Source organism: Salmo salar, chromosome 22 (assembly GCF_965601325.2).
Source record: "Salmo salar chromosome 22, fSalSal1, whole genome shotgun sequence".
Classification (NCBI taxonomy): Eukaryota; Metazoa; Chordata; class Actinopteri; order Salmoniformes; family Salmonidae; genus Salmo; species Salmo salar.
In genome coordinates, this window is record NC_138312.1 from 34,893,945 (window position 1) to 35,038,123 (window position 144,179).

The window sequence follows — 144,179 nt, forward strand, 5'->3', positions numbered from 1 at the left end:
CTGAGTTTGAAGGTATGCCTTGAAATACATCCACAGGTACACCTCCAATTGAATCAAATGATGTCAATTAGCCTATCAGAAGCTTCTAAAGCCATGACATAATTTTCTGGAATTTTCCAAGCTGTTTAATGGCATAGTCAACTTAGTGTATGTAAACTTCTGACCCACTGGAATTGTGATACAATGAATTTTTGTGAAATAATCTGTCTGTAAACAATTGTTGGAAAAATGACTTGTGTCATGCACAAAGTAGATGTCCAAACCGACTTGCCAAAACTATAGTTTGTTAACAAGAAATTTGTGGTGTGGTTGAAAAACGAGTTTTAATGACTCCAACCTAAGTGTATGTAAACTTCCGACTTCAACTGTAAGTTCTAAACCAACTAGGGCATTTTGTAAGGCAATAAAGTCAGATTGCAGCTCTAACAACGCCTGGTCTACAGTTGGGGCAATGGCATACGTACCAGTATCATCTGCATATAGATGCATATTACAGGTTTGAACAGAAAGACCAATATTATTTATATAAATAGTAAAGAGAACAGGTCCCAATAACGACCCCTGTGATACACCTTTCGGAATATCCAGAAACCTAGACTTAACACAATCCGAAATCAAACATTGTGTCCTGTCTGACAGATAATTCTCAAACCACTTACAAGAAGCTTGATCCAGGCTTATTTCAGTCAACCTTTGAGTGAGAGTGTCAAGGTCAACAGTGTCAAAGGCCTTGGAAAAGTCTAGAAATAGGCAGAACAATGATGATCTAAGCAATATAATTATGATCTAAGCAATATAACATAGCTGAAACAGTGCTATGTCCAGGTCTAAAACCGGATTGGTGCACATTAAGAATAGAGTGAGAAGTTATAAAAGTTCTGAGCTGACAGTTGGCCAGGGATTCTAAAACTTTGGAAAGGCAAGATAATTTGGAGATTGGTGGGTAGTTATCTATCGTAAGTCAGAAGGATCTCCTCCTGTATGTAGTGGGAGGACATGTGCCTCTTTCCAGATCTTAGGGATAACAACGGAAACAATTGTCAAATTAAAGATATAGGTCATTGGTTCTGCAATAGGTGGGGCAGAGAGCTGCAGTAAGAAGGGATTAAGTGAATCAGCGTCTATGGATTTTTTTTACATCAATCTTTAGCAAAGCACTTAGTACATCATAGACATCAAATGGTTGAAATGAAAATAAAGCATGTGAGTCTATTAGTGCATCATTCTCTACAATCTGTTCTGAGGTGACTAGAGGACTCCCTCTAGTAGAATGAGATTCATTTTCAGAGTCTATCCTTTCAAACAGGTGGCCAGCTGAAGTAAAATGGTAATTAAAAGCACCATAAATGTTGTCTAGTATGGATGGGACCAGAGGCTGTACGAACCTGCTGGGGTAATGACGAGGTGGAGTTTTGTTTCAATGATTTGACCACTTTCCAGAAGTTAGCTGGATTACCACCACTCTCCGATACACAATTCAAGAAATATGTTGATTTGGCTTTTCTAACCGGAGATAGACATCTATTTCTCAAATGTCTGATGGACTGCCAATCAGACGTAGATTTAGTTTGTCTAGCCTTAGCCCAAGCTAACTCTCTTTCCTAGATGGGTAGCAATAACAAATGAGACATTCAATATCTCATTAAGAATGGTCAAGTTAATAATTATGCTGTGGATTATGTATTAAACCCCCAGACACTCCATCTGAACTGTGCTGCAGGACAGGAATGAAACTGCTCAGGGATGTTACAATGAGGCCAGTTACATAGTTCAATGGTTGTGATGGAAGAAAACTGACTCAACAACATTGTAGTGGCTCCACAATAATGACTTACATGACAGAATGAAAAGAATAATAAAAATATACAGAATACAAATATTCCAAAACATGCATCTTGTATGCAACGAAGCACTAAAGTAAAACTGCAACAAAAAAAACATGCAAAAGGAATGCACTTTTTGGCCTAAATGTAAAGCCTTATGTTTGGAGAAAATCCAACACAACACATCACTAGGTAACTGCCACCTTATTTCCAAGCATGGTGGTGGCTGCATCATGCTATGGGTATGCTTGACATTGGCAAATACTGGGAAGTTTTTAAGGGAAAAAGAAACGGGATGGAGCTAAGCCCAGTGAAACTCCAAGAGGAAAACCTGCATCAGTCTGCTTTACACCAGACACTGTGAGAGGAATTCACCTTTCAGCAGGACAATAACCTACAACACAAGGCCAAATCTACACTGGAGTTGCTTACCAAGAAGACAGTGAATGTTCCTGAGTGACAAAGTCACAGTTTTGACTTAGATCTGCTTAAAAATCTATGGCAGCACTTATAAATTGCTGTTTAGCCATGATCCCTAACGTCTTGACAGAGCTTGAAGAATTATAAAAAGAATAATGGGCTAATATTGCACAATCCAGGTGTGTGAACCTTTTAGAGACTCAAGAAGACTCACAGCTGTAATTGCTGCCAAAGGTGTTTCTAACATGCATTGACTCAGGGAGCTAAATACTTATGCAACGATTATATTTTAATTATTTAATTTCGATTATGTCACGGAGCCTCCAGCGATGCTCCCCAGACCGGAGCCTCCAGCGACGCTCCCCAGTCCGGAGCCTCCAGCGACGCTCCCCAGTCCGGAGCCTCCAGCGACGGTCCGCAGCCCGGAGCCTCCAGCGGCGGTCCGCAGCCCGGAGCCTCCAGCGGCGGTCCGCAGCCCGGAGTCTTCAGCGGCGGTCCGCAGCCCGGAGTCTTCAGCGGCGGTCGGCAGTTCAGAGCCTCCGGCGATGATCCACGGTCGGGTTCCTACGGCGACACAGAAGCGGGGGGGATCAGCGGGCGGTGTGGGGGCTACGCCCCGAACCAGAGCCGCCGCCAGGTATAGATGCCCACCCGGACCCTCCCCAATAGGTTCAGGTTTGCGGCCGGGAGTCCGCAACTTTGGGGGGGGTACTGTCACGCCCTGACCTGAGAGAGCCGTTTTTCTCTGTTTAGTTAGGTCAGGGTGTGATATGGGGGTGGGCATTCTATGTATTTTGTTTCTATGTTTTGGCCAGGTATGGTTTCCAATCAGAGGCAGCTGTCTATTGTTGTCTCTGATTGGGAACCATACTTAGGCAGCCCTTTTTCCCTCCTTGAGTTGTGGGATCTTGTTTATGTGTAGCTACCTTTGAGCAGCCCCAGAACGTCACGTTTCTTTCTGTTTTCACCTGTTTCTTGTTTTGTTCGGGTTCACAAATAAAGTATGTGGAATTACCGGCACGCTGCGCCTTGGCTGATCTATGACAGGGAGTTCGAAGATAGCGATCGTGACAAATGAATCATTAAAAAAGTGTAAAACATTCTTCCACGTTGAGTATTTTGTGCAGGTTGTTGACAAAACATTATAATTAAATCCATTTTAATCCCACTTTGTAACACAATGAAATGTGAAGAAATCCAAGGGGTATGAATAATTTTGCAAGGCACTGTATGTGCGTCATTAGATGCTTTTTGCCCTCTCGCATCACTTTATACACATATGTATAAGATCTCCTCTAAACATAGAATCGCGTGGCTTATCCGTCTCTCTGTGACCATCGATAACTTCTGAACAAGGTTGCCAAAAAATATGAAGTTGCCAATGTCTTTGCAATTGATACAAACAAGTGATATATAAAAATATGCTTCAAATGAAAACCGAGATGACCATTAAAATATAAACAGTAGGCTATAGGCCTATTTCAATCATATTGAAATACATTTCATGTTCAATCAATTGAGTTATATTTTGCTACTTGTAGGCTACTGTCTGTAATTTGTCTCAATATATTTCATGATGTGTAGTCTAACATGTGCATAATGATGTGCCAAATCTGTGATTTAGACATATTTATTGGGTAAGCATAAGAACAAGCAACCTCAATATTTGCAGCCGTAGGTGGTAATATCTCTCTTGGAGCTACTGTTAGTTTAAGTTTTCATTTAATACGCTGGTCAGTTACCAGCTGTCTGGACCAGTCTGCTGGAGTTAGTTTGTCTGTTCAGAATATTTCTGACTGTCTTTCTGATTGCCAGGCAGACAGACAGATAGGCAGGCAGGCAGAGAGACAGACAGACAGACAGACAGACAGACAGACAGACAGACAGGCAGGCAGGCAGGCAAGCAGACAGACAGACAGACAGACAGACAGACAGACAGACAGACAGACAGACAGACAGACAGACAGACAGACAGACAGACAGACAGACAGACAGACAGACAGACATTTTTTTTAAATGTTTAATTTATTTATTTCATCTTTAATTAACCTGGTAGGCCATTTTAGAACAAGTTCTCATTTACAACTGTGACCTGGCCAAGATAAAGCAAAGCAGTACGACAAAAACAACAACACAGCGTTACACATGAACAAACATATAGTCAATAACATGAAAGAAAAGAAAAATATAACAAATCTTGAGATTAAAATTTCTAAAAATATATGAAATACATACGAACAAAAACGATATATACAAGGGACGGGACAAGACAATCAAAACAGACAACCCACTGCTAAGCCATCTTGGAAATGTACAGGCAGACAGGCATTTAGACAGACAGACAGACAGACAGACAGACAGACAGACAGACAGACAGACAGACAGACAGACAGACAGACAGACAGACAGACAGACAGACAGACAGACAGACAGACAGACAGACAGACAGACAGACAGACAGACAGGCATTTAGACAGGCAGGCAGGCAGGCTTGGGTCCTCTGGGGCAGGGCTAAATGTAATGACTGATTTAATTGTACCTCCATCAAACACTTCCTTACCAGAAAACCACATTGCTGATTTGCCTAGGAAAATCCCGGAGGAGGAACAGAGCAGGCTTCTACAGAAATGGAGTTAAAAGTATGGAAACCAGTGTAGAATGAACCCATTGTCCTTTACAAATCAGTATGTTACACACAGTACGTTTGTGTATGTTTTTGGTGTTGCCAGATGAGTGTTCATGTGTAGTCTCGTGTGTGTGTGTGTGTGTGTGTGTGTGTGTGTGTGTGTGTGTGTGTGTGGGGGGGGGGGGGGGATTGAGGCTGAAAGGGGATAGCAGGGTAAGGGGCTGAGGTAAGGGTGAAGGGGGTTTGGGAGGTTAGGGGGTTAGGGAATAGGGGGGTGTAATTAAACCATGGTATCAGTTCCTCTGAGTCTGAAAACCTGTGACAGGAACAAGTTAGAGGAGAACACACAGTGTGGAGAAAACTATTTTCTGTACAAATAGCTTGGCCATTTACACTGCATGTTAGTGCAAAGGACACATTGCATAAGATTGTTTTTCTTTTGAAAACCTGGAAATTCCTCCTAAAATGAATGAAAAAGACAGAAAAGGAAAAAAATAAGAATCATTCTCTCTAAGATGGCAAAGGGACAATGAATGTAATATGAAATGTTTTCTCCTGTTGGCTTGTCTATTTCATGTTCATTCTGTTGGCTTGTCTATTTCATGTTCATTCTGTTGGCTTGTCTATTTCATGTTCATTCTGTTGGGTTGTCTATTTCATGTTCATTCTGTTGGGTTGTCTATTTCATGTTCATTCTGTTGGGTTGTCTATTTCATGTTCATTCTGTTGGGTTGTCTATTTCATGTTCATTCTGTTGGGTTGTCTATTTCATGTTCATTCTGTTGGGTTGTCTATTTCATGTTCATTCTGTTGGGTTGTCTATTTCATGTTCATTCTGTTGGGTTGTCTATTTCATGTTCATTCTGTTGGCTTGTCTATTTCATGTTCATTCTGTTGGGTTGTCTATTTCATGTTCATTCTGTTGGGTTGTCTATTTCATGTTCATTCTGTTGGGTTGTCTATTTCATGTTCATTCTGTTGGGTTGTCTATTTCATGTTCATTCTGTTGGGTTGTCTATTTCATGTTCATTCTGTTGGGTTGTCTATTTCATGTTCATTCTGTTGGGTTGTCTATTTCATGTTCATTCTGTTGGGTTGTCTATTTCATGTTCATTCTGTTGGGTTGTCTATTTCATGTTCATTCTGTTGGGTTGTCTATTTCATGTTCATTCTGTTGGGTTGTCTATTTCATGTTCATTCTGTTGGGTTGTCTATTTCATGTTCATTCTGTTGGGTTGTCTATTTCATGTTCATTCTGTTGGGTTGTCTATTTCATGTTCATTCTGTTGGCTTGTCTATTTCATGTTCATTCTGTTGGCTTGTCTATTTCATGTTCATTCTGTTGGCTTGTCTATTTCATGTTCATTCTGTTGGCTTGTCTATTTCATGTTCATTCTGTTGGGTTGTCTATTTCATGTTCATTCTGTTGGGTTGTCTATTTCATGTTCATTCTGTTGGGTTGTCTATTTCATGTTCATTCTGTTGGGTTGTCTATTTCATGTTCATTCTGTTGGGTTGTCTATTTCATGTTCATTCTGTTGGCTTGTCTATTTCATGTTCATTCTGTTGGGTTGTCTATTTCATGTTCATTCTGTTGGGTTGTCTATTTCATGTTCATTCTGTTGGGTTGTCTATTTCATGTTCATTCTGTTGGGTTGTCTATTTCATGTTCATTCTGTTGGCTTGTCTATTTCATGTTCATTCCGTTAATTCCATTTTCCTCTAAGCCATTAATTGACAGTGCTCAACCAGTGGTTCATTCCAACAGACATATGTTTACATTACTACTACAATCCTTCAAATCTCCAAACTCAGTAGTTTCACTGCTTGTATCAGCTTAACTTTACAGTAATAGGGTTAAGTTATTAGCGACAAGTGATTAGGGTTTATTATCCCATTTAGTTTAGTCACATTTCTTATTGGTTTACTGTGTGTGAGTTAAGAGTTTGTCCAACTGACGCTTTTTAAGAAAATAGTGTAGTTATTACAAATAAATGCTGTTGGTTATTCCTTAGCAAATAGATTTTTAGGACAATTAGGACAAATACTTTTCACTATTTAATTTGTAGATTCAAGTAGCCAGACTTACATACACTACCGTTCAAAAGTTTGGGGTCACTTAGAAATGTCCTTGTTTTTGAAGGAAAGCTCATTTTTTTGTTCATTAAAATAACATAAAATTAATCAGAAATACAGTGTAGTGTCATGCCGATTGTGTAGGTGGCAGGGAAGTCAGGCGCAGGACAATTAAACTTGGTATAAATGGAGTAGTATAATAACGTAAAACAAAACCTCCAAAGCCAAAGTACATAATCAAATAAACGTGGGTACAAGAACCCGTCGCGCACAAATCTAATATCACGAGCATAACAACAAACAATCTCTGACAAGGACATGAGGGGAAACACAACATGTAATGAATGGGATTGGAACCAGGTGTGTAGGAAGACAAGACAAAACCAATGGAAAATGAAAAATGGATCAATGATGGCTAGAAGACCGGTGACGTCGACCACCGAGCACCGCCCGAACAAGGAGAGGCATCGACTTCGGCAGAAGTCGTGACAGTACCCCCCCCCCCCGGCGCACGGCTCCAGCAGCACTTCGACACTGGCCTCGGGGACGACCCGGAGGACGAGGCGCAGGGCGATCTGGATGGAGACGGTGGAACTCTTGCAGCAGGGAAGGATCTAACACGTCCTCCACCGGAACCCAGCATCTCTCCTCCTGACCGTACCCCTCCCAGTACACGAGGTACTGAAGGCCCCTCGCCCGACGTCTGGATGGATCGAACGGAGTATGCTGGGGCCCCCTCGATGTCCAGAGGGGGCAGAGGAACCTCCAGCACCTCAGGCTCCTGGAGTGGCCAGCCACCACCGGCATGAGGAGAGACACATGGAACGAGGGGTTAATGCGATAATCGGGGGGAAGCTGTAACCTATAACATACCTCGTTCACTCTCCTCAGGTCTTTAAACGGCCCCACAAACCACGGACCCAGCTTCCGGCAGGGTAGGGGGAGGGGCAGGTTTCGGGTTGAGAACCAGACCCTGTCCCCCGGTGTGAACACCGGGGCCTCACTGCGGTGACGGTCTGTGCCAACTTTCTGGCGCAGCACTGCACGCTGAAGGTGGACGTCGGCGGCGTCCCATGTTTCCTCCGCGCCGGAACCAGTCGTCCACCGCAGGAGCCTCGGTCTGAGTCTGATGCCAAGGAGCCAGAACCAGAGCTGATACCCCAATACACACTGAAAGGGAGAAAGGTTAGTGGAGGAGTGGCGGAGCGAGTTCTGGGCAATCTCTGCCCAGGGCACGAACGCCGCCCACTCCCCCGGCTGGTCCTGTCAATAGGACCTCAGAAACCTACCCACATCCTGGTTAACTCTCTCCACCTGCCCGTTACTCTTGGGGTGAAAACCTGAGGTAAGGCTGACCGAGACCCAGACCCTTGACGATCAGACACTATATCCTCAGGCACCCCGTAGTGCCGGAAGATGTGTGTAAACAAGGCCTCAGCAGTTTGTAGGGCCGTAGGGAGACCGGGCAAAGGGAGGAGATGACAGGACTTAGAGAAACAATCCACAACGACCAGGATCGTGGTGTTACTCTGTGAAGGTGGAAGATCGGTTAGGAAATCCACCAACAGGTGCGACCACGGCCGTTGTGGAACGGGTAAGGGATGTAACTTACCTCTGGGCAGGTGTCTAGGAGTCTTGCACTGGGCGCACACTGAGCAGGAGGAAACATAAACCCTCACATCCTTAGCTAAAGTGGGCCACCAGTACCTCCCACTAAGACAGCGCACCGTCCGACCGATCCCAGGATGACCAGAGGAGGGTGACATGTGGGCCCAATAGATCAGCCGGTCGCGGACAGCAGACGGAACGTACAGACGCCCAGCTGGACACTGAGGGGGAATGGGCTCTGCACGTGACGCCCGCTCAACGTCCTCGTCCAGCTCCTACACTACCGGCGCCACCAAACAAGAGGCTGGGAGTATGGGAGTGGGATCCATGGACCGCTCCTCTGTGTCATACAGCCAGGACAGTGCGTCTGCCTTAACGTTCTGGGAGCCTGGTTTGTAAGAGAGGGTAAACACAAAACGGGTGAAAAACATGGCCCACCTTGCCTGGCGAGGGTTCATTCTCCTCGCTGCCCGGATGTACTCCAGATTGCGGTGGTCAGTCCAGATGAGAAAGGGGTGTTTAGCCCCCTCAAGCCAATGTCTCCACGCCTTCAAAGCGTTGATGACAGCCAACAGCTCCCGGTCCCCCACATCATAGTTTCGCTCCGCCGGGCTGAGCTTCTTAGAGATTTGTGGGTTCGATTACAGGCTCAAAATGGCTAGAAACCAATCACTTTCTTCTGAAACTCGGCAGTCTATTCTTGTTCTGAGAAATGAAAGCTATTCCATGCGAGAAATTGCCAAGAAACTGAAGATCTCGTACAACGCTGTGTACTACTCCCTTCACAGAACAGTGCAAACTGGATCTAACCAGAATAGAAAGAGGAGTGGGAGGCCTTGGTGCACAACAGGAAGAGGACAAGTACATTAGAGTGTCTAGTTTGAGAAACCCGCCTCACTGGCAGCTTCATTAAGTCCTCAACTGGCAGCTTCATTAAATAGTACCCGCAAAACACCAGTCTCAACATCAACAGTGGAGAGGCGACTCTGGGATGCAGGCCTTCTAGGCAGAGTTCCTCTGTCCAGTGCCTGTGTTATTTTGCCCATATTAATCTTTAATATTTATTGGCCAGTCTGAGATATGGCTTTTTCTTTGCAACTCTGCCTATACGGCCAACATCCTGGAGTCATCTGGTCACTGTTGAAGTTGAGACTGGTGTTTTGCTGGTAATATTTAATGCAGCTGGCAGTTGAGGACTTGTGAGGCGTCTGTTTCTCAAACTAGACACTCTAATGTACTTGTCCTCTTGCTCAGTTGTGCACCGGGCCTTACCACTCCTCTTTCTATTCTGGTTAGAGCCAGTTTGCGCTGTTCTGTGAAGGGAGTAGTACACAGCGTTGTACAAGATCTTCAGTTTCTTGGCAATCTCTCGCATGGAATAGCCTTCATTTCTCAGAACAAGAATAGACAGATGAGTTTCAGAAGAAAGTTATTTGTTTCTAGCCATTTTGAGCCTGTAATCGAACCCACAAATGCTGATGCTCCAGATACTCAACTAGTCTAAAGAAGGACAGTTTTATTGCTTCTTTAATCAGAACAACAGTTTTCAGCTGTGCTTACATAATTGCATTAAGGTTTTCTAATGATCAATTAGCCTTTTGAAATGATAAACTTGGATTAACTAACACAACGTGCCATTGGATCACAGGAGTGACGGCTGCTGATAATGGGCCTCTGTACGCCTATGTATTGTAGATATTCCATTCAAAATCAGCCATTTCCAGCAGCAATAGTCATTTTCAACATTAACAATGTCTACACTGTATTTCTGATCAAGTTTATGTTATTTTAATGGACAAAAAATGTACTTTTCTTTCAAAAACAAGGACATTTCTAAGTGACCGCAAACTTTTGAACGGTAGTGTATTTGTTACTCTTGTTAAATAATAACATAATTTTTTTAAAGGTTTAATATTGGATTGATATTATTGGTGTCACTATGTAAATGACCTGTGCTATTGAGTCAGAGTGAGTATATTTCAGTGGGATTGAGAAGATTTAGTCACAATAGTGTGTTCAGTGTTCCATAGCTCAAGCCCCTCTTGGGCTCCCAGATCATTGGCCCCAGTCCCACAGTTCAGGCATGGTAAACATAAAGCAAACCAAGGATTGATATGGATATCCCCAAAGGTTCACAGCCTTCTGCTGCGTGTGTGTTTGTGTATGTCTGCTAGGTAATGACTGTTTCAGAGCATATGTGTGAGGTGTGTGTGTGAGTGCCAGCCAGCCACCACACACGCTCTGTACTCAGACAATAGGGCCTCTGCTTTGCCCACAGGCTGCTCACTCATATTGTGAATTGTCACTTTAGACGGATGGCTTCGTTAGTCATGCAAATGGCTGGAGCTGGTCTGGTGTGTGTGTGTAACTTTAAATTAAAATTGAACTTAGGAACATAGAACACGACAGCATGATGGGACTGAGAAGAAAAATGAACGAATTGGCATTTCTGACACACACCTTTACACACATTCACGTGCACACACACGGGTGCACACACTTGTACAAAGTTGGGTGGACAATTGTTTGTTTTTAAAGGAAGATGCATAAAGGGAGGTATGGGAACAGTCAAGGAAAGGAATCATCCAAGAAAAGTTAGGTAACTGACAATCCAAAAGTGTAGGATGGAGAGTTAAGGGAGAGTGAGAGACAAAGAAAGAGGGAGAGAGAGGGAGAAGGAAAGAGAGAGGGGGGGCTGAGAAGTTGAAACCTAAGATTTCTGGACCCTATTTTCCATCCCTTCAGGCATTATGTGGCTTGTAAAAAATGTGCTGTATATTTGAAGTGTTGGATCACGTGACAGAGGCAGGGTTTGTGAATCAAAGTGCATAATGATTTCAGTGGGGGAGAGAGAGAGCAAGAAGAGAGAGAGAGAGAGAGCAAGGAGAGAGCAATAACAGAGAGAGAGAGAGTGTGTGAGTGACTGAGCAAGGGAGTGAGAGAGGGGGAGAGAGCGAGAAAAGGAAAAAGCGAGAGGAAGGCGGAATGCAACAGGCCGTGCTTATTCTTCGCTCTGAGAGGGACTTCTGACTGACGAACTGAACTCCACTACACTTCTCCTCTGTTCATCTCTCCATTCACTCTCTTCCTTCATCCGTCCGTCTGTGCGCCAGACCCACTCCAGATCCGGTGAGTTTGGGTTTCTGATTGAGCGTTACAGACGAAAACATCCCTCTTTTTCCAGTTTTTCTTTCTTTCTGAGTCTTTCTGTGGATTGCGAGAGAAGGAAAGACAAAGAGAACATGTCAGAGCAGGACTGAGACAAGAGAGGGGTGTGTGTGTGTGTGTGTGTGGTGTGTGTGTGTGTGTGTGTGTGTGTGTGTGTGTGTGTGTGTGTGTGTGTGTGTGTGTGTGTGTGTGTACGGGGATACGATTTAAACAGAGTGTTTGTGTGTGTTTAGGGAGGAATGGGACGCTACAAGGGGAGAGTTTGAGTTTCCTGAGGACAGCTTTAATTGAGAACAGAGATTTAAAGCGAGAGAGGAAGGAAAACGAGTGAGTGAAAAAGACGTAAAAAAGGAGAGGAATAAAAGATCTCCTCTTTCTTGTGCTCTTGTGCTCGACCATTGTTATGTGTGTGAGTGCATGTGCAGTATTGTATGCGTGAGTGCCAGTGCGTGTGATATGTTCAGGTTTCTGTATGTTCTTTGCGTTCTTGTGTGTGTTGCCGATTGTATGACATCTTCTATCTTTTCCTTTTCAAGCATGCTCAAATTCCAATGTGACATACTGGCATGAACACTGTGTTTCCTATTCGTTGCATGACACGATATATTCTCACATGACATCGGCCTGCACTAACTTTTATATTATGGGGACATATACTGTTTGTCAGTGTAATGCACCTCCATGTCTTTATAGTATGTGTACTTATATGTCAGCATATTTCCTCCCCATGCCATTATATATGTGCACATATATGTCAGTGTAATTCCAACTCAGTTACTTTATAATATGTCTCTTTACATGTCAGTATATTTCCACCCCCATGTTATGGTCACACACAGCACAGAAGCACAGACCTTTATGTGGTAGCTACTGTAGGAGTAGACAAGGCCAGCCACCATACAAACTCTGTACTCAGACATTAGGGCCTCTGCTTTGCCCACTGCTTTGTGTGTGTGTGTGTGTGTGTGTGTGTGTGTGTGTGTGTGTGTGTGTGTGTGTGTGTGTGTGTGTGTGTGTGTGTGTGTTGTGTGTGTGTGTGTGTGTGTGTGTGTGTGTGTTCAGAGGTGTTATGCACCCTTATTTTAGAGGGGGCATGAAGTACATGAGAAAGGAGGAGGTGGTGGAAGTTTCAAGAGTCATTGTGCCTAATTCTATGTATAAAAAATATGTATTTTTCTACATAGGTTATGTAGCATACCTCTTTAACTGTTCAATTGTCATTTACATGAGGGTGCCATTCTGACTGATGTAAATCACACATCACAATATACTGCACTAACATGCCTGGGATATTACATCCATATTACAACACAGTACATGGGATCATAACACACATCATCAATACAGGCACATATCATGACATCATAATTAATACATCAATATCATAACATATCATAAGGTACCAGATTACAATTAAACCAAGCATTTTTCTGCATATCTAAGCATACCTCTTGAGCTGTCTGTATCCTCCTGACTGGTGGTAAATACAAAATGTAAGAAACTAAATATGCTTCTCTGCATCTCTGCTCAAATCTGAGTAAAAGATTCAAAGGAATGCAAGTCTTATTCAGTGCATTACTAATTGCTTGCTTTTTTAAAGTCTAGCAACCTTGCCGGCAGGCATGCCAGCTAAGATAGTTAGACAAGCTAGCTACTCTAACTTGATAGCCTGAAATGGCTTGGTAGCTATGATGAGGTTGGGAGATTGGGAACCGATAGTATCTAGCTGGGTAGCTAAAGCCAACTTCATAAAGTTGCTATTACAGAGAATGAACAAAACATTTTCGTTTTTTTTTATAAATAAAAAAGGAATCAATAGGCTACATAGCTTGATCAAATGAATTTACAAACATACTTCCTGCGAGTCCTGCCCATCACCGGCAGCTAAAATAAAATGAAACGCTGTGTGTGTTACTGGACACTCTCTCTCCTCCTCTGGGGTGGGGTGGGGTGGGGTGGGGTGGGGCAGTGTGTTCCCTCCACAAAATACAGCTGACAGATCTTTTTATAGAAAATTAAACATGGACTTACGAGTGAAGTTTAGTAATTCATTCAGTAATCTGACAAATCACAAACAAGAGTGGGAAAAAGGGGGAGAAGGGAAAAAGAAAGAGGACAAGTCTGAGGGGGCTCGTTCCCCTGTGCCCCTTATGGCCATGACACTGTGTATGTGTGTGCACCAGCTTACATGTGTGAACGTGTGTGTACAAGTTTGTGTGCACCTGCGTACACACATTTGTGACTTATTCATACAGTGTGCATGTGCACAATTCTTCGCAAAAGCAACATGTACCCATCAATTGTATTATACATGTACAGTATTAAGTTATGAACGGTATGAACATTGTAACCTTGTAAACTGTTTGCTTTAAAATGAAAACTTTTACTATCATTGTCTGTGGACAAAGCTATTGTCTTCCTTCTTGCTGTGATGTAATGCTGATCAGCAATAGTGTGCTGACCTCAGTGTGCTGATCTATGGCATATTGCTCTATGCTATGCCTATCCTGCCCCTTGCCAATGTAGTGGACTCCTGACAAATCTATTCCAGATTTATTTTCCTAATGTCTGATGGAATATTAGTGAGCACATCCAGGAACTGTCTTGGCATGGAGTGATGAGGATGAGGAGGAGGATTGCTGAATGAATTACTAAACTTCACTCATAAGCCCACGTTTAATTATCTATAAAAATATTTGTCCGCTGTATTTTGTGGAGGGAGCACACACACTTCCCTAAGAGATGAACACAACACAACACACCAGTGTGTATGTCCCACCAGAGTGAGGGCCAGCTCTAGTAAAAGCAGTGTGTATATAGTGCTTGGCAGACACCATGGTCGGAGTGTGTCTAAATTTACTCCATGGAGAGTCCCTTTTTCATATTCTCTACCTCCACAACTCTGTGTCACTTACTCAGACTGGATGTCCCTTTTTCATATTCTCTACCTCCACAACTCTGTGTCACTTAGACTGGATGTCCCTTTTTCATATTCTCTACCTCCACAACTCTGTGTCACTTACTCAGACTGGATGTCCCGTTCTCATATTCTCTACCTCCACAACTCTGTGTCACTCAGACTGGATGTCCCGTTCTCATATTCTCTACCTCCACAACTCTCTGTGTCACTCAGACTGGATGTCCCGTTCTCATATTCTCTACCTCCACAACTCTGTGTCACTCAGACTGGATGTGTTTCTCTGTGTGAGGGAAGTCAGTGGAGTTTTACTACAGTCATTCCTCACTGTATATGTGATGTGTCAGAGTACTCATGTCTTTGTGTGTTAGTGATCCTGGTATTTATGAGAAGTGCCAATCACTTGTATCATTTTTTTGTGTGAGTCGCTGTGAATAGCAACATTGAGTGTAAGAGTGTAGTTAGCTCTGTGTGTGTGTGTGTGTGTGTGTGTGTGTGTTGTGTGGCTGGAGGTATGAGTTTGAAGTCAAAGATCCAAACACTAATGTTCCCACACCCAAGATGTCTGGAGAGTGTCAACTAATGGCCCTCAGCAACAATACTCTCAGTCCCACCGAACTTCCAGGTCAGCCACTAGCACCCGACGGGTAAGCACAGGTCTAGGATCAGCTTACCCTCTCTAATCCCTAACCATCAGGGTTGAAAATGATAAACTGACTCTAGATCAGTGTCTTAGTGATCTGTCACGTTCGTCGTAGCAATTCCTAGGCGCAGCAGGAATGTGTATGCTCATCTTCCTTTATTATGAAGAAAAACCTAAACAAACACTTAATCAAAACAACGAGAAGAAAACTGTCCTGTGAGGCACACAGCTACATAGGACTAAATAGGACCTTCAATTAGAGGCAACGAGGAACAGCTGCCTCCAATTGAAGGTCAACCCAATAAACTAAACATAGAAATAGAAAAACTAGAACAAACATAGAAATATACTAACATAGAACATTAACCAAAAGTCCTGACCAAACTACAATAACAAATAACCCCTTAAACTGGTCAGGACGTGACAAGATCTTAATTCCATACGCCAATGACTACCATCACTATGATCTTCATTTTGTTATCTACATTCCCTGATTCACATATGGGGATTAGTTTAGTTGGTTAGATATATTGTAGGTATTTCATTCTTATGTGTAACTGTTCTGGGGGTCTGGAAATGGAAACAGTCATATAGCCAAATTTCTTTGTACAATTTTATGCTGTTGTAAAAACTTGTTTTGATAGCATTTGTTTATGTATAAATGTGTATACTTTTGTAGTTTAATCTCTCCTATGTATGCGTGCATGTGTGTGTTTGTGTGCGAGTGTGTGAAAGCTTGTCTGTCAGCGCTGTGTTTTTTAACCAAACTCACCTGACCTGACAGACTAACGTTCGTCGCCTGGTGACGACGAAGCGGACCAAAACGCAGCTGGGAGCGAACACATGTTTATTCAACACACTGGAATTAAACATGTACACAAAAATCAAGAAAAATGCAGATACGTTACGTGCTCAAACAAAGAGACAACACCCCACAAACAGTGTGGGGAAAACAGCAACTTAAATGTGATCCCAATCAGAGACAATTAGCGACAGCTGTCTCTGATTGGGAATCGACAGAACCCAACATAGAAATAACCCACCTAGAGCCTACACAAGGCTAAAACGTAAACCAAACACAAACCAATGAAAAATACCTAACATGACACACCCTGACCCAATATACCCGAGTTCACCTGGTCAGGGCGTGACAGAACCCCCCCCCCCCAACGGTGCGTACTCCCGGCGCACCAAACTTAAGTCTATTAGGGGGGGGGGACCCGGGTGGGCGCCTCACCCTCGGTGGAGGCTCTGGCCCCGGGCGTGTTCTCTCCCCCACCTTCACCTTAACCCTACCCCTCTGGCCCGGACTGGACCACTGTGGAGCGGCATGCTCAGGCTCCGGAGCGGAGCCGTCGACCGGAACAGGATTGGGGACACGCACCACTAACCTGGTGTGGGGAGCAGGGACGGGCCGGACAGGACTGGGGACACGCACCACTGACTTGGTGCGGGGAGCAGGGACGGGCCGGACAGGACTGGGGACACGCACCACTGACTTGGTGCGGGGAGCAGGGACGGACAGGACAGGATTGGGGACACGCACCACTAACCTGGTGCGGGGAGTAGGGACGGGCCGGACAGGACTGGGGACACGCACCACTGACTTGGTGCGGGGAGCAGGGACGGGCCGGACAGGACTGGGGACACGCACCACTAACCTGGTGCGGGGAGCAGGAACGGGCCGGACAGGACTGGGGACACGCACCACTAACCTGGTGCGGGGAGCAGGGACGGGCCGGACAGGACTGGGGACACGCACCACTGACTTGGTGCGGGGAGCAGGGACGGGCCGGACAGGACTGTGAACACGTACTGGTGACCTGAAGCGTGGAGCCGGTTTAGCCACTCGTCCTGGCTGGATGCCCATCCTAGCACGGCATGTGCTGGGCATGTCCACCGGACGCACCGGGCTGTGCGGACGCATTGGCGACACAGCGCGCAACTCCGCATACCATGGCTTGGTGCGGGGAGCAGGGACGGGCCGGGCAGGACTGTGGACACGCACCACTAGCCTGGTGCGGGGAGCAGGGACGGGCCAGACAGGACTGTGAACACGTACTGGTGACCTGAAGCGTGGAGCCGGTTTAGCCACTCGTCCTGGCTGGATGCCCATCCTAGCACGGCATGTGCTGGGCATGTCCACCGGACGCACCGGGCTGTGCGGGCGCACTGGCGACACAGCGCGCAACTCCGCATACCATGGCTCCTCCTCCAGATCTTCCCTCTGCAGGTCCTCAATCAACTGCCTCATCATCTTCGTCTCTTCCTCCGCCGTCATCCCCCACGAGAGCAGTGGTCTGGGCTCTTCCTCTGCCCTTCCGGACCACCCCATTAGCCCCCCCAAAAATTTTCTTGGGGGTGTTTTCCGTACCTCCTCGACCTGGGAATCCTTTCGCCAGGGTCCTTTCCCCGACATGATCTCCTCCCAGGTCCAGAACTCCTTCCCCTCGCGAGCCCATCTCTCGCGCTCCTTTTCCTCCCGCTGCTTGGTCCTGGTTCGGTGGGGTGTTCTGTAACGTTCGTCGCCTGGTGACGAGGAAGCGGACCAAAACGCAGCTGGGAGCGAACACATGTTTATTCAACACACTGGAATTAAACATGTACACAAAAATCAAGAAAAATGCAGCTACGTTACGTGCTCAAACAAAGAGACAACACCCCACAAACAGCAACTTAAATGTGATCCCAATCAGAGACAATTAGCGACAGCTGTCTCTGATTGGGAATCGACAGAACCCAACATAGAAATAACCCACCTAGAGCCTACACAAGGCTAAAACGTAAACCAAACACAAACCAATGAAAAATACCTAACATGACACACCCTGACCCAATATACCCGAGTTCACCTGGTCAGGGCGTGACACAGACTGACGTTTCTGGTCTTGTCTGGCCACACGCTTTAGATATATTCCCAGCATACACACACTTATAAAAATGTGCACGCATGAGTCTACGCAATATTTTCTCACACGTTTAACAAATGTTACATTTTTCACACACACACACAAACACACACACACACACACGACGCATCTGGAATGTTTGTGTGCTGGTTATTACTGCCTAACTCCTTTACCTGCATTGCAATCTTTGCGTCTTTGTTCCCTTCACTTTTCAAGAATGACAGGCCCTTAGGCGGAGAATGCTGTGGGTCTTCTCTCTCTATTTCTTTCTTTCTGTTTCACTGTCACCACTCATCTGTCAACACAAAGCCTTTTCATCACCTTTCTCTCTCTCTCTCTCTCTCTCTCTCTCTCTCTCTCTCTCTCTCTCTCTCTCTCTCTCTCTCTCTCTCTCTCTCTCACCTACCTGTCTGTCCATACCATCCCCTTTCAAACTGCCCCCCCCCCCCCCAGAAACACACACACATCTGAACCTAAATAATATATTTATTTCTTTGTTTGAGGGAACAATAGGTAACAGCAAATGTTCAGCTTTACTTGCTCTAAAATTAAAAGGTCTTTCCTTCTCTTTTCCTCTTGTGTCAACCACTGTGTTTCTCCTATAAATATCAATGGAAATTTCAATGGAAAAGTAAATGGCTCAGTAGAACAGAATAAACATGTTAGCATAAGTATAATACAGAAAGGCACAATTTATAGTCCAATATTTACACGTGTTTTGGGGAAGGGGGGATTGGGGGGCCAGTGTTACAATTTTGCAGTATTTAGCAATCATAATAAGAGTCTGCTAGCTGCAGTTGTGATATATGTGTAGCATGAATGTGTGTGTGTGTGTGTGTGTGTGTGTGTGTGTGTGTGTGTGTGTGTGTGTGTGTGTGTGTGTGTGTGTGTGTGTGTGTGTGTGTGTGTGTGTGTGTGTGTGTGTGTGTGTGTGTGTGTGTGTGGGTGGGTGCGTAAGTGAGTGCATGTGTACTAGAGTCAGAGCAGGTGGTCAGTCCAGTTTAAGTGTTCAGCAGTCTGATGGCTTGTAGATAGAAAACAGTCTGTGAGCTTGTTGTTATCAGACCTCATGCTCCAATCCCGTCTGCATGGTGGTAAGGGAGTGAACAGCTCTTGGCTGGGTTGTGTGGGGTCCTTGATGATGCTGCAGGCCTTTCTCATGCACCGTTTTGAGTAGATGTCCTGGTTGGGTGGGAGCACGGTCTCAGGGATGTACTGGGGCATCTTCACCATCCGCTGGAGGTCCTGCATTGTTTGAGAACAACTCTCTTGAGTGCAGCTACTAATTATATTTAACTCTTTCCAAATGACAGTTCTACTCCAAGTCTGTCTGTTCTTCTTCCTGTTAAAAAAATGCTTTGTTTCTGCTTCACTTTGTGGGAACATTGCTATTTACTTCAAAATGTATGTCTCAGAATGTACCGTTTGGCTCTTTAACACTGTGTTTGAGTCTGTTGAATGGTGGTCATTGTCATCGGGTCAGGTTGTATCATCTGGTCACCTGTTGTATCAGTGAAGCTGTCTTCTATCTGTGTTACTTTAATCACAGCCTCAGGCCTGCCTTCAGATCAACATCCACTAGTCCTTTAAACACAGCAAATCACCTCTAGTCCCCCCTCTGTTGTGAAATGCAACCCTCGACCTCGAGAGGGAGAAGGGAGAGAGAAGAGTGAGAAGAGAGAGAGCGGTAGAGAGAGGGTGAAGAGAGGTGGTAACGCCAAGCCCTAGGGTAGACAGACACAAACCCACTTGAGCAGAGCTAAAAGGTGCCTACCAAATGCCTCAATTAGGCATGACCCCTGACCTCTATCCCTAGCCTGAAGTGACATGGGTTGACCTAAGTCGCGACCTGGTAACCCCAGAGTCAGCCAGAGGGGGTGGACACCACATAATGGCACCATTGTGCGTTTGATTTAAACATCTTTATTATCATCATTACCATCATTAGTGCTGCAGTCACTATTATGATTACCATTAGGAGAGTAACAGTATTGTTGGTGTATCTGTAGTTACCATTAGGAGAGTAACAATATTATTGGTGTATCTGTAGTTACCATTAGCAGAGTAACAATATTGTTGGTGTATCTGTAGTTAGCATTAGGAGAGTAACAATATTGTTGGTGTATCTGTAGTTACCATTAGGAGAGTAACAATATTGTTGGTGTATCTGTAATTACCATTATTTATGACATGGTTAGTAAGGGATTGTAAAGGTTGTGACAGTTATTGTAAGAGTAACAGTGGTATTACAAAATCTACAAGTAACTGTTATGTTATTTTGATATGATGTTGGTTAAATCAGTGTTTGCAGTGGAAGGTATAGAAGAGAGTATAGAAACACTTTCTAGGCCTAGTTTTTAAACCACATTCCAATTTCCATAGGCAAAGCAGTTACTGCTGCCTAAACAAAACCCCATGTTTCTTTCTTTACCATCTGTCCGTTTGACAGTGAGAGATGCAGTAAGATGACTGTGGCTAGAGGAGAGAGGAGCTGTGGTGAGCATTCAGAATGGTTAAATAGGTAGAAACTAAACAACCATGATGAATGATTATGAGGGAAAACTTTCCACAATAAAAATAAAAAATGTTCACATGAAGTAAAACACTTAATTCACGACAGTATTTGTTAGGACAAAAGTCTAGTTTTCCTCAAAGAAGTTAAGTCGTAAAAAGGGCGTCATTTTTTACTTACCATCTTGGTCGTAAATGTTATCCAAATATCTCAGTAATAAAGGACATTTCTATGCATATTTATGCAATTTTTTACAGCTAATCTAACGACATAATAGCTTTCATAAATGAAAGTTATTGTTCGCAAACCTCGACCACAATGTTGGTGTTACGATACTGAGAGTAGCATGTGTTTTAGAGAGCCAGCTATATTTTGATTCCTCATGATTACAAATATATGCATATCATAACTCCTATATTATGGCCTTTTATTTGTCTGGGAAAGAGAGAATCTATAATTGAATTGTGTATTGTTCATGGTTAATTTACCCTGTGTGTGTGTGTGTGTGTGTGTGTGTGTTTGTGTGTGTGTGTGCGAGTTTATCTGGCTCTCTGTACGAGTGGCCGTGTGTGTGAAACTTCCCAGAGTGTGTATTTTGGAGTGTGTGTTGTGAACGTACCACATCCTGCTTAATTTGTGTTTAATACTCGCAAGAACACCTTAGTTTATGTTCCATATTTCACTCGCCAATTACCCCTGTTGAAGTCGTGTTTTTTCACCCATTCGCACTCATAATACATGGTCATTTATATTTCTGGTGGAGTCCAGCTGTCACATACAGTACAAAGAGTGGTAGTAGTTGTAAAAGCAGGTCTTTTGGTCCTGCAGTTGGGATCTATTCATCCAGCTCCAGCTCCAGCTCCAGATACAGCTCCAGCCAGACTCTGCTGCTTCAGGCTGTCTGAGTCAAGTGGACCGTTTGACCCTGTGCTAACTCAGCCACAAAAGACAACACTTCTGTTCTGCATAGAGAGAAAACGCACACACACACACACACACACACACACACACACACACACACACACACACACACACACACACACACACACACACACACACACACACGCAAACACATAGACACACACAAACAAACAAACACACACACAGTTATATGCGTTTTTGTCTTTTGCAGTGGCGGTTCTAGCTTGTATGGCTCACTGGGCGAACCCCCCCCTTCAGCTCCCCCTACCTCAGGTTTCCAGTGGGGAGACCTGAGGTCAACCTACTCTCGCCCCCCTCCCCATCTCGTACTTCTGAGTGGGAGACCTTCCCAGGCCGTAGCCTGCCTTGCTCACAAACTAGAATCAGTGCACCCACTCCGACAAGGTTAAATTGACCCACAGTCTCACACAGTGACATGATATCCTTGACGTGACGTGCAAATGAGCGATAGAAAACCGATCGCGCAAATGTCACCATTACACATTATTTTGTGCGAGCGCCCCATACTGCCCTCGGCAAGATGCCACCCTGGGCGGCTGCCCATGTTGCCTATACCTAAACCCACCACTGGTCAACTGTATGTAGTAACTGTATGACCTGGCAGTTTGGACAAATGAAATTCGAATCAGTTCTAATACCAGTTGGGAAAATGTATTAGATCGTAACTGTCTTGTTCTATAGAATATTTATGGACAAAATGTTGAATAGTTGAGCTGCATGTGTTTCTCTCTGAATGAAAGTGAATTAAACTTTGTTTAACTGTACACATGGAACAGAGGTGAAAACCTAAAGTCAGTAGGTGAAATGTCTGGCAGGCAGAGAGGTGATTTAATAAGTAATAAAGAGTGTACTTATCAAAGTGAAACTAAAGTCGTCTAGCCATGGGGTCACACAGTGCAGTTTTTGTTAGTTTGATTAAAGCTCTCTCTACATCCCACCTCAGTAATGGCCTGGTGTGTGTGTGTATGTGTGTGTGTGTGCGTGGGCGTGTGTGCGCGTGTTTAAGTCAGTAATTAGAGACATATTAAACCATCCCTCCATATTACTCAGCATGTTGCATTGGCCACATGAAAGCTGGATACTTAAAATCACCCAGTGAAGTGTACGCTTCGCCTCAGAAACAAGTTGTTGTGTGGGTTTAGCTCGGTTGGAAAACACTGTTTCCACAGTACAGTAGTACATAGCCCCAGAGAGGAGGATGCAGTTGGAAACACTTCAGGATGCTTTTATTTCTGGTTCACTTTTTAAACTGACTTTTATTGATTGTTTTATTTGGAAAGAAAATTAGAAGTTGGATAATAAACATATCCAATGGTCAAAGTTATATATACAGTGGCGGGCGTAGGCTATAACAAGCCTATGCTACAGTATATCATTAAAGTAACAATATATGAATGCATTTTACAGTTATAGACCCTTAGTCAAATAATGTTATAAAAAATAACAATTTTCACGAGAAAGCCAGTGAGAAGAGGCAAGACGTTTGTGTTTGTTTTGCGTGTGTTGAGGTGTGCCCCTCAGTTAAAGGCCTTGGTGGAAAAGAGATGAAGGAATGGAAAGCCCCGCAACACACACACACACACACACACACACACACACACACACACACACACACACACACACACACACACACACACACACACACACACACACACCATATCTGCTTTAAATTCCTCACCATTTGGAAAGAGGTGCCCCTCTGGCGTGTGTGTATGTGTATGTGTGTGTGAGTGAGTGTGTGTGTGAGTGTGTGTATGTGTGATGAGGGGTGGCTCAGGCAGTGGCAGGTTGAATCAGGTCGGGACATGGGGAGATGGTCGGGGATGAGATCACTGAGACAGCCCCCCTTAACTTAACCCCCTCCACACACACACACACACACACACACACACACACACACACACACACACACACACCACACACACACACACACACACACACACACACACACACACACACACACACACACACACACACACACACACACACACACACACACACACACACACACACACACCCTGGTATCCTGACACTAGAGCAGGGTGGTGTGTGTGTGTGTGCGTGTGTGTGTATGTGTGCGTCTCTCAGCAGGGCCAGACAGCCCAGTCTGACCCGACACCCAGCCCTGCCTCATAAAGGCAGCATTGAGGCACAGAGACGCACAGCTACACTTTTGTTGCCCTGCCCAAGGTGTGTTCCCCCTGAAGGCAGGGATAGAGATGGATGAAGAGAGAGAGAGAGAGAGAGAGAGAGAGAGAGAGAGAGAGAGAGAGAGAGAGAGAGAGAGAGATAAAGAAAGAGAGAGAGAGCGAATGCCCAGGATGGCGTGACTCATTAGAGAAAAATAAACATTTCCTCGCTTGGAGTCTCATTATGTTGTGGGTTTATTGGGGGAAATAAAACTGTTTCTTTATTTTGATGTCCGCTATTCCACTACCCCATCTGTCCTCCCTCCGTCTTTCTTCATCACAGTCCTCTCTTTTTATTATTGATCCAGCTCTCAATGTGGGAGTAATTTATGAAACACTACTCACCTCCTACGAATGGAGGAAAGGCTCCAGATGCCTGAAACAAACTCTTTCTTTCTCTTTTCCATCTTCTTTCGCTTTTCACTTTTTTTCCTTCCCTGCTTTTCTTTCTTTCCTTATTTTTCTATTTCTTTCATTGTACTAGAGAGAAACGTGGTTCTTATTGTGTGAATTGTGTGACTAAGCCTATTGGAAGTGGTTCGACACATCCCGTATTAACTTTATCTCTCCTCCATACTGAAGCCTCAGACTGACCCTGGTTCCCACCAAACACTTCCCCATAAGGATGCTTAGGATCAGTGTATGTGTGTCTGAAGGGATTTGGTCTTTGCACCACTTACTTTCATTTGGACATTGGACATCAATCTATTCCAGTTCATACCATCCCATCATACTTCTGACATATAAGAGATTCTTGTCTCTGGAATCCAAAAGCCTTTTTCCCTCTCAGTAAAAACATTTGGAGGCCAGAGCCCACATTGGCTCTTACAGAGAATCGAAAACCCTGAAGATCCAACATTTCAAAAATAAGAATTATGGCTTGAAAAACAGAGTTCATGCTTTCGTTTGCGTGTGCATGCATGTGTGTGATTGCTGAATAATGAGTTAAGGGGTTGGTTATTCAGAACAGAACACAACAAGACAAACGCAAACAAAAGAAGAAAACCATAACATCCCGTAAACCGCCGGGTCAGAGCTAGGCCTGATGACAGACCTGATGGAACAAAGAGAACAATGAGAACCAGATTAAAACCCTGGCAGATGAGCGATGTAGAAAGGGAGGGGGATGTAGTGCGTGGACTGATTGGTAATGGTTGAGAAAGGGAGGTTTAAAGATGGAGGAAGAGGTGGTTGGAGAAGAGGGGCATAGAAACAGGAAGAAGAGATGGAAGAGAGAGAGGGTATCTTTAACAGCAGTGGTAATGATAGATGGGGTCAGGGTATGGATAGGGGGTGTAGAGTATCCACTGGTTAGATTTAGTGGATTGAATGTATTGGATTGAAGGGTAAGAATACCTGCAGGTGGTTGTGAGCTGACTAAGTAAAACTCAGGGCTCTACGTATTGTACACTAGGCATTGGTATGATATGGTATATGAACTACAGTGTGTGTGTGTGTGTGTGTGTGTGTGTGTGTGTGTGTGTGTGTGCGTGTGTGTGTGCGTGTGTGTGCATGTGTGCTTTCTTTTTTCTTTTGTACCTTATCAGGACCCCAATGTCCTAACAATTCACCAGAATGTCCTGAAAACAATAACTTTTTTGTAAATTCAGGACTTTTTTCATGTCAAGAATTTGTTCAAATGCTTTTTTAAGCTTAAGGGTTAGGTTTAGGGTTTTGAGTTTAAGGTTAGGGTTAAGGTTAAGGTTAAGGTTAGGGTTAGGGGTAGGGTTAGGTTTTAGGGAAAATAGGATTTTTAATGGTCAAACATTTTTACTCTGCAAAAAGTCCTGAAATTTTACGAAAATAAAGCTGTATGTCTGTGTGTGTCTGTGTGTGTCTGTGTGTGTGCGTGTGTGTGTATCCTTCCTGTAACGTGGCTGGGTTGGCCAGCCAGCCTGGCCCCACATGTGGAACAGTTTACTGGAATGGAACTTTAAATTAGCGGTGGTCTGAGGCAGCCCGCTGCAGTAGGCTGTAATTAACTAGCTCTGTGAACGAGGGAGAGAGACTGAGAGAAAAACAGATAGAGAGGGGGAGGGAAGGAGAGAAGGATTAGGAGTATGTGTTTGTGGTCATGTGTGCGTTTTCTGTGTTTGTTGTGTTATGGTCTTTTTGTGTAAGAGTGTGTGCGCATGCTTGCACGATATACCATGCTACTGCCCCTGCGGTGCCCCCCAGTGTGTGGAACAGGTCACTGCAGAGCGAGTGTACGTGAGTGTGTGTTTTTCCACTGTACACGTTAATACATGGACATTTTTTCCCCTGGTTTGAGAGGGTACTGTAAGTTCCTCACCCTTCCCTCTCTTTCTCTCTCATCCCTCTCTCTCCCTCTCCTTCTCACCCCCTCTCTCTCCCACTCCTCCTCTATCGTTCTCTCCCTCTTTCTCTCTCCCTCCATCTCCCCTACCTCTGATTCATAAATTGCATCAGGCCCCAAAAAACATTGCGTTCTTTGGCTCCTGTGTGTTTACCACAGCTCCACCAGAGAGAATGACCCCACTTATCACGTCACTCTGTGGGGGGTGGGACAGAACGCCAGAGACATGGAGAGAGAGAGAGATTGATGAAATTATTTAGAAGATGCAAGACAGCAAATGTTTAAGGCTCTGCATCCTTGTCAATCAAAACCAACAGTTTTTCCCTGACCACTTGACCTCAACATGGAAATATCCAGACTTTACAGACGTGCCTTGGAGTCTCATGAAGATTGGCCTTAGAAGATGGGGAAAAGCATGCATGTTGTAATGCGTTAAGTGTGCCCATGTGTTGGGCACAATTCCCTGGGCAGAGTGGCCATCGGTTCAGGCAGGCAGAGAGAACACAGAGACTCTTTATGGTGGAATGGACTGATTTATGGCATTGCACTATTTTGCACTTTCAAAAAATTACAGAAATTAGTCTTCTCTCTTCTCTGTCTCATCCTCTCAGACCTAGTTTGTACTTATTTCCCCTGAAACTGCCTCTTTCGTACTCGTTCTCTGGCCACCACTGTCTTCATCATAACCCTACCAATCTATATTCTTTCCCCTTTTTCCTTCATTCCTCCTCTTTTTCTTCTCCTTTGGACTTTCTAAACATCTTTTGTGTCAGTTAGTTTCTCCATGAACGATGCCATTCCTCTATGTTTGTAACAGACCTCTCATTTGATCATATTTGCATTGATGCATTTCGATTGTGACACTCCATGCAGTATACAGACGTACACTACCGGTCAAAGTTTTAATACACCTACTCATTCAAGGGTTTTTCTTTATTTTTACTATTTTCTACATTGTAGAATAATAGTGAAGAAATCAAAACTATGAAATAACACATATGGAATCATGTAGTAACCAAAAAAGTGTTAAAAAAATAAAAATATATTTTATGTCTGAGATTCTTCAAAGTAGCCACCCTTTGCCTTGATGACAGCTTTGCACACTCTTGGCATTCTCTCAACCAGCTTCACCTGGAATGCTTTTTCAACAGTCTTGAAGGAGTTCCCACATATGCTGAGCACTTGTTGGCTGCTTTTCCTTCACTCTGCGGTCCGACTCATCCCAAACCATCTCAATTGGGTTGAGGTCAGGGGATTGTGGAGGCTAGGTCATCTGATGCATAATATGGACTTGGTCTTTTACTAAATAGGGCTATCTTCTGTATACCCGCCTAACCTTGTCACAACACAACTGATTGGCTCAAATGCATTAAGAAGGAAAGAAATTCCTCAAATTAACTTTTAACAATGCACACCTGTTAATTGAAATGCATTCCAGGTGACTATCTCATGAAGCTGGTTGAGAAAATGCCAAGAGTGTTTAAAGCTGTCATCAAGGCAAAGGGTGGCTATTTGAAGAATCTCTAATATCAAATGTATTTTGATTTATTTAACCTCTATGGGACCGGCGGGACGAATTCGTCCCACCTACGTAACAGCCACTGCCAGCCTGTGGCGCGATTTTCAAAATCTTCAAAATCCTATTACTTCAATTTCTCAAACATATGACTATTTTACAGCCATTTAAAGATAAGACTCTCGTTAATCTAACCACACTGTCCGATTTCAAAAAGGCTTTACAACGAAAGCAAAACATTAGATTATGTCAGCAGAGTACCAAGCCAGAAATAATCAGACACCCATTTTTCAAGCCAGCATATAATGTCACCAAAACCCAGAAGACAGCTAAATGCAGCACTCACCTTTGATGATCTTCATCAGATGACAACCCTAGGACATTATGTTATACAATACATGCATGTTTTGTTCAATCAAGTTCATATTTATATCAAAAACCAGCTTTTTACATTAGCATGTGACGTTCAGAACTAGCATACCCCCCGCAAACTTACGGGGAATTCGCTAACATTTTACTAAATTACTCACGATAAACGTTCACAAAAAGCATAACAATTATTTTAAGAATTATAGATACAGACCTCCTCTATGCACTCGATATGTCCGATTTTAAAATAGCTTTTTGGTGAAAGCACATTTTGCAATATTCTAAGTACATAGCCCAGGCATCACGGGCTCGCTATTTAGACACCCGGCAAGTTTAGCACTCACCATAATCATATTTACTATTATAAAAATGTCATTACCTTTTGTTGTCTTCGTCAGAATGCACACCCAGGACGTCTACTTCAATAACAAATGTTGGTTTGGTCCAAAATAATCCATCGTTATATCCGAATAGCGGCGTTTTGTTCGTGCGTTCCAGACACTATCCGAAATAGTAAAGAAGTGTCGCGCGCTTGGCGCAATTCCTGACAATAAAATTCAAAGTATTCCATTGCCGTACGTCGAAGCATGTCAACCGCTGTTTAAAATCAATTTTTACGTCATTTTTCTCGTAGAAAAGCGATAATATTCCGACAGGGAATCTCCTTTTCGGCAAACAGAGGAAAAAATCCCAAAGGCGGGGGCGGTCGGGGTCACGCGCATAAGCTAGTGTCTCTTGATGGGCCACTTGAGAAAGGCGATAATGTGTTTCAGCCTGGGGCTGGAATGACGACATTCTCTTTTTTCCCGGGCTCTGAGAGCCTATGGAAGACGTGGGAAGTGTCACGTTAGAGCAGAGATCCTTAGTAAATGATAGAGATGGCAAAGAAGTTCCAGAAATGGTCAGACAGGCCACTTCCTGTAAAGGAATCTCTCAGGTTTTGACCTGCCATTTGAGTTCTGTTATACTCACAGACACCATTCAAACAGTTTTAGAAAATTTAGGGTGTTTTCTATCCATATGTAATAAGTATATGCATATTCTAGTTACTGAGTAGGAGTGGTAACCAGATTAAATCGGGTATGTTTTTTATCCAGCCGTGTCAATGCTGCCCCCTAGCCCTAACAGGTTAACACTTTTTTTGGTTACTAAATTATTCCATATGTGTTATTTCATAGTTTTGATGTCTTCACTATTATTCTACAATGTAGAAAATACAAATAAAGAAAACCCCTTAAATGAGTATGTGTTCTAAAACTTTTGACTGGTATTGTACGTTTAAAATGTTTGTAATTTAGCAGACACTCTTATCCAGAGTGACTTACAGGAGCAATTAGGGTGAAGTGCCTTGTTCAAGGGCACATCGACAGATCTTTCACCTAGTCGACTTGGGGATTCAATTTAGGTTACTGGCCCTTTTGGTTACTGGCCCAACGCTCTTAACCGCTCTGCTACCTGTCGCCCCTTAAGATCTTAATTTGAGCCAGTTTGCTACAGCAGGAAAATAATCCTGCAGCAACAGGAAATGTAAATTATTATGTGGATTATAATTAATGGACATTTTTGTATGGTTAGATTTTTTTTTTAAGGCAAATCAAGTCTGAAATTGCAAAGTGGAAATTAAAAACTTTAGAAGTCTTTTAATAGCTCAAATAAACTACAAGTTTGCATTTCCTGCAACAAAAGAGGGATCAAATTAAGATCCTACGTCTGTAGGTGGCTGTGTAGACTACTTAAGACTGTGTGCGATTAACAGACAGCCATTGTAACTAACCTCCTATTCTCATCTCTCCCTCTAGAGAGCCTGGATCTGAGGCAGCGTTGCACAGGCTTGGTGTCTCATCTGTGGGCCCCACCTCAGCTCATCACCCCTCCTTATCCCTTTCCTCTCCAGGCCCCCAGGACCAGCTCCAGTAAGACAACTGCCTAAGAGTGACAAGGGACCGGAACTATCCTGGACCAAAATTATCCTCTCAAGGCCATGGCAACCAACAGGGAACGGCAGGTGAGTCACATGACTGGCTTTTCACCTGCCGTTTACCCCTTCGCCTTCAACTCCATGAGGAGCCACTCACCTTTCGACCTGCTGGCCAATAGCAGCCTCTTTGGACGTTTTGGGGCGGACCTTCCGAAAGAAATGGCTGCATTGTGTAAGTACTGTTACTCATGTTTCATTTTCAATTCTACTTTTCATCTCTCCATCTTCAAGACATAATGTATACACACACCACATTAACATACTCAAAAATACACTCTTTTGTGATATGTTACTCAGTTACAACTCTTAATCTTGGGTTGGGGTGGTTTTAGGAGTGTACCATAGGCATTAAAAAGTGTAAAAAGCAAATTCCCCTCCCTTCACTTTTCTTTGTGAAAGAAATATAGAAGAGGGATGCCAAAAGAAAGATACAAAAACGGACATAGACAGAGAATTCTTTGTTGGGGTTCAGCATGTGGCATCGCTCTGTGATCATTACCCTACCCTAAAGAAAGAGAAGAAAAAGTAGAGAGAGAAAAACAATAAAGCCAGAGAGAAAGAGAGGGAGTGTAACTATAAGTGTAGAAAAGTGGCCCTTCCAGGAAAGCAGGGTTCCATGTGGTAAAGCAGGCGGGTGGCGGGGTGCGGGCGGGCGGTGGGTTGGCAGGGTACAGGCCCGGGGCCAGCCTGGCCTCTCTCTGGTCTGGGATACCAGAAGGCAGAACAAGGGCCCCTTTATAACATAGCACTGCACACAGAGGTGAATCAAATTAAAACATGAGAGAGAGTCTGACACACACACATATCCAGCAGTCCCAATATACAGTCATTTCCTTGCCCCTGTTTTGTCCAGCAGACATTTAAAAGACATAGAGCTGTGTGAGTATGAGCAGTAGAAATATGTCCCTGCCTGCTCTGTTATAAGTGCCCTGGCTCTGACTCTAACCACATGAAACACACAGGCATCAATACAGCAGGAATGAGGCCTGGAGAGGAACTCAGATCAATGACAGATGGATGCTGAGGCACTGCTGGAGAGAACAAAGAAAAATGTACCACTACTACAACGTTTTACTGGACAAAGTTTTAGAGTAAGTTGCAATGGACTTGGAATAATGAGTCCCGTTAACTCATATGGTTTGAGAAAACCAATTGCCTTGAACTGTTTGAGTTTAAAGCTTAAAAGGTTGGGTATTCTGTACTGATTAACATTTGAGTTAGTTCACCACGCATCATTGTTGACAGTACTTAAATACCAACTGGTAGAACTTGAAACTATTGAGTTAAGTTAATTACATTTCATAATAGTACCCAGAGTTTTTCTTGGTGAGGGTGGAGGGTCAGGAAAACTACCTAACTATACAATATAACTATTGAATAGTACTGCAATAGTGCTTACAATGATCAGGCCATTGACCATAAACTTACATCCAAAATGACTTATATCCATTCCGTACTAAGATGTTTTCCCGCCAACTTTGTCATACCGCCAACTTTTTTCCATCTTTTCTTTATATCTGAAAGTTTCGGTATCAAAGCCAAAACTTTTATTTCCACCAAACAACCTAGTAATCATTTTATTGATTTATCAAAGTATTTGATTTAGTTGATCATTTTATCTTACTAGGAAAACTTCAAAACATTGGTTTCACTAACAGAACGGCGGCAGGTAGCGTAGTGGTTAGAGCGTTGGACTAGTAACCAAAAGGTTGCAAGATCAAATCCCCGAGCTGACAAGGTAAAAATCTATTGTTCTGCCCCTGAACAAGGCAGTTCCTAGGCTGTCATTAAAAATAAGAATTTGTTCTTAACTGACTTGCCTAGTTAAAATAAGAAAATCACAACCTTGAACTCAGTAGAGTTGTGGCTCAGTATTGGCCCACCTTCTTTTCTGATATAAGCAACTATCCAAGATGATTTTAACACTTTACAAAAATTGTTTCTACCAAATAATTTGGTTTTAAATCCAACAAAGTCATATATCATACTGTTTGGTACACGCCAACGAAAAAACTTCACAACTGACTTTTTCAAAATTCATGCAGGTGTTTGAAAGTGTTGATTGTTTGAAATATCTGGGTTTTAAGATACATTCTGAATAATTTTTTGGAAAGCATATTGATTATATTAGAAAAAAAATTAACTATAAGCTTGGATTACTATACAGATCTAAGATTTTTTTTTTTTTTACTGTATCCATTGTAAAGACCTTAATATCCCAACTGCTAGGATCCTATCCTAGACTACAGTGACATAATCTATCAAAACACAACAAAGACCTTACTTTACCAATTATATGTAATTTATAACAATCTTTCGCATTCATTCTTGGATGCCATTATAAGACACACAATTGCATAATGTCTGAATCAGTAAATTGGCTGTCACTCCCAAACAGAAGACAACTGCATTGGTACCAATGTATTTTTTTAATGTATCAACTGTAGCTTATATACTGTATTATTAAGGAACACCTAACTTTACAAGACTCACACTACTCCTTTCGACAACAGCAGCAATTACAAATTCCAAGGGTGCATCAGGCTCTCCCAGCCTCATATCAGAATTAGAAGTTCATCCATGTTTCTCAAACGTCAAATTTCTAAGTTGTTCCGTATGTGTTTGGTTACTTCTATGTATAGTTTCAAGGTTAAGTTTACACATTTACTCCAAATTCTTAAGGTTAGGTATTAACTATGAATGGTTAAGGTAAGGGTTAAGGTTAGGGAAAGGCTTGATACATAAATATCAAAAACAACTTTCTACCCAAGTCCACAATTACATCTTTATTTATGGTGTTTTTATTATTATTATTCCATTGTTATTATTATTAGACAGTAGCTGCTATATTATTCTTGTTACTACTGTTTGGTACACAGTACCAAACACTTCATTTGGACACTTGAAAATGAGAATTAAAGAGATTTCATCCTACTAAATTTCTAATAAATAAAATAATAATTTTGGTAAAGTGCTGATTACTGCTTAATAAGAAATGCAGCCATAATGCTGAGGCGGCTTGTCACCATTTTGATTGGGACAGCACCGTTTTGATTGGGACAGCGCCATCACGCTGCTTTGAGACAGGCGTGGGGACTCGTCTTGATGAATCAATAAATATCAAAACATTTTATCCCCTGCATCTTCATTTGGATATTGGTTAGGCTACAATTAGGCTGGGAAAACCTTAGCTAAGTTGAGGTTACGAAAAAAGATTGCGGTCAGAGTGCAGTATAACTGTAGTACACTAATATAACAGTAGTTGGAGTGCAGAATAACTGTAGTACACTAATATAACTGTAGTTAGAGTGCAGTATAACTGTAGTACACTAATATAACTGTAGTCAGAGTGCAGTATAACTGTAGTACACTAATATAACTGTAGTCAGAGTGCAGTATAACTGTAGTACACTAATATAACTGTAGTTAGAATGCAGTATAACTGTAGCACACTAATATAACTGTAGTTAGCGTGCAGTACAACTGTAGTTCACTAATATAGCTGTATTTAGAGTTCAGTATAACCACAGTATGCTTCACTCTAACCGTGCTTCTACACCTGCATTGCTTGCTGTTTGGGGTTTTAGGCTGGGTTTCTGTACAGCACTTTGTGACATCAGCTGACGTAAGAAGGGCTTTATAAATACATTTGATTGAAATACTACGTACAAAATAACACAGTTTGTTTCAATGCAGTAATTTTTCAGTGTAACTGCAGTTATAGTGCAGTACACTGCAGTTATTCTGCAATTACTGCGTCCAAAATACCACAGTCAACTTTGGTTACTGAACTTTTACTGCAGTTGCAAAACTGCAATCTTTTTTTGTGATTTTGTTTCACAGAATCTCCGTCTGTATAGGCTATTTGGTGAATTGGTTTCTGGCTGGGCCAGTAAGTGGAGGTGGTATAGCTCATCTATCACTGATCAGAAACATTTAGCATGCTATAATGTAGCCTAAAGGCAACTCCAAAAGCCAGCGGAGTTTGTGAAATATGAATGAGACTCACATACTTTTGAAAATAGGATTGCTATTATTTTCTATCGGTATCATGATGAAGATAACAGTCTACGCCTGCTCCCTAAACATAGATGAAACGTGGATAAAAAAAGCATGGGCTTGGGCTCAAAGTATCAGATTTTACATGACAGCGGTTCCACACATTCCCGGTGACACAAGATGTGTGTGTGAAAAATTTGTTGTGTTTTATTCTGTTAAATTCTTGCAATAAAATATACAGTTGAAGTCGGAAGTTTACATACACCTTAGCCAAATACATTTAAACTCCGTTTTTCACAATTCCTGAAATTTAATCCTAGTAAAAATTCCCTGTTTTAGGTCAGTTAGGATCACCACTTTATTTTAAGAATGTGAAATGTCAGAATAATATAATAATTTAAATTTGATTTATTTCAGCTTTTATTTCTGTCATCACATTCCCAGTGGGTCAGAAGTTTACATACACTCAATAAGTATTTGTTAGCATTGCCTTTAAATTGTTTAACTTGGGGCAAACATTTCGGGTAGCCTTCCACAAGCTTCCCACAATAAGTTGGGTGAATTTTGGCCCATTCCTCCTGACAGAGCTGGTGTAACTGAGTCAGGTTTGTAGGCCTCCTTGCTCGCATACGCTTTTTCAGTTCTGCCCACAAATTTTCTATGTGATTGACGTCAGGGCTTTGTGATGGCCACTACAATACCTTGACTATGTTGTTCTTAAGCCATTTTGCCACAACTTTGGAAGTATGCTTGGGGTCATTGTCCATTTGGAAGACCCATTTGCGACCAAGTTTTAACTTCCTGACTGATGTCTTGAGATGTTGCTTCAATATATCCACATACTTTTCCTACCTCATGATGCCATCTATTTTGTGAAGTGCACCAGTCCCTCTTGCAGCAATGCACCCCCACAACATGATGCTGCCACCCCAGTGCTTCACGGTTGGGATGGTGTTTTTCGGCTTGCAAGCATCCCCCTTTTTCCTCCAAACATAACGATGGTCATTACGGCCAAACAGTTCTATTTTTGGTTCATCAGACCAGAGGACAGTTGCAAACCTTTTTTGGAGCAGTGGCTTCTTCCTTGCTGAGCGGCCTTTCAGGTTATGTCGATATAGGACTCGTTTTACTGTGAATATAGATACTTTTGTACCTGTTTCCTCCAGCATCTTCACAAGGTTCTTTGCTGTTGTTCTGGGATTGATTTGCAGTTTTCGCACAAAAGTACGTTCATCTCCAGGAGACAGAACGCATCTCCTTCCTGAGCGGTATGACGGCTGCGTTGTCCCATGGTGTTTATACTTGCGTACTATTGTTTGTACAGATGAATGTGGTACCTTCAGGCGTTTGGAAATTGCTCCCAAGGATGATCCAGGTCTTGGCTGATTTCTTTTGATTTTCCCATGATGTCAAGCAAAGAGGCACTGAGTTTGAAGGTATGCCTTGAAATACATCCAAAGGTACACCTCCAATTGACTCAAATGATGTCAATTAGCCTATCAGAAGCTTCTAAAGCCATGACATCATTTTCTGGAATTATCCAAGCTGTTTAAAGGCACAGTCAACTTAGTGTATGTAAACTTCTGACCCACTGGGGTTGTGATACAGTTAATTATAAGGGAAATTATCTGTCTGTAAACAATTGTTGAAAAAATTGCTTGTGTCATGTACAAAGTAGATGTCCTAACCGACTTGCCAAAACTATAGTTTGTTCACAAGAAATTTGTGGAGTGGTTGAAAAACTAGTTTTAATGACTTCAACCTAAGTGTATGTAAACTTCTGACTTCAACTGTATGTGTGTTGATTGTGATTGGGTAGGAGTGTCTTGTCTGTTTAATGAACAAGTTAACAAACCATTGATATACTTTGGATGATGCTGTACTATTCTTTTGAAAATAAATGTTATTAGTATTGTATTGTTTCTTATTTATATTTGATGTTGTATATTCTCAATGGATTTATTAAAATTGACGCCCACCCACATCTGCAACCCACAACTACAACCCTCCCCAGCATGCCGGCATGCTCACGGGAGGTATAAAAGGTGTATGCAGGTAAGAATGTGGCAAAAATGGGCCTGTTTGTAAGGGGGTCATGTAAACATTGCCCAATTTTTTTTACAGGCTAAATATCATAAATCCTATATGACAGCAGTAATCCATTAGCCAACCCTCCAATTCAGTGTAGTGATGATAAAACTGTAAAACTCAAAATCCTGATTCCCACTCTGCTCTCCCTGTCCTCCATGTCCAATCTTGTCTGTTCTCCTTGCCAGGCTTTTGCATGTCAATCACTCCTCTCTCCCTCCTCCTCTCCTTCCTTCCTCCCTGCCTCCCTCCCTCCCTCCTTATACTCACTTAATCCTCTAGGGATTTGAGGAAGAGGCAGAGCGCAGTAGAGAAGACTCCCCACTAATCCCTCTGGCTGAGCCAGGGCTGGGGAGGAATCTGACAACACATCCTGCCTGGAGAACGCACACTCACACACACAGACACTAACAGACGTGTACACACACACATGCATGCAAGCACCCACTGACAGATGCACACACAGATAGACGAGCACAGTAACAGACGCACACACACACAGACACTGAATGACAGGGGTACGCACACACACACACGTATAGACAGATAAGTTGGTGCAGTCTCCCATATCTGTTATGCTGGTATCATGTTTAGAAATACCTGTTGAGCACACAGTGTCATTCATAGAGATAGCTCTCAGCGTATAGTGTATGTGTGCTTTTGTGTGTACGTTTGTGTGTGCTTTTGTGTGTGTCCTGAGCTACCAGGGAGATGATCAACTAATCTGGTCACAGTGGCTGTTATCTGTAAATCTCTGCCATTATCTGGAGTCTTCAGTCCAAACGGTAGGGAGTCCATTAGCACAATTTAGTACCTGATAACATCTCGGCTCTACCCCTCACAGAGAGAAAGAGAGAGCGGGGGGGGGGGGGGGGGGGGGATAGGGGGATAGGGGGGAGATAGGGAGAGGCGGAGAAGAGATAGGGAGACAGAGAGAGGTACAGAGAAATGGAGAAAGAGAGAAATAGAGCAGGAGGGAATGAAAGAGAGAGGGAGAGCAAAATACAGTTCAAGTGAGAGAGGGAGAGAAAGAGAGGGAGGGAGAGAAGTGATGCAGAACTAAAGCATCCCCAGTCAGTCAGTCAGTCACTCAGTCGCCATAAGAGACAATAAACCTAGCTGTGGTCATACTCCACTGCTCCAGAGCCCTGGGCTGGTGTCATGTGTACACAGCTCTGGAGTCAAGAGGAAGTCCTGGCTGCTTATTTTTTTCAGTTAGGGTTATGTTGGTAAAATTGTATTTGAACGTATAGCCCTAGAAAAATACAAAGACTGTAGTAAGATATTTTAATGTGGTCTCAGGGCAATTTGTATTATTCTGTATGAAAATCTGTGACACTCCATTTAGTATGATATTAAGATCAAGATTAAGATCACTTTACAAGGTCTGTAACAACGGTAAATGTAATAACACCTGTAGGCTAAATGTAATCACTTTTTTATTTGTAATAACTTTTCAATGATATATGTAATAAACCTGGTAAATGTAATAACTTGCTGGTAACCGTATTAAATGTTGAACGGTAAAAGTAATAACTTTTTACACTAAATGTAATTAACCAGTGGTTATTACATTAACCTGTGAATAACAACGTTTTTTATGAATAATGTAATAACTTCAACCAATTATGTAAAAACATACCAATGTTTTTATGTATCACTTCGCTCAATTAGATGCACATACCACCACCCACTGCCAAATAGGCCTACAACTCAAACAAACTCATGCACATCATACAGGAATACTTACACATAGATACTCACAAGCACACATTGAAATGTACACACACAGACACACACACACAGACACACACACACACACACACACACACACACACACACACACACACACACACACACACACACACACACACACACACACACACACACACACACACACACACACACACACACACACACACACACACACACACACACCAGCCAGGTCACCTGGAATACAAGTCAGTATTCAACATCCATCCATGTCTGAGGATGTCAGGAGATGACATGGAAACCAGCCACTAGGGGCAACAGTGAGTGCTGTTACCTTCAAGTAGGTTTCAGTTTTGTTATGGTGTTGTGGACAGGGATGGTGGATGGGGGTAAGCATCTGCCTCTGATTGCAAGGTCGAATCCAGCGATAGAAAGTTGTTTTTAAGATTTTTGTTTTAAGCCTATCCCAAAACTTAACCCTTACCTTAACCATTTGGAGTTAATGCCTAACCTTAAGATTTCAGAGTTAATGCTGAAACTTAACCCTAACCTTAATTAACATTTGGAGATAATGCTGAAACTTAACCCTAACCTTAACATTTGGAGATAATGCTGAAACTTAACCTTAAACACTTCGAAATTTGACGTAGAAATCTGACATTTGAGAAACATGGATGAACGTCTACTGACGTGAGACTGTGAGAGCTAGTTGCATACACACACACACATTGATAGACCAGTGTGAAAGCGACAACATAGATTAATTAATTATAGCGCGTATGGGAAATTAGAGCTTCTGATGTGATCAAAGCAAAAAGTAAGAGAGAGAGTAAACATTATTGTTTCTAGTTGATGTTAGTAACAAGTAAACTGTCCTTGCTTCGCATTAGTTCAAAAGATTGACTAGTGACTGAAGTGACCGGCTGGGAGCTGTGGGGGAGAGCTGGGCAGATCAGCTCAATCAGACCACACAACTGGAAGATGTCAATTCTGGAAACAGGAGACAAAGAGATGTGAGACATTGGTTTGACTCTGGACACATGAAAGGTTGGATGTATATGAAGGGTACGGGGAAACAGAAGACGAACAGCAAAGGGGATAATAATCTTGGAGATGGGAAATGGGCCGATAAACCGGGGGAAGGGGCAGATCCCGGGTGAATAGCCATACCTTCTGCCTGAGACTATACCGGGGGAGCCGGGGTCCGATGGCGATCAGCTTGTCGTCCATACCTGGAAGTGCTCTTGAGGGGGGCAGACCGGGCTCTCCTCCAGGTACAACGACAGCGGCAGACAAACATCTGGGCAGAAGGACGCCGACCTCTTCCTCCTGCTCAGGGAGGAAGGACGCCGACCTCTTCCTCCTGACACCCCAGGGAACACTCAAACGGAGATAGACCTGTGGCAGAGCAGGGAAGGGTGTTGCGGGCGTACTCGACCCACACCAGCTGCTGGCTCCAGGAGGTGGGGTTGGTGGAGACCAGGCAGCGCAGAGTAATCTCAAGATCCTGGTTGGCTCGCTCTGACTGGCCATTGGACTGGGGGTGGAACCCAGACGACAGGCTGGCCGATGACCCAATGAGGGCGCAGAATGCCTTCCAGAACCGGGACGAGAACTGAGGTCCCCGGTCGGAGACCATGTCCATGGGCAGTCCATGGACCCGGAAGACGTGCTGCACCATGAGCTGGGCCGTCTCCTTGGCCGAGGGTAGTTTGGGGAAAGGAATGAAGTGAGCGGCCTTAGAAAACCGGTCAACCACAATCAGGATGGCAGTGTTGCCCTCAGACAGGGGGAGATCCAATACTAAAATTCAGGGATATGTGGGACCAGGGATGGAGAGGGACAGGCAGTGATTGCAGAAGACCAGCCAGAGCTTGCCGAGGAGTCTTATTCTGAGCACAGACTGTGCAGGTGGAGACAAACGCGCCTTCATCCAAAAGCGTTGTCGCACGAAGGCCAGGATTCAACGGGAGCCTGGGTGGCAGGCAAGCCTGGAGGAATGGGCCCACTCCAGGGCCTCGGAGCGGACAGCATCAGGCACAAACATCCGATTATCCGGGCCCCGCCTCAGGGTTCGACTGGGACCGCTGCGCCTCCCGGACCTGTTTCCCTATACCCTAGTTGAGTGCCGTCACCAGGCACGAGGTGGGAGGATGGTCTCGGGCTCCGGGGGGGTACCCGTGGGGCTATAGCGGTGGGACAGTGCATCCGGCTTGACATTCTTGGATCCCGGCCGGTACGAGAGGGAGAAGTTGAACCGTGTGAACAGCAGGGCCCATCTGGCTTGCCTTGAGTTGAGGCACTTGGCGGTGCGGAGAAACTCCAGGTTCTTGCGGTCAGTCCACACAATGAATGGGTGTTCCGCCCCCTCCAGCCAGTGCCTCCATTCCTCTAACACCATATTCACCGCGAGAAGCTCACGATTCCCCACGTAGTTCTTTTCCGTGGCGTTGAGGTAGTGGGAGAAGAAGGCACAGGGATGTAGCTTGAGGTCCAGGGCAGAGTGCTGGGACAGGACCGCCCCCACTCCGACATCAGAAGCATCGGCCTAACCCACGAACTGATGAGAAGGGACCGGATGAACCAAGATGGGAGCTGTGGTGAAGCAATGTCTGAGGTCCTGGAACGCCCGGTCAGCAGCTGGAGACCACATGAACAGAACCTTAGGCGAGGTGAGTGCGGACAGGGGGATGTCAGGGTGCTGTAACCCCGGATAAAGCAGCAATAGAAGGTGATCAATGCATGGGCACAGGGTCTTGTCCTTATCCACAAAAAAAGAACCCTGTGCCGGCGGGGGAAGAAGAAGAACGGATGAATCCTGCAGCAAGGGAGTCCCCAATCTAGGTCCCCAATGCCTTGGTCTCTGGCCCCGACAGAGAGTACAGTCGTCCCCGGGGTGGAGTCATGTCAGGGAGAAGGTCAATCCTGCAGTCATAAGGTCGGTGCGGCAGGAGCAAAGTGGCCCAGGCCTTGCTGAACACATCCCAGAGGTCCTGGTACTCCGCAGGAATGGCGGAGAGGTCCGGGACACCTTCCGAGCTCCCAGGAAGACGTCCCGGGGCAGGTTGTGCTGACTTCAGGCAATGGGCGTGGCAGTATGGGCTCCAGCCCATGATGGCACCAGTAGACAAGTTAATGAGGGGATTGTGTCGCTGGAGCCAGGATAATCCCAATACCACAGGAATCAGAGGGGACTTGATAAACAGGAACTGGATAGCCTCGCTGTGGTTCCCTGACATACGTAGATTGATAGGAGTGGTGTTGTGGATGACTCGGCCTATAGAGCACCCGTCCAGCACTCTAACGTCCATGGGAATGGAGAGGGACTGAGTGGGGATGTTCAGCTCAGACGCCAGGGTAGCGTCCAAAAAGCTCTCGTCGGCCCCAGAGTCAATGAGAACCCGGTGAGATTTGGACTGGTCTCCCCACAGCAGAATGACATGAAAAGGGGTGCGAGCAAGGGAAGCCAGGATGGCTCAAACAGCATACGCCGGGGCCCCCTCGATGTCCAGAGGGTGTGGAGGAACCTCCCGCACCTCAGACTCCTAGAGTGGACCAGCCACCACCGGCCTGAGGAGAGACACATGGAACAAGGGATTAATACGGTAATCTGGAGGAAGCTGTAACCTGTTACATACCTCGTTCAGTCTCCTCAGGACTTTGAATGGCCCCACAAACCGCGGACCCAGCTTCCGGCAGGGCAGGTGGAGGGGCAGGTTTTGGGTCGAGAGTCAGACCCGGTCCCCCGGTGTGAACACCGGGGCCTCACTGTGGTGGCGGTTGTCGCTCGCCTTCTGCCACCTCACGGCCCGTTGCAGATGCACATGAGCGGCGTCCCACGTCTCCTCAGAGCGCTTAAACCATTCGTCCACCGCAGGAGCTTCGTTCTAGCTCTGATGCCAAGGTGCCAGAACCGGCTGATACCCCAGTACGCACTGGAAAGGGGAGAGGTTAGTGGAGGAGTGTCAGAGTGAGTTTTGGGCCATCTCTGCCCAGGGGATGTACGCCGCCCACTCTCCCAGCCGGTCCTGACAATATGACCGCAGAAACCTACCCACATCCTGGTTTACTCTCTCCACCTGCCCGTTACTCTCGGGTGAAAACCTGAGGTGAGGCTGACCGAGACCCCAGACGTTCCATGAACGCACTCCATACTCTGGACGTGAACTGGGGACCCCAATCAGAGACTATGTCCTCAGGCACCCCGTAGTGCCGGAAGACGTGAGTGAACAGGGCCTCCGCTTTCTCTAGTGCCGTAGGGAGACCGGGCAAAGGGAGGAGACGGCAGGACTTAGAAAACCGATCCACAACGACCAGGATCGTGGTGTTGCCCTGTGAGGGAGGAAGATCCGTCAGGAAGTCCACCGACAAGTACGACCACGGCCGTTGTGGAACGGGGAGGGGTTGTAACTTCCCTCTGGGCAGGTGCCTGGGAGCCTTGCACTGGGCGCACACCGAGCAGGAGGAAACATAAACCCTCACGTCCTTGGCCAAAGTGGACCATCAGTACTTCCCACTAAGGCAACGCACCGTCCGACTGATGCCAGGATGACCAGAGGAGGGTGACATGTGGGCCCAATAGATCAATCGGTCGTGGACAGCAGACGGAACGTACAGACGCCCAGCTGGACACTGGGGAGGAGTGAACTCTGTGCGTGACACCCGCTCGATGTCCGCGTCCAACTCCCTCACCACCAGTGTCACCAGGCAAGAGGCCGGAAGTATGTGAGTGTGATCCATGGACCGCTCCTCTGTGTCATACATCCGGGACAGTGCGTTTGCCTTAGCGTTCTGGGAACCTGGTCTGTAGGGCAGAGTGAAAACCAAATGGATAAAGAACGTGGCCCACCTTGCCTGGCGAGGGTTTAGTCTCCTCGCCGCCCGGATGTACTCCAGATTGCGGTGGTCAGTCCAGATGAGAAAGGGGTGTTTAGCCCCCTCAAGCCAATGTCTCCACGCCTTCAGAGCCTTGACAACAGCCAACAGCGCCCGGTCCCCCACATCATAGTTTCGCTCCACCGGGCTGAGCTTCTTTGAAAAGAAAGCACAGGGGCGGAGCTTTGGTGGTGTGCCCAAGCTCTGAGAGAGCACGGCTCCTATCCCAGCCTCAGACGCATCCACCTCCACAATGAACGCCAAAGAGGGATCCGGATGAGCCAGCACGGGAGCCGAGGTAAACAGTGCCTTCAGGTGACCAAAAGCCCTGTCCGCCTCAGCCGACCACCGCAGTCGCACCGGTCCCCCCTTCAGCAGTGAGGTAATGGGAGCCGCTACCTGACCAAAACCCTGAATAAACCTCCGGTAGTAGTTGGCAAACCCTAGAAACCGCTGCACATCCTTTACCGTGGTGGGAGTCGGCTAATTATGCGCGGCTGAAATGCGGTCACTCTCCATCTCCACTCCTGAAGTGGAAATGTGGTACCCTAGGAAGGAGACGGACTGTTGGAAGAACAGACATTTCTCAGCCTTGACGTACAGGTCATGTTCCAACAGTCTACCAAGCACCCTGCGCACCAGGGACACAGGCTCGGTGCGTGTAACGGAGTATATCAGAATGTCGTCGATATACACCACTACACCCTGCCCGTGCAGGTTCCGGAAAATCTCATCAACAAAGGCCTGGAAGACTGATGGAGCATTCATCAACTTGTATGGCATGACGAGGTACTCATAGTGCCCTGAGGTGGTACTAAGTGCCGTATTCCACTCATCCCCCTCCCAGATACGCACCAGGTTGTAAGTGCTCCTCAGATCCAATTTTGTGAAGAAGCGCACCCCGTGCATTGACTCGAATGCACTGGCGATAAGAGGCAGCGGGTAGCTGTACCTCACAGTGATCTGATTGATACCCCGATAGTCAATACACAGGCGCAGACCTCCATCCTTCTTCTTCACAAAAAATAAACTCGAGGAGGCAGGTGAAGTGGAGGGCCGAATGTATCCCTGCCCCAGGGATTCGGAGACATGTGTTTCCATAGCCGCCGTCTCCTCCTGTGACAGAGGATACATGTGACTCCTGGGAAGTGCTGCGTCTACCAGGAGATTTATCGCACAATCCCCCCGTCGATGAGGTGGTAATTGAGTCGCCTTCTTCTTACAGAAGGCGAGAGCCAAATCGGAATATTCTGAGGGGATGCGCACGGTGGAGACCTGGTCTGAACTTTTTACCGTAGTTGCACCGATGGAAACCCCTACACACCTCCCTGAGCACTCTCATGACCACCCCTTGAGAGCCCTCTGTTGCCACGAAATAGTGGAGTCGTGACAGGCCAACCAGGGTAGGCGCAGCACCACAGAAAACGCAGGAGAATCAATAAGGAAGAGACTGATTCTCTCCTTGTGACCCTCCTGCGTTACCATGTCTAGTGGAGCGGTGGCCTCCCTAATCAGCCCTGACCCCAATGGTTGACTATCTAGGGCGTGCACAGGGAAGGGCATATCCACAGGAACAAGGGGAATCCCTAAACTATGGGCAAAAGAACGGTCAATAAAATTCCCAGCTGTGCCTGAATATGTGAGAGCCTTATGCTGGGAATGCGGGTAAAACTCAGGAAATTTGATCAACACATACATGTGAGCAACAGCTCTGGGTGAGCCTGGTGCCGACTCACCTGGGGTGACACGATTGTGCCCTGCCTGCTGTCTCGACTCCCTGAGGAACCCCCCCAGCACTGACCAGCAGTGTGCCCTCTGGTCAGTGCTGCGCAAACTGCACCGGTAGTGATCGATCAGGGCCCTGTCGTTCCATCCCGCGCTGGCGGCCAGGGTCCGGAAGTCCAATGCAAAATCCTGCGCGCTCCTCGTCCCCTGCCTCAGGTGGAACAGTCGTTCACCCGCTGCTCGACCCTCAGGCGGGTGGTCGAAAACTGAACTCTGTGTAATGGTCCAACGCCGCGTCTCCCTCACTCCATATGGCGTTGGCCCACTCCAGGGCTTTGCCTGAGAGGCAGGAGACGAGGGCAGACATGCTCTCACGTCCCAAAGGAGCCAGGTGGACGGTCGCCAGGTAGAGCTCCAGCTGTAGTAGGAATCCCTGGCATCCTGCAGCCGTCCCATCATACTCCCCCGGGAGCGCGAGCCGAATCCCGCTGGGACTGGGTGAAGGAGCAGCTCTTCACAGTGGGGTGGACGGTAGTGGGGCTGGTGGAGGCGCTGGAAATCCTCCTCCTCTCTCCCAACGATCCATCGTCTGCAGCACGCGATCCATGGCGGTGCCCAGACATTGCAACACGGTCGCGTGCTGCTGGACGCGCTCTTCTACCGCCACAGGGAAGGCGTCTGCTCCTGCTGACTCCATTCGTTCAGGTGAGTGATTCTGTAATCGGCCTGTTTGTAGCTGGTGTGGAGGAGTCAGGCGCAGGACAGCAGATGTGAGTAAGGAACGATATATACTCAAGGAATCAATAAATAAAACACAATAAACCAGCCCACAATAACGGACCGTATACATACATATAATCACTCACAAAAACCATGGGGGAACAGAGGGTTAAATAATGAACAAGTAATTGGGGGATTGAAACCAGGTGTGTAAAACAAAGACAAAACAAATGGAAAATGAAAAGTGGATCTGCGATGGCTAGAAGGCCGGTGACGTCGACCGCCGAATGCCGCCCAAACAAGGAGAGGGACCGACTTCGGCGGAAGTCGTGACACTGACATATGGAATTGTTTTAAGATGATCATTTAGCTATTTGATTTAGAATTTTAGGATGCCTTTAGGTATGCACAAAATATATACAAAATATTTGGTAAAACACTACTAAAGCCCATAGAAACACATTGAAAAATACATTCATGAATGGCAAAAAGGACAGTCAAAAGATTAGTCTTAAGAAACATATATTTAATCCCTTTTTTGGGTAGGCACAAACTACCATCATACTTCGATTACTTTTTTTAAAACCGGTACTAGTTACCTTCATATGAGTCCCGTGACATTTGTGGGGGTCGTAGAGCAAAACGGAGAACACATTCATGTTCGTGAGAATCTCCCCTTTCCACAGTCCCATTAGTTTGTAGCACAAACAGTGCAGATGCTACCAAACAGAAGTTGCCACATTGACAGTACCGACTTCAGACGAGTCTCCTGACACTTGTGGCAGTCGTAGAGCAAAACACCATCGTGTTCGTGAGAGTCTTCCCTTTCCATATAGTGGTTTGTACATCAAACCGTTCGGAAGCTACAGACGTTTACCTGAGAATACCAATTTTCGGGATGTCTCATGGTCTAACAAACACTGCTCTAGCTTTGCCACCTTTCACAGCAGGTGCGGAAGTGCGACACTGGCGGATGCGGTGGATTGAGACTCATCTAATGCAAAAACAGATATCTCTAGCTTAAATTGACAGATTTTGATGGGAATTTTTCTATAATGTAACTTAGATTGATACACCGGGGGACTTGAGGACAGACGTTCCGCTAGCGGAACACCTCGCCAAATATCCAATGGTAGAGCGTGGCGCGAAATACAAAAACCTTAAAAATGCTATAACTTCAATATCTCAAACAAATGACTATTTTACACCATTTGAAAGATAAGACTCTCGTTAATCCAACCACATTGTCCGATTTCAAAAAGGCTTTACAGCGAAAGCAAAACATTAGATTATGTCAGGAGAGTACCCAGCCAAAAATAATCACACAGCCATTTTCAAAGCAAGCATATATGTCACAAAAACCCAAACCACAGCTAAATGCAGCACTAACCTTTGATGATCTTCATCAGATGACACTCCTAGGACATTATGTTATGCAATACATGCATGTTTTGTTCAATCAAGTTCATATTTATATAAAAAAAACAGCTTTTTAAATTAGCATGTGATGTTCAGAACTAGCATTCCCACCCAAAACTTCCGGTGAATTTACTAAATTACTCATCATAAACGTTGACAAAATACATAACAATTATTTTAAGAATTATAGATACAGAACTCCTTTATGCAATCGCTAAGTCAGATTTTAAAATAGCTTTTCGGCGAAAGCACATTTTGCAATACTCTGAGTACATAGCTCAGCCATCACAGGCTAGCTATTCAGACACCCGCCAACTTCGGGGCTCACTAAACTCAGAATTACTATTCGAAAAATGTGATTACCTTTGCTGTTCTTCGTCAGAATGCACTCCCAGGACTTCTACTTCAACAACAAATGTTGTTTTTGTTCCAAATAATCCATAGTTATATCCAAATACCTCCGTTTTGATCGTATTTTCAGGTCACTATCCAAAGGGTAACGCGCGAGCGTATTTCGTGACAAAAAAATTCAAAATGTTCCATTACCGTACATGTCAAACGCTGTTTAAAATCAATTTTATGCTATTTTTCTCGTAAAATAGCGATAATATTCCAACCGGACAATGTTGTATTCATTCAAAGACGAAAAGAAAAAATGGCGAGGTCTCGTGAATGCACATCTCCAGTCTTTCTGTCACCAGGCAGTCCACTGACAAACTGTGCTGCTGTTATCTGCCCAGAGACAGGAGACACTTCAAAAGTGTAGAAAGTGTCACGTAACAGCTCAGCTACTGTAATTTCGATAGAGATGCAACAGAAGGACTACAAACTGTCAGACAGGCCACTTCCTGCTTGGAATCTTCTCAGGTTTTTGCCTGCCATATGAGTTCTGTTATACTCACAGACACCATTCAAACAGTTTTAGAAACGTTAGAGTGTTTTCTATCCAAATCTACTAATTATATGCATATTCTAGTTTCTGGTCAAGAGTAGTAAACAGATTAAATCGGGTACGTTTTTTTCACCCGGCCGTGAAAATACTGCCCCCTATCCACAACAGGTGGGACCTTATGGAACGTCGCCAAATGTCCTCAGGAAGTTCCCTGTTTAATGGGTTACTGCTCAATGCATGTACAGTATGTGCATGTATTCTGTTTATATTATGTGGATTCGCAAATTCTTTGTTGATATATTCTGTCTGTATATTATGTATATTGTCTATATTCACTAGTTAACCTAATCAAATTCCGGGTGTATGTAAATGTTCTTTGCGAATAAAGGTGATTCTGATTCGGAATGTTATTGAACATCATAACTTATTTATTTAATGCTTCATATGGCTTACAGTGCTTGGTCTTACCCCATCAATAAATTAGATTGTTTTACTCCATACTCCAAACAATGTATAGCCTAAACTATAGCCTCAACCATGGTTTACAGAACCACCTTCTTTACACTCCAACACCCATTTCACCTCCTCACAGACACCTATCCAGGTCACAGCACCAATGGGACAGACTGGTGTCTAACCTAGGCCACAAGACTGTGTTACCCTGCTAAGGCCCCACAAGTACAGGAGGGGACTAAGCACATACCCCTGAGGGGCCGCAGTGTTGAGGATCAGCGAAGCAGATGTATTGTTGCCTACCCTTACCACCTGGGGGAGGCCCGTCAGAAAGTCCAGGATCCAGTTGCAGAGGGAGGTGTTTAGTCCCAGGATCCGTAGTATTTTGGGCACTATGCTATTGAATGCTGAGCTGTAGTCAATGAACAGCATTCTCACATAGGTGTTCCTTTTGTCCAGATGGGAAAGGGCAGTGTGGAGTGCGATTGAGATTGCGTCATCTATGAATCTGTTGGGGCGGTATGTGAATTGGAGAAGGTTTAGGGTTTCCGGGATGATGGTGTTGATGTGAGCCATGACAAGCCTTTCATAGCACTTCATGGCTCCCGACATGAGTGCTACGGGGCGGTAGTCATTTAGGCAGAATACCTTTGCTTTCTTGGGCACAGGGACTATGGTGGTCTGCTTGGAACATATAGGTATTACAGACTCGGTCAGGGAGAGTTTGAAAATGTCAGTTAAGACACTTGCCAGTTGGTCTGCGCATGCTTAAAGTATACTTCCTGGCTTTGTGAATGTTGACCTGTTTAAAGGTCTTTCTCACATCGGCTACGGAGAGCGTGATCACACAGTCATCCGGAACAGCTGGTGCTCTCATGTATGCTTCAGTGTTGTTTGCCTCGAAGCGAGCATAAAAAGCATTTAGCTCATCTGGTCGGCTTGCGTCACTGGGCAGCTCGTTGCTGGGTTTCCCTTTGTAGTCCGTAAGAGTTTACAAGCCCTGCCACATCGGACGAGCATCAGAGGGATTCAATCTTAGTCCTGTATTGCCGCTTTGCCTGTTTGATGGTTTGTCTGAGGGTAAAGAAGGATTTCTTATAAGAGTCCGGATTAGTGTCCCGCTCCTTGAAAGCGGCAGTTCTAGCCTTTAGCTCGGTGCGGATGTTGCCTGTAATCCATGGCTTCTGGTTGGGATATGTACGTACGGTCACTGTGGGCACAACGTCGTCAATGTAGTTATTAATGAAGCCGGTGACTGAGGTAGTATACTCCTCAATGCCATTGGTTGAATCCCGGAACATATTCAAGTCTGTGCTAGCAAAACAGTCTTGTAGCGTAGCATCCAATTAATCTGACCACTTGCGTATTGAGTGAGTCACTGGTACTTCCTGCTTTAATTTTTGCTTGAAAGCAGGTATCAGGATATAAATATGGTCAGATTTGCCAAATGAAGGTCGAGGGAGAGCTTTGTATGCGTCTCTGTGTGTGGAGTGAAGGTGGTCTAGAGTTTTTTTCCCTCTGGTTGCACATGTGACATGCTGGTAGAAATGAGGTAAAACGATTTAAGTTTGCCTGCATTAAAGTCCCTGGCCACCAGGAGCGCCGCTTTTGGATGAGCATTTTCTTGTTTGCTTATGGCCTTGTGCAGCTCGTTGCTTGCGGTCTTAGTGCCAGCATCGGTTTGTGGTGGTAATTGCCCTGGTGCCATCCAGATTTGAAATTGTTCAAATACTTTGAGCGTTTGCTTGAGCCTGCCAGGAGTGCCAGATTGATGGGTTTTGCAACTTTGGGACTATTCCATGTCCATCAAAATAAGGGAAATAATGCATAAAGGAATTGATTTTGGAATGTTATTACATGATCGGTTGAGTTTATTATTTATTCATCAAAAAAGTTGCTACTGAAATGATAACGTAATACCCACCGGATAACACAATAATACTCTTGATTAATAATAATCAAGTAAATTGTGTGTGTGTGTGTGTGTTACTCTGCATGTATGTACATTTCAATGTGTGCTTGTGAGTGGCTATTTATGAGTATTCCTGTATGATGTGCATGAGTTTGTTTGTGTTGTGTTTGGGAGTGGGTGGTGGTATGTGCATCAAATTGAGGGAAGGAGTAAATAAAAACATTGATTTTGGTATGTTATTGTATGATTGGTTAAAGTTAGTGCATCATTCATAAAAAAGTTGTTACTCACCAGTTAATATAATAACCACCGGTTAATGTAATAGCTTTTAACCCAACCCCTCAAAAAGACACACATACATATACAGGTTTTGGAGAGGTGCGAGGGGCTGCCACACTGGGCGCCCGGGGAGTTGTTGTGGGGGGGTTAAGTGCCTTGCTCAAGGGCACAACAACAGGCAATGATGTCAGCAACCCTCCGGTTGCCAGATTACTTCCGACAGATTTTCCCCATGAGACCAATGTTGCTGCCTAACTAACCTGATATGTTACGTTATGTTAGGTTACATTATGAATAGAGTAGTGGTCGTACAGTATCATAAGAAATAGAGGATCTATAGCATCATGCGTCTTAACCGGTTGTACAATAGCATACGAATTGGATGATGTAACTTATCATACAACTTGGAGGACGTATAGTATTGCACGTCTTTAGCTGAGAGCAGGTTGCTTGTTGCGCTGTAACAACAAAGGAGAATTACGGGGAGAAATAACATTTGCGGTTGGGGGAACTAATGACAAAGGTTAGGGGAACTAAAATGACAAAGGTTAGGTGAATTTACATAGCAGGTGAAGTGAATTAGGTTGAGTTTGGAATAAGGGTTTAGGGGAAAAGTTAGCTAAAATGCTACAATTGTCCCTGACAGGACTCAATCATGTGACCTTTGGCTGGATATTTTGGTTTGATAGTGGGGTCAAGTTAGCCCTGGCTGCCTAAACCAGTGGTTCTCAAACCTCTCCTCGGGGACCCCCGGAAGTTCCATGTATTTGATCTATTCTAGAGCTAGCACACCTGATTCAACATGTCAACTAATCAACAAGTCATTGACTACATGAATCAGGTGAACTAGGTCAGGGCTCCAACAAAATTGTTAATCTTCTGGGGGTTCCCGAGGAGAGGTTTGAGAACCACTGGCCTAAACAGCCAGATATTGGGGTGTTGGTTTAGGGTTCAGTCAGGATACAGCATTAAGACATTTGGTATTTGTGCTATGCATCCTCAGAAAATATGCATATTTTAGTTTAGTGTCCACTTGGAAGCTATGAATAGACTTATTTTTGTTGAGCCAGATTTTCTTCTAAACTGTCTTTACCTTGAACATTTTGGACTATTCTAACTTATATATGTTGCCTTTTCTTTGAAACTTTGTTCAACTACAGAATGTTTGCCCATCTTGTCTCACTTTTTGTATAAGAAATCCCACTGGGCACAGACGTCAGTTCAACGTCTAGTTTTGATTATCATTTGGTTGTTGTAAACTAATGTGAATTCAACGTGAAATCAACACCATGTCAATGGATTTAGGTTAAAAGTTGGGTGAAAAAAAATCTGAAATTACCTTACATTGATGACTTTTTGCAAATCCAATCCGTTTTCCATGTCATCACATAGATTTTGGGAATTTAAATGACATGGAAACAACATTGATTCAACCAGGTTTTGCACAGTATCTCTTTGTCTTCAATATGGATCAATGGTATGTGACTTAAACATAAACAGACTTGAAACCTAACCCACAACTTTATCAGGTCTGAAAATCTGATAGAATCATTTAGTTCACAACTGAAAAGTCTGTTAAGGTTTACAACCAGCATAGTCCTTTCCAAACAGCTCATATGCAGTGCACCTGTAGGCCTACTATAATGTACTTCAAATGTGTGGAGAAATTGAGCTAAATGCAGATTTGATGTATCCTCAAGAGAAGTCAATAAAATTATATCGCATTACTAAGCCCTTCAATAATATGGCATTCAAGAGTGAAAACATGTGTTATCTGAAATATGTTGTTTGTGTAAAGGTTAAGAAATTATCACTTTTATGAACCTAAAATTGCAGAACGCTATGTTTCTCACACAGAATAGCAACCATTATCAATAACATGGTAGTTTGACCAAATATTACATAGGCCTACAGCACTCTCTGCTCCCACTTGTGGATGTGGAAGGGTACAATTATGCAACCAAATCTGTACATAAATACCAACACACACACACATATACAGACACACACACACACAGATACACACACACGTTCTGCTGTCATATAAGCTTGCTGATCTTGGAGGAATTTTGCCTCTTATAGGCGGTCTGGTCCGAAGCGGTCAGAGATGAGATGGAAGACGAAACGTTTCAAATGAATGCCACATTTTGATGGAAAAAAACACTAGGATGGCCCAAAAGTAAAGGTTACTTTAGTACTGAAGGGGCCCAGGACAAACAACACATTGTGTCTAATATTTGTTTTTATATAAAATCGGATTTGGAATTTTGGGTCTGGTCCCAGCCTTCAACCAACAGAGGCCTGTTTGAGTGCGTGTGTGTGTGTGTGTGTGTGTGTGTGCGTGCGTGCGTGCGTGTGTGTGTGTGAGAGAGTGCTCAAGAGAAGGATGGACTGTGTCTATGGAGAAAGATAATTGCATAATGTTAGTCAGTTGATTAAATTCTGGTTGGAAAATGTTGTGTTCGAGACCACCTAAAGACCAGAGCAAATTGAGTCCAAGTCAAGACCAAGACTGGGAGGGAGGCGAGGGGTCCAAGACCAAGTCAAGACCGAGACCAGATAAATGTGTCCAATTCAAGACCATGATTGTAATTGTGTCAATTCGTCCCCAATAATAAGAGTTTGAAATGTCCAGTATTTCTGTGTTCATATTTCAGAAGAACATTTGGATTCTTTATACATTCAGAATGGTGATAAAATGCATGCTGAGGGCAAATGCTAGCGAGACAATCTACAAATTATCACTAACCCAAACAAGTCTATAATGCATAAAAATATAAAATATGTTACAATTTCCCCCAGTCTCCCCTTACTAACAGTGAGGGTGCAATTTTCAAACAATGTACCCCACTCTTCCCTACCAGCAAATCAAGGAAAATCTGACAAGGGAGACACATTTCTGAGGATATTTTTCAATTAAAGTAAAGGACAGTAATGTTACGAGTAAAGTAGGAAGTCCAGGTTTCAACGGTCGAAAATATATGAATGTGTCATGAAAGGAGTGTGGATACTTGGCCTGGCGAAGTGGTTTTATGGGCTGACTGAATGAGAGCTGATAATTACGTTTTTCACACCACTTGTCTCAGTTGGGCTGGCAAGAAATTACATGTCCTCATTGTCCGAGACCGAGTTTAGACTGAGTAAAAATGTATTCAAAACAAGAAAAAATGAATTTGACACGAGACAACATCGAGACACTCAATATGTGGTCTTGAGGCTGAGTGGTAGTCTACAACACTGGAGGGTAGATGATGGTGATGGAGTCTACTGATGATCTTGTAGAGGGAAAGTCTGGGATCCAGCCGGAGTCTTATAGCCAATGGACTTCTCCTCTTCCACCCTGTGTAGCAGAGTTCAGAATAGTAGCCAGTCGTCCTCACTACAAGCCCTCTGACTCAGTACTGCTGTATTCCTCTATCTCCCATTCCTCTCACGCTTCAGGCGACTCCTCAAATGATCAGGAACTGGCAGCCAAGTGAAACATGGTTCCGAGGTTGCCATGACGCCACAAGTTCGCCTAGGCAGAGAGCTCTGTAAATATTGTACATATTTGTTTTTAATTAAAATTTTCAATAAACTTTTGGGGTTTTTTGTTAACTTAATAAGGGTTGATCTGAAATATCTGCTGGCAAACCACGGAGTTGTAGGCCTAATGACAGCAAGTCAGTTTATTTGGCTTGGCTAGCTAACTAGTTCGATTTGCTCCAGGAACTGGCTAATGGTATTTGAATGATGCATTCACATCACCAGCGTTTCGTTCCTACTATCCCGGTTCCTGGAAGGATGTGGACTGCGGTGTAGGGGACTGTTCCAGACTGTCGAGGTGTGGTGGTCTTTTCTGGAGCTTTTAATCCCCGTTTCCACTGGCACTTAAAATTAGGGCCAAATTAGGGCTGGCTCAAATGGAATTCTCAAATTCAAGATTGGACAATGGAAACCCAGGCCAACACAGTCCAGTTTCACAACTGGTGCCAGCTCGATTAGAATTCGGGCTGGTGACGCTGATTACTATGAAACCACCAGCTTGTCACTGCTGGATGCTGACACAACGTTTAGCTAGGTTGTTTGGGCTTGTTGCAGTTAGTTAGCACATGGACAAGCAATACTGCAGTAGTCAGACATTACATGAATTACCACCATAGCTGGATCCTTCATTCATTTTTGCACTACACAATACACTTTAATGAGAACTGTCAGCCCTCGAATGCTAGCTACCTAACGTAACGTTAGCTAGCAAATCAGAGTTGAAACAAGCTAGCTCGCTAATGTGAGCTAGCAGGAATTTTAGCTGGCCATGTCGTATTGAAAGCATACCGAACCTGTCATCTGGTTTGCTTAGTTAGCTAGCTAGCTAATAGCCAATGCCATGGCAAGCAAGGTAACACTTAAGCTAGCTAGCTAGCCTGTTATTCTAGCGATGATGCTAACCATTTAGCTAGCTAGCTAATGTTAGCAAGCTAAATACATGGCTCTGATTCTGTCTGGAGTATGGGGTAACGTTGGTTACAGCATGGTAAGGGTGAATTAAATTCTTCAACATCTTGCTAGCAACATTCGAAGCCAGCTGCACATCACATATTGGCTACCTAGTAACATGACATCATTTTCTAGGTGGGTGTTATACTTTGATAGTGGGTGATCCATCTTCAGGTCTGACTGACGTTTTCTCCCTGACTGTCTCATCGATGCTCCCTCCACTCAAGCTACTACTACTGATTGCCTTTCCGAACTGCCTTGACATCTGAAGCTGTGGAAGACCATCAGCCATGAACTGCCAGATCCCTACATTTGTTTTTGTTTTGCTTGTTTGTAATGAAAAGCGCTATATAAAATAAATGTATTATTATTATTATTATTAAACAAAAAAGCTGGTAGTGTCCAGATGCATTTTTCAAACAAGCACATTAGCCAGCTAGCTAGCTAAATTGTTAACCTATCAGTCAATCTGCAAATCCGTCCCACTGGTAACATATTTGTTGAATCAACGTTGTTTCAGGTCATTTCAATCAAATTAAATTGAACCAACTGTGGAATATTCTTTGAATTGAATTCTGTGCCCAGTGGTGTGGCTCAAAAACACCAGATATATCCAATAAAAATGTTGAATCAACAAAACATTGGTGCCAATGTCCCCAACCTGGGCTCGAACCAGGGACCCTTGCACACATCAACAACTGACACCCCACGAAGCATTGTTTCCCATCGCGCCACAAAAGCCACGGCCCTTGCAAAGCAAGGGGAAAACCTACTTCAAGTCTCAGAGCGAGTGACGTCACCGATTGAAACGCTATTAGCGTGCATCACCGCTAGCTAACTAGCCATTTCACATCGGTTACACCAAAAAAAAGTTCAAACAAAAGTACAATATTTACAGATCTTTCTGCCTAAGCTTACTCATGGTGCCAACTACAGAACACAGGCTACTTCAAAATAACAGGACGAAATACACCGAAATCAGAGAATGAGTCCATTTTCTCTGAAGAAAACACTGCTTGTTATTTGTATTCGTTTTAAAATGTAGTTGTTTAGAAGAGAAACTTGAGTCAGGCACAAAATCAAAACAAATGTACAGAGGGGCCGCATGGGGAGCTGGGCAACTCGGCATGATGACAGATGCAGATAAAGGACCCTTTGACAAGAGATGGACACAAACCTCAACCAATGAAAATTGGTCTGGTCTTGAGAGCGAGGTGGTCCAATGGAATTCAGTGAGTGGTTGCAGTCTGAAGAGGAGGGTGGGGCATAAGCGCTCCAATTTGCACTAATGCACACTTTTGCTGATCTCTTCCTGATCCAAAGCTCTTCCTGGCTTTGTCCATCATCCTCTGACTGTTATTTCTTGCTCCAATGTCAAGATACTATAAGTTTTCTCATTTAGAATGATCCACAGTCTGATACACAGGCTTGAACTGATGAGCAAATGCTTTAGGCCTGTTCTATTCTCACAACACAATATACACCCATTTTGAGCTAGTCACACATTGTTCTCAGTAATGTTTCAGCGTCGAGCCTCGACTTGGGTGTGTGTGCGTGTATGTGTGTGTGTAGGGGAGGGCTTGTGTGGTGTTATGTGTCTCTGTCATCACATGCGCTCAGTTTCAGCATGTCCAAACCCACACACACCACTGCCAGCCTGGTCTCAAAGGAACTGAAGGCTATGCATTCCAACACAAGTAAATGCCACGCAAAGTGCAAAAGTTCTATAGTCCCGTAATTACGACCATAATTGTGACTGCAGCCTTATTGATGAACACATTGTGACTTGTGCCCAGGCTGTTAGTGCTGGTGTTATGAGAGACTGAGAAAGACCATTGTTCTGGCCTGTGTGTGTTTGTGTCAGAAATGACAACAGGATGAATAGCTGAGAAACCAGTTACTGAAATGCCCTGTGAAGAGCTGGAATGTGACTGTGTGTACTGTGTGTGTGTGTGTGTGTGTGTGTGTGTGTGTGTGTGTGTGTGTGTGTGTGTGTTCGAAAAATTGTTGGAGAGAGAGAAAGAGAGCGAAAGAAACAGAGAGAGCGGGAATGGGCCACCCTTTTCCTGTCTGCATTCCCTCTTTCGTTTCTGTCTCTTTTTCCTCAGTCCTGGGCTTGGGGGCTGTAGGGGAGGGATTGTTGAGGGGGTGGGGGGGGGGCTGTAATTGTCTCAAGGTGTGGAGAGAACAGACCAGGCTGAGATTTTGCAGCTACGCTCCCTTCTGTATCACAGACAAGTATGTGTGTGTGTGTGTGTGTGTGTGTGTGTGTGTGTGTGTGTGTGTGTGTGTGTGTGTGCGTGTGTGTGTGTGTGTGTGTGTGTGTGTGTGTGTGTGTGTGTGTGTGTGTGTGTGTGTGTGTGTGTGTGTGTGTGTGTGTGTGTGTCCTGCGTGTTGAAAGACAGGTAAAAATGTTGCGACTGGGAGAGGGAAAGGTTTTGAGGGGGACACAGAGGGGAAAGCTTACATGAACAAAGCAAAGCTGAAAAGGCAAAAAGAGGCCGTAGCATCACGAAAATAAGGACTTTTTTCAAGGAAGTTTTACTATTGTACCATAGTGAGATAAATGAGGGACAGTAGAGAAAAAGAGAGGAGGAGTAAGAGAGTAAGAATAATAGAGAGAAAAAATGCAACAGTACATAAACCGAGTGGTGAGGATATTGACATAACAGTATACCTGTGTTAATACAGTAAGGCAAAATCTAATCGGATAATGAAAAAAGAAATGTAAAAACAGAGAGATCGGATGAAAAGTGAGCCAGGGAAACAACAGAAACCAGGGAGGGAGGGAGGGAGGAGAAGGGCAGGAGAAGTCTGGAGGGGGGTTAGTTCCCCACTGGGGGTTTCTTCAAGAGTTCATCTCTCTTGAACGAGGGAAGGAAAGGAGAAGGGATGGGGGTGGAGTTGACCATATAGAGAGCGTATGAAGTATTGAAAGTCACGGCACCAGAGTTAAGTTGGCTTGCGGGGGAAAGTGTGGTTTTAATGTGGCTGAAGTAGCCAATAACCCCAGGGCTGGGCAAACCAACTGAATTGATTTGAGTTGAACTGAATAAATTGAATTATAAAAACAACACAAGCCAGATGAAGTGAAAAGAGAGAGAGTCCGAGAGGTGAAAACACAAACCCACAGGAGAGAGAGAGAAAGACAGAGAGAGAAGGGGAGGGGGGAGAGGGGGGAGAGGGGGAGGTAGAGCAGGAGAGGCAGGGAGGGAGAATTATAGATTGACAGGTGAACATAATGTACACACAGCTGACAACATGCTTGTGTTGATTTATGGAACATGCTCCTCTCTTAAAATGTTATGAAATACCTTCTGTATCAGTTAAAATGACTTTCCCTCTCTTTAACGGGTCAGCCACTACTTGGGTCAGTGGCTGAAACTTTGTCAGTAGCAGTTTAGTCTACGTTGCTGCTGTGCTTTTTGATGTGTTTGGTCAAACCCTTTTTGTGTTTGAAGTTGGTAATCAGAGAGGAAAAGTGAACGATAGTATGGGCAGCAATAACGAGACCTGAGACTCATTCCAATAAAAGCAGGACATCATTAAGGAGGGTAGAATGAGAGAGTGAGGCAAAAACAGAGAGATAGGTAAGGGAGAACGAGACCGTGTGTGTGCAGCCTAGCGGTTAAGAACGTTGGGCTAGTAACTGAAAGATCACTGGTTCAAATCCCAGAGCTGACTTGATGAAAAAGCTGTTAATGTGCCCTTGAGCAAGGCACTTAACCCTAATTGCTCCTGTAAGTCACTCTGGATAAGAGTGTCTGCTAATGACTACTGTGTGTGAAATAGAGACGAGATGGGAAGGGTGAAACATTTATCATAGTCAGCCAGAGAACAAAGGAAAAGCATGATATAGAAATGAGGAAGTAAATATCAGATTGCCACCTTAAAATGACAGTCAGGCTGTAAGCTATGGTCATCATGGGCAGTTGTTGCATAATCCACTTACTTGGGAAAGTTGCACAATACTGTGTAATTCATTAAACCCCCTCTCTGGGTCATCAGGTTGAACTGTATGTCTGTGGTTTCCTCCCCATGGCAATGTCATCTGAAGTCTCTGTGGTGCCTTCACCCTACATGCAGTGACCATCAGAAATGATCCATCTGTCACATAATGCAAGCTAAGTGTGGTACACTTAGTCTCAGCATTAATTTACAATAAGATGGCACTCTTCTCTTAACATTGTGTTTTGACTCAGTACACTATGAAGTGGTTGTTGGAACCCTAGAGAGGAACCTCAAGTCTGTATGGGTCTCAACTTCCGGACTAGTCTCCGTGCTGTTGTGCTGTTTGTTGCTACTTGGCTATCTGCCAAACTTTTCAGTTTTTACTTTTAATACATTTACAAACATCTCAACTTTTTTCATTCAACTTTTTCACCCCAGACGCTTTATCTAGACATTGTTCAACAGGACCTCCACCAGCCGAAAAAAGCAAAGTAGTAACATTAACACTATGCCATCTACAGTAATTGCAGTCGCTGTACTCATAATATACAGGAGAACTATCGCCTTACGCTGAGGATAGCTGTGTTGGAAGCACAGTTTCAGATGCAATCATTAGGCAAGAGCAATTTAAGTGTAGGAAAGAATGAAACAGCGTCTGTGCCACCAGTAAGTACAGATAGTAGTATAAATCCCCCCCGCAGTCTGACTATTTTCAATAGGCTTCTGGAAAGAAAAGCTGTCGGCATGCTCTACATGTGTCACTCATTCAGCCGACAGAAACTTTCAACCGGTTCTCCCTATTAAGCAACGAGTTGGAGTCAGAGGCCGAGCCTTCTCAGGTCTGAGCCGCCGAAGCCTCCCACAATTAGCTCTGACAAACTGAAAACCCTAGTCATTGGCAAATCCATTACCCGCAATATTAGACTTAAAAAGAATCCTCCATACACTGTTTACCAGGGGGCAGGGCTACCGACGTTAAGGCTAATCTGAAGATGGTGCTGGCTAAAGCTAAAACTGGCGAGTGTAGAGAGTATAGGGATATTGTTATCCACGTCGGCACCAACGATGTTAGGATGAAACAGTCAGAGGTCACCAAGCGCAACATAGCTTCAACGTGTAAATCAGCTAGAATGTGTTGGCATCAAGTAATTGTCTCTGGCCCCCTCCCAGTTAGGGGGAGTGATGAGCTCTACAGCAGAGTCTCACAACTCAATCGCTAGTTGGAGACTGTTTTCTGGCCCTCACAAAAGATAGAATTTGTAGATAATTGGCCCTCTTTCTGGGACACACCGACAAACAGGGCCAAGCCTGGCCTGCTGAGGAGTGACGGACTCCATCCTAGCTGGAGGGGTGCTCTCATCTTACCTATGAACATAGACAGGGCTCTAACTCCTCTAGCTCCACAATGAGATAGGGTGCAGGCCAAGCAGCTTAGTGGAGTCTGCCACCGTGTCTGTGCCTCGATCTAGGTTTAGCAAAACTAAACATGGCGGTGTTCGCCTTAGCAATCTCACTGGGATAAAGACCTCCTCCATTCCTGTCATTATTGAAAGAAATTGTGATACCTCACATCTCAAAATAGGGCTACTTAATGTTAGATCCCTCACTTCCAAGGAAGTCATAGTCAATGAACTAATCACTGATCATAATCTTGATGTGATTGGCCTGACTGAAACATGGCTCAAGCATGATGAATTTACTGTGTTAAATGAGGCCTCCTGGTTACACTAGTGACCATATCCCCCGCGCATCCCGCAAAGGCGGAGGTGTTGCTAACATTTATGACAGCAAATTTCAATTTACAAAAAAGAATTCATGAAATCTATGTAGCCTACTCAATCATTTTTTATAGCTACTGTTTACAGGCCTCCTGGGCCTTATATAGCATTCCTCACTGAGTTCCCTGAATTCCTATCAGAACTTGTAGTCATGGCAGATAATTAAAAAAAATATATATATATATATTGTATTTTTTTTATTCACATGGAAAAGTCCACAGACCGACTCCAAAAGGCTTTCGGAGCCATCATCGACTCAGTGGGTTTTGTCCAACATGCCTCCGGACCTGCTCATTGCCATAGTCATACTCTGGATCTAGTTTTGTCCCGTGGAATAAATGTTGTGGATCTAAATGTTTTTCCTCATAATCCTGGACTATCGGACCACCATTTTATTACGTTTGCAATCGCAACAAATTTAATTTAACCTTGCATAATACCCTAGATGCAGTCGCAGCCCTAAAAACAAAAAACAATTGTTACAAGAAATTTGCTCCCTGGTATACAGAAAATAGCCGACCCCTGAAGGAAGCTTCCAGAAAATTGGAACGGAAATGGTGCTCCTCCAAAGTGCAAGTCTTCCCGACTAGCTTGGAAAGACAGTACTGTGCAGTATCGAAGAGCCCTCACCGCTGCTCGATCATCCTATTTTTCCAACCTAATTAAGGAGAATAAGAACAATCCAACATAAAAAAAAAATGGTAATGTCGCAAAGCTAACTAAAAAGCAGCATTCAACAAGAGAGGATAACTTTCACTTCAGCAGTGATAAATTCATGAACTTATTCGTTGAAAAGATCATGATCATTAGAAAGCAAATTACGGACTCCACTTTTAATCTGTTTATTTCTCCAAAGCTCAGTTGTCCTGAGTCTGCACAGAACTGCCAGGACCTGAGATCAATGGAGACACTCACATTTTTTTTATCTCTTGACACATACATGAAAATAGTCATGGCCTCTAAACCATCAAGCTGCATACTGGACCCTATTCCAACTAAACTACTAAAAGAGCTACTTCCTGTGCTTGGCCCTCCTTTGTTGAACATAATAAATGACTCCCTATCCACCGGATGTACACCAAACAGACTAAAAGTGGCTGTAATAAAGCATCTCTTGAATAAGCCAAACCTTGATCTGGAAAATGTAAAAAAATATCGGCTTATATCAAATCTCACATTCCTCTCAACATTTTTTGAAAAAGCTGTTGACATTTACTCCTGAGGTACTGACCTGTTGCACCCTCTACAAGCACTGTGATTATTATTTGACCCTGCTGGTCATCTATGAATGTTTGAACATCTTGAAGAACAATCTGGCCTTAAATGGCCATCTATTCTTAGAATCTCCACCCGGCACAGCCAGAAGAGGACTGGCCACCCCTCAGAGCCTGGTTCCTCTCGAGGTTTCTTCCTAGGTTCTAGGGAGTTTTCCTAGCCACCGTGCTTCTACACCTGCATTGCTTGCTGTTTGGGGTATTAGGTTGGGTTTCTATAAAGCACTTTGTGACATCTGCTGATGTAAAAAGGGCTTTATAAATACATGTGATTGATAGATTGATTGAGGGGGGGGATGATTTTCAATTGAGAAAATAGTGAAAGGAGGAGGGCTGAGAGAAAGAGAAAGAAAGAAAGGGAGGCATAGTGTTTGTTTTCATTTGTCAAATATGAAATATGAAGAGGAAAGAGGGCGGGAAAGCCGACAGAGAAAATAGGAGCAGGAGAAAGTTTGTGACCAACCTGACTCCGAGAGGCCGCCCCTGGCTCTCTAGGTCCCTCCCCCCTCCTCCCCTCTCTTCCTCCCCTGTCTCTGCTGAGAGAACAGCCAGTTGGTTCGCTCCACAGTGTCACTTGCTGTGTGTGAGAGGCCTAGAGAGCTGAGGAGAAGGGGGTGTTTAGATCATTTACAGCCGCGAAGGAGAGACACTCAGAGGGGAGAGAGAGCTCGAGAGACTGACGACTGAGTGTGAGAGAGTGGGAAGCAGTCTGGAGCTCGAGAGAAGAGCTCAAGAGAAGACCAGAACCAAAGAAAGAAAGCTGTTCAACTCTAAAACCAACACACACACACAGAGAGAGAGAGAGAGAGAGAGAGAGAGAGAGAGAGAGAGAGAGAGAGAGAGAGAGAGAAGGCAGTCAAGGACTTTATCAGAGTGGAACCAAGCAGGGGTTGAAACAGACCAACAGCATCAGGACTAGGCTCACCCTGACTGGGGCTCGGAGGTCCCCTCCGACAACAACCACAAGCCTGGCGCTGCTCTCTGAGCTGCTCTCTGAGCTGCTCTTGTTTTGTTCTGTGTGGAAATTCCTTTGAGACGTCACTGCTAGCTGAGCTCAGCTGAACAACCACAGCCGAGAAAGACTGTTGTGGTTGCTTGTCAAACTATAGTGTGTGTGGAGCTAGAGCGAGGAGCATGTTTGACTGTATAGAGGCTCTGGCCCCCCGGCCGCTCTTCGACGTGTCCACTCAGGGGGCTTGCATGTTGGGCAAGGCCACCCCCTTCTTCCCTGGTCTGGACCCCTTTGCCTGGGCTGGGATGGCCAGTGTTCAGTGTAAGTGACGTGTTTGCTCTGTCTCCTCACTTGACTCATCAGACTGGAAAAGCTTGACTGTGTGTGTGTTGTGTTTGAGTGTGTTTGTGCAGAGCCAGGATTTTTACACTCCTCATTAGACTGGTGGTGTTATTGTAATCATCCGGAAGAGCGACTATCTGTGTGTGTGTGTGTGTGTGTGTGTGTGTGTGGTGTGTGTGTGTGTGTGTGTGTGTGTGTGTGTGTGTGTGTGTGTGTGTGTGTGTGTGTGAGAGAGAGAAAGAGTGTGTCCTTATCAGAGTGCTGGTGTTGTTATCATAGAGCTCTCTCCACAGGAAGAGCCCGATTCCATTGGATTCTCTGTGCCCCTTCTCACCCTCCAGTTTGTTTGTTTATGTACTTAGTGTGTGTGTGTGACTGTGTATTTATTCATCATCGTGTTTGTTTTCTTTCTGAATGATTTCAGATGAAGGATTTAGCTCTGTCTATCAATATGGGCCCCCTGACCTTGTGAGGTGTTTAGAAACTAATAACCAAAGTCAAAATGAAAATGGATCCGTAAAAAGGATCACAAGAGGCCTAATGATGAAAGCCTATGACACATTTCAGTAGAGATCTGGGTAACTGATGCAATGTGAATAACTACTTAAAAACATAATTATCTGTCTTAAAGGTTAATTTGAGGGCAAAACTGTTAATGAAAAATGAATAGATGCATGAATAAGTAGGACAGTACAGTTGGCCCAGTAACAACTGAGGCCTTGGGCCCTCTCTCTTTCTGGAGGCTTTTCCCAGGCCTTGGAGTACAACAGGGCCCTCTGTCTTTCTGGAGGCTTTGCCCAGGCCTTGGAGTACAACAGGGCCCTCTCTCTTTCTGGAGGTTTTACCCAGGCCTTGGAGTACAACAGGGCCCTCTCTCTTTCTGGAGGCTTTGCCCAGGCCTTGGAGTACAACAGGGCCCTCTCTCTTTCTGGAGGCTTTACCGAGGCCTTGGTGTACAACAGGGCCCTCTCTCTTTCTGGAGGCTTTGCCCAGGCCTTGGAGTACAACAGGGCCCTCTCTCTTTCTGGAGGCTTTGCCCAGGCCTTGGAGTACAACAGGGCCCTCTCTCTTTCTGGAGGCTTTGCCCAGGCCTTGGAGTACAACAGGGCCCTCTCTCTTTCTGGAGGCTTTTCCCAGGCCTTGGAGTACAACAGGGCCCTCTCTCTTTCTGGAGGCTTTACCGAGGCCTTGGTGTACAACAGGGCCCTCTCTCTTTCTGGAGGCTTTACCGAGGCCTTGGAGTACAACAGGGCCCTCTCTCTTTCTGGAGGCTTTACCGAGGCCTTGGTGTACAACAGGGCCCTCTCTCTTTCTGGAGGCTTTACCGAGGCCTTGGTGTACAACAGGGCCCTCTCTCTTTCTGGAGGCTTTGCCCTTAGCTAACACACAACATTGTTTAAATGTTTTTATTTAACTAAGCAAGTCAGTTAAGAACAAATTCTTATTTACAATGACAGTCTACAAAAGCCAACCCCAGAGCAATAGTGCGCCGCCCTATGGGACTCCCAATCACAGCCGGTTGTGATACAGCCTGAATTCAAACCAGGCTGTAGTGACGCTTCTAGCACTGAGATGCAGTGCATTAGACTGCTGCACCACTCGGGAGCCTGTTTAATGCCTGTTTGAGTGAGATGGAGTGAAAGAGAATGGGTGTGAGAAAATAACTGGAGTTGTTATTGTTATGTAGCCTATCTACCCTCACCACTGTATTTCATATGATAATACTCTGTCTCTGGACACATGGAGTTTCTGGCATGCTCATTTGAATATGAGCTAAAATAATGTGTTCCAATCTAGACGTAACATAGTAAATGTAAATCTGGGACACTCCAATTACTATGATATGTTACGTTTCATTATGTTACGTTATGTTTCATATGGTATGTATTCATTTGTGGATATCAATCATCCATTCCGTATAATATGTTGCAAATTAAAATTCTTATATTTTCCGAATTGCAATTTGTAAAATATGTTAAAGATTTTTCAGGGGGTGCTGCAGCACCCTCTGACCCCTACTTCCCGCGGCTGTGCCTCTGACATGCGGTAATGATAAAATGTGGTGTAATAGCCTACACTTTTCTTGATGTTTTAATTATTGTGATAGGCTCATGTTTTACCAGTATGGCGTACCCTACTATTTACTAATTTGAGTGCCCCGGATTTACATTTACTATGTTACATTTAGTCTATGAGACCAGGCTGCGTGAAAAGACAGGGACAATTATTAAAGGTGTTATATTTATCAATTTTATCCAGTTGGCCTACAAACTTTTATGCAAGGCTCTACCCTTTAGCACCTTTTTTTTTTATTTTTTATTTTTTTAACATATTTTAGCAGACGCTCTTATCCAGAGCGACTTACAGCAGTGAATGCATACATTTCATACAATTTCATAATTTTTTTTTCCTGTGCTGGCCCCCCGTGGGAATCGAACCCACAACCCTGGCGTTGCAAACACCATGCTCTACCAACTGAGCTATAGGGAAGGCCTTTTGTTTTGGTTTAATAAAGGCGAGTTGAAATTCATGGCAGTAGGCTACACTGTGTGCTGGTTAGTTTCAGTTCTCCAGGTGAAAGACCTATATATCTTCATTAATCGTGAAGACACTTGGGTTTCAGGAGCTGTCAGCCCCACAGTGTTTCCCTTAAATGAAGACGGATTATCTGTCAAGGCGAGCAAGGCCACAGCCGGTCTCAACTTGCTTAATACAATCACCAACTTCTGAAGGGACAGAACAACAACATACTACTTACTATACAATTAGCCTATATTTCTACATCAAAACTATGGGCATTCCTTTGGTAAGACGTTAGGTCCTATAGTGTCCTTATTACAGAGAAATTACATTTATGTTTGTGCAAATGTGCATAGTGGCCATCGCAACACTTTTCAGTTGAAGAGAACAAGATCTATTTTTCCACGAACACCATGAACGAATTAAGTTCTGTTTATAAACTAATTGCCTCTTATTGTAGTCTACAGCAGTTGGTTGTCTTCACAAAATAGCATCAGTTGTTAGGGAGTTTGAGAAAGAGAGAAAATGAGAACACAGGATATAAACTACAAAAATGTCCTTTGATAGGTGTGGAGTTGTGTGTGGACGGCCCTGGCGGTGGAGAGAGAAGAGAGAGAGAGCTAGAGCATTGAGTGTTCTTCTTTTTGACCGGTGTTCTGTTTCAATCCTCTGTTCCCAATAACTGGCGAAGAGGTGTAATACCCCCACTGTATTCACACTGGTTAGCCCTCATTGTTTCCCTTTCAGATGGATGAGCTAGCTATGACTCATCCTCACCTTGCCAAACACAAATTTGATAACGTAAATATTCTGAAGGATGTAGGTCTTTCTCATATGACACCAGCAGAATAGAATGTTTGGCCTACAGGAGAGCACAAAGTATCAGCACTAGTATCAACACAGCCAACCTGTGTGTGGAGGATCCATCCAGGGGGTAGATTGGAATAGAGTCTCTGTCACAGTGTGGAACTTGATCATGTTACTTCTCTAAATTCTCATAATCTGGGATAGGCATTCAGGGGGCCCTGGGGTGTGTGTGTGGGGGTTTGTGTGCATTTGTGTGTATGTGTGTCTGTGTCTGTGTGTGGCTATCTTTCCTGTTTTCTGTTGTTTTTATGTGAGAGTTCAAGACCTCTCTGCCTCCCTTTGTTTAAATGTCAGAGGTTATGGAGTGAGCACAGACAGGCCAAAGTCAGGACCTGTGTGTGTGTGTGTGTGTGTGTGTGTGTGTGTGTGTGTGTGTGTGTGTGTGTGTGTGTGTGTGTGTGTGTGCGCACGCGTGTGTGTGTGTGTGTGTGTGTGTGTGTGTGTGTGTGTGTGTGTGTGTGTGTGTGTGTGTGTGCGCACGCGTGTGTGTGTGTGTGTGTGTGTGTGTGTGTGTGTGTGTGTGTGTGTGTGTGTGTGTGTGTGTGTGTGTGTGTGCGTGTGTGTGTGTGCGTGTGTGCGCGTGCGTGTGTGTGTGCGTGTGTGCGTGTGTCCCTCTTTGCACAATGGTGGGCTTCCTAAAAAAGAAAGCGAAAGGGATCATTTTAAACACTACTGAGTATAAAGTAGGCACTGTATTGTACAAGGATGAAAGCAACACCAAACAAGTGTAACCGGTGTGAAATGGATAGCTAGCGGTGCGTGCTAGTAAGTGGCGTCACTCACTCTGAGTCCTTGAAATAGTTGTTTCCCTTGCTCTGCAAGGGCTGTGACTTTTGTGGAGCGATAGGTAACGATGCTTCGAGGGTGACTGTTGTCGATGTGTTCAGAGGGTCCCTTGTTCAAGCCCAGGTTGGGGTGAGGAGAGGGATGGAAGTAATGTTGTTACATTGATGCTGTTGACCCGTATCACTGGGTGCTGTGGAGAAAGCGGAGGTGGCTAGCTAGTTAGTGGTGCACGCTAGTAGTGTTTCCATAGGTGACATCGATCGCTCTGAGACCTTGAAGCATTTGTTTCCCTTGCTCTGCAAAGGCAGCAGTTTTTGTGCAGCGATGGGTTACGGTGCTTTGTGGGAGGCAGTTGTTGATGTGTTCAGAGGGTCCCTGATTCGGCCCAGGTTGGGGCGAGGACAGGGGCGAATGCAACACTTACACTGAAGCAACACTGTTACATAGCATTATTTTGAGTGCTTATGAGTTTGCTGCTGTGTGTGTGTTCATCTCACTGAATCATGCATACAGTCGGGTCTTTGTCTTGTCAGAACCCATCAACATAATGTGTTTGCCTTTAATGAAGGCCTTTAATTATTCAATTATAATTACAAAAGGCTCAATTAAGAGATGAAACTGCCTGCGGTGACGGGGCAGTAAGAAGACAAGGATGAAAGAGGAGTGAAGGGGGTTTGATCAGGGATTAACATTTACCCCCTATAATTCCATCACTTCTTCTGTACTCGGGGGGGGGTTTCATCCTTTCAGCAGAGAATACACCAGCAAGTCTTCTCTGGGAGTATACCACTAATCCCCTGACTCTCTCTGATTCTCCGCTCTCTCCCCTTGATGGTCATATAGCCACATCATATCTACTGTATGTTAGGAAGCTCAGGTGAAATAGGGTTACAACATGCAACATACAACAATTTCAAAGATTTTATTGAGTTACAGTTTATATAAGGAAATCAGTCAATTTAAATAAATTCATTAGGCCCTAATCTATGAATTTCACATGATTAGGAATACAAATATGCATCTGTTGGTCTCAGATACCTTAAATAAAATGCCACCATTTATCTCATGCAGCGCGACAATGGGCCTCAGGATCTTGTCACGGTATCTCTGTGCATTCAAATTGCCATCAATAAAATGCGTTGTTGTCTGTAGCTTATGCTTGTCTATACCATAACCCCACTGCCACCATGGGGCACTCTGTTCACAATGTTGACATCTGCAAACCGCTCACCCACACAACGGTATACATGTGGTCTGCGGTTGTGAGGCTGGTTGGACGTACTGCCAAATTCTCTAAAACAACGTTGGAGGCGGTTTATGGTAGAGAAATGAACATTCAATTCTCTGTTAACAGCTCTGGTGGACATTCCTGCAGTCAGCATGCCAACTGCACACTCCCTAAAAACTTTAGACATCTGTGGCATTGTGTTGTGTGACAAAACGGCACATTTTAGTGGCCTTTTATTGTCCCCAGCACAAGGTGCACCTGTGTAATGATCATGCTGTTTAATCAGGTTCTTGATATGCCACACCTGTCAGGTGGATGGATTATTTTGGCAAAGGAAAAATTCTCACTAAGAGGGATGTAAACACATTTGTGCACAACATTTGAAAGAAATAAGCTTTTTGTGTATATGGAAAATGTTGGGGATCTTTTATTTCAGTTTATGAAACATGGGACCAACACTTTACATGTTGCGTTGATGTTTTTGTTCAATGTAGTTTGACTAAAGTGCTATGGCTTCAGGATGAAACAATATGGTTAAAGATGAACTGCAAGGTGAGCATATTTCAATGGACAGGGAGAATCAAACCTACATTGCAGTATTTAGTAAAGCATAAACACACCTTTTTCATGGTCAAATAAAAAATGCCAAATACTTCTACACTCCTCATAGGTGTATGTTTTAGTTTTCATAATACATTTCCTGTATGCACAAGGGCAGCAGTTTGTAAAGTAAAAAAAACACAAACATACTAGGGCCAGTTTGAAGTGAATCTGTCTAAGACAAGGATAGGGAGACAGAGGGAAATACTATATGTGAGGTAGATGGTAGCTGAGTGGGTTGAGAGGGAGAATGAGAGAGAATAAACCCAGTGTGTGTGTGTGTGTGTGTGTGTGTGTGTGTGTGTGTGTGTGTGTGTGTGTGTGTGTGTGTGTGTGTGTGTGTGTGTGTGTGTGTGTGTGTGTGTGACTCACTGTAGTGTATTTGCCCAGCTGGACAAGTGAGGGAAAGGTGTCTTTGTGTGCTTCGTGTGTCTGTCCCAGCGCTTAGACGGCCTTCCCTCTGTGTGCCTGCACAGATTTCACAGGCCCCTGATGGAATTCGATAATGGCATTTTATAGCCTGTCTTCAGTGGGCAAGGGAACACAGTAAATAATATGGGCTGTCCGTCCATGGTGCGTCCACTCCTATGGGTCCTACACATTGTCCTGGGACGCCTCTAGGCTGGCCTTCACATAGTGCCACTGGGCCAGGGCCAGTGGAGAAGGACTCCATGTTACACCCCATCACTCTCCACGAACTTGATTATGTCTATGTGTAGTAGTAGTAGTGAAGCCTAGTAGTAGTGTAGTAGTGTATGTTTGTATTGCTCTCGAGTTATTAGCTGGATTATATTCTGCTGTGCTATACCAGCCGACCACACAAAATGTATTGATTTTGAGAGACTGATACGTTGATATACTGATTGAGCATTTCACTCTTAAAATGCAAACACAAAGTAGTTGTCATGGATGCAAGTGAGCTGAAATGCCTTGTGGGATTTGTAGCTAGGTTATTTGGATACTCGAACCTCGCTCAGTCAGATGAGTGATTTAGTAATTGCGATGACTGAACCACTTTGACAGTAATGACAAATTGTTTGCCAATTTCATATAGCTCAAACAATCTTCAAAGTAATGGCATTATCTTGGGAAAGTTATTGAGAACCAGTTAGCATGAGGCAGCAGCCAGGCAGCACTGCGTCACCCGTTGAAGTGAATAGTCTGTTCCACCTAGTCTTGTTCCATCTTGTCTCAAACTCTTTAATTCCACTCCTTGTTGTGTCATAAGTCTTTCCCATCCATGGCCACAACACATTGACTTCAATGGTTTGATGTTTGGAAAGAATGGGAACATTTGGGAATGTGGTAGTGTATGTGTGTAGGTCTGTGTGTGTGTGTGTGTCTTAGTGTTGTTGGTTGTCAAGGTGGGTTTAGGAAGGCGTGGCTGTTTGAAGAATGGTGTTGGTCATCTGACAGGAAAGTGTTGTGCGGATAGTAGGGCTAGTTCGTGAGTAGTGGAGATGAGGGGAAATGTTGACTCTGTTTCATCAAAAAAAGGTGCAAAATAAAAAGGTAGCTTGTTGAGGTGTTGTGAAGAAGAAAGGCTGCCTTGTATGCAGGCCGCTGAATGAGAGGGGCAATCCCTCACACATCAATCTTCCTATCGGGACATTGCACGTGCTGGATAAGAGGTAGCCTATCGAAAACCGCCATCATGTAACTATGAAGCCAAGAGGATATTAACCACAGGTAATTACTATTACCCCCCCCACCCCACCACCCACACAGAGAAGCCCTGCCTTCCTGTCTCTGTTAGGAGAAAAACATATGGGAGTAAATATTACATTAAAAACACTGCATCAGATTCTGCACAGTTGTATTTATAGAGTTAACATATAGAATAGTAAGACATTAATTAGGGTTTTCTGAGTGGGATGATTGCACAAACTCCTCCTCAGTAGGTGAACTTGCTGCATTAAACTCCACATTATCTGTCAGTGTGTGTGTGCTGTATTTTATTTATTTAACTAAGAAAGTCAGTTAAGAACAAATTCTTATTTACAATGACGGCCTACACCGGCCAAATCCAGACGACGCTGGGCCAATTGTGAAACTCCATATGGGACTCCCAATCATGGCCAGCTGTGATACACCCTGTATTTGATCCAGGGACCGTAGTGACACCTCTTGCACTGAGATGCAGTGCCTTAGACCTCTGCACCACTCGGGAGCCCACAGTTCTGTGTCATTCTAGTAAGGGTGTGATAATTCCTCCCGGATTGTGTGTTTGTGTGTGACGCCCTCTTGCCTGTGCGTTTGGTGTTTCTGTTTTTATGGAGCCATCTCCTGGACAGTAGCCTGGTTTTATCACAGCCTTTCCTTTCAAAGAGGCTCCCAATGACAGGAAGCACTCCTCCTCCCAACAGGGCAGGAAGGCAGGAGGAGGGAGAGAGGTAGGGAGGGGGGATATGGGACAGGCCAGGCGGGGGAAAGGAGGTGAGGAAGGAGGGGGGAGGAGGGAGGAGGGGGGTTGCAGGTATTAAACTTAAGACAGCTGATGAAAGGAAGTGCCACTGTTCCACATTTGACTGAAATTTCATCCCCCCGCACACACATATATACAGTCAGCATATCCTCTCCTGGGGTTCAGGGCTATCTTTTTCCTATAGGTTATCTGTACAAATAGGCCTATAACCATCCGTTAAATCATTTCAGACATTCATACTGCCCACAGCATGCTCAGTTCAAACAGTGAGTGGTAATGGTAGAGGATATGGGTTTTTTTCCTGTTTGTTGGTATGTACTGAATGGGATGACTGTTAATGTAGTCTCCATTTTCTCCTTCAGATCAGGCTTAGGTGGTGTGTGTGTTGTTGTTCCTCTGTTTCACACTGAAAGTAACACTGAAAACCGTTACACACATTTCAACATGTTCCTACGTTGAAGCCAACCCACACTCACACACATTCACAAACACACACACATTCCACAGCACATTCCAGAACATTTTGTGAGGCGAGAAGTTATGTAAAATGTGAATTTGCAAACCAAATGAATCTTTGGAGACCTGATAGCACCATAGATTGGAGCATGGCCAACTTAAAACTGAGCGCCTACAGTCATGTACTGAAATTCCATAATGTTGCCACAACAGAAATCTCTAGAAAATGCCATTGTGTATTTAAGCAATAATGCCTGAGGGAGTGTGGTATATGGCCAATATACCACGGCTAAGGGTTGTTCTTATGCAAGACCCAATGCGGAGTGCCTGGATACAGGCCTTAGCCGTGGTATATTAACCATATGCCACACTCCCTCAGGCATTATTACTTAAATACACAATGGCATTATCTAGAGATTTCTGTATACCACAAATCCCCGAGGTGCCTTATTACTATTATAAACTGGTTACCAACGTAATTAGAGCAGTATAAATACATGTTTTGTCATCCCCATGGTATACGGTCTGAAATACACCGGCTGTCAGCCAATCAGCATTCAGGGCTCGAACCAACCAGCTTGTAATGATAATTTCCTAAGAACAACCCTTAGCCGTGCTATATTGGCCATATACCACACCCCCTTAGGCCTTATTGTTTAATTAGAACTACATAACGTCATGGGACCTGACCAGGGAAACTACTATTGTGTATTTACAAGGTATAACTAGGACATGAGGTTTTTCCTAGTCAGATTACTGGGTTAGGAAAAACTACTGCCCCTAGAACTATTTTGTTGATGATCCAAAATGTTCCTCTTTTAAAGACTATTAGAGAAAAATACAAGGGAAGGCAAACGTAGACAAAATCACAAGGCCACTTTAAGAAATATAGACTTGTGTAGATACTCCATAGTAACATCCCTTGGAGAGGGTCTGTCAGCCCCCTATTCTGGCTGAAGCCCAACCCTGAGACGTCTGAGCTGCTCCTCAGGCGATGCGTCACACTGTCGCCCACACAACCACGCTGAAGACAGAAAATGAAAGGATCCCTTCATCATGGCATACATTCAACACACTGTGTGTGTATGTGTGTCAACATGTTTAACTATACTTGTGGGGACCAAAAGGCTATTTCTAGGGGGGTTAGGGTTAGTGTTAGAATTATCTTAGGGTTAGAAGTAGGGTTTAAAGGTTTATGGTTAAGGTTAGGAGTTAGGTTTGGGGTTAAGGTTAGGGTAAAGGTAAGGGTTAGGGGTTAAGGAAAATAGGACTTTGAATAGGAATCAATGTGTCCCCTCCCCGCAAGTTTAGTGAAACAAGACTGTGTGTGTGTGCGTGTATGTGTGTGTGTGTGTGTGTGTGTGTGTATGTGTGTGTGTGTGTGTGCGCGCGCACATGCGCATGCTGGATATTTCTCACCTGTAAGATCCATATGACATACAGTAACCTCTATAATTTGGATTTAGTGCAAACTGTCAGCTTTAATTTGAAGGTATTTTCATCCATATCGGGTAAACCGTTACAGACTCACAGATATCATACCCCTCCCCAGAAATGCTAACCTCCCCTTTTATTGATTAGCATGTCTTAGGGGTATGATATTTGTCTGTCTGTAACTGTCTCACTCATCATTATTAAAGATTCATTTCGGATTATCCGTAATCATGGAACACATTAATGTAGAATCCACATTAATGTAGAAGTGTCTAGAAACATATTCTATTCTTATTTACAATAAAAGTGACTCAAAAATGACACAATACATTATTTACCATTCATTTCTATTGTGCACAAAATAATCTGAAACACAACCAAAACAAACAGCAAATGCATGCAACAAATTTGGATGCATTGCATGCTATGAGTATGGGAAAAAATAATAACGTTTTTACTACTTTAATGCACATAAGTGAATTTATCCTAATACTTTTGATGTCCTAAAATGGGTGGACTATGTACAAAAGGTGCTATAATTTGTAAACGGGTCACCCGATATGGGGAGAATACCCTCAAATTAAAGTTGATAGTCTGCACAGGATCGGACCCTTTTTTCAATTTCCGCCTAAAATGACATTCCCAAATCTAACTGCCTGGAGCTCAGGGTCTGAAGCAAGGATATGCATATTCTTGATACCATTTCAAAGGAAACACTTTGATGTTTGTGGAAATGTGAAATTAATGTAGGATAATATAACACATTATCATCTTTGAAATAAGAGAAAGGCCAATAGATGACTTAGGAATCTAGGCGCAATTTAGATTTTGGCCACAAGAGAGCAGCAGTGTATGTGCAACGTTTTAGACTGATCCAATGAATCATTGCATTTTTGTTCTAAGTGTTGTATCAAAGACTGCCCAAATGTACCTAATTGGTTTATTCATATATTTTCAAATTCATAACTGTACACTCTCCTAAAACAATTGCATGGTATTCTTTCACTGTAATAGTTACTGTAAATTGGACAGTGCAGTTAGATTAACAAGAATTGAAGCTTTCTGCCCATATCAGATATGTCTATGTGCTGGGAAATGTTCTTGTTACTTACAACCTCATGCTAATCAAAATTAGCCTACGTTAGCTCAACTGTCCCGCGGGAGGGACAACGATCCTGTAGAGGTTTTAACCTTTAACCTTGAGTTCAAATAAAACAATTTGAGTAGAGAGCCAAAATAAGAAAAAATGCGTCACTGTTCCAATAGGGCACTGTATATGACATGTGGATGAAAAGTTGGTGTTAGGTCTTAACTAAAGCTCCTTCACAATTTGGCTGTTGTAGCAACCAAACCGTTAGGAAACTACAAGAAAACCTGTTTAAGTCTGCTTTCCAGCAGACACTGTGAGACAAATTCACTTTTCAGCAGGACAATAACCTAAACCACCAAATATACACTGGAGTTGCTTACCTAGACGACATTGAATGTCCCTGAGTGGCTTAGTTACAGTTTTGACTTAAATTGGCTTGAAAATCTAGTACTAATGGTATTGGGTGGCAGGTAGCCTAGTGGTTAGACTGTTGGGCCAGTAACCGAAAGGTTGCTCGTTCAAATATCCGAGCCGACAAGGTGAAAAGTTGGTTGACTTGCCCTTGAGCAAAGCACCGTAATTTGCTCCGGTGGCGTCTTACTGCTATGTCTGACCCTGTGAAACAACATATTTCACTGCAGTGTATGTGACAATAAAAAAATTGGTATTGGACTGAAGGAGCCTAGCTTTACTCCTTAGTCCAAGGACCTTACAGGTTCTGTTTGAAGGTGAAATGGCTCTAGAAGCCAAAAGAACCAAACACTCCATCTAAACGGGGATCTATTCTCAATTGCGGTACGGTTCTAGAAACATAAATCCCTCTACTTTCACATCACATCAAATTAATTTCACAAATGCAAAATACACACTTACTGTACACTGTTTTGAATGGTTTTATCACAGTCACAACACGTCTTCCATTTACACACAGGTGTTTGGAGACGCATATGGCTAATTAGAACAGGTAATCCACCATCTGTTTTCCATAAACATGCGCTGTAACATGTTAATATGGCCATGATGGAACCCTAACCCTATAAAGGTGTGTTTAAATTGAACCTTTTTGAAATTATTAGTATTATTTCTTACCGATATGAAAGATAAGGTCCTTATGCTTCCAAAACTGTACCTCAAGCAATGCGTGTTAATGTTCAGACCGAGTGTAGTGGTTCTTACAAAACTCCCCCCAAAGAAGACGCGTCCATCCAATGACTCTTATGTGTAATGGAATGGAACTGAGTCATGATAAAGGCTATTGGTAGCTAGTACTAATGGTATTGGTAGTGGTGGTAGTATACTGTTAGGCTGTTGGTAGTTAGTACTAATGGTATTGGTAGTGATGGTCTTACAAACAAGGTCAAAGCTAAAGGCTCAGAGTTTTATTCCACCTCTCTACCTACTGGGAGCCCTCTGTCGTCTTAACTCCCATATATTTCACCCTCTCTTTTTCTCTGTTAATTTGTCTCCTCTTCTTTTATTAGATTATTCCTTTATTCCCTTTTCTCCTCTTTTTGAAGTCTTGCCACTCTTGTTAAACGCAGGCCCCAGTGTGAGAGAGGGGGCTGGAAGGGGGTCGAGGAGTAGGGGTGCGGGTGTGTAGAGGTCCACATTTGGGCCAGCGCTGTTCTATCCATTCAAGGTGGCAGCTCCATTTTTGTATTTAAAAAATAATAATAATAAGGGGCAGGGATGCAAGAGTTCAGCTGTTGGTGTGAATGGCTGTCCAAGGTGACTGGATCCCAATAAAGAGGTGGTCGGCCTGGTCGGGGGCCTCCTCCCCAGCCCAGACACTGCCTTTATAGGTCAGCTTATGAGCCTGGGCCTCTATTAAACCCTGGCCAGCCTGCGCTAAGGAATTTAGGGCCAAGAAACAAGAGAAAAACAGGGGGGTTCGGGGATGGGCATGGGGAGGGGAAGTTGGAGTGACTGAAGGTGAAAGTTGAAAGGCATGTTAGAGAGGATTGGTTTGGGGACTTGGTCAGTGAATGTGGCTAGATGTATGGGTATATGAGCTTTTTGACCATTTATAAATGTATGTGTGTGTGTATATCTATGCAAATGTATGCTGATGTGTTTTGTCTGTGAAGTCAGGAAAAAACCCAGTGCGTTTCAAGTTATATTTAGTAGCTAGATGGTGCATAGACCTGAAATGGTCAGTGATGAAAAGGTGAAAAAAAATACACGTTTTTCCAGACATGGACAAAGGTTTCGCTCATCTGGGCTCCATCGGTGTCATGTTGTCTCTGTGTGTGAAAATGTTTGTCTGTGTGTGTGTGTGCGTGTGTGTGTGTGTGTGTGTGTGTGTGTGTGTGTGTGTGTGTGTGTGTGTGGTGTGTGTGTGTGTGTGTATTTTACGTTGTTTATTTTGCTGGTAGCAGTTGAATGACTTTGCCTATGGCAAAGCAAATGATGTTATATTGTGTTGCATTTTCCCCTTGCAACACAGAAGGGAGGGACAGTGGGAGACAGCAGAGTCTCATAAACGAATCAAATCAAATTTTATTGGTCACATACACATGGTTAGCAGATGTTAATGCGAGTGTGGCGAAATGCTTGTGCTTCTAGTTCCGACTGTGCAGTAATATCTAACAAGTAATCTAACAATTCCACAACAACTACCTTATACACACAAGTGTAAAGGAATGAATAAGAATATGTACATATAAATATATAGATGAGTGATGGCCGAACGGCATAGGCAAGATGCATTAGATGGTATAGAGTACAGTATATACATATGAGATGAATAATGTAGGGTATGTAAACATTATATAAAGTGGCATTGTTTAAAGTGACTAGTGATACATTTATTACATCCAATGTTTTATTATTAAAGTGGCTAGAGATTTGAGTCAGTATGTTGGCAGCAGCCACTCAATGTTAGTGATGGCTGTTTAACAGTCTGATGGCCTTGAGATAGAAGCTGTTTTTCAGTCTCTATCAGTCCCAGCTTTGATGCACCTGTATTGACCTCGCCTTCTGGATGATGGAGGAGTGAACAGGCAGTGGCTCGGGTGGTTGTTGTCCTTGATGATCGTTTTGGCCTTCCTGTGACATCAGGTGGTGTAGGTGTCCTGGAGGGCAGGTAGTTTGTCCCCGGTGATGCGTTGTGCAGACCTCACTACCCTCTGGAGAGCCATACGGTTATGGGCGGAGCAGTTGCTGTACCAGGCGGTGATACAGCCCAACAGGATGCTCTCGATTGTGCATCTGTAAAAGTTAGTGAGTGTTTTTGGTGACAAGCCAAATTTCTTCAGCCTCCTGAGGTTGAAGAGGCGCTGTTGCACCTTCTTCACCATGCTGTCTGTGTGGGTGGACCATTTCAGTTTGTCCATGATGTGTACGCCGAGGAACATAAAACTTTCCACCTTTTCCACTACTGTCCCGTCGATGTGGATAGGGGGGTGCTCCCTCTGCTGCTTCCTGAAGTCCACAATCATCTCCTTTGTTTTGTTGATGTTGAGTGTGAGGTTATTTTCCTGACACCACACTCCGAGGGCCCTCACCTCCTTCCTGTAGGCCGTCTCGTCGTTGTTGGTAATCAAGCCTACCACTGTAGTGTCGTCTGCAAACTTGATGATTGAGTTGGAGGCGTGCATGGCCAAGCAGTCATGGGTGAACAGGGAGTACAGGAGAGGGCTGAGAACGCACCCTTGTGGGACCCCAGTGTTGAGGATCAGCGGGGTGGAGATGTTGTTTGCTACCCTCACCACCTGGGTGCGGCCCATCAGAAAGTCCAGGACCCAGTTGCACAGGGCGGGGTCGAGACCCAGGGTCTCGAGCTTAATGATGAGTTTGGAGGGTACTGTGGTGTTAAATGCTGAGCTGTAATTGATGAATAGCATTCTTACATAGGTATTCCTCTTGTCCAGATGGGTTAGTGCAGTGTGATTGCGATTGTGTCATCTGTGGACCTATTGGGGCAGCAAGTAAATTGGTGTGGGTCTAGGGTGTCAGATAGGGTGGAAGTGATATAATCCTTGATTAGTCTCTCAAAGCACTTCGTGATGACGGAAGTGAGTGCTATGGGGCGATAGTCGTTTAGCTCAGTTACCTTAGCTTTCTTGGGAACAGGAACAATGATGGCCCACTTGAAGCATGTGGGAACAGCAGACTGGGATAGGGATTGATTGAATATGTCCGTAAACACACAGCCAGCTGGTCTGCGCATGCTCTGAGGCTAGGGATGCCGTCTGGGCCGGCAGCCTTGCGAGGGTTAATACGTTTAAATGTTTTACTCACGTTGGCTGCGGTGAAGGAGAGCCCGCAGGTTTTTGTAGCGGGCTGTGTCAGTGGCACTGTATTGTATAGCTACACTGTTTGTATTCGGTCATGTTTCCGGTCGCCTTGCCATGATTAAAAGTAGTGGTTCGCGCTTTCAGTTTTGCACGAATGCTGCCATCAATCCACGGTTTCTGGTTGGGGAATGTTTCATTAGTCACTGTGGGTACAACATCACCGATGGACTTGCTAAAACACTCGCTCACCGAATTAGCGTAACATCAATGTTGTTGTCCAATGCTATCCGGAACATATCCCAGTTCACGTGATCAGGCAATCTTGAAGCGTGGAATCAGATTGGTCAGACCAGCGTTGAACAGACCTACCTGAGCACGGGCATTTCCTGTTTTAGTTTCTGTCTATAGGCTGGGAGCAACAAAATGGAGTCGTGGTCGGATTTGCTGAAAGGAGGGCGAGGGAAGGCTTTGTATGCGAAGTTAGAGTAGCAATGATCAAGAATTTTGCCAGCCTGGGTCGCGCATTCGATATGCTGCTAAAATTTAGGGAGCCTTGTTTTCAGATTAGCCTTGTTAACCTCTCTGGGCCAGTGGAATCCCGTGGCGCGATATTCAAATACCTTAGAAATGCTATTACTTCAATTTCTCAAACATATGACTATTTTACACCATTTTAAAGACAAGACTCTCGTTAATCTAACCACACTGTCCGATTTCAAAAAGGCTTTACAACGAAAGCAAAACATTAGATTATGTCAGCAGAGTACCCAGCCAGAAATAATCAGACACACATTTTTCAAGCTAGCATATAATGTCACAAAAACCCAGAAGACAGCTAAATGCAGCACTAACCTTTGATGATCTTCATCAGATGACACACCTAGGACATTATGTTATACAATACATGCATGTTTTGTTCAATCAAGTTCATATTTATATCAAAAACCAGCTTTTTACATTAGCATGTGACGTTCAGAACTAGCATACCCCCCGCAAACTTCCAGTGAATTTACTAAAAATTTACTAAATTACTCACGATAAACGTTCACAAAAAGCATAACAATTATTTTAAGAATTATAGATACAGAACTCCTCTATGCACTCGATATGTCCGATTTTAAAATAGCTTTTCGGTGAAAGCACATTTTGCAATATTCTAAGTAGATAGCCCGGCATCACAGGGCTAGCTATTTAGACACCCAGCAAGTTTAGCACTCACCAAAATCAGATTTACTATAAGAAAAATGTTATTACCTTTGGTGTTCTTCGTCAGAATGCACTCCCAGGACTTCTACTTCAATAACAAATGTTGGTTTGGTCCCAAATAATCCATTGTTATATCCAAACAGCGGCGTTTTGTTCGTGCGTTCAAGACACTATCCGAAAGGGTAAAGAAGGGTGACGAGCACGGCGCATTTCGTGACAAAAATTTTCTAAATATTCCATTACCGTACTTCGAAGCATGTCAACCGCTGTTTAAAATCAATTTTTATGCCATTTTTCTCGTAAAAAAGCGATAATATTCCGACCGGGAATCTGCGTTTAGGTAAAAAGACGAAAGAAAATAAAGCATGGAGTCGACTCGTGCACGCGCCTAAGCCCATAGTCCTCTGATCGGCCACTTGCCAAAAGTGATAATGTGTTTCAGCCTGGGGCTGCCTCGATATCATTCAGCTTTTTCCCGGGCTCTGAGAGCCTATGGGAGCCGTAGGAAGTGTCACGTTACAGCAAAGATCCTCAGTCTTCAATAAACAGAGACAAGAAGAACAAGATCTTGTCAGAGAGGGCACTTCCTGTAAGGAATCTTCTCAGGTTTTTGCCTGCCATATGAGTTCTGTTATACTCACAGACACCATTCAAACAGTTTTAGAAACTTTAGGGTGTTTTCTATCCAAAGCCAATAATTATATGCATATTCTAGTTACTGGGCAGGAGTAGTAACCAGATTAAATCGGGTACGTTTTTTATCCGGCCGTGTCAATAGTGCCCCCTACCCCCAACAGGTTAAATCGGGTACGTTTTTTATCCGGCCGTGCAAATACTGCCCCCTATCCCCAACAGGTTAAAATCCCCAGCTACAATAAATGCAGCCTCAGGATATGTGGTTTCCAGTTTACATAGAGTCCAAAGAAGTTCTTTCAGGGCCGTCGAGGTGTCTGCTTGGGGGGGGATATACACGGCTGTGATTATAATCGAAGAGAATTCTCTTGGTAGATAATGCGGTCAGCATTTGATTGTAAGGTATTCTAGGTCAGGTGAACAAAAGGACTTGAGTTCCTCTATGCTGTTATGATCACACCTGTCACGCCCTGACCATAGAGAGCCTTTTATTCTCTATGTTGGTTAGGTCGGGGTGTGACTAGGGTGGGTAATCTAGATTGTTCTATTCTATGTTGGCCTGGTATGGTTCCCAATCAGAGGCAGCTGTTTATTGTTGTCTCTGATTGGGGATCATATTTAGGCAGCCATTTCCCCACTGTGTTTTGTGGGATCTTGTTTTGTTTATGTGTTGTTGCATGTGAGCACTCCATAGCTTCACGTGTTCGTTTATTCTTTATTGTTTTTTGAGAGTGTCCTTTAATAAACATGTGGAACCAAGATCACGCTGCGCTTTGGTCCGAGTATGCTTCCAATGACGTTCGTGACAACACCACAACTCGTTAATCATAAGGCATACACCCCCACCCTTCTTCTTACCAGAGAGATGTTTGTTTCTGTTGGCGCGATGCGTATCCCGAGTGAGCCATGTTTCCGTGAAGCAGAGAATGTTACAATCTCTGATGTCTCTCTGGAAGGCAACACTTGCTCGAATTTCATCTACCTTGTTGTCAAGAGACTGGACATTGGCGAGTAGTATACTCGGGAGCGGTGAGCGATGTGCCCGTCTATGGAGCCTGACCAGAAGACCGCTCCGTCTGCCCCTTCTGCGGCGCAGTTGTTTTGGGTCGCCTACTGGGATCCGATCCATTGTCCTGGGTGGTGGACCAAACAGAGGATCCGCTTCGGGAAAGTCGCATTCCTGGTCATGATGTTGGTTGACGTTGCTCTTGTATCCAATAGTTCCTCTCAGCTGTATGTAATAACATTTCTTGGGGTAACAGTGTACGAAATAATGTATAAAAAAAACAAAATACTGCATAGTTTCCTAAGAACGCGAGGCGACCATCGCTGTCGGCGCCATCATGAGATTACCTTCAGTCTGTTTGTTCAAATGTGGCTAGAGGTATATAAGCATGTCGGGTTGAGCTGGCATTCAAATAAAAAAGACACCCACACACACCAGCTTTCAGTCAGAGGTATGCTCCACCCCCACTGCCCAGTAGTGGAGACGCCAATCAAATCTCATCTGCTGATCATCATTTTATCAGTGTAGCTATCTGTCCATCAGCTAATTGTGTCTCTTTCCCTCTCCCCCATTAGGAAGAAAGAAATATGTTCATTTTCATCCTCTGACATGCAGTGTACCTATTAGCTGCAATACTGAAATGTGCGGTAAGATAACGTCTATGACTTTTTTGCCCCCCTTCTTTCTCTCTCTCTCTCTCTCTCTCTCTCTCTCTCTCTCTCTCTCTCTCTCTATTCTCTCTCTCTCTCTCTGAGCAGCAGTGGAGACCCAGAGCACCAGCTCTGAGGAGATGGTGCCCAGTTCACCCTCTCCGCCCCCTCCTCCCCGCATCTACAAGCCCTGTTTCGTGTGCCAGGACAAGTCCTCTGGCTACCACTACGGGGTCAGCTCCTGTGAGGGTTGCAAGGTGAGACACATCAAAACAGAGAGACACAATATACCCAGTCATAAGTGCCTTCACAAAGTATTCATAGTATCCATACCCCACAATATTTTGTTGTGTTACAGTCTGAATTCATTTTTTTATCTCTCTGACCCATCTTCACACACTACCCCATAATGACAAAGTTAAAAACATTTTTTTTACATTTTTGCAAATGTATTGAAAATGAAATATAGAAATGTCTCATTTAGATAAGTATTCACATCCCTTTGCTATGACACTCCAAATTGAGCTTAGGTGCATCCAATTTCCTTGGATCACCCTTGAAATGTCGCTACAACTTGATTGGAGTCCACCTGTGGCCAATTCAAACGTTTGGACATGATTTAGAAAGAAACACACCTGTCTATATAAGGTCCCACAGTTGACAGTGCATATCAGGAACGCAGATGAACAGGAGTGGCATTGGCGAGATGAGGAAGCGCTAGCTGAGGTTGCAGGGGCATGGGTTCAAGAAGATTGTGGACAAGGCCAAAAGGAAGAAACTGGGACATATTATAAATAAATATGGAGTGGGGGATTGTACAAACCTTCTGGAAGACTTGCTGAAGGAGAAGATGGCGGACAAGGGAAACAGAAGAAAAGTGAAATATGTCCTGAGTGAATATGGAATGGTGGATTGCACAGAACTTCTGGAAGAGCTAGACAAGGAAATTGAACATGACAAGAGTGAGGGTGAATCAATTGCGGTGGCAGGTGTAGTGACGACAGCCAAGAATGAGTTGAGTTGAGGAAGATTGGTGACAAGTGTAAAAAGAGGGATACATGCGATATAAGCTCGGAGATGGAACCTGACGGGACTGTGGACGAAGTACCCACGGTGAGGACTGCCGAGTTCCGGCCTCTCTCGGTGGAGAGAGTGAATCCTTGCAGTTTGGCTGAAGAGTGGAAGACAGTGATAAAGGAAAATGGAACAAAAAGGGTGAAAGTTGTTAAGGAGTATAGGTTTTTGGTTGGAGTAAGGTTCACTAACAATAGATTTTTGGGAGATCCGTTTGAAGTATCAAGGTGGAATCGGTCAGAGTGACCAGAAGTGTTTTTATTTTGATTTCTGGTGTGTTGAAAGAGCAGAAGAAAAAGGTATTAAGGATCGACGAACTACCGAGTTATGAAGTGGAGAGTTTAGATTTTTGTAGCAGAGCACCGTTAAAAGGTGTCGACTCTGGCATCACGTTGGATGTGGAGGCCTCGTGGTTTACGGGTAGCATACAGGAGTAGTTGGAGCACGCCGGCTGAACGCTATAGTGAATGGGGAAAAGAAAGCCTGTCGGTATTATTGATGTTTGACAAAGAGTATCTCCCTTCACATGTGAAGTTGGGATATGTTAGATATGCAGTGAGACCTTCTGTGTCCAAGCCGTTGTTTTGTATCAAGTGTGTGCCGAAGGAATGTTGTTTAAGAATCTGAGGCTGTACAATGTTGTAATTGTGATGCAACCATGTTCCCAATTCCCCGGAGAGCCCGGTTAGGGTAAAGGAGTATGAAGTGGTAAGGGTCAGGTCTATACAGGCAGGTGAAGTAGTTGAAGGAGCGAGTGGAGCTGAAGATATGGTGGTGGATGCTCCGCAGACTGTGGAGATTCAGAGTGTTGTTCAACAGTTGAGGGAAACTGATAAGCTGATTGTGAAGAAGGTAGGGTTCATGGTGTTATTCAGAGATGTGGTTAATTGTACTGCACAAACAAACAAACAAAAGAAGAAACTGAACATAATAGTATCTGTGGCTGAAAGGTTTTTGGGGTTTCCAGGACTTCACTGCCAAAACATTGCAAAGAATACTGTCTGAAGATGCTCTTCCTTCTCAGACCCCAAAGCCTGTAGGGATGGACGTTGGCAGTTGAATCTGGAGTACATTGAGTTTTGTATTGTTTATTTTGTTAATTATTTGGGCTGATATACAGCCAAACAGTAGGTGGCGGCATGCAGCTACAGTATTTGTTTACGGGCGGCAATAATATCAAAGAAGAAGACCCCACACAGTAGGTGGTAGCAATACACCAATAGTTGTAGTCTGCCAGAAAACTTTAAGGAAGAAGAAGTGCATGTCAGATTAGAAACTATACCATGAAGTCCATAGAACTGTCTGTAGATCGCAGAGATAATTATGATGAGGCATATATCTGGGGAAGGGTATAAAACTATTTCTAAAGTGTTGAAAGTTTCAAAGAGAACAGTGGTCTCCATCATTCGAAAATTTAAAAAATATGGAACTACCCAGACTGCCTAGAGTTGGCCGTCTGACCAAACTGAATAACCGGGTAAGAAGAACCTTGGTCAGGGAGGTGACCAAGAACCCAATGACCACTCTGACAGAACTACAGAGTTCCTTGGCTGAGATGGGAGAACCTGCCAGAAGGACAATTCTCTAAAACCCTTCACCAATCTAGGCTTATGGGAGAGTGGCCAGACGGAAGCCACTCCTGAGAAAAAAGCACACGACAGCACGCCTGGCGTTAGCAAATAGGCAAGTGAAAGACTCTGAGAGCATAACAAAAGATTCTGTGGTCTGTAGTCTTCCCTGTGGCTCAGTTGGTAGAGCATGATGTTTGCAACGCCAGCATGGTGTGTGCAACGCCAGGGTTGTGGGTTCGATTCCCAAGGGGGGCCAGTATAAAAAAAAAAAAAAAATGCATGAAATGGTATGAAATGTATGTATTCACTACTGTAAGTCCCTCTGGATAAGAGCGTCTGCTATATGAATAAAATGTAAAATGTATGAGACCAAAATGGAACTCTTTGGCCTGAATGCAAAGTGCTATGTCTGGAGAAAACCAGGCTCATCACCTGTCTAACACCATCTCTACCATCAAGCATGGTGGCGGCAGCATCATGCTATGGGGATGCTTTTCAGCGTCAAGGATTGGGTGACTGGTAAGGATGGAGGGAACAATGAATGAAGTCAAATACAGGCAAATTCTTGATTCTTGAGAACCTGCTTCAGAGTGCAAATGACCTTAGACTGGGGTGAAGATTTACATTCCAACAGGACAATAGACCCCAAGTGTAACACAAGCAAATACATGACATATACAGAAAATGCATACACAAACAAACAAGCCAGAAAGTCAGACTGGGGCAAACAGACACTCTAACATAATTTTTTCCATGCAGTTTATCCCTATTCTGAGACGTTACACAATGTAAAAACGCCTGTGCTGTCCTCTGGTCGAATCTTTATCTAAGGGCATGGGCTGAAATAACCTCCTGTGGCTATGTAGTGAGACATATTCCATCTATGCTCCAGACATATGGTCTTGTGACCATTAAGAATGTTTTAATGCCTGATTTCTCTCTCTTTTACTCTCTCTTGGTCTGTTGGTTTCTCTCTGTCTCTCTCCCCCTCGGTCTCTCTCTCTCTCTTCTCTCTCTCAGGGATTCTTCCGGCGCAGTATTCAGAAGAACATGGTGTATACCTGCCACCGAGACAAGAACTGTCAGATCAACAAGGTGACCCGTAATCGCTGTCAGTACTGCCGGCTGCAAAAGTGCTTTGAGGTTGGCATGTCCAAAGAAGGTGAGTAACAGTGCCTCAGAGGGATGCCATTACAGCCAGTTTTGTCCAGTTTGCCTGTTGGGCATGTTGTGCTCAAATGTAAAGGTGTGGGGAGATCAGAGACTGTTTGAATACAGAGAGGTTGTGAGAGTGATAGGGTGGCAAAGACTTTGTAAAGGGATCTCACTACAGTTTATGTCTGTAAGTGTGTGTATTGGGATAGCTAGGGATTACACTGAAATCACAATATGGCCCCTATAAATGGATATTATAGGGGCCATATTGAGACGAGATGAAGGAACGAGTAGGAAGGTGTGAAGCATGAGGGATGTGTTGTGCTGTCATTCATCAACTAAAGAAACCAACAAGCACCACCAATCCACCATGTTCCTTTACTCTCTCACTTATCGTCGCTCCCTCTTCTTCTCTGCCATGCAGCGGTGCGTAATGACAGGAACAAGAAGAAGAAGGATGTGAAGGAGGAGGTGGTGTTGCTGGAGAGCTACGAGCTCAGTGGAGAACTGGAGGAGCTAGTCAACAAAGTCAGCAAAGCCCACAAAGACACCTTTCCCTCACTTGTCCAGCTGGGCAAATACACTACAGTGAGTCACACACACACACACACACACACACACACACACACACACACACACACACACACACACACACACACACACACACACACACACACACACACACACACACACACACACAACTTAGCACTCTCTCTCCTGTTCCAGAACTCCAGTGCAGACCACCGTGTACAGTTGGATCTGGGGCTGTGGGATAAGTTCAGTGAACTCTCCACCAAGTGCATCATCAAGATAGTGGAATTTGCCAAGCGCCTGCCAGGCTTCACCACCCTCACCATCGCTGACCAGATCACTCTCCTCAAATCAGCCTGTCTGGACATACTGGTACCTGAACACCCCTCCCTCCACCTCCACTCTGTCTGTACTCTCTCCATTACTGCTCTCTCTCGCCCACCTCCACTCTGTCTGTACTCTCTCCATTACTGCTCTCTCCCTCCACTCTGTCTGTACTCTCTCCATTACTGCTCTCTCCCTCCACCTCCACTCTGTCTGTACTCTCTCCATTACTGCTCTCTCCCTCCACCTCCACTCTGTCTGTACTCTCTCCATTACTGCTCTCTCCCTCCACCTCCACTCTGTCTGTACTCTCTCCATTACTGCTCTCTCCCTCCACCTCCACTCTGTCTGTACTCTCTCCATTACTGCTCTCTCCCTCCACCTCCACTCTGTCTGTACTCTCTCCATTACTGCTCTCTCCCTCCACCTCCACTCTGTCTGTACTCTCTCCATTACTGCTCTCTCCCTCCACCTCCACTCTGTCTGTACTCTCTCCATTACTGCTCTCTCCCTCCACCTCCTCTCAGTCTGTACTCTCTCCATTACTGCTCTCTCCCTCCACCTCCACTCTGTCTGTACTCTCTCCATTACTCCTCTCTCCCTCCACCTCCACTCTGTCTGTACTCTCTCCATTACTGCTCTCTCCCTCCACCTCCACTCTGTCTGTACTCTCTTCATTACTGCTCTCTCACTCCACCTCCACTCTGTCTGTACTCTCTCCATTATTGCTATCTCCCTCAACCTCCACTCTGTCTGTACTCTCTCCATTATTGCTATCTCCCTCAACCTCCACTCTGTCTGTACTCCTCTCTCCCTCACTGCTCTCTCCCTCCACCTCCACTCTGTCTGTACTCCTCTCTCCCTCACTGCTCTCTCCCTCCATTTTCACTCTTCTCTCCCTCACTACAACCTATCTACTTCTCTCTTTCCCTCACAATGCTCTATCCATACTCCTTTTTCCCTTAACACACTATCAACATGTCACTATCCTCAAGCCTCTGTCACTCCCTACAATTTACACACCCCCTCTTCCTCACCCTCCCTTTTCATCATCTTTGTTGTCATTATTCCCCTAACCTCTCCATCCTCTCCTCTCAGATGCTGAGGATCTGTACTCGCTACACTCCGGAGCAGGACACAATGACCTTCTCCGACGGGCTGACCCTGAATCGGACCCAGATGCACAACGCAGGCTTTGGCCCTCTCACAGAACTGGTGTTTGCCTTTGCTGGCCAGCTGCTGCCTCTGGAGATGGACGACACAGAAACCGGTCTCCTCAGCGCCATCTGCTTGATCTGCGGAGGTACTGCTGTTAGTGTGTGTTTGTGTGTGCACGCACATGTCTCATAATAATGTGTGACCATTTTGGTGGCATATGCTCCTAAACATTTTGCTGTGAGACCTTGAATTTTTATTTGGGAGAACCAATGCGGCTAGATAATTGTTGTAATGACTTCGCTCTACCGTTGTTTCCGAGTGCCCTAGAGAAAAAAGCGAACACATATTCATTAGCATCATGGTTGTACCATTACTACAGCGAAAACGTCTTGTTTCTTCCCATTTTACATTAATTTGCTTACACTTTGTTCAGCCCTGTTACCTCATTAGCTAGCTGGCTAGCTAACAACCTGGTAACTTTACTAGTAGGCTATATCCGAACATTTGGGGGCACAGAAAGAAAGTTACAGGGATAGCTTCTTCAGGAGATCAATGATCATAGCAATGAATGAATGACTAATCTCTTGCATCTACAATTTTCGATGTAATCTCAGTAGGAAAATTACTCTTTTACACAGTTTAGAAACCTAACATTCTACAAACGACTTTGTAATTTCAATGACAGGTAATTGTATCAACATTGGCTCTCTCCCTCAGACCGTATGGACCTGGAGGAGCCCCAGAAGGTGGACAAGCTACAGGAACCCCTCCTGGAGGCCCTGAAAATCTACGCCCGCCGCAGACGCCCCAACAAGCCCCACATGTTCCCCCGCATGCTGATGAAGGTCACTGACCTCAGGGGCATCAGCACCAAGGGTCAGTACAGATAAGGATATAGTACACAGTACAGATATATAGCACAGCCTAGATCTTTATTCTTAACACAGGCTATACTAACACAATACTGACACATAGATCAATATGCATATATAGTAGAGCCTCAGACTCCTGCATTCAATCAGTATTGATAGAGACATAGCACCCCAAATAATTAACAATGAATAACTGATTGTAAGTCACTCTGGATACGTCCGCTAAATGGCTAAAGTGTCAATGTGAATGTAAACTTATGTTTATGCGTGGGTCTCTCTGTGTACTGTAGGTGCTGAGAGAGCCATCACTCTGAAGATGGAGATCCCAGGCCCCATGCCTCCTCTGATCAGGGAGATGCTGGAGAACCCAGAGGCCTTTGAGGACAGCAGCGACTCTGGGGACAGCGCCTCTGCCCCCCCTGCCATCCAAGCCATCAAGAAAGAGAGGGAGGAGGAGAAGAGCCTCGAGGAGGAAGATGAGGATGAGGAGGACGAGTGGGGGGACGAGGAGAGGGAGAGGGGGGCGGACAGTGATGGGGAGCCCTGGGGGGAGGCTGCAGCGGCAGAAGCGGGGTCCCAGAAAGGGGCAACTGGGAGATCCCAGTGATAGTGACATAGTGATGCACTCTGACCCATTCTCGTTACCTCCTATTCCACCACCCTCAGACAGACCAACACTCCCTGTCCTATCCTTACAAGCGCACCAAGTCATCTCCCCACATGAGCAGCCCATCCTATAACAAGGGTCTACTCCAAGACCTAGCACTCACCTCTGCTGTTACACCTGTTAAACTACCCCCCACACCCCTATATACACACACACCACACACACATACACACACACACACACACACACACACATAATACATTTACACATATACATGCTGTATACCCATAAGAATTTCCCCGTTGCTCTAGATAGACAGTAAAGTAAAGGCTCTATGTAGTGAACCTACTCTGTCACCCCAGGGTGAAACTGGCCCTGTCTACAGCAACAGTTTCAGGAACTGTCTACAGGAACAGTTTCAGGAACTGTCTACAGGATCTGTCGTTCTGCCCCTGAACAAGGCAGTTAACCCACTGTTCCTAGGCCGTCATTGTAAATAATAATTTGTTCTTAACTGACTTGCCAAGTTAAATAAAGGTTAAATAAATAAATAAAATAAAAACAGGTGGAACATGTAGTCTGGAAGAGAAGAGAGAGAAAAACAAGCACTAAATCTCAGAGTTGGGACAAGGGCCACGAGAGATCACTCTGCCAACCATAAAACTGACCATATGCTACTTTACAAGGTGTCTCCACACAAAGAGAAACACAGGAGATACTAATCTGAATGGCAGCAGCTTGGAGTGGCGGACCATATGAAATGCACTTTTCCTTAAGGGCTACTCGGAGTGCAAGAACGATGACCAACCAATCTCTTATTGTGAAAACCATTCGCCACAAATGCCTTTTGTGAATAGTTTTTGACATTTTTTTTCATGAATGTTTTTCTATTGTATGATTTTCCCCCAAATAACATTCATATTTCAACATATATTCATGTGTATTACTATGCATTTTTCTCTGTTATTGTTGTCTCGTTTGTGTTTCAGTCATGCTCATGTTTGACGAGTAATATCAAACTAGCGATCGATTCTCAGTTTGTAAGTTGGAAACTCAACTTACAAACTGGCAACTCTCTTCTGATCTTTACATCGTCTGTGCTTGTGACTTCACTCATTGGGACAGAGCGTATTATAGATCTCTGCTCGATGAGACAAACAAAAACAAGGATTTGACCAATGGACTATGGCACATTGCAAGCTATTGTTGTGAGCTACACATATACTAAACACACAAACACACTCCTTTAACATCTATAAATGTGTGCAGGGTCAATTTTATACAATTTAATGCCAATGCTTTGACTCAGTGATTCTAGAGATGGACAAAATCTCACCAGCGTGAATGTTCAAGACAATCACAACAAGGAAGTGTGCCGTAGCACCGACGGTTCGCCACTCTCCCAATTCTCTTCATCAAACAAGCCGTTCAACAGGGATCTGAATGTGAAAGATAACTAATTTAGTTGTCATTTCCCTTTATTCTCAGTGGAATGCCATGCAGTCTACCAGGGGGATCAGATATCTGGGTGGGAAGAATCCAGCACATACAGTTGAAGTCAGAAGTTTACATACACCTTAGCCAAATACATTTAAACTCAGATTTTCACAATTCCTGACATTTAATCCTAGTAAAAATTCCCTGTCTTAGGTCAGTTAGGATCACCACTTTATTTTAAGAATGTGAAATGTCAGAAAAATAGTAGAGAGAAAGATTTATTTCAGCTTTTATTTCTTTCATCACATTCCTAGTGGGTCAGAAGTTTGCATACACTCAATTAGTATTTAGTATATCCCACGGGGGGCCAGTACAAAAAAAATAATTTAAAAAAATAAAACATTTTTTAAAAATGCATGAAATGAAATGTATGCATTAACTACTGTAAGTCGCTCTGGATAAGAGCATCTGCTAAATGACTAAAAATGTAAAAAATGTAAAATATTTGGTAGCATTGCCTTTAAATTGTTTAACTTGGGTCAAACGTTTCGGGTAGCCTTCCACCACCTTCCCACAATAAGTTGGGTGAATTTTGGCCCATTCCTCCTGACAGAGCTGGTGTAACTGAGTCAGGTTTGCGGGCCTCCTTGCTCGCACACACTTTTTCAGTTCTGCCCACAAATGTTCTATAGGACTGAGGTCAGGGCTTTGTGATGGCCACTCCAATACCTTGACTTTGTTGTCCTTAAGTCATTTTGCCACAATTTTGGAAGTATGCTTGGGGTCATTGTCCATTTGGAAAACCCATTTGTGACCAAGCTTTAACTTCCTGACTGATGTCTTGAAATTTTGCTTCAATATATCCACATTATTTTCCTGCTTCATGATGCCATCTATTTTGTGAAGTGCACCGGTCTCTCCTGCAGCAAACGACCCTCACCACATGATGCTGCCACCCCCGTGCACATGGTTGGGATGGTGTTCTTTGGCTTGCAAAATTCTGAGGTCTTGGCTGATTTCTTTTGATTTTCCCATTATGTCAAGCACAGAGGCACTGAGTTTGAAGGTAGGCCTTGAAATACAACCACAGGTACACCTTCAATTGACTCAAATTATGTCAATTAGCCTATCAGAAGCTTCTGAAGCCATGACATCATTTTCAGGAATTTCCCAAGCTGTTTAAAGGCACAGTCAACTTAGTGTATGTAAACTTCTGACCCACTGGAATTGTGATACAGTGAATTATAAGCGAAATGATCTGTCTGTAAGCAATTGTTGGAAAAATTACTTGTGTCATGTACAAAGTAGATGTCCTAACCGACTTGCCAAAACTATAGTTTGTTAACAAAAACATGTGTGTAGTGGTTGAAAAACTAGTTTTAATGACTCCAACCTAAGTGTATGTAAACTTCCGACTTCAACTGTAGCTGATATCTGTGCCGTCTGAAACTAGCCGTCTGCTCCCAGCCAAAGCCGCGGGAAGTAGGTGCTGCAGCACCCCCTGAAAAATCATCACCACACCTCCACCCCCAAACATCTTCCCACGGCTGTGCTCCCAGCCCCAAGCCATTGCTGAGGTGATGTGTTGCACAGCACATTGAACAGTACAGCACATTGAACAGTACAGCACATTGAACAGTACAGCACATTGAAAGTAAGCCATAATGAGCAGTGTTATGAGTCAGAGTACATGGACTAGATCATTAACACAGGACCAGTTCAGTCTTAGGTCCATTCATTCAATTCAACAACTCATGTATTGGCCATAGTTACACATATCATTGATGTCAATGAAGTCTCACCCTCATACAGTGATGATCTCGTAGATGAATAAGCAATATTGGAATTATATGCAAAGCCATGAATCAGGAAATGAATGTGTCTGCGGTATGTAGATGTATTTGTGTGTCGGTGTGTGTGTGTGCACGCACGTGTGTCTCTCTGTGTGTGTTTCTTGCTACTTGTGTAACATAATTTTGTGTTTTATGCTTGTTCTACCATAGAATAGATGAGATTGTATTTGGGAAACTGTCTACATACATAAATTGGGTTCTAGGACTTTTAGTCCCTAGTTCTGTCCAATAACATTCACAGAACCATATGGTTGATTTCATTACTCCAGTCATTTTTCTTAATTATGTTATTTTATTTTTATGCTTTACAGATTAATTTGAAATGTAGATAAGTTAGTCCTTTTAGAATGACTGCATTTAATCATCAAAAAGTCCACAAGTGAGATATTCCACCCAGTTCCTCTATAAACATATCTTCTTGCCCCAAGGATGACTGTACACAATCTGACTTAAATAAAGGAGCAGGGTATTTATGCTCATAATGTCTCAAACTCCACATCTACAGTGTATTCAGATCGCACACCTTCGGCACCGTGCCGTTGGTCTCTTCGCTATGGCCAACAGGCACAGCAGTGTGTGGACTTGTAAAAGTCTGTGGTTGTAAAGCATTAACATGGATCTCAGGCTGAGTAAGACTTCCAGGGTAAGGAATGGATTTGGAGTTAATCCCCAGTGTGCATTGAGACCATTAGTTATTCTGAAAGAGTGATTTACACCTTCACGTCATCAGCCACTGCACAGGCCTACATCTTACTCAGTACTCAGCCAGGACCTCTTGGAGTAGGGGGAGAATTTGCCTATATAGTCACACCCTGATGCATAAACCTCAACCCTCACTGCAGCACAGTTCACATAGCCACTCTAGTGAGAAATCTGATAGCACTTGTTTAAAACAAAAGCCATATTTAGTGTCTATAGGCTATTTTTGTAGGTGTGTGTGTGCGTGTGTGGCCTCAGAATGCTACGGAGGACCCTGTCACTAGCTAGGTTTCCATCCAATTGGCAACAGATTTCCATGTGAATATTCTAAAATCCGCATAAAATCTATATGCACATTTTCCAACCAGAGATGTGTTTCCATCAAATTGACTTGCAGATAAGTCTGTGCGCACATAAAAATAACTTGCCCAGTTAAATTTCCATGTACCAAATAAAAAATACAAGGTAAATGGGTTTCCATCGCATTTTCAACTCTACTGATGGCTTTGTAACAATACATCACGTGCGCTCTATCAAATCAAATTTTATTTGTCACATTTGTCACATATGTTATTGCGGGTGTAGCGAAATGCCAACAGCTCGCAGATAAAGTGTGGGTATAGGCTACCTACATGATAAAAGCGAGATTCTTTTTATTTGTCAAATCATCATGACAATCATCATGTCACCAGAATAAGACCCTCGATATTTATTGGAAAGGAGCATCAAACTCATCAGCGTGCACTTTCACCACCCTGTGAAGTTCACCATAATTTATTTACTGCATGCTTTACCGAGTCATAGTGGGATGAACACACAATCATCGTGTGACTCAAAGTTTACTTCCATATGAAAGTTAATATATCAATATTCGCTCATGAAGGCGTTTCTACCGCGTTTCCACTTTGTCTAGCATATTTTGTTGTGTCAACATTTGGAAAGTGTACCGACAAATGTGCTGTTTCCATCAGGCCTGTTTGACAATTTTTATCTAACATGTACTGATTTAAGTATTTGTTCATTGTTTCCTTGTTATATTGTCAATGTTTTGTTTGAAGATAAGCAGATGTAGCAAAGAAGCATGGTGTTTGTGCATTTAGCAAGCACGAACAATATATTTGAAGAAAATAGGGCATATATATTGGACAAAAACATTTCAAAGACAGCTGAAATACAGTAGTGATTGTTTGATGGCAATGATAACTGAGAATAGATTGACCAAAGAAAAACAATTACACCAGTGTTATCATTCAGGAAGAATTTCAATTAGGCCAATTATTTTAAATGTGTGTGCTGTTGTATTTATGTTCCTTTTTACAGCTTGTAGTATTATCGATAAGCTCTATCTTTTAAATGCTTGAGAATTGTTGGGTATTTTATGAGATAAAGAATTGCTTTTGAGAATGTACTATACTTGTCTTAATTTTCTTATTTGTTGGTGTTCATAACTATAATATAACTTTAATTTTTCAATTTAATTTGTAAAAACATTATGGTTTTTTGTACTCTAAATTCAGGGATTTCAAAATCTGTCTATGATTTGTATTTCTGTTTGTGTAAAAACATGAAATCCCCAGTTTGTGTTTGTATGCTCTTGTGAGATAAAATATACTGGTAGTTTGTTTTTCTGTTGTTTCATATCGGCTGTCCCTTATCAAAGTTTCTCAAAACAACGCTTTGTTTTCGCCTGTCTTTGTTGTCCCTTAAAAAAAAAAAAAAAGGTCATTAAGGCAGTTGTCATTTCTTGTACGTTTGGATGCTGTTGTTAATATTTTGATTTTATAAAGAAACGTATCTTCTATATGTGTGTGTTCATTTGTATTACATGTTTACTGTATCATCATGTCATTAGCATCAATACAGATGCATACCTGGTCAAAACACACTGGGGGGCGATGTAGTTCTACCATAGTAAAGTGAATCCACTCCTACACTATTGGGAATGAATGGGGCAACATTAGCATGTTCCTTGTGGCTACACCACCCATTTAACACTGTCGAGCTGTACTGTGCTGGCCTGGTTACATATCCACCACAGTTGCTGGAACCTTGCTGGAAAGGAAAATGTTGAAAGAAAATATCTAAGCCAGCACAGTACTGTACAGGTCAGAGAGATACTGTAGTACGAAAAGGTTATTAGGATATGATCAAACTAAGTAATTGAGTTGAATTGGCCATGCAATTGTGGACATACTAACATTACCCATTTTTTGTATTTATCAGTGGCTAAGTAAGCTGAATTTATCGGTGGCTATTTAAACAAATCTGAACCATGGTTTGCGGTTTCGCCAGGCCAATAGACTACTTTAAAGGTAAAATAGAAAATACATGTAAGTGAAAAGTACCAAATGTGTCCTATAATGGAAATATACCGTAGACAGCAGAGACCATAGTTGAATGTGCAACATTTATTTGATATTACATGGGCTTGAACCCAGTGCCCTAAAGTGTTCTTCGACTGTTCCCATAGGAGAACCCTTTTTGGTTCCAGGTAGAACCCTGTTTCACTTGCTTGGATGCTTTCTCCTTTGAGATAGTTTCAGCAGAGAGGAAGAGGAGAAGCGAGAGGGCTCAAACTCGCCAAAATCTGACCAGTATAAGCCCAATGCATTTCTATGGCCATAATATTCAGACCTAAGCTTGTCGCCTGCTCTCCCATCGTCATTATATACAGATCTCAGCCTCTTGCGAATTGGAAAGCAAAGTTGGTGGGTGCACTGTTCCATTAGCGATAAAATCACTAGCGAAGCGAAGCCAGAAAAAGGAAGCCATATTACATCATACAGTATGTGTTGTGATAATTGTTGTTTGCTCTATAACCTGTTAGTTAATATGCCTTGCCACCATGATATATAGGCCTTGGCCGAGACTGTCACGTAGAGTAGGCCAGAAGGCTAAACTGGAAAACCTAACCTCTATAAAAAATAAAAAGATGGCGGAGCCGCAAAAGTTCTTCTGTGCAACGGTGTTTATTTACATAGTGATTCCGGAACAAAACAACAGTACTGCCATCAAACGTATACCTTATGGGACAGCTTAAAAACAAAGCTGCCCCACCCACAGCTCAATCCAAAATGCCTCTCCTTGAACTGAAAGAGAGGCTCCTTTTGTAGGGGTAGCCCCTCCCCTCAGAACAATTAACACTAATTAATTAAGCAATTACCTATTCAACATACAGTTTCCATTTATCTAAACATACCAAAATATATACATTGCAACACGTTTATGAAACAACATCACAATATAACATTTACAAAATTACATCACTACTGACAGTGTCTTCCAATATGCCCGTTTACATTAATGAGCCATTCCGGACAGGCACTACAAAGTAAGCCCAATTCCCTTAGCTCGGGTCCTTATCCAGCATACCTGGAAGCTACAGAGATGGAGAGAGAGAGGAACAGAACAAACAACCGTGCTCATCCATAACATCGATAAGTATACTAAATATTGCTTATATTAAATATGAACACCTGTCTTTATTTCTTTATACCCTAACTGGTTACTGAAGTAAGTGTGAAATGTATGTACTAAGATAGAGACGTTAACTTGTGTGTCGACCCACATTGTTAACTTATCTGATAACGGAGCAGGGAGGAGTGATGAATGTGTGCGTGCGTTAAAGTACCAAATGCTGCCCGCGGCCAGTGACGGACTTCTACGTCACATTACCTTCCTCCTCTCCTGAAGCGACCAGGTTCGGGAGTCTGGATAGGTAGTCTGCCGTGACATTTTCTTTTCCTGCCTTATGACGGACACAGAACCTGAAAGGCTGGAGCTCCAGATACCACCTGGTCACACGAGAATTCCGGTCCTTCATGGTCTGGATCCAGGTCAGTGCTCTGTGGTCTGTGTGCAGGTCAAATTCCCTCCCAAGAAGGTAGTAACGGAGGCTATCTAGGGCCCACTTTATAGCCAGGCACTCCTTCTCGATTGTCGAATACCTGGTTTCCCTCGGCAACAGCTTCCGACTCAGGTACAGTACAGGAAGCTCTTCTCCTGGCTCCCCTTGGGCCAGTACAGCTCCAATTCCCACAGCCGAAGCGTCCACCTGCACGAGAAACCTCTTCTGAAAATCAGGGGTCTGGAGAACAGGGAATGAGCACAGTCGTTTTTTCAGTATCCTGAAGGCTTCCTCACACTCCTCAGTCCACTTCACAGGGTTGCTGGCCACCTTTGAAGTGAGGTTGGTTAGAGGGACAGCGATGGTCGAAAACTGCGGAATGAATCTCCGGTACCATCCTGCCAGACCTAGGAAGGACTTCACCTGTGTCTTGGTTCTGGGTTGAGGGCTGTTCCTGATGGACTCCACTTTGTCCACCTGAGGTCGAACTTCACCCTTACCCAGCTGGTAACCCAGATACTTAGTCTCCTGTTTTGCCCACTCACACTTCAGGAGGTTAAGCGTGAGGCCTGCATCATGGATCTTCCCCAGGACTCTGCTAAGATGCTGTATGTGCTCTTCCCAGGAGTGGCTGTAGATCACCACGTCATCCAAGTAAGCAGCACAGTAATCGTCACAGTCCTGGAGGACCTTGTCCATAAGCCTCTGGAAAGTTGCAGGGGCCCCATGAAGGCCAAACGGCATGACCTTAAACTGGAACAGGCCCATCGGTGTCCGGAAGGCAGTGTAGGCCTTGGATTGTTCGTCCAGGGGCACCTGCCAGTACCCTTTGCAGAGATCCAATGTGGTGATGTAATGAGCTCTACCGATTCTCTCCAGTAAGTCGTCAATGCGGGGCATGGGGTAGGCATCAAACTGGGAGATGGCATTCACCTTACGGAAGTCCATGCAGACACGCAAAGAGCCATCCTTCTTTGGGACAATGACAATAGGGCTGCTCCATTCACTTGATGATGGCTCGACAACATCCATCTCTATCATGGTGTGGACCTCTTCTTTGAGGGCTACCACCAGCCTCTCAGGCACACGGTAAGGATGCTGGCGGACAGGGTTCTGGCCAGGCTTCAAACGAATGACGTGTTCCAGGACTTTGGTTCTTCCTGGCCTCTGACTGAAGAGGGCCGGATACTTGTCAAACAGCTGCTTCAGCTCAACTTGCTTGTCTTCTTCTAGGTGAGCCAGTATGACCTCTGCTCGTCCTTTCCATGCCTCTGTGACCCCATCTGACTCGTCCTCTTCTTCTACTCTGCGGACCAGAAAGGACTTTACCTTGGAGAGTTCCCCTTTCTCCTCCCAGGCCTTGAGGAGGTTCACATGGTAGGTTTGCTTCTCCTTACCCTTGTCCGGGTGCAGCACCTCGTAGGTCACCGGGCCCATCTTCCTCCCGATTAGGTACGGCCCTTGCCACTGCGCAAGGAGCTTGCTGGTAGATGAGGGAAGGAGGAGCAGGACTTTCTGTCCTGGCTCAAACGCTCTGTGGCGAGCGTGCTGGTCATACCCTCGCTTCTGGGCCTTCTGGGCTTGCTGAAGATTTGCCCTAGCCTCCTCTCGGTACCGCTCCAGCCTGTCTCGCATCTGGAGAACGTACTGGACAATCCCCTGTCCTGAGGTAGCTACTGGGGAACCTTCCCAGCACTTCTTCAGCAGGTCCAGTGGTCCCTGCACTGGCCATCCATAGAGGAGTTCGAATGGTGAGAAACCTGTCGATGCCTGAGGCACCTCCCTGTAAGCAAAAAGCAGAAAGGGTAACCACTTATCCCAGTCTTTACCAGTGTCAGCCACAAACTTCCTCAGCATATTCTTGAGCGTTTGATTGAATCTCTCTACAAGCCCATCCGTTTGGGGATGGTAGGGAGTGGTCCTCAAGCCTTTAATGCCCAGCTGTCGGTGGAGTTGAACCATCAGTCGTGAAGTGAAGTTTGTGCCTTGGTCCGTCAGGATTTCATCTGGGATTCCTACACGAGAAAAGAGCTGAACAAGAGCACTGATTATTTTTGGAGTGGTTATGGAACGGAGTGGGAAGGCTTCTGGGAACCGGGTGGCATAGTCACAGATCACCAATATATACTGGTAACCTGCACTACTCTTCTCCAAGGGTCCAACAATGTCCATTGCAATTCTCTTGAATGGGGTAGAGATAACTGGCAGTGAACATAGAGGAGCCCGGTCAGACCTACGGACAGCACTGGTTTTCTGGCACGTGGGGCATGTTTTGCAGTATGTTTGTACATCAGTATACATGGAGGGCCAAAAGAAACGGGAGCCTAGCCTAAGATAGGCCTTATGTTGCCCTAGATGGCCTGCCCATGGAACTGTATGTGCAAGGTTGAGAACAAGTGGTCTACATGTAGATGGCACCACTAACTTCCTGCTATCTGCTTCTGACCCAAGGTAGAGTATGTGGTTGTCTACTGTGTATATTCCCCCACATGAAGATTGGCTGTCCCCAGCTAAGGCCTTATCAAATAAACCTTTCAAGGTTGCGTCAGACTTCTGCAGTGTAGCAAAATTTTGTGGAACTTCCCATTGCACTTCTAACCCAGACACATCAGCAACAGGTACAGGGGTTCCCACATACTTCTCAAGACGCCGCTGGCGGCATGACTTTCTGGGCCCTTTGGTTCCCCCCTCACACAGACTAGTCAGGCAGAGGTTGTAAACCAGCTTTGGCCTGTGCACGAGTGACAACTGAACATGACACCTGAACATCAGACTGGCAAACTGACTGCTCATATAGCTGACCCCCCACACTTCCCAACAGATCAGAGAGTACAGGCACATCCCTCCCCAAAATCATCTCAAAAGGTAGCTTCTCCATTACCCCAACTTTGAGGAGGTATTTCTGACCCTGAATCTCCACTGTGAGTTCAGCTGTGGGCTGCTGTGACTGGTCACTATGGACACATTGGATCAGTGTCTGGTGACCGTAATCAATGTCATTAACAGGTACATTACATTTTCTGATCAACGACAGGGAACTGCCGGTGTCAATCATTGCAGTAAGACTTTTACCATTCACTTTTACAGGTACCAAGACTGACCCTTCCCCAGTCTGTCTATTCTGAACACCATCCCCCTCTCTGGGCACATAACAGTAACCTGAGAGCTTGGATTTACGTAGCGGACACATTGAAGCCTTGTGCCCCTGCTGTCGGCAGTAAAAACAGGTCAGACCCCTCCCATCAGAGCGAACTGCATAATCCCTTACCTCCCTCCTCCCAGACACATAACCCCCAGAGTTACCTCCACCATCTCGGGTATCTCTGATGTCCCTTGTGTCTCGGAGACTCCTTGGAGCGGGTGCTGCAGGTCGTGGTGGGCCCCCTTTACGTGCATTAAGGTACTGCAGCGCAAGCTTGGCCGCCATAAGCCCGTCCTTGGGCTCGTGCTCTCGAACCCAGGTTCGAATGTCGTGTGGTAGAACTTGTAGAAGTTGCTCGAGGATGATGACCTCACCGATCTCGTCCTGTGTCTTCTCCTCTGGTTGAACCCATCGTCGGTAGAGACCCTTGAGGCGGTGGTACGTCTCTGTCGGTGACTCACCCGATGGCGTCGATGCAACTCTAAAGCGTTGACGGTAGGTCTCCGAGGAGATGTCGAACTTCATCAGCAGCGCTTCCTTCAAGCCCTTGTAGACGTTGGACAGCCCCTCATCCATTGCTGTGTAAGCCTCTAAGGCCTTGCCCGTGAGCAATGGGACAAGCCTGCAGGCCCACTCTACTTCCGGCCACTGCCACGTCTTGGCCATTCGCTCAAACCTCAGCAAGTAGTTTTCAATGTCCTCCCCCTGCTGGTATGAGGGCATCTTTGGCTCCTTCCTCAGGAATGCTGGAAGATGAACGTTAACACTGCTGGACTGGTCTCCTGGTGCTGGGGCTGGCCTCATTACTGCTTGGGGATCCTGCTGTGGAGTTGAAGTCCCTGCTGCGTCGAGCCTTTGTCGTCCTGGTGTTGGCAGACCCAATCTTGGGCTCTCACTGACGAGTTCCACTTGGTGAGGAGCTGTGAGGATAGATTGGCGTAGGCCCCGAAACTCCTGCTTGAGGTCTTCGTCCCTCTTCTCAAGGCAGGTGAAAAGTTGCTGGAAAAGGGCTACCATGGTTGGGTGTGGTTCTGGTCCCCCAACTGCTCCTTATTGCTGTATCTGCTGGTTCAACCGGTAGTTCAAACAGTTCTGGTTGTGTTTGGCCCCTTGGTCGGGCTCCTAGTTTCTCATAATTAACCTCTTCACCAGAAGATTCCATGGTATTCCACCCAGTTTCAACTTCAATTACCTTTTATGACAGTTGATGCTGCTGCTGAGAACGCAATCCTGTACGCATTCCTTTACCTCGCTTGTTGGAATTCACTGATTTGCGGTGCGCCATCCCACTGCTGCCACCATATGTCACGTAGAGTAGGCCAGAAGGCTAAACTGGAAAACCTAACCTCTATAAAAAATAAAAAGATGGCGGAGCCGCAAAAGTTCTTCTGTGCAACGGTGTTTATTTACATAGTGATTCCGGAACAAAACAACAGTACTGCCATCAAACGTATACCTTATGGGACAGCTTAAAAACAAAGCTGCCCCACCCACAGCTCAATCCAAAATGCCTCTCCTTGAACTGAAAGAGAGGCTCCTTTTGTAGGGGTAGCCCCTCCCCTCAGAACAATTAACACTAATTAATTAAGCAATTACCTATTCAACATACAGTTTCCATTTATCTAAACATACCAAAATATATACATTGCAACACGTTTATGAAACAACATCACAATATAACATTTACAAAATTACATCACTACTGACAGTGTCTTCCAATATGCCCGTTTACATTAATGAGCCATTCCGGACAGGCACTACAAAGTAAGCCCAATTCCCTTAGCTCGGGTCCTTATCCAGCATACCTGGAAGCTACAGAGATGGAGAGAGAGAGGAACAGAACAAACAACCGTGCTCATCCATAACATCGATAAGTATACTAAATATTGCTTATATTAAATATGAACACCTGTCTTTATTTCTTTATACCCTAACTGGTTACTGAAGTAAGTGTGAAATGTATGTACTAAGATAGAGACGTTAACTTGTGTGTCGACCCACATTGTTAACTTATCTGATAACGGAGCAGGGAGGAGTGATGAATGTGTGCGTGCGTTAAAGTACCAAATGCTGCCCGCGGCCAGTGACGGACTTCTACGTAATAAGAAGACACGGTGGCAGAATAAATTCAACCACACATTTGTTTCATCACAAAATCGGAGAGCAACCTCTGTCCGGTGAAGTCCACAAAAATATTGCATGTAACAAACAGTTACATGACCTACAGCATGGGCTAATGTTAACTAGCTGGCTCATCGTTGCCCAAGAAAGGAAGTTATGCTAGCAAGCTCCTAGTGGCGCAGCGCTCTAAGATACTGCATCTCAGTGCTAGAGGTGTCACTACAGACCCTGGTTCGATCCCGGGCTGTATCACAACCGGCTGTGATCAGGAGTTACATAGGGCGGTGCACAATTGGCCCAGCGTCGTCCGGGTCAGGGAAGAGTTTGGCCCGGGTAGGCCGTCATTGTAATAAGAATTTGTTCTTAACTGACTTGCCTAGTTAAATAACAAAAAAATGGTCATAATCAGACTACTAAAAAACTATTGATTTAGAACCACTGAGCATTACCGCAAGTCACATAGAAAACAGGAGCTGCCTCCACCATTCTAGGACCATTTCAACTACAACATTTAAACATCATCAAATCACCTATGCAACGTCTAATACACTGACAACTAAAAGATACCAAAAACAATTTAGTCCAATCAAAGTAAGGTAAATATGATGTGGCTGTCCATGGTTCTGATTTCTGTGTGTGTCACGTCTGCTCCAAAACAGCCATAAAAAAGCCAGACTATGGTTTGCAAATGCACATGGGGACAAAGATCATACTTTTTGGAGAAATGTCCTCTGGTCTGATGAAACTAATATAGAACTGTTTGGCTATAATGACCATCGTTATGTTCGGAGGAAAAAGGGAGAGGCTTGCAAGCCAAAGAATACCATCCCAACCGTGAACGTGGGGGTGGCAGCATCATGTTGTGGGGGTGCTTTTCTGCAGGAGGGACCGGTGCACTTCACAAAATAGATGGCATCATGAGGCAGGAAAATTATGTGGATATATTGAAGCAACATCTCATGACATCAGTCAGGAAGTTAAAGCTTGGTCGCAAATGGGTCTTCCAAATGGACAATGACCCCAAGCATACTTCCAAAGTTGTGGCAAAATGGCTTAAGGACAACAAAGTCAAGGTATTGGAGTGGCCATCACAAAGCCCTGACCTCATCCTATAGAAGATTTGTGGGCAGAACTGAAAACGTGTGCGTGAGCAAGGAGGCCCACAAACCTGACTCAGTTACACCAGCTCTGTCAGGAGGAATGGGCCAAAATTCACCCAACTTATTGTGGGAAGGTGGTGGAAGGCTACCCAAAATGTTTGCCCCAAGTTAAACAATTTAAAGGCAATGCTACCAAATACTAATTGAGTGTATGCACGCTTCTGACCCACTAGGAATGTGATGAAAGAAATAAAAGCTGAAATAAATCATTCTCTCTACTATTATTCTGACATTTCACATTCTTAAAATAAAGTGGTGATCCTAACTGACCTAACACAGGGAATTTTTAGTAGGATTAAATGTCAGGAATTGAGTTTAAATGTATTTGGCTAAGGTGTATGTAAACTTCCAACTTCAACTGTAAGTCAACCACTTGTCATTGTTCTTTATTGTAGTAATGTAACGTTAACTTAAGAGGTAGAAGATACCCTCACAAAAAAGTAACTGAAGTAACTGCAGTTGACTGTGGTATTTTGGACTCAGTAATTGCAGATTAACTGCAGTTACACTGCAAAATTACTGCAGTAAAAGGGACCGTTATTTTGAATGCAGTATTTGCAACATTCTGCAGTTTTACTGCACTCTCACTGCAGTTATACTGCACTCTCACTGCAGTTATACTGCACTCTCACTGCAATCTTCTTTTGTAAGGGTATTTGCCAATGCAAGTGACATAGTAGTAGCTGACTATTTTCTTGCTTATTGTGTAGTGGAGGATAAAAAATACCTGCATGCTATGGATGTGTAACTGTGTAGCCAATCTGTGTATGGACCCTAAAATGTTTCATTTAAATATTAGCTCAGAAAAGTGGCTATAATTGATCTAGCTACAAAGCTTCCAATGGTAATGGTAGCCTAGTGATTAGAGAGTTGGGCCAGTACCCGAAAAGTTGCTGGATCGAATCCCTGAGCTGACAAGGTTAAAATCTGTTGTTTCAGTTGAATGCATTCAGTTAAGAACCGCCCCAACATTTTTTTTCTTCTTCTCCTGAAGACCAAAATATGTCTTTACACACACTCATGTCTTCTTCTTCTATGGTATGTAAGCATTTGCACAATTTAGTCTGCATGCCACCACCTACTGTGCAGGATGGAAACAGGATTCCAAAAAGATGGAACCAATGTGATCCCTACACAGGCTCAAGACACAGGAGGTTGGTGGCACCTTAATTGGGGAGGATGGGCTCGTAGTAATGGCTGGAGTGGAATAGGTGGAATGGTATCAAATACACCAAACACAGTTTCCATGTGTTTGATGCCATTCCATTCGCTCCGTTCCAGCCATTATTTTGAGCCGTCTTCCCCTCAGCAGCATCCGCTGGCTTAAGGGGAGCTTGGGAGGGCGGGCTGTTTTCCGGCGCCAGTACCCGTTGCAAGTCTTCCGATGAAAACTCTTGATGTCACAAAAACTTTTCAGTCGCTACAATAATGTCCACTACCATATCTTCACTAGCGTCACTTGTTTTCTCAACTCCTTTAATTGCCTCCGATTGACCACTCTAACTTTTGCCACTTCCAGCTCCATCCTTACAGGGCACTCCAGGAACTCGGGATCTTGATCCCCAACACAATTGCAACACCATTGTCCTTCTACACATCGTTCTTCAGTATACTCCGTCCGTCTGCACACACTAAAACATTGCCAAATCCTTTAAAATGTTTACACTTGTCAGGTAGTCTATGTGTAGCTGGTGTATAGGAGTCAGGCGCAGGACAGCAGATATGAGTAAATAAACGTATTTTACTCAACATATAATAAATGCAATATAAAAACAGAGCCCACAATAACGGACCTACCTACATAGAAACAATCACTCACAAACAAACATGGGGGAACAGAGGGTTAAATAATGAACAGGTAATTGGGGGATTGAAACCAGGTGTGTAAGACAAAGACAAGACAAATGGAAAATGAAAAGTGGATCGGCGATGGCTAGAAGGCCGGTGACGTCGACCGCCGAACGCCGCCCGAACAAGGAGAGGGACCGACTTCGGCGGAAGTCGTGACAACACTACAATGGATTGGGAGTGAAAGCTCTTACTGTGAATCTTACAGAACCAACATAACCGACAGACTTTCCTCCTTTTCACCAGGCACCAACCACTCCTGGAATTCTCTTCAGGTATTCAATGTTAACATCCATCGTTACCCCTGTGATGACTCCTTTAATGGGCGCTCCACTCTGAAGTTTAAAGCATGATACTTCTGTTGTATGGATTCTTTTGAGGCCCACTGCAGTCTTCCTCTGTTCTTCAGAAGCACAATCAATCAGAATAAGACCACTTCTGGTCACTTTGATAGATTCCACCAGCGCATGCTTCACCATCTTCGACACTGCAAACGGGTCTCCAAGATATGCATCCTAAATCAACAAAAGCATCCCAACAACAAACAAATCCTTATCCGACATACACGAAGACCTATCTTTCACTCCAATTTTAGATAATTTCCTCTTTAACACTACTGTTCATCCTCAGCAGCTTCGCTCAACGTCCTGCTCGATTCAACCCTGGCATCCACTTCCCCCATCTTGACCGCCTTTCACAACTACCGCGCACTCGCATCAATCCAATCTCAACCTTAACGGTTTGTGCACTTTCTGTCTCATGAGGTAGCTTGAAGCAGGCTTGAAGTTGTGTTCTCGTAACAATTTGATCTGTTTGCCCTATTTCTTGATATGTTTGACTTTTACAGTTATTAATTCAATTAATTTCAATGTTTGAACAGTTTATTAAAGATTTCAGTTTACCAGTAGGTAGGTCTATTACTTTAGGCCTTGTGCTGGAAATGCCCAAAGGCTGCCCAAATGCTCTGTCTAAACGCTAATACTGTACACCTCACACTCTATACAGTTATGGAAACATTTGGAACTTAACTTTCATATGAGCAAAAATAAAAAGTCAAATACAAAAGATACACTTACTGTACGCAGTTTAAGAAAGTTGCACCTGGCTGTATTTTCAGAAACACATGCGATCCAGCCAGAAATGTGGAATGGAATGGTCCAATGCGCAAGGTGAGAGGATGTGTCATTGCCCAATGCGCAAGGTGAGAGGATGTGTCATGGTCCAATGCGCAAGGTGAGAGGATGTGTCATAGCCCAGGCAGTGTGTGAAAACAGCTAGGTGCAACTTTGCTAAACTGCGCACAGTATGTGTATATTTTCTATTTGAAAGATTATTTCTCGCTTTTATGAAAGTTAAGTTCCAAAGGTTTCCAAAACCATATCGTTTTAATATTTTTTGTAAACATTAAAACAGAGTGTCTGGATTGTAGTTCATTGATCCAGCTGTAGTCCATACCTTCAGTTGAGAACTCAAGGGGTGGGTATACTACGCCTTTGGGTTCTCGAGAGCTAGTAAGTAGCCTAGCTAGTATCTAAGTTACATTGTGAAATAGCCTACCTATAGCCTACCTTTGTTTTGCTGCAAAGTTAACTCTATGATATTGAAAAAAAAACGTTTAAATGAACCTACTACAAAACCTTCGATAGCCCATAGGTAATCTTGCTCAGACACTTCCACCCATGTGTAATTAGTCAAACAGGGACAATGAGGAGTTACATGACTTTCAAATAAATATTCTTCAAGTAACTATGGATTCAGACAGACTCAGATTCATAGAAAGTAATGTGCATTTGCAGATTGCTGCTGCAATGGAGTCAACTAAATGATGTTGACAGGAAGTGCAGTTGTTGCTCTCTTTTTCTTTCTCTCTCTTGACCTCTAGATTAAGACCTTTACCTATTTTAGTTTGTAATGTCACCTAATGTCTCCATCACCATATCTGCAGTAACAGTCCTAGGCCTATATAACATAACCAACCCTGTGTCATGCCTGCTCCTGCTCTCCCTCTCTGGCGCTCGGCGGGCCATCATTACACACACCTGTCACCATCGTTACACGCATCAGCACTTCATTGGACTCACCTGGACTCCATCACTGATTTATTGCCTCCCCTATATCTGTCTATTCCTCAGTTTCATCCCTGTGTCAGCATTAATGTAGTTTTGTTTCCCCTGTCCAGACGCTATCCTTGTTTCATCCCTGCGTCAGCATTAATGTAGTTTTGTTTCCCCTGTCCAGACGCTATCCTTGTTTCGTTTTATGTTGGTTATTTATTAAATATTCACTCCCTGTACTTGCTTCTCGTCTCCCAGCGTCTGTCCTTACACCCTGGGCCTTACCACAGTATGGCCTTAATCATCTAGCCTAATAGCTATTGGCAGTGCATCCATGCTTCATTTTGCTTTCTAGTGTAGAGGAACTGAATACCTACTGATTTGGTTAGATTGGGGGATAGGCACTACTGTGTTTTTGCGAAGATGCTCACTCTACTCTTGAAAGTTGGCACAATCTTTGCATGCATTACACGAGCGCACGCACACTTCTCCCTTCAATGATGGATGTGTTTTGTCAGCATGTTCATTTTGTGTAATAGGGAGAGAGAATAATGCAATAAATTGGGATAGTACTGCTAATTAAATGATTTCTATAATAAACTTTCATTAAACAGAGATCGATAAAGCGGTGCAAGGATTAAAACAGGGTCCATACATTATCCACTGTTTTACAAGGAAGCTTTAAACGACCTCGTATATTCCACTGCGCTGAGGCACGTTTCCATGGGAACGCAGGATGGGGTGGAGGATTTAAGGTAGCTGAGCAGTATATTTTATTCCCCCTTTTTATGCGTTTCTGTCTTTATTTAGATTTGATCTGCCTTTGGCTGCCTGGAGTATGACTGATCTGAGATACAACTGTGCAGAGAAAGGGGTGTGGAGGGGGGGGCTTACCCCATCTTACCCTTGGGTGCAAATTAATATGACAACAGTATTGTCAGATACATCAGGGAGTAAAGGCATTTTGGAACATACATCATCAAGAGACACTCAGGAAAGCCTTCTAAATTCGTTATAGTAGATAGCAGCCAGGGATCTTCATGAGCCCCAGATGGACCTTAAGATAGACAAACATAATATAAACCGAGAGTGAATGAAAAGGAACAGATTAGGAAAGAAGGGATGGACTTGTTGTAGAGTGCTGGTGTGATATGCCATGCTATAGTTGAGAGGTGGTGTGATTCTCAAAGAGGTGGTAGCTCTACTGTTTGGGTTTTGGCACAGAGCGACTTAGATTCTCCAGACCATGTTTCAGACTCAGAGAAGGCTGTATTAGACCATTGATTTTATAATTAGCTCTTTTCCTCCATCCCAGATTCAGGTGGCGGAGGGGGGGGGGGGGCAACATGGGGGGGGCAACATGGGGGAAGAGGTGAGTTTCAGAATGCAGATGTTTAAGTGTCAAAGGAGGTTGAGGAAAGTGAATGTAGAGATGAATACTGCAAAAAGTAGGTTACTGGTTGAGAGTATTGGAGAATAGTAATAGACGAAGAGTAGAAATTGTCAGAGGACCAGAGGCAGAGGAGCAGACAGTTAGCCACCTACCTGATCTTCCACTCCGTCCAGCCATTCTGTGATAAAGTGTATGAACGGTTTGTCTTAACGGTACCTCATAAAAATCACAGGAGACAAGCATCAATCAATAAACAGGTAGTGTTTTATTACAGAAACTACTCCACACAGTGTGAAGCACTCAGAAAGTAAACTTCGCAGTCAAATGGATAAATCATTAAATAAAAGAATACTAGATAACCAATAGACACAACTTGTTCATTCTATAACTCCTGTGAACACTTTTACAAATCTATAAACATTTTTAAAGCCTACTCCCAAATCGGGCTAGTTATAGCACCTAGATAAAATGCATACCTAGATAAAAATAGTAACATTTTCAAATAGACACATTTTTCAATAAGAAACCTCTCATTTCAAATGTAGGTCTACAGCTAGCATCTGCTAAGTTGCATGGCCTAATAAACCACTGTTCCATTTCTATGCAAACATCCGCTGACACTGTGCTCATGTGAACATGACACAATAGTCACCTTTCACGCAAAACATCTTTTCATTTCCAACATTGAATCTTAACCAAACCACTAATATAATGTAAAAAAAAAAAAAAAAAGCTAAGAGAAAAACTGCATGGCTGACTGTAGCCAACCATAATGTAGGGCCTACATTGTAAACTATCAAGCAACTTGTCCTCTGTCTTCATTGCTGTTACCACAAGGGGGAGCAGTCAGAAAGCTCACTATAAAAGAGGAAGATAAAGAGAAGAGAGAGAAATAGTTAGATGGATGATGCTCTGTGGATGGATGGATGCTGTCGTGGAAAATTGTCTTAAGAATAACACTTCTTACAAGAACTTGTAAATTCAATATAGACTTTAATACAGAGTAATAAAGCCGAGCCGGTCCGCGGACAACAACTCCCTTCCTTGGGCCCCGGCTCTGCTTTTATGCATATACAATACATAGGTCCATCCTTTATGTAAATGAAGTAAAAACCCCTATGCGTTCTGCCACCTTTTTCTTTTAACCCAATGGATAACGCCCATATCTGCTTTTAGCTCTAGCATATTGATGGCTATACTCTCCTCATATGGATATGAAAATAATGCCTGCATTGCATGCTTACGCTTGGCATATATTTAGTCATGGCCATACATTCAGCTTGCCTGGCCGTTGCGTGGTTCCTACTTGGGGATGTATGGCCACCTGTTATCTCCACTCAGGGCCAGCTGCCAGTCTCCTCTTTCGCTAGCTAATGTATTTCTATTTTTCTTTCCTTCAGCAAGTCTACCTTTCTCCCACAATGCTTGCATGAAAGAGAGAGGGAAAGGGCATAATAGTTATAATGGTTAGAGAGAGAGAGAGAGAGAGAGAAAATGAGTGATGATGTGGTGAATACTGAACACTGTGTGACTAGTGATAGATCATCCCCACACTGCTTCTAGGCAGCACTGGTCTTTATTTCCCCCTCTCGCCATCCCTTCCTGTGTGGCTCTACTTCCACTGGTCTTTATTTCCCCCTCTCGCCATCCCTTCCTGTGTGGCTCTACTTCCACTGGTCTTTATTTCCCCCTCTCGCCATCCCTTCCTGTGTGGCTCTACTTCCACTGGTCTTTATTTCCCCCTCTCGCCATCCCTTCCTGTGTGGCTCTACTTCCACTGGTCTTTATTTCCCCCTCTCGCCATCCCTTCCTGTGTGGCTCTACTTCCACTGGTCTTTATTTCCCCCTCTCGCCATCCCTTCCTGTGTGGCTCTACTCCCACTGGTCTTTATTTCCCCCTCTCGCCATCCCTTCCTGTGTGGCTCTACTCCCACTGGTCTACTCCAGCTGATGCATTACCTCTATAACACTCACATTAGTTTTGGGGGGGAAAATCATTATCATTTTACAGATGCTCATATTCCCGCTGTTCTTTAATTCATTGGCACTGCTGCAGTGCTTTAAATAATATAACACAAGAAAAGGAAAGGAACAGGGTAGTTTTAACAGCAGTCAGCACTGTGTATCAGCTTAGAAATTGGTTAGGTTGGAAATGGTGGAGTGTTTGGGCCGAAGGCCAGAAGGGTCACCTTAGGATGGGGTTGGTGAGGTCTGGCAGAATCAGTGGTTTGTCTTCATCCTTACTGGTCTTGTTCTGCTCTTCCTCATCCTTAGTCCAGATTGATAGAACACACAGACATACACAAACACACACACAAACACACACACAATAAAACAATTTAAGGGATATTGATATGGTGATTTTAACTGATTTGATGTCAGTATGTTTTGTTGATATTAAAATGTTTGGTCTGTGTTCGGATGTGCTATAGTCTTATATTTAGCTGTTTCCATTACGTATTCTCTGTGTTTTGGTGGTATTTAGTTTGACGTTGGCTGTGATATGGTGGCCTACCGTCTCAGTCTGGAGACACTTCACACTACGGTGAGAGGAGCGTTCCAGGGCGTCACTCCAGTAGGGTAGTCTGGGTATCCGGTAGGGTAGTGGAGATGCAGGCATCTCATCCTCAGAAGAGGGTTTCTCATCCTGAGATGGGGTGTCAGCGCCACGAGCTGCAAAGGAAGACATGGTGTCTTTTAAATATGATGTCATGAGCATCCAAGAATGGGACGACGTCTGTACTATACTGTATATGACTGGAATGGGCACTGTGATTGCCTGGCATTGGGTCTGTACAGTAGCCTCTATGGTGTTAGTATCACTCACTGGTTGAGTAGTAGAGAGCCACTTCATTCCACTTATTGTCTGTAGCCACCTCCAGTCTCTGCTCCAACTGATGCATGTAGTCCAGCAGGTCCTGTGTGTATTTCAATGTGTACACAGCAACCATTACAGGGCAAGACAAGCACAGATATGGAAACATAAACAGCAAATAGCCTGATCCTTGCCTGTCTCTCCATCTTCTGCTGCTCTCTCTCCTTCTGGTTCATTCTCATTCTGGCCTTCAGTTCCTGCACCTCCCTGCGGGCATCGCTCAGCAGCACCTGCAGGGGGCACTGGTGTGTTAAGAGATGGCCGGTGGGGTAAGTGTGACTTACAGCCTTGTGTGACTCACTGTGGGGAGCAGTGTGTGATGAATGGGTGTTGATGCCAGGCTGCTGGCATATCTATTTGTGTCTGTTTGCGTTTGCGTTAGCCGAGGATGTTTTTTTTATTGGGGTTCAGCAAACAGTTTCCCGAAATCCGATCTGATCTGAATGTCCGATGAGGGCACAGATTAGTGACACGATGGTGATGGCAGTTATATTTAGACATGTATGTTTTCGTGTACCAATAGTTGTATATGGTCTATGTGTTTGTGTATGCTGAAATATAGCCTACCTATTGCAGTACATTTGACTATATTTACCCTGTTGCAATCCTTCTCTTTTCCAAGCTCCACTTCTAGTTTCTGCCTCTCCATCCTCTCCTCTTGGAGCCACTGCTCCTTCCGCTGCACCTCACGGTTTAACTTCTGCACCCTCTCTTTATCAAGCTACGCAAGGAAAGGATACACATACACAAGATTCATGAATACAGAAATGATTGGCAGTATGCTAACTGAAATAGGTGGTTGTCTCATCCGCATAGGCTAAGCTCTATTGCCTCATATGCTCAGGATCTGTGAAACAGAGACGAGTTGGAGCCTTATTACGCTATAATCCTCAATGGAGTAGGAAACTTTTGCTTGCTCCAGAAATAGGGCTCAGAAAGGGGCTGTTTGAATTAATCTTAGTGCTATGCATTAACCTTGAGTGAAAAAAGCAGGTGCCAGTCAATCTGGACTGGGCTAATAGGAATCAGCAAATTACTCAGCTTTTGATCTTGCATTATCCCTCTGTTCTGCTGCACCAATTCTGTATTACGGGGTTACCCCCACCTCTGCTTTGTGCTGTATATGTTTGTATTGGAGGTTGTGCTGTGAATTGTAGTGCTTCCCTATCCAGTAACCACTGCATTAACCTCTGCTGCTTGTTTGAAGGCCTCTCTCTCCTGGGCCCAGTGGGCGCGTCCCTCCCTCAGGGCCAGGTCGGCCTCAGACTGCTGCAGGGTGAGCTGGGCGGCCTGCAGCCTGGCTTGGTGCAGTTCAGCGTGGCTGTGGCCCTGCTGAGCCCCCATCTCACTCAGCTCCTGCCTCAGACCTTCTGCCCCGCGTTCGCTGGCCTCTAAACGCTTTTGCATCGCCCTCAGCTCAGTCAGCACAGCCCCATTCTCCACCTGGGGGATAAGGGGAGATGTTAGTATGTTTTTTATGTGGATTTCTATAAACTTGTGTTAAGTTAAATGGCTAATCATCTTCTTCCCATTGTTGAGGTCACTGGGTACTAGGAGCTGACACCCAATGTTCAGTTCACTGGGTACTAGGAGCTGACACCCAATGTTCAGTTCACTGGGTACTAGGAGCTGACACCTGTCGTTAGATCTGGCCTGGCTCCAGAGATCTGCTGTCCTGGCACACTTCCACAAGTACCAACGTTAGGGCTGAGTAGGCTATGTAGGGATTTCAACTAGCGGTATTACTGCACGAGAGGGAAACTATACACTATTGTTTACCTGCAGATTATTTCTCTCCTCTTCTTCATCCCTCAATTGAGTGGACATCTTTTTCACTCTCTCCTTCATCCTGTGGGTCAAAACAAAACAAAGCGGTTGACCCGCAAAGCGAGAGAAAATAAAAAAGACAGAGTCAAAGTTTTTTTTTTTCACAAACACTTAGATACCTTTCAAGTTCAGCTTCTGTCTCCTTCCCTCTCTGAATTAGAACCATGATGTCATCTTCCAGCTCTCTGATTCGCTGCAGGCGCTCAGCTTTCTCATCCAATAGAGTAGACAAGGTTTCTTGAGAGGACTGCATATCCTTCCAGTGTTGGGGGGAGAGAAGAATAGCGATGAAAGGGTTTATGGCTATATAAACAAGATATATTTAAGCTTATAAGTAGTTGTAGACAATCCAGATCCATTTATTTACAACATGTAGAATAGGCACACCTGGAGTATAAGGAAATATTTTACTCTAAGCTCTGTGTCTACTGTACCAGTTACTGCCTGCTGATCTATCATCCAATTACCCAGTGTACATATACTGTCATACCTTTTGTTTCCCCTCCACTTTCTCCATCCTGTCGCAGCTCCGTCTCAGGTTGTCCCTCAACTCAGAGATCTCCTCATTCATCCCCTCCCTCTCTCTCTCCCACTCTTCCTTCGCCCTTTTGCTCCTTTCTTCCTCTCTCTCCTTCTCCCTCTCTGCCTCCTCCCGGGCCTGTTTTGAATCAGCCTGTTCCCTAAGGCATTCATCCAGCCGAGTCTGATTGTAACAGAGAAAGAGAGAGTAAGAGAAAGAGATAGAGAGAAAGGGAGAAGACCAAGGGGTCCATGAAAGAAGGCTTGAGAGCAGTGCAACAATTTTCATTTTTTTCTTTTTTTAAAAAGGGACCGTGAGCTCCAATCTCCTCACATGTTGGATTATTTTCAGACAGGTTGAAATGTAGGAGTGGTTGAAATGTAGGAGTGGTTGAAATGTAGGAGTGGTTGAAATGTAGGAGTGGGACACAGAATTTATAGGTGAGAACAGGTGGAACGTGGTAGTTGAAGTGGGATTCGAACCCATGCCAACATCAGCTTTGTGCTTGATAGATTTCAGCACTACTGCTGCGCCACGCTCCCGCGTGCAACTACTATTTTCAAAGGGAAATGATCAAAACATGAATTGTTAAACCCTCAACTTGTATGGAGTAACCTCAAGGAACCAAACTATTAACATAGACTGCCCTCATGTGTGCATTAATTGTACCCACAAACTGTACTCATGTTGGACAAATAACAACATGAGTATGACACATTTATAAAGAAGTTAAGTGAAACTGAGCTATTGTACATCCACACATCCCCACCTGCAGGAGTTGAGCTCTGGGCACCACCAGGAGCAGGTCGTCCCCGTCCCCCTCTCCGCCCTCCTCATCCTCGTCCCGCTCCTCTGTCAATGTCTCCAGCTCATCCAGAGGCCTGGAAATGCAGAAGGTGAACTGGCGACTGCGGGCACACACCTCGCCTCTCTGATCCACATAGACAAACTGGTACTCCACCGCACTGGGGCGGGGCAGGTAAGAGGCTGTGGACAGGGAGGAGATATGGAGTAGGGGTATTGATTTTTCTTTCTTCACTTGTTTGGTTTACCATATTTTCTTCCCCAAAAACGGATCAAATGTGTTGAGTATAATATTTACCAATTTTAAGTCAATTGTATGCTACATCAAGGGGTTTGACTAGTTGACAAAAAATGTTATGCTAATTTGCTGGTAAACCCAGCCTTAAAAGGTACTTCTCATTCCTGTTCTAATCTGACATGATGGATGCATTCTTACCTTGGAAATGTACACAGCAGTTGGCATTATTTCCTTCTGTGTACCCCTCAGGAGTGAGTGCCCATGCAAAAGTGGTGTACTCTTTCACTGATGACCAGCCAGCCTGAGTGAGACATTGGCAGTTCTCCATATTGTTCATATCAATAATTAGCTACCGTTGTGATTTTTTGGAAGTGTTCTTTTGTTTTAAACATCAAAACAGTACAATGCACAAACGCTTAGTGATTAATTAAAAATGTAGAACGTAATCTGTCCAATAGCCTACTAATGCTGTTAAAATACCTTTATAGTGATCACTCTGGCTGTTTTTCTAAAAATGTCAAACAGGAAAATCTGGTGATCCCTATAAGAGGAGTGAAATGTACTATTTGCAGGAAGAAAGGTAGGTTGTGAATGTTACTACACCTTGAAGAGGCCTATCCAGTCCTTGTTGGTCCAGTGATAATGAGAGGTAAGGCTGTAGTGGCACTCCACTCTACTTTGGGGGAAATACATCTGTCCCACATTCCGAAATTCCACCTTGGACTGCTTTTCCATGGCAATTAGGAGCTCTGTAGGGACTAAAACATGATGTAGAAATGTGAAATGTGTTCCAGTCCAGTGGAGAACAGCTGATGAAAAATGATAGCGGTACAAGTTTAGGAATGTGATGTGATCACTGTAACAGACACGCATATGTCCCAATGTTCATAACAAATAACACCACGAGTATGCTTGAGATTAAGGCCATAAAACAAGCTATGGATGAAGGAAAAACAGCAATGTTGCCATTTTACTTCTACTGTGGGATCTGCTTTAAAGGGTATTTGGTTTACACTATTCCATAGTTTTGTATTGTTTAAAAGTAACATGCTTGTAGTAAGCCTAAATTACAATATTACTTGAAAGCTACTATTCAGATTGGAAATCTTTGGATGTAGGCATACCTTAGCCTTTAGCCTACTTACCTACATATTGACCCTTTCATTGCACTGGTTAAAAGCCTTCATTCCAGTTTATGGTTTTAAAGCTGATCTTAAATACAATAAAAAGTAGAGGTGGTAGATGTACATCAGCTGGTGTGTTTTATCTCCAATTGGAGGCCTACAGGCAGTGGCGTCATATTTTGCAATGTCATGGATTGAGGTCAAGGGCCTAAAGCTATTCTTGGTAACATTCTGATGAATGGCAAAATCTCTTCGAGTGTAGTTGATGGACAGGAGCAAATATTAGATTTCATAGTGTTGTGAAATGAGCGTTCAATGTCCATGCCAGAATCGTTTCTGAAAATACTAAAACAAGCAGGACTCCAGAGAGTGTGAGAGAACTGAGCCAGCAGCCAAGCAACGATGATAGTGAAGTATGGAATATGGGCCTACAGGATTTTTGTTGTTGTCTTGATGTTGCTGTGATCACCCAAAGATTATTCAACATTGTTATCGTACATTATTGTTTTGTCTACACATCTTAACCTGTCACTGTAGTTACTAGGTAATTGACATGTTTGCTTCATTTAAAAGTAGATTACACCTCAGACAGCCTAAGGGATTAATAAACAAACTTTTACAAAAATAATTCATCTAAAAGATAAAGTTATAACGTATTATGACATGGCATAGGCTATAATAGCTTTGATTCATTGATAAATGCTCCAATTTGGGCTGAACTGTCCCCTTAAAATTAACATAACCTCATACATTTCAAAAGATGATCATTTAGTTAATATTATGCTTGTGTTACCAATAGGCCTAACTAGATTGAATAAATGTTGCCATGGTAGCTTGAAATTAACGCCTAGTAAACCAATTTGATTTGGAGCCTAAATGATTAAGCATTTGTCAAGTCAGCAAGTCATACTTTTGTTATCATGGAATAAATGAACAACATTGATAAATTAATGCACATACATTGTCATGGAGTTTTTTTAAAAGCTTACCTAAAGTGGCTATGCAATTTTCCCGCAATGTCTTCAGTGCTGCCTATTTGTCAGAGAGATGTGATTGAAATAAAGTGATGCTTGCTCGCCTGTGAAGTAATAGCAGGCTGCCTGCTAACACAACACAAACACACACCCGGGGACAGCATGAAAACAGTTGGCTCCATTATGGTAAATGCAGTTCTTGAGAGGACATCACATCCTGAAAGGAATATGTAACTTTTGGTCTTGGACTACAACTGCCATGTGGCGCGCATGGTAGTAAAAAGATAGCGCTGTCACGTTGAGATATAAAAGAACTGTCACTCACTGCGGCTTTTGAGATTGATTGGTTTACTGACTTGTTGTAAATGAAAGCGCAGTTGGAAGAATGCGTTTCTGAGTAGAGTTTTAAATCTGTTCTCTTTAGGCTACTGTGAAAACAGGCTGTATTTCATATGAAACCTACCGAACTCACAGACGGATATTTGGAACATTTGCGTAATTTGCAATGTTAACCTGTATGTAATAACATAAAAAAATAAATACAATAATCACAACAACAAAAAACGTTGTTGATGAGAGAGAATTTAACTCGGACTATAAAATAATGAAGAGATTGTAAATATTTGATTATTTTATGACTTTTGTTTCTTGTGGAAGTTGATGAATAACACCCGGTGACATGGCAAAAACGCCTTCATCCACTGAAAAAAGTTTCAAAATGCATAAAATTCCCTTTCAAGATCCATATTATGTGGCAAATCCCAATGTTTGTCAGAATGTTTGTAAAGTAAACTGTTCTGGTAGTAACGGCTTGCGAGTGTCAGAAAGGTAGACTTGAGAACGCAAAGTAATACAGTGCATTCGGAAAGTATTCAGGCCCCTTGACCTTTTCCACATTTTGTTACGTTACAGCGTATTCTAGAATGGATTAGATACATTTTTATTCCTCATGAATCTACACACAATACCCCATAATGACAAAGCAAAAACAGTTTTTTTGACATTTTTGCTAATTTATTTAAAATAAAAAACAGAACCTTAATTACATAAGTATTCAAACCCTTTGCTATGAGACTCGAAATTGAGCTCTGGTGCATCCTGTTTCCATTGATCATCCTTGAGATGTTTCTACAACTTCATTGGAGTCCACCTGTGGTAAATTCAATTGATTGAACATTATTTGGAAAGGCACACATGTCTATATAAGGTCCCACAGTTGACAGTGCATGTCAAAGCAAAAACCAAGGCATGAGGTCGAAGGAATTGTTTGTAGAGCCCCCCGAGACAGTATTGTGTCGAGGCACAGATCTGGGGGAGGGTACCAAAAAAATTATGCAGCATTGAAGGTCCCCAAGAACACAGTGGCTTCCATCATTCTTAATGGAAGAAGTTTGGAACCACCAAGACTCTTCCTAGAGCTGGCTGCCCGGCCAGACAGCAATCTGGGGAGAAGGGCCTTGGTCAGGGAGGTGACCAAGAACCCAATGGTCACTCTGAATGAGCACCAGAGTTCCTCTGTGGAGATGGGAGAACCTTACAGAAGGACAACCATCTCTGCAGCACTCCACCAATCAGGCCTTTATGGTAGTTTGGCCAGACGAAAGCCACTCCTCAGTAAAAGGCACATGACAGCCCACTTGGAGTTTGTCAAAAGGCACCTAAAGGACTCTCAGACCATGAGAAACAACATTCTCTGGTCTGATAAAACCAAGATTGAACTCTTTGGCCTGAATGCCAAGCGTCACGTCTGGAGGAAACCTGGCACCATCTCTACGGTGAAGCATGGTGGTGGCAGCATCATGTTGTGGGGATATTTTTCAGCGGCAAGGACTGGGAGTCAGGAGCAATAGAATGATGAACAGAGCAAAGTACAGAGATATCCTTGATGAAAACCTGCTCCAGAGCGCTCAGGACCTCAGACTGGTGCGAAGGTTCACCTTCAAACAGGACAAATATCCTAAGAACACATCCAAGACAATGCAGGAGTGGCTTCGGGACAAGTCTCTGAATGTCCTTGAGTGGCCCTGCCAGAGCCCGGACTTGAACTCGATCAAACATCTCTGGAGAGACCTGAAAATAGCTGTGCAGCGACGCTCCCCATCCAACCTGACAGAGCTTGAGAGGATCTGCAGAGAAGAATGGGAGAAACTCCCCAAATACAGGTGTGCCAAGCTTGTAGCGTCATACCCAAGAAGACTCGAGGCAGTACTGAGTAAAAGGTCTGAAAACTTATGTAAGGGAAGACCCCCATGAAATGGGCAAAAATGAATGGGAACATATTGGTACTGTACGAAACATACACACGATGTCCAATACCACTCATTTGGACGCCGTTTCATCCAAATCATATTGCAAATGCCATATGGCAAATGCCAAGTGTCACACTGTAAAAATCCAATAGATGGAGAGCGCGCTCCACCGTAACTTTTTCATATTGCAAATGTAACACAAGTCAAGTCCCAAGAGTAAAACTTTGAAAAAATGATTTTTTTTTCGAAAACGTATCACCCCCTTAAAAAAGTGCTTTCTGGACCGTTTTTCGAAATTCTTTTGATTTTTTGTCAATTACACATGTATAAGAACTGAATGAACATACTTTTGTCATATTTTATTGACAATTTGTTTTTGCTTGTACATAAGGCATATGTTTTGTCCATTTGCAATATGATTTCATAGGAAGTCAAAAGTCAAAATAAAAAATGTCACTTTTTTTCTTCTTTTTTGCCAAATGCCATAAGAAATGTCCAAATGAAACCAATTATTCTTTTGTCAATTATACATGTATGAAAGTATTGAATGTGCCAAATCACAGCAAATATCCAATAGATGGCGAGCACGCTCCACCGTGAATTTTCTTATTGCAAATGTAACACAAGTCAAGACCCAGGAGTAAAATTTTTAAAAAATTAAAGTTTTTTCAAAAACTTATCACCCCCTTAAAAAAAGTGCTTTCTGGACCGTTTTTCGAAATTCTTTCGATTTTTTGGTCAATTACACATGTATAAGAACTGTATGAACATACTTTTGTCATATTTTATTGACATATATTTTTTTCTTGTACATAAGGCATATGTTTTGTCCATTTGCAATATGATTTCATAGGAAGTCAAAAGTCGAGGTCAAAAGTCACTTTTTTTCTTTTTTTTGCCAAATGCCATAAGAAATGTCCAACTGCAACATGAAAGTATTGAATGTGCCAAATCAGGATGATTGTCCATTTGCCATGTACGATCATAGGAAGTCGGTTTCCAAACCCAAAAGTCAGTGAACCATGTCCAAATGGCATTTACACAAGGTTGAATTGAGTGATTTTCACAATCTGCAGGTTGGTTATATCGAAACACCTTTAGGGTGTTTTTAACAACTTTCGGTTGCTCCAGGAAGCTTAGAATCGACACAGGTAGACCTCACAGTAGCCTGATGGATTGTCATCGAAGACAGGTTCATAAGGCATTCATAACCCACAAAGGCTTCAGGTTGAATTAAGGGGAATAGGCAATATATTCCAATGTGGAGAGAAGTCATTGAAAACTGTTTGATGCTAACACCTTCTTTTCACTGTTAACCTGTTGGGGATAGGGGGCAGTATTTGCACGGCCGGATAAAAAACGTACCCGATTTAATCTGGTTACTACTCCTGCCCAGTAACTAGAATATGCATATAATTATTGGCTTTGGATAGAAAACACCCTAAAGTTTCTAAAACTGTTTGAATGGGGTCTGTGAGTATAACAGAACTCATATGGCAGGCAAAAACCTGAGAAGATTCCTTACAGGAAGTGGCCTGTCTGACCATTCCTTGAGCTTCTTGACTCTGTTTAGTGAAGACTGAGGATCTTTGCTGTAACGTGACACTTCCTACGGCTCCCATAGGCTCTCAGAAGGCGGGAAATAGCTGAATGATGTAATTCCAGCCCCAGGCTGAAACACATTAGCGCTTTTGGCAAGTGCTCTATCAGAGGACAATGGGCTGAGGCGCGTGCACGAGTCGACCCCATGTTTTTATTTTCTATCGTCTTTGAACCTAAACACAGATTCCCGGTCTGAATATTATCGCTTTTTTACGAGAAAAATGGCATAAAAATTGATTTTAAACAGCGGTTGACATGCTTCGAAGTACGGTAATGGAATATTTAGATTTTTTTTGTCACGAAATGCGTCGTGCGCGTCACCCTTCTTTACCATTCGGATAGTGTCTTGAACGCACGAACAAAACAGAGGATATTTGAACATAACTATGGATTATTTTGAACCAAACCAACATTTGTTATTGAAGTAGAAGTCCTGGGAGTGCATTTGGACGAAGACAGCAAAGGTAATAACATTTTTCTTATAGTAAATCTGATTTTGGTGAGTGCTAAACTTGGTGGGTGTCTAAATAGCTAGCCCTGTGATGCCGGGCTATCTACTGAGAATATTGCAAAATGTGCTTTCACCGAAAAGCTATTTTAAAATCGGACATAGCGAGTGCATAGAGGAGTTCTGTATCTATAATTCTTAAAATAATTGTTATGTTTTTTGTGAACGTTTATCGTGAGTAATTTAGTAAATTCACCGGAAGTTTGCGGGGGGTATGCTAGTTCTGAACGTCACATGCTAATGTAAAAAGCTGGTTTTTGATATAAATATGAACTTGATTGAACAAAACATGCATGTATTGTATAACATAATGTCCTAGGGTTGTCATCTGATGAAGATCATCAAAGGTTAGTGCTGCATTTAGCTGTGGTTTGGGTTTATGTGACCTTATATGCTAGCTTGAAAAATGTGTGTCTGATTATTTCTGGCTGGGTACTCTGCTGACATAATCTAATGTTTTGCTTTTGTTGTAAAGCCTTTTTGAAATCGGACAGTGTGGTTAGATAAAGGAGAGTCTTGTCTTTAAAATGGTGTAAAATAGTTATATGTTTGAGAAATTGAAGTAATAAGGTATTTGAATATCGCGCCACGGGATTAGACTGGCTGTTGAGTAGGTGGGACGATTTGGTGCCACCTACCCTAGAGAGGTTAGTCAGCCACCAATTGTGCAAGTTCTCCCACTTAAAAATATGAGAGAGGCCTGTAATTTTCATCATAGGTACACTTCAACTATGACAGACAAAATGAGAAAGTGGCTGACTAAATACTTTTTTGTGGGAATTCTGCTAATTGTATATACCCCAAAACAACCACAGTCATGTGATAAAATGTGCTGTTGTAAACAGTACCAGATGGGTCTACTCCTAAACCAGAATCAATAATACTTTTAGATCAGAATATATAGGCTAGTTAGCTGGCTCACTCCTTCATCCTGCTTTGTAGTACAAAAGAATGCATGAAATGAAATGAAATGTATGACATGTATGCATTCACTACTGTAAGTCGCTCTGGATAAGAGCGTCTGCTAAATGACTAAAATGTAATGTAAATGTAGTATACCCCTCAGGCCTCTGACTCCAAGTGTCACGCCCTGACCTTAGAGACGTTTATGTTCCTCTAGTTTGGTTAGGTCAGGGTGTGATGTGGGGTGGGCAATCTAGTTTTTCTATTTCTTTATTTTGGCTGAGTGTGGTTTCCAATCAGAGGCAGCTGTCCATCGTTGTCTCTGATTGGGAACCATACTTAGGCAGCCCTTTTTCCCTCCTTGAGTTATGGGATCTCATTTTTGTGCAGCTGCCTTTGAGCAGCCCCAGAGCATCACGTTTCTTTCTGTTTTACCTGTTTATTGCTTTGTTCAGTTTTTCTTCAATAAAGTATGTGGAATTACCGGCACGCTGCGCCTTGGCTTATATATGACAGGGAATTCGAAGATAGCGAACGTGACAGAAGATCCCACCACAAGAAAGCCAAGCAGCGCGCGCTTACTGGGAAGACGAGCTGGACCGGGGAGAACCAACATCAAGGGAAGCACGAGAGGCATCGCCCCCCAAAAATTAGGGGGGGGGGGGGCACACGGGGAGTTTGGCAGAGTCAGAGTGGAGACCTGAGCCAACTCCCTGTGCTTACAGTGGGGAGCGAGTGAAGAGGCAAGCACCGTGTTATGCGGTGATGCGCACTGTGTCGCCAGTGCGCACTCACAGGCCGGTGCAATCTGTACCTGCGCCCTGCAGTGGTCGAGCTGGGTTGAGCATCCAGCAAAGACGGGTTGTGTCAGCCATACGCTCCAGACCTCCAGTGCGCCTCCACGGCCCAGTATATCCTGCGCCAGTTCAGCGCACTGTGTCGCCAGTGCGCCTGCACAGCCCAGTTCGTCCTGTGCCAGCGCTCCGCCCTTGCCGGGCTAAAGTAAACATCCAGCCAGGACGGGTTGTGCCAGCCCTAAGCTCCAGACCTCCAGTGCACCTCCACGGCCCAGTATACCCTGTGCTAGCTCTGCGCATCCGGTCTCCAGTGCGTCTCCCCAGTCCGGTGAGACCTGTTCCAGCTCCATGAAAAAAGCCTCCAGTGATGATCTATGGTCCGAAGCCTCCAGTGATGATCCATGGCACGAAGCCTCCAGTGATGATCCATGGCCCGGAGCCTGTAGTGATGATCCATGGCACGACGCCTCCAGTGATAATCCTTGGTCCCGAGCCTCCAGTGATAATCCATGGCACGAAGCCTCCAGTGATGATCCATGGCCCGGAGCCTGTAGGGATGATCCATGGCAAGAAGCCTCCAGTGATGATCCATGGTGCGGAACCTGTAGTGATGATCCATGGAACGAAGCCTACAGCGAAGTCCCTCGGTCCGGAGCCTCCAGCAACATTCCCCAGTCCGGAGCCTCCAGCAACGTCCCCCAGTCTGGAGCCTCCAGCGACATCCCCCAGTCCGGAGCCTCCAGTGACGTCCCCCAGTCCAGAGCCTCCAGCGACGTCCCCCAGTCCCGAGTCTCCAGCGGCGGCCCGCAGTCCGGAGTCTCCAGCGGCGGTCCGCAGTCCAGAGTCTCCAGCGGCAGCCTGCAGTCCAGAGTCTTCAGCGTCGGTCGGTAGACCAGAGCCTCCGGCGATGATCCACGGTCTGGTTCCTCTGGCGACACAGAAGTGGGGGGATCAGCGGGCGGAGTGGGGGCTACGCCCCAAACCAGAGCCGCCGCCAAGAATAGATGCCCACCCGGGCCCTCCCCTATAGGTTCAGGTTTGAGGCCGGGAGTCCGCACCTTTGGGGGGGGTACTGTCACGCCCTGACCTTAGAGATGTTTATTTTCCTCTAGTTTGGTTAGGTCAGGGTGTGATGTGGGGTGGGCAATCTAGTTTTTCTATTTCTTTGTTTGGCTGAGTGTGGTTTCCAATCAGAGGCAGCTGTCCATCGTTGTCTCTGATTGGGAACCATACTTAGGCAGCCCTTTTTCCCTCCTTGAGTTGTGGGATCTCGTTTTTGTTCGGTTTTTGTTCGGTTTTTGTTCAATAAAGTATGTGGAATTACTAGCACGCTGCGCCTTGGCTTATATATGACAGGGAGTTCAAAGATAGTGAACGTGACACCAAGGCTATAGCCAGGATCTGTTTTAGTGAGGGGGGGGTGAAAGACATTTTAAGCTCATTTACTGCATTTCTATACGATTCAAAAACTCTAACATGCGTTCGGTCGAGTACTCCAAATGCGCTGTGCTCGCGCATTAAGTTCAGACGAAAAGTCCAAAATGTTATATTACAGTTTGTAGAAACATGTCAAACGATGTATAGAATCAATCTTTAGGATGTTTTTATCATAAATCTTCCATAATATTCCAACCGGACAAGACCTTTGTCTTCAAAAAAGAAAAGGAACACAGCTAACTCTCATCTGAGTGCCTGCCACTGAGCTCATGTCATTTTCTCACTCATCTACTTCCAGGAGCTCTTATTCTCTCCCTATTCACAGTAGAAGCATGTAACAACGTTCTAAAGACTGTTGACATCTAGTGGAAGCCTTAGGAAGGGCAAAATGAACCCTAAGTCACTGTATACTGTATAGGCAATCACTTGAAAAACTACAAACCTCAGATTTCCACACTTCCTGGTTGGATTTTTCTCAGGTTTTTGCCTGCCATATGAGTTCTGTTATACTCACAGACATCATTCAAACAGTTTTAGAAACTTCAGAGTGTTTTCTATTCAAATCTACCAATGATATGCATATCCTACCTTCTGAGCCTGAGTAGCAGGCAGTTTACTATGGGCATGCCTTTCATCCGGACGTCAAAATACTGCCCCCTACCCTAGAGAAGTTAAGAAGGAAAGAAATTCCACAAATTAACTTTTAACAAGGCACACCTGTTAATTGACCTCATGAAGCTGGTTGAGAAAATGCCAAGAGTATGCAAAGCTGTGGGTGGCTACTTTGAAATGTAAAATTTTTTAACACTTTTTTGGTTACTACATGATTCCATATGTGTTATTTCATAGTTTTCTACAATGTAGAAAATAGTGACAATAAAGGAAAACCCTTGAATGAGTAGGTGTTCTTAAACTTTTGAACTGGTAGTGTATACCGTTTAAAAGTTTGGGGTCACTTAGGAATGTCCTTGTTTTCCATGAAAACATACATGAAATTAGTTGCAAAATGAATAGGAAATACAGTCAAGACACTGACAAGGTTATAAATAATGATTTTTAATTGAAATAATAATTGTGTCCTTCAAACTTTGCTTTCGACAAAGAATCCTCCATATGCAGCAATTACAGCCTTGCAGACCTTTGGCATTCTAGTTGTCAATTTATTGAGGTAATCTGAAGAGATTTCACCCCATGCTTCCTGAAGCACCTCCCTCAAATTGGATTGGCTTGATGGGCACTTCTTACGTACCATACGGTCAAGCTGCGCCCACAACAGCTCAATAGGGTTGAGATCCGGTGACTGTGCTGGCCACTCCATTATAGACAGAATAGTAGCTGACTGCTTCTTCCCTAAATAGTTCTTGCATAGTTTGGAGCTGTGCATTGGGTCATTGTCCTGTTGTAGGAAGAAATTGGCTCCAATTAAGCGCCGTCCACAGGGTATGGCATGGCGTTGTAAAATGGAGTGATAGCCTTCCTTCTTCAAGATCCCTTTTACCCTGTACAAATCTCCCACTTTACCACCACCAAAGCACCCCCAGACCATCACATTGCTTCCACCATGCTTGACAGATGGCGTATTTTCATTTTTTCTACGTCTCACGAATGTTCTTTTCTGTGATCCGAACACCTCAAACTTAGATTCGTCTGTCCATAAAACTTTTTTCCAATCTTCCTCTGTCCAGTGTCTGTGTTCTTTTGCCCATCTTAATATTTTTTTCTTTTTATTGGCCAGTCTGATATGGCTTTTTCTTTGCAACTCTGCCTAGAAGCCAGCATCCGGAGTCGCCTCTTCACTGTTGACGTTGAGACTGGTGTTTTGCGGGTACTATTTAATGAAGCTGCCAGTTGAGGACTTGTGTGGCATCTGTTTCTCAAACTAGACACTCAACTTGTCCTCTTGCTCAGTTGTGCACCGGGGCCTCCCACTCCTCTTTCTATTCTGGTTAGAGCCAGCTTGTGCTGTTCTGTGAAGGGTGTAGTACACAGCGTTGTACTAGATCTTCAGTTTCTTGGCAATTTCTCGCATGGAATAGCTTTCATTTCTCAGAACAAGAATAGACTGATGAGTTTCAGAAGAAAGTTATTTGTTTCTGGCCATTTTGAGCCTGTAATCGAACCCACAAATGTTGATGCTCCAGATACTCAACTAGTCTAAAGAATGCCAGTTTTATTGCTTCTTTAATCAGAACAACAGTTTTCAGCTGTGCTAACACAATTGCAAAAGGGTTTTCTAATGATCAATTAGTCTTTTAAAATTATTAACTTGGATTAGCTAACACAACGTGCCATTGGATCACAGGAGTGATGGTTGCTGATAATGGGCCTCTGTATGCCTATGTACTGTAGATATTCTATAAAAAACCTACCGTTTCCAGCTGCAATAGTTATTTTCAACATTAACACTGTCTATCTACACTGTATTTCTGATCAATTTGATGTTATTTTAATGGACAAAAAATTTGCTTTTCTTTCAAAAACAAGGACATTTCTAAGTGACCCCAAATTTTGACCTGTAATAAATATATATATATATATATATACACACTGCTCAAAAAAATTAAATAAACACTTAAACAACACAATGTAACTCCAAGTCAATAACACTTCTGTGAAATCAAACTGTCCACTTAGGAAGCAACACTGATTGACAATACATTTCACATGCTGTTGTGCAAATGGAATAGACAACAGGTGGAAATTATAGGCAATTAGCAAGACACCCCCAATAAAGGAGTGGTTCTGCAGGTGGTGACCACAGACCACTTCTCAGTTCCTATGCTTCCTGGCCGATGTTTTGGTCACTTTTGAATGCTGGCGGTGCTTTCACTCTAGTGGTAGCATGAGACGGAGTCTACAACCCACACAAGTGGCTCAGGTAGTGCAGCTCATCCAGGATGGCACATCAATGCGAGCTGTGGCAAGAAGGTTTGCTGTGTCTGTCAGCGTAGTGTCCAGAGCATGGAGGCGCTACCAGGAGACAGGCCAGTACATCAGGAGACGTGGAGGAGGCCGTAGGAGGGCAACAACCCAGCAGCAGGACCGCTACCTCCGCCTTTGTGCAAGGAGGAGCAGGGGGAGCACTGCCAGAGCCCTGCAAAATGACCTCCAGCCGGCCACAAATGTGCATGTGTCTGCTCAAACGGTCAGAAACAGACTCCATGAGGGTGGTATGAGGGCCCAACGTCCACAGGTGGGGGTTGTGCTTACAACCCAACACCGTGCAGGACGTTTGGCATTTGCCAGAGAACACCAAGATTGGCAAATTCGCCGCTGGCGCCCTGTGCTCTTCACAGATGAAAGCAGGTTCACACTGAGCACATGTGACAGACGTGACAGAGTCTGGAGACACCGTGGAGAATATTCTGCTGCCTGCAACATCCTCCAGCATGACCGGTTTGGCGGTGGGTCAGTCATGGTGTGGGGTGGCATTTCTTTGGGGGGCCGCACAGCCCTCCATGTGCTCGCCAGAGGTAGCCTGACTGCCATTAGGTACCGAGATGAGATCTTCAGACCCCTTGTGAGACCATATGCTGGTGCGGTTGGCCCTGGCTTCCTCCTAATGCAAGACAATGCTAGACCTCATGTGGCTGGAGTGTGTCAGCAGTTCCTGCAAGAGGAAGGCATTGATGCTATGGACTGGCCTGCCCGTTCCCCAGACCTGAATCCAATTGAGCACATCTGGGACATCATGTCTCGCTCCATCCACCAACGCCACGTTACACCACAGACTGTCCAGGAGTTGGCGGATGCTTTAGTTCAGGTCTGGGAGGAGATCCCTCAGGAGACCATCCGCCACCTCATCAGGAGCATGCCCAGGCGTTGTAGGGAGGTCATACAGGCACGTGGAGGCCACACACACTACTGAGCCTCATTTTGACTTGTTTTAAGGACATTACATCAAAGTTGGATCAGCCTGTAGTGTGGTTTTCCACTTTCATTTTGAGTGTGACTCCAAATCCAGACCTCCATGGGTTGATAAATTGGATTTCCATTGATTATTTTTGTGTGATTTTGTTGTCAGCACATTCAACTATGTAAAGAAAAAAGTATTTAATAAGATTATTTCATTCATTCAGATCTAGGATGTGTTATTTTAGTGTTCCCTTTATTTTTTTTTGCAGTATATATATATATATATATATATATAAGCAGCTTTACAGCAAATTTGCTACAATTCAACACATTTTGCCATGACTTATGTTGTGTTACTATGATATCTGACTGAGAGTGAAATTTAATGGGGGCCGACTGGAGGTCAGGGCCCCTGAACACGTGATAAGGCCTATTATTTAGAAAGCTGGCTCGACTAACTAGACTAATTTACCAATCTAAAAAACTTTTACTGACATGGGCTAATTAAGTGACCGTCAGTGAGTGACATATAACAAGAGGAAACTTCTAATGCACGACCAAGTTTCTAAATTTTTATTTTATTTTAAAACATTCCGGGAACACCTGGATGGGTTGGGTATTTGGAGCGGCTTCACTTCGGTGTAGAATATATGTTTTAAAAAACATACACCTTTTTCAAATGTTAATTTGAAATCAAGTCTCAAGGCATTTCATTTGTTTGAAGTTTTGTTGGAGAATGTGAGTTGAGTTTATTGAAGTATTTACTATAAAGAATGTCACCGCTAAAGCTAGCAATGCAGATAGCCCAGTTAGCCAATGTGCGGGAGCACTGGTTGGTCGGCCCATTTGAGGTAGTATGTACATGAATGTATAGTTAAAGTGACTATGCATATATGATAAACAGAGAGTAGCAGCAGCGTAAAAAGAGGGTTTGGGGGTTTGGGGGGCGCACACAATGCAAATAGTCCGGGTAGCCATTTGCTTACCTGTTCAGGAGTCTTATGGCTTGGGGGTAAAAACTGTTGAGAAGCCTTTTTGTCCTAGATTTGGCACTCCGGTACCGCTTGCCATGTGGTAGTAGAGAGAACCGTCTATGACTGGGGTGGCTGGGGTCTTTGACAATTTTTAGGGCCTTCCTCTGACACCGCCTGGTGTAGAGGTCCTGGATGGCAGGCAGCTTAGCCCCAGTGATGTACTGGGCCGTACGCACTACTCTCTATAGTGCTGTCATGTGTCAGTTGTGCAGAGGTGAGGACAGAGTCAGGCGCAGGACACAGAACTGAGTAAAATAACGTACTTTACTCTGAAAAATAATCAGCCAATAAATCCACGCAGGGATAACAAACCCTAACACAAAAGACTAACATGAAAACCAGGAAACAATCACGCACAAAACATAATGAAAACCAGAGGGTTAAATAGGGAAATAATAATAACGTAATGGGAACCAGGTGTGAACAATCAAGACATAACAAATGGAAAAAGAAACGTGGAACGGTGGCAGCTAGAAAGCCGGCGACGACGACCGCCGAACGCCGCCCAAACAAGGAGAGGCACCAACTTCGGCGGAAGTCGTGACAGTACCCCCCCCGACGCGCGGCTCCAGCAGCACGCCGACACCGGCCTCGGGGACGACCCAGAGGACGAGGTGCAGCGTGATCTGGGTGGAGACGGTGAAATTCCTGCAGTAAGGAAGGGTCCAGTATCTCCTCCACTGGCACCCAGCATCTCTCCTCCGGACCGTACCCCTCCCACTCCACGAGGTACTGAGTCCATGATGGCTCACACAGTATTCGCCAGGGCCCCCTCGATGTCCAGAGGGCGGATGAACCTCCCGCACCTCAGACTGCTGGAGCGGACCAGCCACCACCGGCCTGGAACGAGGGGTTAATACGACACATGGAACGAGGGGTTAATACGATAATCAGGGGAAAGCTGTAACCTATAACATACCTCGTTCAGTCTCCTCAGGACTTTGAATGGCCCCACAAACCGTGGACCCAGCTTTCGGCAGGGCAGGCAAAGGGGCAGGTTTCGGGTCAAGAGCCAGACCCGGTCTCCCTGTGCATATACCGGGGCCTCACTACGGTGGCGGTCGGCGCTCGCCTTCTGTCGCCTTATGGCCCATTGCAGGCATACATGGGCAGCGCCCCAGGTTTCCTCCGAGCGCCGAAACCATTCATCCACCGCAGGTGCCTCGATCTGGCTCTGATGCCACGGTGCCAGAACCGGCTGATAACCCAGTACACACTGAAACGGGGACAGGTTAGTGGAGGAGTGGCGGAGGGAGTTTTGGGCCATCTCTGCCCAGGGGATGAAAGCCGACCACTCCCCCGGCCGGTCCTGGCAATAAGACCGCAGAAACCTACCCACATCCTGGTTAACTCTCTCCACCTGCCCATTACTTTCGGGGTGAAACCCTGAGGTCAGGATGACCGAGACCCTCAGACATTCCATGAACGCACTCCAGACCCTTGATGTGAACTGGGGACCCCGATCAGACACTATATCTTCAGGCACCCCGTACTGCCGGAAGACATGTGTAAACAGGGCCTCCGCAGTCTGTAGGGCCGTAGGGAGACCGGGCAAAGGAATGAGACAGCAGGACTTAGAAAACCGATCCACAAGAACCAGAATCGTGGTGTTTCTTTGTGATGGAGGGAGATCCGTCACGAAATCCACCGATAGGTGTGACCACAGCCGTTGTGGAACGGGTAGGGGTTGTAATTTCCCTCTGGGCAGGTGTCTAGATGCCTTGCCCTGGGCGCACACCGAGCAGGAGGAAACATACACCCTCACGTCCTTGGCTAAAGTGGGCCACCAGTACTTCCCACTAAGACAGTGCACTGTCCGACCAATGCCAGGATGACCAGAGGAAGGTGAAGTATGAGCCCAACAGATCAATCGATCACGAACATCAGATGGAACGTACTTACGTCCAACTGGACACTGGGTGGGAGTGGGCTCTGCACGCAACGCCTGCTCGATGTCCGCGTCAACCTCCCATACCACCGGTGCCACCAGGCAAGAAGCCAGAATTATGGGAGTGGGATCCGTGGACCGCTCCTCTGTGTCATACATCCGAGACAGTGTGTCTGCCTTAGCGTTCTGGGAACCCGGTCTGTAGGATAGAGTGAACACAAAACGGGTGAAAAACATGGCCCACCTTGCCTGGCAAGGATTCATTCTCCTCGCCGCCTGGATGTACTCCAGATTGCGGTGGTCAGTCCAAATGAGAAAAGGGTGTTTAGCCCCCTCAAGCCAATGCCTCCACGCTTTCAGAGCCCCGACAACAGCCAACAGCTCCCGGTTCCCCACATCATAGTTTCGCTACGCCGGGCTGAGATTCCTCGAAAAGAACGCACGGGGTGGAGTTTAGGTGGCGTACCCGAGCGCTGAGACAGCACAGCTCCTATCCCAGCCTCGGACACGTCCACCTCCACTATGAACGATAAGGAGGGATCAGGATGAGCCAACACAGGAGCCGAGGTAAACAGAGCCTTCAAGTGACCAAAAGCCCTGTCCGCCCCAGCTGACCACTGCAGTTGCACCGGTCCCCCCTTCAGCTGTGAGGTAATGGGAGCCGCTTCCTGACCAAAGCCCCGGATAAACCTCCGTTAGTAGTTGGCAAACCCTAAGAACCGCTGCACATCCTTTACCGTGGTTGGAGTCGGCCAATTACGCATGGCTGAAATGCGGTCATTCTCCATCTCCACCCCTGACTCGGACAGGCGATACCCTAGGAAGGAGACGGACTGTTGGAAGAACGGACATTTCTCAGCCTTAACATACAGGTCATGCTCCAACAGTCGACCAAGCACCTTGCGCGCCAGAGACACATGCTCGGCGTGTGTAGCGGAGTATATTAGAATGTCATCTATATACACCACTACACCCTGTCCGTGCAGGTCCCTGAAAATCTCGTCTACAAAGGATTGGAAGACAGATGGAACATTCATCAACCCGTACGGCATGACGAGGTACTCATAGTGCCCAGAGGTGGTACTAAATGCCGTCTTCCACTCATCCCCCTCCCGGATACGCACCAGGTTGTAAGCACTCCTGAGATCCAATTTGGTGAAGAAGCGCGCCCCATGCAATGACTCGGTCACACTGGCTATGAGAGGCAGAGGGTAACTATACTTCACCGTGATCTGATTTAAACCTCTATAGTCAATGCACGTGCGTAAACCTCCATCCTTCTTCTTCACAAAAAAGAAACTCGAGGAGGCAGGTGAAGTGGAAGGCCGAATGTATCACTGTCCCAGAGATTCAGCGACATAAGTTTCCATAGCCGCCGTCTCCTCCTGTGACAGAGGATACACGTGACTCCTGGGAAGTGCTGCGTCTACCAGGAGATTTATCGCACAATCCCCCCCGTCGATGGGGTAGTAGTTGAGTCGCCTTCTTTTTACAGAAGACGAGAGCCAAATCGGCATATTCAGGGGGGGATGTGCATGGTGGAGACCTGGTTTGGACTCTCCACTGTAGTTGCACCTATGGAAACATCTATACATCTCCCTGAACACTGACGTGACCATCCCTTGAGAGCCCTCTGTTGCCACGAAATAGTGGGGTCATGATGGGCCAACCAGGGAAACCCCAACACCACAGTAAACGCAGGAGAATCTATCAGGAAGAGACTAATTCTCTCCTTATGACCGTCCTGTGTTATCATACATAGTGGAGCTGTGACCTCCCTAATCAGATCCGGCCCTAAAGGATGACTATCTAAGGAATGTACAGGGAAGGGCACATCAACAGGAACAATAGGGATCCCTAATCTACGAGCAAACGAACGGTCAATAAAGTTCCCAGCTGCGCCTGAATCTACTAGCGCCTTATGCTGGGAATGCGGGGGAAACTCAGGAAATTCTATAGATATATACATGTGCGCAACAGGAAGCTCTGGGTGAGTTGGGTGCATACTCACCTGGGATGATCCACCAGTGCCCTACCTGCTGCCTCGACTTCCTGGGGAACCTCTCCAGCACCGACCAGCAGTGTGTCCTGTGTGGCCACAGGTAGTGCAGGAAACAGCCCCCCCCCCTCCAGTTACCCTTAGAGCAGCACATCCGAGCTCCATAGGTGTAGGATCGGAGGTGCTGGGGGATGGAATGGACGGACCCTGATCCGAACGTCCGCGGGTGGCCAACAGGTTATGCAGCCGGATGGATAAATCCACCAGCTGGTCGAGGGTAAGGGTTGGGTCCCTGCAGGCCAGCTCCCGATGAACGTCCTCACGTAGACTACATTGGTAATGGTCGATCAGGGCCCTCTCATTCCATCCCGCGCTGGCAGCCAGGGTCCTGAAGTCCAGTGCGAATTCCTGTGCACTCCTCTTCCCCTGTCTGAGATGGAACAAGCGTTCCCCCACCGCTCTCCCCTCAGGTGGATGATCGAAGACCACCCGGAAGCAGCAGGCGGAATCCTCATAGCGGACCAAGGTTGCGTCTATACTTCCCCATTCCGCATTGGCCCACTCAAGTGCCTTCCCTGACAGATGAGGGCAGACATGCTCTCGTATCCCGAGGGAGCTGGGTGGACGGTCGCCAGGTAGAGCTCCAACTGGAGCTGTCCCATCATAAGCGCTCGGGAGCGAGAGCCAAATCCCACTGGGTCCAGGTGACGGAGGGGTGGACAGCGGTGTGGGTTGTGGTGTTGGTTGGAGTGAAGTTGATGAGGTTGTGGGAAAAACCCCTTTTTCCCATCGCTCCATGGTGAGCAGCACGCGATCCATGGCTGTGCCAAGATGTTGGAGCATCGTCGCGTGCTGCTGGACGCGTTCCTCCACTGGTACCGGAGGACTGGGTGCACCTGCTGACTCAATAGAAGAGGTGCATAATTCTGTCATGTGTCAGTTGTGCAGAGGTGAGGACGAAGTCAGGCGCAGGACACAGAACTGAGTAAAATAACGTACTTTACTCTGAAAAATAATCAGCCAATAAATCCACGCAGGGATAACAAACCCTAACACAAAAGACTAACACGAAAACCAGGAAACAATCACGCACAAAACATAATGAGAACCAGAGGGTTAAAAACGGAAATAATAATAACGTAATGGGAACCAGGTGTGAACAATCAAGACATAACAAATGGAAAAAGAAACGTGGATCGGTGGCAGCTAGAAAGCCGGCGACGACGACCGCCGAACGCCGCCTGAACAAGGAGAGGCACCAACTTTGGCGGAAGTCGTGACAAGTGCCTTGCGGTCAGAGGCCGAGCAATTGCTGTACCAGGCATGGATGCAACCGGTCAGGATTGTCTCGATGTTGCAGCAGTAGAACCATTTGAGGATCTCAGGACCCATTCCAAATCTTTTTAGTTTCCTGAGGGGGAATAGGCTTTATCGTGCCCTCTTCACGACTATCTTGGTGTGTTTGGACCATTCTAGTTTGTTGTTGATGTGGACACCAAGGAACATGAAGCTCTCAACCTGCTCCACTACAGCCATGCCGATGAGAATGGGGGCGTGCTCGGTCCTCCTTTTCCTGTAGTCCACAATCATCTCCTTAGTCTTGGTTACGTTGAGGGATAGGTTGTTATTCTGGCACCACCCTGCCAGGTCTCCGACCTCCTCCCTATAGGCTGTCTCGTCATTGTCGGTGATCAGGCCTACCACTGTTGTGTCATCTGCAAACTTAATGATGGTGTTGGAGTCGTGCCTGGCCATGCAGTCGTGGGTGAACAGGGAGTACAGGAGGGGACTGAGCACGCACCCCTGTGGAGCTCCAGTGTTGAGGATCAGCGTGGCAGATGTGTGGCTACCTACCCTCACCACCTGGGGGCGGCCCGTCAGGAAGTCCAGGATCCAGTTGCAGAGGGAGGTGCTGAGTCCCAGGATCCTTAGCTTAGTGATGAGCTGTGGTGTTGAACGATGGTGTTGAACGCTGAGCTGTAGTCAATGAATAGCTTTCTCACATAAGTGTTCCTTTTGTCCAGGTGGGAAAGGGCAGGAGCCATATCTAGGAAAACTAAAGTTCAAAAGGCTGGGCTTAATATAGTGTACAAGAGGTCATACAATACGTTTTGTAGTGATTCATATGTTGATGATGTAAAGAATATTTGCTGGTCTGTGGTTTGTAATTAGGAGCAACCAGATGCTGCACTTGACACATTTATGAAATTTCTTATTCCAATTACTAATAAGTATGCACCCATTAAGAAAATGACTGTAAAAATTGTTAAATCCCCTTGGATTGATGAGGAATTTAATAATTGTATGGTTGAGAGGGATGAGGCAAAGGGAATGGTAAATACGTCTGGCAGCCCAACTGATCGGCAAACGAACTGCAAATTAAGAAATCATGTTACTAAACTAAAGAAAAAGAAACTATGCTATGACACAAAAATAAATGACATAAAGAATGATAGTAAAAAGCTTTGGGGCACCTTAAATAACATTTGGGAAAAAAGGCTAACTCGGCTCCATCATTTATTGAATCAGATGGCTCATTCATCACAAAACCCACTGATATTGCTAACTACTTGAATTACTTTTTCATTGGCAAGATAAGCAAACTTAGGTATGACATGCCAGCAACAAACGCTGACACTACACATCCAAGTATATCTGACCAAATTATGAAAGTCAAGAATTGTACTTTTGAATTCAGTAAAGTCAGAGTGGAAGAGGTCAAAAATGTTTTCTTGTCTATCAACAATGACAAGCCACCGGGGTCTGACAATCTGGATGTCAAATTACTGAGGATAATAGTGGACGATATTGCCACTCCTATTTGCCACATCTTCAATTTAAGCCTACTAGAAAGTGTGTGCCCTTGGGCCTGGAGGGAAGCTGAAGTCATTCCGCTACCCAAGAATAGTAAAGCCCCCTTTACTGGCTCAAATAGCCGACCAATCAGCCTGTTACCAACCCTTAGTAAACTTCTGGAAAAATTGTGTTTTACCAGATACAATGCTATTTCACAGTAAACAAATTGACAACAGACTTTCAGCAAGCTTATATGGAAGGACACTCTACAAGCACAGCACTTACACAAACGATGATTGGCTGAGAGAAATTGATGATAAATGATTGTGGTGGTTGTCTTGTTAGACTTCAGTGCAGCTTTTGACGTTATCAATCATCGTTTTCTGCTGGAAAAATGTATGTGTTATGGCTTTACACCCTCTGCTATAATGTGGATAAAGAGTTACTTTAATGGAAGCCCCTCAATCAAAATCCAGGTAGAATCAGAAATTCCCCAGGGTAGCTGTTTAGGCCCCTTAGTTTTTTCAATCTTTGAGTAAAGCCAGTGAGTCTATGTATGCGGATGACTGAGCACTATACACGTCAGCTACTACAGCAACTGAAATGACTGCAACACTTAACAAAGAGCGGAATGGGTAGCAAGGAATAAGTTTGTCCTAAATATTGTCAAAACAAAAAGCATTGTATTTGGGACAAATCATTCACTAAACCCTAAACCTCAACTACATCTCATAATGAATAATGTGGAAATTGAACAAGTTGAGGTAACTAAATTGCTCGGAGTAACCCTGGATTGTAAACTGTCATGGTCAAAACATATTGATACAACAGTAGCTAAGATGGGGAGAAGTCTGTCCATAATAAAGCGCTACTCTGCCTTCTTAACAACATTATCAACAAGGCAAGTCCTATAGGCCCTAGTTTTGTCGCACGTAGACTACTGTGGTCAGGTTTCACAAAGAGGGACTTAGGAAAATTGCAGTTGGCTCAGAACAGGGCAGCCGGCTGGCCCTTAAAAGTACACAGAGAGCTAACATTAATGACATGCATGTCAGTCTCTCATGGCTCAAAGTGGAAGAGAGATTGACTTCATCACTACTTGTTTTTGTACGAGGTGTTGACAAGCTGAATGTACCGAACTGTCTGTTTAAAATACTAGCACACAGCTCGGACACCCATGCATACCCCACAAGACATGTCACCAGAGATCTCTTCACAGTCCCCAAATCCAGAACAGACTACGGTGTTCAGACTACGGTGTTCATTATTCATTATGAGATGTAGTTGAGGTTTAGGGTTTAGTGAATGATTTGTGCCAAATATACTGCTCAAAAAAATAAAGGGAACACTTAAACAACACATCCTAGATCTGAATGAAAGAAATAATCTTATTAAATACTTTTTTCTTTACATAGTTGAATGTGCTGACAACAAAATCCCACAAAAATAATCAATGGAAATCCAATTTATCAACCCATGGAGGTCTGGATTTGGAGTAACACTCAAAATGAAAGTGGAAAACCACACTACAGGCTGATCCAACTTTGATGTAATGTCCTTAAAACAAGTCAAAATGAGGCTCAGTAGTGTGTGTGGCCTCCACGTGCCTGTATGACCTCCCTACAACGCCTGGGCATGCTCCTGATTAGGTGGCGGATGGTCTCCTGAGGGATCTCCTCCCAGACCTGGACTAAAGCATCCGCCAACTCCTGGACAGTCTGTGGTGCAACGTGGCATTGGTGGATGGAGCGAGACATGATGTCCCAGATGTGCTCAATTGGATTCAGGTCTGGGGAAGGGGCGGGCCAGTCCATAGCATCAATGCCTTCCTCTTGCAGGAACTGCTGACACACTCCAGCCACATGAGGTCTAGCATTGTCTTGCATTAGGAGGAAGCCAGGGCCAACCGCACCAGCATATGGTCTCACAAGGGGTCTGAAGATCTCATCTCGGTACCTAATGGCAGTCAGGCTACCTCTGGCGAGCACATGGAGGGCTGTGCGGCCCCCCAAAGAAATGCCACCCCACACCATGACTGACCCGCCGCCAAACCGGTCATGCTGGAGGATGTTGCAGACAGCAGAACGTTCTCCACGGCGTCTCCAGACTCTGTCACGTCTGTCACGTGCTCAGTGTGAACCTGCTTTCATCTGTGAAGAGCACAGGGCGCCAGTGGCGAATTTGCCAATCTTGGTGTTCTCTGGCAAATGCCAAACGTCCTGCACGGTGTTGGGCTGTAAGCATAACCCCCACCTGTGGACGTCGGGCTCTCATACCACCCTCATGGAGTCTGTTTCTGACCGTTTGAGCAGACACATGCACATTTGTGGCCGGCTGGAGGTCATTTTGCAGGGCTCTGGCAGTGCTTCTCCTGCTCCTCCTTGCACAAAGGCAGAGGTAGCGGTCCTGCTGCTGGGTTGTTGCCCTCCTATGGCCTCCTCCACGTCTCCTGATGTACTGGCCTGTCTCCTGGTAGCGCCTCCATGCTCTGGACACTACGCTGACAGACACAGCAAACCTTCTTGCCACAGCTCGCATTGATGTGCCATCCTGGATGAGCTGCACTACCTGAGCCACTTGTGTGGGTTGTAGACTCCGTCTCATGCTACCACTAGAGTGAAAGCACCGCCAACATTCAAAAGTGACCAAAACATCAGCCAGGAAGCATAGGAACTGAGAAGTGGTCTGTGGTCCCCACCTGCAGAACCACTCCTTTATTGGGGGTCTTGCTAATTGCCTATAATTTCCACCTGTTGTCTATTCCATTTGCACAACAGCATGTGAAATGTATTGTCAATCAGTGTTACTTCCTAAGTGGACAGTTTGATTTCACAGAAGTGTGATTGACTTTGAGTTACATTGTGTTGTTTAAGTGTTCCCTTTATTTTTTTGAGCAGTGTACAATGCTTTTTGTTTTGACAATATTTAGGACTAACTTATTCCTTGCTACCCATTCCGCTCTTTGTTAAGTGTTGCAGTCATTTCAGTTGCTGTAGTAGCTGACGTGTACTATATAGAGCCATGACTACATGGAACTCTATTCCACATCAGGTAACTAATGCAAGCAGTAGAATCAGATTCTAAAAACAGGTAAAAATACACCTTATGGAACAGCAGGGACTGCAAAGAGACACACACAAAAGTACAGACACATGCATACGCATGCATTGTGATATTGTTGTATGGTGGTATTAAACATGTTGTATTGTAGACGTGTAGTGGTGTAATAATGTTATATGATGTAGTGTTTTATCTTTTGTTTTATATGTAATGTAAGTGCTTTAATATGTTTGGACCCAAGGAAGAGTAGCTGAGTTGGAGCCCACTGAAGCCCTTGTTCCATCTAAAAACACTAGATGGCAGTGTATCTCAACACAACCTAACTTTATCACTAAGCCATCATGGCCCTACTGGGTGCAGTGAGCCAACACCCCAAAGACTATCCTTGTCATTGAACAGAATAAAGGCGTGGTCCCCAAATCCCAAATTTACCTTTGGAGAGATTGTTGGTGTTCAAGTGCAGTTACTATCCATCCCAGTATATTCCCCACATTGCAATTTTAGATATAACCATTAGCTTCTCAGATTGATCTAACATGTATACATCCTTTGAAATAAAACACATTACTTCACAGATGAAATGTCAGGATCTTTTCTGTAAATCCATGTTTTTTGGGATATGGATGTCTGTCCAGGCCCTACTCTCAGAGCTGGGTAGAGTATGTAGTGGTTTATGGGCCGACCACTGACTAGTAATTCTATGCAGGCAGTGAATGAGACTGCTCTAATAAAGGGCTGTGAGGTGGCTATAACCGAGTGAGCATGGCGTTGGGGTGAGGGAGAGGGGGATGGTGAAGGTGTGCTGGTAGTCTTGGTTTACTGTTACAAGAGAGAAAGGGAGAGAGCGTGCTGTTATACATCTAAGTAAGATACCAGTATCTCAACAGGCCTTGGCGGCCTCCTGGGACTGCTTATACCCGACTAATCCAGACTTCTTACATGAATGTTCATGTGGATTATGTGTTGTGTAGTATTCACATTACACTCTAGAAGGTTCAGTAGATTTCCACACTTCCCTTTCTATGAGTTGTGTTTTTTGAGACTGTAATAAATTGAGATAGCTGCATTATCTCCATCTCAGCAGTGCTCCAAGATTAGATAACGGTGACGTTTGGATAGATACTTCTATTAGTTTCATGTGCACAGGGTTCTGTGTGCGTGATGTTATCACATCTTGCAGTGGGAACACTGGGTTGAGCCTCACATGGTTCACAGCTAACTTTGCAACTCATGAAGCACAATGGATTTTTCGTGCAATGCACTTTTAGCTCACTTAAGGGGGAATTCCGACCCGAGTTAAGAGCATCCTGAATGGAATGGAATTCCCTTTTTATGCACTTCTCTCTTTGCATATTCTAACCTTGAATACATATATTTATTTATTTATTTGTTTTTCACCTTTATTTAACCAGGTAGGCCAGTTGAGAACAAGTTCTCATTTATTTTTATTTTATTTTCTTATTTTACCTTTATTTTACTAGGCAAGTCAGTTAAGAACAAATTCTTATTTTCAATGGCGGGCTAGGAACAGTGGGTTAACTGCCTTGTTCAGGGGCAGAACAACAGATTGCTACCTTGTCAGGTCATGGATTTACAACTGCGACCTGGCCAAGATAAAGCAAAGCAGTGCGACATAAACAACACATAGTTACACATGGAAGAAACAAACGTACAGTCAACAACACAATTGAAAAATGCTATATATAGTGTGTGCAAATTAAGTAAGATTAGGGAGGTAAGGCAATAAATAGGCCATAGTGGCGAAATAATTACAATTTAGCAATTAAACACTGGAGTGATAGATGTGCAGAAGATGAATGTGCAAGTAGAGGTACTGGGGTGCAAAGGAGCAAAAAATAACAATACAGGGATGAGGTAGTTGGGTGGGCTGTTTACAGATGGGCTATGTACAGTGCAATGATCTGTAAGCTGCTCTGACAGCTGATGCTTGAAGTTAGTGAGGGACATATGAGTCTCCAGCTTCATATAAGCATGACAATAGCATGCTATTAACTTGCTATTCGTTTGGGGTGGAGATCAAAGAAATTAAGGTGTGGCGAAGGTGTGTTGACCAATACGCTGTATTCTGACTTTAACATAATGTCCTCATAATTCCAGGACATTTATGTGCGATGAAATAATTAATAAACTTGAGCAACCTGTCGGTTTCAAGTGGAACAACATCTATTATATTTTCAGATAGAAATAACACCATTTTCCATAGTGAAGTTTTTGAAATGCTGGCCTTATAACATGCAAGTATGACATTTGTAGACCCAAGCTACATGCTTCTGTATCCATGCACAAATGACAGTATAGCCAACACAATCTCACACTCAATCATGCAAATATGTATTTCAGCAGATTATGCTTTTTTGTGTGTGTTTTGTGTGGCTTGACTTTTGAAGGTATAGGGGGCAGTATTTTCGATTTCGGATGAAAAGCGTGCCCAGAGTAAACTGCCTAATACTCGGGCCCAGAGTAAAATATTTGCATATTATTAGTATATTTGGATAGAAAACACTCTGAAGTTTCTAAAACCTGAGAAAAATCCAACCAGGAAGTGGGAAATCTGATGCTTGTAGCCTTTTCAAGTCATTGCCTATCTAACACAGTGACTTAGGGGTCATTTTGCACTTCCTACGGCGTCCACTAGATGTCAACAGTCTTTAGAACCTTGTTTGAGGCTTCTACTGTGAACAGAGAGCGAACAAGAAGGCCGGGAAGTTGGTGACTCAGAAAATGACATGAGTTCATTGGCGCGCATTCACGTGATGAGGTAGCTGTGTTCCATCACGTTTTTCAAGACATTGGAATCGTCCGGTTGGAATATTATTGAAGTTTAATGTTAAAAAGGCCCTAAAGATTGATGCTATAAAACGTTTCTACGAACGTAAATATAACTTTTTTTGACTTTTCGTCGTGAAATTTTCAGCGCGCTTCCTACATTTGGAGTAGCTTACTGAACGCGCAAACAACAAGGAGGTATTTGGACATAAATTAAGGACTTTATCGAACAAAACAACATTTATTGTGGACCTGGGATTCCTGGGAGTGCCTTCTGATGAAGATCAAAGGTAAGTGAACATTTATAATGCCATTTATGATTTTAGATGACTCCAAAATGGCGGGTATCTGTATTGCCTGATGTATTTTTCTGAGCGCCGTACTCAGATTATTGCAAAGTGTGCTTTCCCCGTGAAGCTTTTTTGAAATCTGTCACAGCGGTTGCAATAAGGAGATGTTTATCTATAATTCTTTGAACAACAGTTTAATATTTTATCAACGTTTATGATGAGTATTTTTGTAAATTGTTGTGCTGATTCACCGGCAGTTTTGGAGGCAAAATATTTTCTGAACATCACGCGCCAATGTAAAATGGGGTTTTTGGATATAAATATGAACTTTATCGAGCAAAACATACATGTATTGTGTAACATGAAGTCCTATGAGAGCCATCTGATGAAGATCATCAAAGGTTAGTGAATATTTTAGCTGACTTTCTGGTTTTTGTGATGCATGTCCTTGCTTGGAAAATGTAGTTTGGATAGGCAATCACTTGAAAAACTACAAACCACTTCCTGTTTGGATTTTTTTCTCAGGTTTTTGCCTGCCATATGAGTTCTGTTATACTCACAGACATCATTCAAACAGTTTTAGAAACTTCAGAGTGTTTTCTATCCAAATCTACTAATGATATGCATATCTTAGCTTCTGGGCGTGAGTAGAAGGCAGTTTACTCTGGGCACGTCAGTCATCCAAGCTACTCAATACTGCCACCATCCATAAGAAGTTTTAAGAACACCTACTCATTGAAGAGTTTTTATTTATTTTTACAGTTTTTTACATTGTAGAATAATAGTGAAGACATCAAAACTATGAAATAACACATATGGAATCATGTAGTAACCAAACAAACAAATCAGAATATATAGATTCTTCAATTTAGCCACCCTTTGCCTTGACGACAGCTTTGCACACTCTTGGTATTCTCTCAACCAGCTTCACCTGGAACGCTTTACCAACAGTCTTGAAGGAGTTCCCACATATGCTGAGCACTTGTTGGCTGCTTTTCCTTCACTCTGCGGTCCGACTCATCCCAAACCATCTCAATTTGGTTGAGGTCGGGGGATTGTGGAGGCCAGGTCATCTGATACAGTACTCCATCACTCTCCTTCTTGGTAAAATAGCCCTTACACAGCCTGGAGGTGTGTTGGGTCATTGTACTGTTGAAAAACAAATGATAGTCCCACTAAGCCCAAACCAGATGTGATGGCATATCACTGGAGAATGCTGTGGTAGTAGGGTTGCAAGAGGTTGGAAACTTTCCCGGAAATGTTCCATGGGAAGTTAAGCCCTGGAATTTGGGGAATTTTGCTTAAATTCATAAAAAAAGTTAGCTTATAACAGCAATTCTAGGTCTTGTGGCATATTGTTACAAACTATCCCCAATTCAATGGAATTGCAACCTTCTGCATGCACAGTGCATTTTTCCATCACATGTGCAGTGCACTCTTTCATCACATGTACAGCTGATTCTCAAGATCTTGCACACTAATGAGATGCTATTGAGCCCACACTACTACACTGTCTGCGCCAAGGACTACATGCTTTCCGATAAGCTCTGATTACAATACTTGGTGGGGTGAATATATTTTATATGACATTAATGTTTTTTTGTTAAATAGTAAATAGTAGCCTATAGCAAAGTATGTTTAAATTATTTCTAACTTGTTAACAATTTCTGCTAGTTCGTTTTGCTAACTGAGGAGCGTTAATTCACCTGTTTCCATACACGTTTCATTTTAAAACATGTATCTTACAATGGAGTTGTTTAATCTAA

At 44.2% G+C, this 144,179-nt stretch overlaps 2 protein-coding genes across 3 annotated transcripts; one reads left to right on the forward strand and one right to left on the reverse strand.

The window, feature by feature from the left end:
- The first annotated feature begins 11,403 nt into the window (after positions 1 to 11,403).
- LOC106583300 (retinoic acid receptor gamma-A) lies at positions 11,404 to 95,082 on the forward strand. 2 transcript variants are annotated; one of them, XM_014167338.3, is made up of 9 exons: positions 11,404 to 11,682; positions 29,835 to 30,185; positions 82,109 to 82,257; positions 85,666 to 85,807; positions 86,225 to 86,388; positions 86,527 to 86,703; positions 87,754 to 87,958; positions 88,531 to 88,689; positions 88,976 to 95,082. In XM_014167338.3, the coding sequence occupies exons 2-9, from the start codon at positions 30,017 to 30,019 to the stop codon at positions 89,290 to 89,292; spliced, it is 1,482 nt and encodes a 493-aa protein (XP_014022813.1). In that variant the 5' UTR covers positions 11,404 to 11,682; positions 29,835 to 30,016; the 3' UTR covers positions 89,293 to 95,082. The 2 variants fall into 2 exon arrangements, with proteins under 2 accessions (XP_014022813.1, XP_014022814.1); XM_014167339.3 differs by lacking the exons at positions 11,404 to 11,682; positions 29,835 to 30,185 and adding an exon at positions 62,093 to 62,840.
- A 14,005-nt stretch (positions 95,083 to 109,087) lies between these two features.
- calcoco1b (calcium binding and coiled-coil domain 1b) lies at positions 109,088 to 117,334 on the reverse strand. The gene is made up of 14 exons (XM_014167337.3): positions 117,224 to 117,334; positions 115,714 to 115,868; positions 115,309 to 115,411; positions 114,838 to 115,055; positions 114,039 to 114,251; positions 113,668 to 113,804; positions 113,501 to 113,570; positions 112,910 to 113,164; positions 112,317 to 112,442; positions 111,856 to 111,951; positions 111,674 to 111,764; positions 111,362 to 111,519; positions 111,036 to 111,115; positions 109,088 to 109,704 (listed from the first exon to the last, which is right to left on the reverse strand). Exons 2-14 carry the CDS (start codon positions 115,843 to 115,845, stop codon positions 109,674 to 109,676), a joined length of 1,710 nt encoding a protein of 569 aa, XP_014022812.1. The 5' UTR covers positions 115,846 to 115,868; positions 117,224 to 117,334; the 3' UTR covers positions 109,088 to 109,673.
- Positions 117,335 to 144,179: the final 26,845 nt, after the last annotated feature.

What these genes read in the sequence shown, in the direction of transcription:
- calcoco1b (XM_014167337.3), bottom strand. Translation starts at nt 115,845, where the DNA reads ATGGAAAAGCAGTCCAAGGTGGAATTTCGGAATGTGGGACAGATGTAT. An exon ending in ACTGGATAGGCCTCTTCAAG is followed by an intron (nt 115,412 to 115,713) that starts GTGTAGTAACAT and finishes TGTCTCACTCAG; the next exon opens with GCTGGCTGGTCATCAGTGAA. An exon ending in AAGAGAAGGATTGCAACAGG is followed by an intron (nt 111,952 to 112,316) that starts GTAAATATAGTC and finishes TGCCCCCTGCAG; the next exon opens with GTGCTGCTGAGCGATGCCCG.
- LOC106583300 (XM_014167338.3), top strand. Translation starts at nt 30,017, where the DNA reads ATGGCAACCAACAGGGAACGGCAGGTGAGTCACATGACTGGCTTTTCA. An exon ending in GAAAGAAATGGCTGCATTGT is followed by an intron (nt 30,186 to 82,108) that starts GTAAGTACTGTT and finishes CTCTCTGAGCAG; the next exon opens with CAGTGGAGACCCAGAGCACC. An exon ending in CAGGGGCATCAGCACCAAGG is followed by an intron (nt 88,690 to 88,975) that starts GTCAGTACAGAT and finishes TGTGTACTGTAG; the next exon opens with GTGCTGAGAGAGCCATCACT.